The 128,823-nt window shown below is 38.8% G+C and overlaps 2 protein-coding genes across 6 annotated transcripts; both read right to left on the bottom strand.

Moving 5' to 3' along the window:
- Window positions 1–17,770: 17,770 nt before the first annotated feature.
- On the bottom strand, window positions 17,771–45,458 carry bmp5 (bone morphogenetic protein 5). Its single transcript, XM_048205906.1, has 7 exons — window positions 42,893–45,458; window positions 38,114–38,306; window positions 26,578–26,726; window positions 23,591–23,785; window positions 20,739–20,815; window positions 20,527–20,637; window positions 17,771–18,675 (listed from the first exon to the last, which is right to left on the bottom strand). The coding sequence occupies exons 1-7, from the start codon at window positions 43,344–43,346 to the stop codon at window positions 18,526–18,528; spliced, it is 1,329 nt and encodes a 442-aa protein (XP_048061863.1). The 5' UTR covers window positions 43,347–45,458; the 3' UTR covers window positions 17,771–18,525.
- Window positions 45,459–45,593: 135 nt separating this feature from the next.
- col21a1 (collagen, type XXI, alpha 1) lies at window positions 45,594–121,958 on the bottom strand. Of its 5 annotated transcripts, none has more exons than XM_048205904.1 (30): window positions 121,744–121,958; window positions 115,645–115,775; window positions 114,756–115,316; window positions 113,436–113,601; window positions 113,118–113,349; window positions 111,865–112,038; window positions 110,363–110,440; window positions 109,803–109,811; window positions 106,948–107,031; window positions 106,371–106,433; window positions 96,270–96,323; window positions 96,128–96,181; window positions 90,384–90,437; window positions 80,162–80,215; window positions 79,562–79,615; window positions 79,460–79,476; window positions 77,847–77,883; window positions 67,700–67,744; window positions 67,242–67,295; window positions 65,373–65,426; window positions 59,082–59,135; window positions 58,896–58,967; window positions 54,586–54,621; window positions 53,063–53,107; window positions 52,206–52,238; window positions 51,977–52,123; window positions 51,796–51,850; window positions 51,205–51,405; window positions 48,717–48,794; window positions 45,594–46,891 (listed from the first exon to the last, which is right to left on the bottom strand). In XM_048205904.1, the coding sequence occupies exons 2-30, from the start codon at window positions 115,742–115,744 to the stop codon at window positions 46,704–46,706; spliced, it is 2,853 nt and encodes a 950-aa protein (XP_048061861.1). In that variant the 5' UTR covers window positions 115,745–115,775; window positions 121,744–121,958; the 3' UTR covers window positions 45,594–46,703. The 5 variants fall into 5 exon arrangements, with proteins under 5 accessions (XP_048061861.1, XP_048061858.1, XP_048061859.1 ...); XM_048205901.1 differs by having other exon boundaries at window positions 77,847–77,900; window positions 79,423–79,476; window positions 121,744–121,957; XM_048205902.1 differs by having other exon boundaries at window positions 77,847–77,900; window positions 79,423–79,476; window positions 121,800–121,954.
- Between the last annotated feature and the right edge of the window lie 6,865 nt (window positions 121,959–128,823).

Genomic DNA, 128,823 nt, shown 5'->3' with positions numbered 1-128,823 from the left:
ATGACCTCTGAAGTCATTTCATTAATTTTTTTATTTTTTATTTTCGATTTTGGTTTTTACTAATGAGTGACCTGTGCACCAGTTCCGAAACTCACTAAGTTTGCAAACAAGTTTCATGCTGAGCTGGTGAAATATTTTATAAGCACTCTTATGAGAAAGACACGTGCTTAGTTGCGTTAAATGTGCATGAGTGTACTTAAAATCTTATTTTTTAAAAACTGCAGATAACTTGCAGATAATATAATAGTATGAAACAAAAGGCCACTTAAGTGTACCTAAAGAGTGTACACTTTCATGACCATGCTTCATTTCATGATTCATTCTAAACAAATTATGAATCAATGTGCACTTTGTAGTAATGTAAAATTAAAAGTTTTGCTTTAAAATTCATTTTAAATCATTATGTTTTAATAATCTTTTGTCTTGCTTTAAAAAAGTACACTTGTTTTGATGTGTTGACTGACATGCTAAAGCACAGGTACTTGATTAGAATTTTAACTGTAGCGTTATTCGATATTACATTTAAAGTTAATGTGTTTTAAATGGACTAAATTGTGACTTCATTACAAATGCATAATTACAAATATATTTAAAGGGATAGTTCACCCAAAAATGTAAATTCTGTCATCATGTACTCACTCTCAAATAGTTCCATACCTGTATGCATTTCTTTGTTCTGATGAACACAAAGAAAGATATTTGGAAGAATGTCAGTAACCAAACAGATCTCGCCCCCCATTGACTACCATAGTAAGAAAAATAAATACTATGGTAGTCAATGGGGGGGCGAGATCTATCTGTTTACTGACATTCTTCCAAATATCTTCCTTTGTGTACATACATGTTTCTCACATATTATTGTAGCCTAGTTTGTGCTGAATACAGTGTAATGACACTTGTGTCATTAATATGTTTATGAACAACTGAAAAAAGCACAAATGTCAGGGCATGTCAAAACTTCTCCAGGGCCCCAAATCAGCCTCAGACTCCAGAGGGTTAAGAAAGTTTTTTGCAGTTTAATTTGGTGAGACTAGTAGTGCCGAAATAACACAATTCTCTTTTAGGATTATTTTCCATGAAGTCTTGGCCTAGAAATCACCATTTTTAAAATTCTCTGATATGTTAGTCAGATTGAATGCAACAAACCATTAATCTTCTTAATTGCATTTACATATATAGTCTACATACTCATTTGTACAGACTTTCCTATATATCTATGAAAGTATTTAATCCAACTGAGCCAGGAGTCACCGGGAACATTCTGCGGTGGGGTGTGTATGATTCAGAATTGCCCCCAGCTGGAGTTTGCTGCATTAGATCTGTATCCCTACCGAAGCATTTAGCGTTTCCTTTCCTTGAATGCTCTCTAACTAAAAGGACAAAAAGTGGACATTCATCTTGACAAATACCAGCTGTCAGGGTTTACTTCAAAGAGGTTTGAGCTACACCTTCAGGGCATCCTGGATAATGTAAAGTAACACAGCACAGGTGAGCGAGTGTGGGGGCTTTTCTGAAGTTTTTTTATCATTCCAAACGTGGTCTTGTAAACATTTAGCCAGTGAGCATGACAGCAGGATGAAATGTTAAATAAAGCACAATTTCATTAGCCATTACCTGAAAGCATGGGTTATTTTGGCCGTACCAGATGTTTGCCTCTTTTTTACCTTATTCCTCTTGCAATTGTAGATGATTTAGGAGCAGACTACTATTCGACGGGCTGCGTTTTGCACAAACAAATCCTGCTGAGTTAGCTTCGGGCCTCTCGTGAATTAACCTTTGCCTCTGTGAACTTAAATTGGTAAAATATTTATGCTGTGCTGTCTCTTGTAGAGTAATCACTGATGGACTATCTATGGGGCGCGCCTGTGTGTTTTCCCCGCGGGCCAGTAGATTTGTGGGCTGGCTGTAGACTACGAATTTAGATACAAAGTAAATATGTAAAGGTTTTAAAGGGAGAAAAGGTCAGACATCATCAGGCTGGGCCACCGAAGCCTCAGTAGCAGATCCACAGCGGCCTACACGCACTCTATCACACATTCGTGGTGGTTTTACGGGATTGTAAGGTTTGAATTTATGGACATTTTATTGTACAGTATAAAAGTTGTACTATGTTTGATCCCAATTAAAGGGGCCATGATATGGATTTTTTTAATATGTCCTTGAGGTTCACTTATAATTGTAAATAAAGTTTTTTTGTGCACAAAAAAAGCCCATATATATGCAGAAAAACTGTTTTTATAACCTTCATTTTGACCCTCTGTCTGAAATGATCCATTTTTAAGGTGCAGCGTTTTTAAGGCTTGTCAGTAAACAGCCACTGTTATGATTGGCTAACATCTTTGCATAGGAAACAGTATCAACCCCCATTCACTATTACATACGAGTAAGTATTTTGAAAACATTATCTATATAAAACCATAATTTAAAGACGAAGCATTATGAAATTATTAGATCCAATACAGTCACCTGCTTCATTTGTCAACAAAAGTTTCTTTGCAAACTCTTCATTACACTGTGCTCCGAAACAAAATGCTCTAAACAAACATATAATCCTCTGTCGCAATCCGGAACTCCATTAAAATAAACGATCAACTTGTTTCCAACACTGTGATCCTTCTGAAGTCTGTACACAAACCAGCGTAAACTGGACGCGTCAAAGCAAACATTATTTCACTCTTCCATTTTTCCTGTTGTCGACAGAATCAAGTGCATAGAATACTGTATCAGCGTAGACAGCGTCAGTGATTATAATGACTTCAGAAACTGAACGCACATCTGTATACTGTATCAGCGTAGACAGCGTCAGTGATTATAATGACTTCAGAAACTGAACGCACATCTGTATACTGTATCAGCGTAGACGGCGTCAGTGATTATAATGACTTCAGAAACTGAACGCACATCTGTATACTGTATCAGCGTAGACGGCGTCAGTGATTATAATGACTTCAGAAACTGAACACACTTCTGTATACTGTATCAGTGTAGACGGCATCAGTGGTTATAATGACTTCAGAAACCGAACGCACATCTGTATACTGTATCAGCGTAGACAGCGTCAGTGATTATAATGGCTTCAGAAACCGAACGCACATCTGTATACTGTGTCAGCGTAGACAGCGGCAGTCATTATAATGGCTTCAGAAACCGAACGCACATCTGTATACTGTATCAGCGTAGACAGCGTCAGTGATTATAATGGCTTCAGAAACCGAACGCACATCTGTATCAGCATAGACGGCGTCAGTGATTATAATGACTTCAGAAACCGAACGCACATCTGTATACTGTATCAGCGTAGACAGCGTCAGTGATTATAATGACTTCAGAAACCGAACGCACATCTGTATACTGTATCAGTGTAGACGGCGTCAGTGATTATAATGGCTTCAGAAACTGAACGCACATCTGTATACTGTATCAGCGTAGACAGCGTCAGTCATTATAATGGTTTCAGAAACCGAACGCACATCTGTATACTGTATCAGCGTAGACAGCGTCAGTGATTATAATGACTTCAGAAACCGAACGCACATCTGTATACTGTATCAGCGTAGACAACGTCAGTCATTATAACAGCTTCTATCTGCTTTTGACGTCACGCTCACATCCAGTGTAGTTAAGTGTCAGCTGTTAAGTGACTGAACACCAGTGGGTGCGGCCTATGGTGTGATGATATATAACTATTCGTTGATGTCTTGTTCTGGAGGCGGTCATAATGTATTTGCCTGTGTGACATCACAGATCCCACAATATCTTAATGAGCTGTTTTTGGAGTTTGATTAAATGCTTTCTTTATAATGAGGATGACGCTTTAAGCTCTGAAACTTGCAGGATGCTTTAATGGGACAAAGACTTCTTTTATGCCAAAAGATAATGGCAAATTTGAATTCTCATGTCATGACTCAAATCTGACTCATCAATTAAAACCACTGAACTGGGTAACAGGGCTGTTGATGGGAGAAAACCAGGAACATTGTCTCTGGCCATGTGACGAGGTGTAAAGTAGTTTTTGAGGGTCCACCCATAAAAATTTTGTCCTAGGCCCTGTGAATTTAAGCAATAGTTTTTGTTCCCAGTCTGTTTTTTTATTGGCAGTCCATCCATGAGCGTAACTGATGACACCAGAGTGAGTCACATGCTCAGTTACTAACTGTTCCACTCCTACGCTAAAAAAAAAATGGTGTAAATAATTTTCACTCAAAAATCGCTAGTAAATTTCACAATCAATTACCAATAAATGGTAAGTAACACTTTGTATCAAAGTGGCATTTTAAAGCAGAAAAACAGAAATAGTAATTTCTTGTAAAACAACAATAATTATTATTTTATTTACAACTTCAAAAAAATATTTTATTGTACAGTGTAGAGCGTGCAAGGCTCTTACAAGTTTTAGGTGCTGGATCTCCAACTAAAAAGAACAGGGACAAAACTCTTTCATTGTCTCCCAGAGTATTAGTTCCAGTGAAATCTGGTACATAACACCGTAACAAACTTTACCCATGACTAAAACTGGCTTCCAAATCGGTCGGATGACTGTAATGAGGGAAGAAATCGAGCTCCACGCTGTGGATGAATTGAAAGATAAATCGCAGATGCGACAAAGCCTTCTTTGGATGTTTTATTTGGAGTGCTGGTGTAATCTGTACCATTATGTCAGTGAAAGAGTTTAGTTCTTCCCTTTTTCATCCTTAGCATGGAAACAGATGTGAGAAATATGCTTTACGGGGAACAGGTTTAGATGAAGCATCAAAGAGGTTTTAAGCCATCAGATAAATCCTGAAAACATAGCGAACTGCTCAAAACTCAAGTCAGATTTGATCAATTTTCGTCCATACGATTTCAATTGTCCCATAGAAGCTACTAGAATAGATTCAAGCTTTGATTGCAACATCAAACGTTCAGTGTGTGCACTCATGGGGAAATGTACACTGCAGGCTGTTTACTGAAAGAAGAGCTTGCCAATGAGTTCATAATAATAAAAGTGTTAATCAGACAATTGAAGGTTTACACCTAAAACAATGAAGAGTATTTCTGGCAGGTATGTTTAGAATGATGTGGATTTTCTCTTATGAAGACAAATCAGTAGCCTAGAAAAAAATCTTTTATTAAACATGAGGATGGGTCTGTAATAGCTTAAGAAATCTGTTAGTATTTCAGTGGCAGTTACTTGGCACAGAACTCCCTAGATGGAATCTGACATCTTTGCTCACATACAGTTATTTTTAAGCATGACATTGATTGCATTTACATGTGCACCAATAATGCATTTGTTTTTTTGTTTTGTTTGTTTGTTTTTTACAATACTCAGAGTAATCGCAGTAAGATGTTTACATGACATGACTCTTCACTCCTGTTTACATGCAATTTTCATTATTCTGATTATTTTCTAAGAAGTGTGATGATTTTTACTGTCATTCTTCACATACCCCAATGCGCAGCACGAATGATGACCTCACACACAGTAGGTGTGTTACTGGCCACTGTTTTAATCCACTTACTTTAGAGGCGAAACATTTCTATGGATTTATGTGGATATTATTCGGCACTGTGATGAACATAGTAATGCAGCTGTAACTGAGTTTTCTATGCTGCATCTTCACACGTCTCTGGATGAAGATAAAACTGCGCAGCGAGTTGTGATGGTTACTGATGTAACCCTTGTTCCCTGAGTAAGGGAACAAGACACTACGTCAATGACATGATGGGAACCCTCTGTATGATGTGTTCATCAGTAACCCGAGACGTTCCCTTTCGTGGGAACTATCGACGCTACGTTAATGACGTGATGGGAACGCTATCCCAACTACGCCGTATCACCAAGTACCTGTCTATTATCTTGTAGAACTGAGGCACCCGGAGTAGGAGTTATGTCAAGGTTGTAAAACCTAATGAACGTGTGCTGGGATGACCATCCATCTGCATCACAGATATAATTTAATGTCACTCCTGACATTAATGCTTTAGAAGCGGCCATTCCCCTTGTAGAATGAGCACAGACAGCTAAAGGACATTGCTGTCCGGCTGCTTCGTAGGCAAGTGAGATGGCCTCGACCACCCACTTGCTCATCCTCTGCTTAGATGCTGGGCCCCCTTTCTTAGGGGACCCGTAACATACAAACAACTGGTCTGTTTTTCGCCACAGGGCAGCTCTGTGGACGTACGCATCCAAAGCCCTAACTGGGCACAGCAGATTACGTGTCTCCTGATCCGAATTTTCGAAGGGAGGAAGACAGAAGGCCTGGAGTACAATAGGACAATAGGACATTTGTTGGGACCTTCGGCACATAGCCAGGTCTAGTATGCAGGAACGCCTTAACCATACCAGGCGCGAATTCCAGACACGAAGGAGCAACCGATAGTGCTTGTAGATCTCCTATTCTTTTCAGAGATGATATTGCCAGAAGAAATATCCTTTTTAAGGTGAGAAACTTTTCTGATACTTCTTCTCTTGGTTCAAAGGGAGTCTCGGCTAACCTTTGCAACACTATAGTCAAGTCCCATGCTGGAGTCCTTGAACATACCACAGACCTCAGCCTCACTGTACCATGGAGGAAGCGTATGACTAGGGGGTCTCGACCCACAGAGGAACCACCCACAGGAGCATGATAAGCTGAGATGGCTGCTATATATACCTTCAATGTTGAAGGGGATAAACCTTCTGAAAATTTTTCTTGAAGGAACTGAAGCAGAAAGCTGATAGGTGACTGGACAGGGTCCATATTACGTTGACTACACCATGTAGAGAACAATTTCCATTTGTACATATACAACTTCCTCGTGGAGGGAGCTCTGGATTGAAGGATGGTCTCCACAACCTCGGTTGAGAGACATGAGGCCCACAGCCTCCATAGTTCTGGGCGGGGATGAAGAATCATGCCGCCCGCTTGTGACAGGAGATCCTGTCTGAGAGGAAGCTCCATAGGAGAGCCGTGAAGTAAGGATATTAGATCCGCAAACCATATCCTGGTCAGCCAGTACGGGGCCACCAGTATCAGATCGACCCCTTCCTGGCGAACTTTTTCCAGAACTCCCGGGAGCAGTGAGACCGGGGGAATTTTTTTTTTTTCTTTTTTTTTTCTTGGCACTGTGAAGCACTCTGGACAACTAACGTTGTATTAAATTGGTGCTATATAAATAAAATACAAATACAAATACAAAAATACAAAAAATGCATACAGACGCAGCCTCAGCCACGTCTGTAGCATGGCATCCAGCCCTAGAGGTGCTGGGTGCGTCAGAGAATACCACAGAGGGCACTGGGTTGACTCCTCTGTGGCAAACAGATTGACTTGAGCTCGACCGAAATTTTTCCAAATAAGCTCCACCACCTCGGTGTGGAGTTTCCATTCCCCAGGCCTCGGGCCCTGCCTCGACAGGGCGTCTGCCCCCACATTTAGATGCCTTGGGATATAAGCTGCTTTTATTGAGAGGAGCTTTCCCTGGGCCCACAGGAGATTCTGATGGGCCAATTTGTAGAGTTGACGAGACCGTAGACCCCCCTGATGGTTGATGTATGAGACCACCGACGTGTTGTCCATGCGGACTAACACGTAATGGCCCCTCAGGTCTGGGAGGAAGTGTTTCAGTGCTAGAAACACCGCCATCATCTTCAGCCGATTTATGTGCCAGGAGAGCTGATGGTCCTCTCATAGACCCTGAGCCGAGCGACCACTCATGATCGCCCCCCAGCCCGTAAGGGAAGCATCCGTCGTAAGCATTATGCGACGACAAGAAGTCCCCAGCACAGGTCCCTGGGACAGGAACCAAGGCTTTTTCCACATGACCAGAGCACAAAGGCATCGCCGTGTGACTTTGATCATGCGAAAAGTATTTCCCCTCGGAGAAAACCCCTTGGTCCTGAGCCACCACTGTAAGGGTCTCATGTGCAGAAGGCCAAAAGTAACCACGTTGGATGCAGTCTCTGAAACTGTTTCACAGTGAGTGACTGGCCTAACTTCACCCCATTCACGGCTCTGAGAATGGAACTCACACGAGCAGGAGACAAACGTGCCTGCATCGTAGTGGAATCCCAAACTACCCCTAGGTAGTTGGCAATTTGACTCAGAACCAGCACACTCTTTTTGGCATTGAGCCTCAGCCCAAGCCTCTTCATGTGCGACAGAACAACATCTTGATGTTGAACTGCCAACTGTTCTGTTTGAGCTAGTATCAACCAGTCGTCGATATAGTTCAGCACGCGGATGCCCTGGAGTCTCAGCGGAGCCAGAGCTGCATCCACGCACTTCGTGAACATGCGGGGTGATAATAATGGCCGAAAGGAAGGACCCTGTATTGGTAAGCTTCGCCCCCGAAAGCAAACCTGAGGAACTTCCTGTGAGAAGGATGGATGGATACATGAAAGTATGCGTATTTCAGGTCTATCGCCATAAACCAGTCCTTGGTTTGAGTGTAAGCATTTTGAGCTTCAACTTTCGTACAGATCGATTTAGCACTCCATCCTTCTTGGGAACAATGAAGTAGCGGCTGTAGAAGCCTGACATTTTGCTGGGAGGAGTAACCCTCTCTATAGCTCCTTTTTGCAAAAGCGTCATAACCTCTTGTTCCATAACCAGAGACTGCTCTGGGGTCACCACTGTGGGAAGGACCCCATTGAACCTGGGCGGACGAGAACTGAACTGTATTCTGTAACCCTGTTCTATCATGAGCAGCACCCATTTCGAAATGTTCAGGAGACATTTCCATTCTTCCATAAATTCTACTAAGGGAACCAGTCTCTCGAGACTGGTCTCTGGTGTTTTTTGAGCACTTGGCTCATTGTTCTGACGCGGCGCACCGGCAGACAGACAAATCAAGTGACAACCGACCCTCCTCGAGGATCGGTGGAGACCGCTGTGCCCTGACTCACACTGGGTGGCAGGGTTGGCAGAACGGCCCCCTGAGGGTGCCGAAGGGGAATGGATATTCGATTTTTTGACACCCGGACCCCTCCGGAGGGGGCTGCCCTCATAAGTCCCGGACGGCTGGTGTCAGAACTTTTTCTTTGAAGCCTTACCCCCAGAAGGTTTCACCTATGCTGACCGCCCCGGTCCCCAAGCTCTCTGCGGGGGAGCACGGGTGGTCACACTGGCTTTTTGTTGCGCTCTGTGCGCTGAGGAGCTGGCTGTCAGCCGATCAGCAGCCTCAGGGGGATGGACACGGCGGGGAAGGAACCGCTGGAAGGCCGCAGACTGTTTACTTGTCTCCTGGAACCTATCGACGACAGATGACACTGCGTTAACGAATAGGCCCACAGGAGACAGCGGCGCATCCATGAGGATGTTTTTATCTTTTTCCTTCATGTCTGACAAATTGAGCCATAAATGCCTCCCCATGGCCACCAAGGCTGCCATAGAGCGGCCGATTGACTTGGCCGTCTCCTTAGTGGCCTGGAGAGCTAGATCTGTTGCTTTTCTGAGTTCTTGAATGGACTCAAATGTTGCTTCCCCGCTCTCGTCTATTTCCCCCAGCACGTCAGCCTGATAAACTTGCAAGATTGCCATTGTGTGAAGGCAAGCTGCAGCCTGACCTGCTGCTGAATAAGCCTTGCCCACCAAGCCCGATGTTGTCTTAAGAGGCTTAGTGGGCAATGTCGGGGTCTTGAGGGACGATGCAGACTCGGGTGAGAGATACCTCGCAAGCGTCTCTTCAACCCGAGGCATCGCCCCATAGCCGTGGTGTTTCAGCCCCATGATGTTACTGTATGTTGATGTCTGTGGACTGAAAACACAATATTGCACTGGTCTATTCCACGACCTCGACACCTCTGTGTGGAGGTCGGGAAAGAACGGCAGACCCCGATGCTGGGGTAGTGACCGTGCGGGGAGGAAGCGCTCATCGAGTTTACTTTTTGGTTTTGTCTCACTCCTCTCCGCGGGCCAGTCTATTTTTAGTTTAGCGACTGCCCTGGTCACCACCTCCAGCAGCTCCTCATAAGCTGGGGATGAGGATGGCGGTTCCTCATCACCAGCCTTGACGCTCTCCACATAAACCTCCTCGGAGGAAGATATGTTGAGCATCTGTGTCTCTCTCCGGGGGGAAGAAACCGCAGCGCGTGCTTCCACCGCCAGAGGAGAGACACTGGGTCTGGCAGTTAACGGAAGAGATAAGGCAGAGCCCGTCTCAACCCCCTCTACCAGGTCCATCTGTGATCCCCACGAATGCAGTTTCCGCTATGCCTCGGCAGCAGCGGGACCCGATCCGTGGGGAACATTCGCCGCAGCGCCCTCCTCGAAGAGCGCGCTGTGCGACCTCAGCACTCTGAGAATGAGCCTTTCACAGTGTACACAGACAGCTTCCTCAAGAGCTGCCTGTGCATGCTCAACTCCCAAACACATTACACACATCTCGTGTGTGTCCCCACCCGGGATGAACCAAGTGCAGGGAGGCACACACTTTGTGAACTGCTGCTTGGTCTTTTCTTTTTCCGCCATTTTGTATATATATATTGTCTTATTTGTGCTTTGAACTCTTGTCCTCAGACGAAGAGATCACTGTGTATATATATATATATATATATATATATATATATATATATATATATATATATAACAGGACAAACAACACCAAATAAGATGAACAAGATAACAGAGAGCGCTTGCTGAAGACAACAGAAGCTAGCGTTCTTTGTTCTGGGTATGCTTTATAGTTTCCTGGTCCGTGACGTCACCCGCCTCTGACGTCTCGTTTCCTCATTGGTTGGATACAGAGGTGCTTCACGAACACATCATACAGAGGGTTCCCATTACATCATTGACGTAGCATCGATAGTTCCCACGAAAGGGAACTTCAGAGTTATGTCACAGAGTTCATTCATGATGTTGAATGAACAACTGGTCATCTGTGTACGTCTGAGCACATGCGCACCTTGTTCAGAGTGGTAATAATGTGATTAAGGAGTTTACGGAATTTACCGTAAAAATACAATAGCAACATTTTAGGTTTTACAGATTTATCTTAAATTTACAGTAAAAAACTTATTTCATTAACTGATATTTTGTAATACACCAACAACCACCAATCACAGGTGGTAATGAAAAAGTCACATGATGAATTAAAGCTTATCAAGCAGCTTTTCCACAAGCTGAGAAGGACAATACTAATATGTAGAAGGTGAACACAGTGTCATTCACACAAACACTAAACACCATCATGGTAACACATATGACTTTATAAAAATATAAACATTAATTTAACAACATTAGATGTACCACAAAACCCTAATGTACATAACTGATTAGAAAAAGAAAAAAAGAAAAAACTATAACGAAACAGTTATTTCAACAAAAATACATCAAATGTGTCACGCATGCAGGGAATTCTGTGAATGTCAATTTTCATTTTTTCTTTGTAAATTATAAAATTACTTGTTCTTTTTCAGTTCCAAAAACTGTAATTTTAATGGTATTTTACTGTAAAATTAAATTAAATGTATGGTTAGATCTATTACAGTTATTCACTGTATATAGTACGGAAACTTTCTGTTAACCAATTAACAGTTTTTTTACTTTAGCATTTTTACAGTCTTTTACTGTTAAAGGCAGCAGACAGGGAAAAACAATCCATTTCATACTACTTCACATTACCTTCTGGAAACTGTCAAAATACTAATCACTTTATATCATATCTTCATATCTGCAGTTTTTGGTTACGGGTGACAAATACATTTTGAATTCCCTAACACAATTTGTGATAAAGGACCTCTGTATTACAGTACAATGTGTTCACCTGTTCATCCATGTGGTTTATCCTTTTTTAAAAAGCTCTTTTTTCGATCTTGTCAAGCATTATGTGGAAGTTCAGCTGTTTTTGAAGAACCTAATAAAAATGTAACTTTCTGTGTCCACCACATCACACATTGACTATAAAATTCTGCATAGTTTGCTTTTGGATTTTTGGTTTACTTCACTTGAACACTGAATGTTAACACATTTTGACATTGATACATCTGGACAGATGTTTTAATGTGCTTCTAGATGTATCGCTTGGAATTTTTAATTGCACCATGGAGGGATCCTGGCTCGCTCCACACAAAGTACAAATCCAATGAGTTCATAAAGGTTTCAGATATATTTCAGCACTCCGTTTACAGGAGCGAAGTGAAAAATGAAATAAACAGCTGCCGACGGCTAGGGTGTGAAAAAGTAACTCTCTATAGAAAAGGTCTTTTCCTGATCATGCTAAACTATTTAGACCAAATATTAATCAGCCGGCCAGCTTTAACTTCAAAATAATATACGGCCCTCTTCGAATGAAATGTAGAGCACAGCTCAACCGCATCCGCACTTTGCGTGTAAACCACCAAATTCACTGATGGAGACTGAAAGTATCAGAGAGTAGTGGCACAGAGAATTCTATGGAAAATCCCTTCTCAACTCCAAAATGCAGTGAAAACATACAAGCATGAGAGGGAAAGTAAACAATGCGGAAAACGTGAACCCTTCCACATGGGAAGTGCGGTAATATTTTTGTCTGCCTGCCCTTTTTGAAAGGACTCTTGTCTGTGCTGCCATGGCTTTACTCTCAATACACAATGCTGAAAGGACATATGGAACCTTTAATCTATAGATGTAACTAGATACATTTCCTGAAGGAAATATTAGTGCTGAGAATACAGCTTATACTAAATGGTTTTTTTTTTTTTTGGTAGTATTAAACTTTAAAGTTTTTAAGAAATTTAAGACTAATCTCCCACTCACTCGGCATTCAGAATGTAACCAACAGTGTTGAATAAATGTAATCAGTCTCCTCTTTCTTGCCTCTATTTAACCAAATAGCTACCTTTACAGTGCAAGAAAATATAGCATTAGTAGTCTGCACGTTTTCTTAAAAAGACAAAGGAAAAAGTTAGAGTCAAATAAATAAAATAGGTAAAACTCTCCAATTTAGACATATTCTATTAACTAGGCGTAAATTTGCAACTACATGTCAACTAGAGTATTAGTAGACTGTCTGTCTCTTTATTTTGATGCTCCCAACAGACATTCTACTGACTACAAGTAACTTTACAAGAACATGCAAACTTACTCTAACCCTTAACCGTCTACTAATGAGAGTTAGTTGACGTAGTTGGAAATGAATAAAAGTTAGTTGACATGTACTTGCAAAGTTACTTATAGTTAGTAGAATGTATGAAGTGGATCTTCAAAATAAATTGTGACCAAAAGAAAAGAAAAAAACAAAAAGCTCTGTTGTTAATTTCCCAGTAGGAATAGCTAGATCGGAATACAATGGTTGTAGCATTCCTGGCTAAATGAATCTTGAATCTTGTCCATGATGGTGTACTTAATTGATTAACTGCAGATGTATAGGGTTAAGGATTAAACAAACTGGATGAAACAAACAGAATAACAATATATTGCTATTGTGTGTAATTCTTTTTATAAAACAGATTTGATAAAACATTGCAAAATGCAAATAAACACATGCCTGTGACCACATATCTTTATTATTAGACTTAGATAGACTAACACATTTTATTACAGACAGTTGTTATTTGGGAGCAGCATTGCTTTTTGGATTATTAAAATGAATAAATGTAATTATGTTTTGAAGATTAGTATCTTTTTTATATGTTGTATAAAATGTTGTATGTATATGTTTTATAAATGCATTAAACCACTCAAGGCTGTGTGTTACAGTGATTATACCACAATTCGAGGGTTATTTGCCTTTGATTAAATTATTGTAACGCACAGCCTGGCTCATTGCTTTAAGCCCGGGATACACTGCACGATTTTTGACTGTCCCAGATGAAAGATTGCCATTGTGAAACAATCGTGGCGATTTCTGTGATCGTGGCTCTTAATCATGGCCCTATATCGTACAGTGAGAGTTGTACAAAGACGGCCGTTTTCCTGGTCTTGCGACCAAAGATAGCCTACGATCATTTTCTGACAGTGTCACAAATTCAGCATGATCAACGCACAGTGTGTTTGACCAGCCAATAAAAATGTGACATGAAATCAAAGCGACATGGTGCTAAAACTTAAAACTGCTTAACTCAAGCTCTGTTCCCTTCTTCTTTCGCCGCTTCCTTTTTTCCAGCACACAAAAAAACTACAACTGCCAAAGTGTGATTCAAGATGGTGTTTTGTTTACCAGTAGCGCGTGCTGATGACATTTTATTCTTCTTTAGAAACTTGCATCGTAGCCTACGAGTAAACAGGTGTCAACATCGTACAATCTACATGCATGTCGTGCCCAAGTTTAATAGATCCATGTCGCACAGTGCGATTTGTAATGATCTTATAGGATTGCTAAAATCGTGCAGTGTATCCCGGGCTTTATGTGAACACAGTGCAGTCCAGGAACACTCTGGCAGTCATTAGGAATCAGCGGATGAAAGGAGCTGGCGAATGCAGTCAAGTACAGGTGTTCCTTTTTACACAGATTGAATGAGACTTTTGGGGTCAAACGTAGTCTTCTCTCGCCTCCTTCACACCAAAACAAGCGTGCTCCACACACACAAATAACATTTGACTCAGAACACATCCTCTGTATTCTGAGCCGTGACCTTGTCCTGGTAACTAGCGTGTAAAAAATGTGACCCAGATGGTTGACTTGCTCAGGGACGTCTGATTGAGCTGTAATAAGGCTCTACAGCCCACCCACTAAACCCAAATTGGGAAAAGGGTATGTGGAACGATGAAGAAAGTAAACTGGAAAACATTTTGATTAGATCGAGTTTCAGCAGCGTCGTGGGCCGACTGCAAGCGGACACTTTCAAAATAAACTATGAGGCCAGAGAAAAGAAAAGAAAAATGTTCTAGCTTACGATAGGATAAAGTAATGGGAGAAGAATTTCACAAATAAATATGACAACGTTGATACTTTATGATAGTGATTGACATTTTATTTATTTGTGTCACCAGTTTGTTTGTTTTCATTAATTGTCCACAAACTGAACAAGGAAAAAGTCTTTTTTTTTTTTACTGTGTAAAATCACAAAGCAAAATAAAACAAACTTTTCCCTGCCTTTAGGTATTTCACATATTTCAACTAATGTCACATGGGTTAAAAAAAAATCATGTGTTTTCCATTCATTTAAACAAAGCTGTGCACGTGTGGAGATTGTGTTCTCTTGGGGTGTAGCGTCCTAAATATTTACCTAACTAGATAAAACACACCCCTAATCATTTTAATATGTGTCTCCTTCCATGTACGGGACAACACAACTTCATTTTTAGCAGCGTCCGGTGTGTAGTCCACTGTGGTCTCATTTCAAGCATACCAATGTTTATTGCAATGTAACATGGATTTGATTGACAATCACCCCTTTGAAAACACAAAACAACAAGCATATGAAGTTCATTACTACTATGAACTCAAAAAGTAGAAACAGCGTGGCAATTTGAGCAAGAATCGAACCGTATGAGGCACAGATTTGTGGTGCGGTGGGTATCCCCTGGTCTTATGGTTCAAAAAACGTAAAATCCATACTCTGTGAACAATTTCAACAAGCATGTTAACACGCACAGCATTTTCTGATTAAGTTCCATAGTTTGGTTAAGCCTTTAATCTGGGAAAAAAGTAAAAGAATTTGCTCTAAATATGACCTGGAACTGTGATTTTCATAGACATGCACAGATTTAAATGAACAATGGATATTCTGGTAACACTCTCCAAAGGGAACACTTTTAATTTCAATGGTTATCTTTAGACATATTCTACTAACTATAAGTAACTTTGCAACTACATCTTAACTAGCCGCCATTACAGTATTAGTAGACTGTCTGCTTAATATCTGCTAACACTTTATTTTAATGCTCTTATTTGCAACAATTATTCTACTAACCCGAACCCTAACAGCTAATAACCTAACAGTCTAATACAGTCTACTAATACTCTGAGAGTTTGTTGACTAGTTACTTAGTTTGTAGATTGTCTATAGTAGAACATCAAAAGAATTTTCTTTATTAATGTTAGCAAAAATATTATTGTTCTTTGTTTGTTCATGTAAGTTGACAGAGCATTACATCAACATTAACTTAAATAAATGCTGTAGAAATATTGTTCATGTCAATTGTCACCAGAATATCCATTGTTTATTTAAATCTGTGCATGTGCAAACAAAAGCAATTATAAATGCAATGACCTGAGGCACGGGCAGCTGTGAAAAATCACAGATCCGGGTCAATTTTAGAGAAATAATGAGACAGATTATTTACTTTCTTTTCCAGATTAAAGGCTAAACCAGACTATGTGTTACACTAGTTACTGCTATTCAATGACATGTTTACATGACACGAAATTTCAATTCATATAAGCTTATTCCAGCTATCTTATTCAGAATACTAGAAACCATAATATTGTCTTAATTGGGTTAGGGCAATTGGGAGTGATTTAACCTGCATTTATTGGCACGGGCATGGAATATACATATGACTGATTTCGGTGTACGAGATCTGCCACATTGCTGGGCAAATACAAGAATTTGTTCAGCTCAGTTAAATAACACACATAAAGGACATGCTGCTGCTGAATATATTAACCCTCTGTAATAGATCTCTACAGGTGGTGCTGGGGAGGAGGAGGGGTAAACAGACGTTTTCATAATCACACAGCGGGCTAGGAAACGACTATATGGTTTTATGGATTAGGAAGTACGTCTAGTTGGCTAATGCCTTGGCATTAGAGGAACCAATCAGCGTTAGGTCAGAGTTTCATGACTAAACTATGGATTTACATGTATACAGACCAAAGTCCGATATTAATCATGTAAGCAATAAATGACACTGTCATTTAGATTGAGCTTGAAGATCAGTGTCCAAAGACCTGAAGAGCCCCAATCTGATCAATCATGCATATATGTGTGCTGCACCCTGCAGGGAACAGGACAGTAAATTCATCTGTACTCACTATGGCGAATTATCTTTTTCCCCTTTCATGTGGCTACAGGGCTTATACTAAGAGAGAGCCTGCTCACTGCTGGCACAGAATTCCCTAAAATAGCAGCATTCATACTGGGCCTGGTGTTGTAGAAAGGAAGACATTTAGTGGAATTGGACGGAATCCATGATATTAAACAGTAGATGGGATTGTGAAGCAGCAGGAGTAATCATGCAGGGCAGCAGGCCGCAGGAATGCAAATCATCCACACCGCTAGAAGTGAAGTTAGCAGGTGGCCTCCGCTATTCATTGGATGTCAACACTCTTTTTAGATCGGGACCACATAACATCTGGGTACCCTGACCACTGGTTTGAATTAAGTCAAATACAGTCACCCAGTTTTCTGCCATTCAACAAAAAATGTACTTCATAAAATCCTGTGATCAGATAAGGTCAGTATAGATTTGCAGGCAAACATCTGTCTAAGCTAATCCATTTGTTTACAAATTATTTTTCAAAACAGCCAAACAGGGCACATTTGAGCCCGAATGCAGTAATGAAGCAAAACAAAAAAAGTCAATAATAAAGTTTTGGTAACACTTTAGTTTAGGGTCCTAGTTGTTTATTAGCATGCATATTACTAGGATATTGGCTGTTTATTAGTACTTATAAAGCACATATTAATACCTTATTCTGCATGACCATATTTTACATTTCTTAATGCTACCCAAAACCTAATCTTAACAACTAGCTTACTAACTATTAATAAGCAGTAATTAGGAGTTTATTGAGGCAAAAGTTATAGTTATTAGCTAGAGAATAGTGAGAATTGGACCCTAAACTAAAGTATGACGAAGGTCCCCCAACCCCAGCAAATTCATGTAAATCATGCAACAAACATGATGTTGAGTCAACTGTGGTAGAGACAGACACAAAAAAATATTTGAAAATAGATTTAATGACATACAAACATGGTTCTAAAATAATAAATGCAATATTTTCCAAAAAATATATATTACTCAGAGTACTAATACAAGTGTATATAAGGAGGAAGAATATTTGCTCAGAAAAAAAAAAAAAAAAATCAACCTTAATTTTTTATATCCACCCACGGATATCTAAAGCAAACTAATATAAATTAGCAATTGTGGTCTGCAATACTTTGGAATATTTGAGAAAATATGTATAAACATACTCAGTGCTCTTACAACAACACTACACTCATTTTATTAACAAAGAATTATTATTATTATTTATTTATTTTTGCTAAATCCAATATGGCTGTTCTTTTTTTTTTACCCACATCAAAAAAATAATGTAAATAGGTTAACTAGGGTTTTACATTTCTTTTGTAAAATAGCAGCAGTTCTGTTTTGGAGTGGTTGCTCGTGAACTTATAACATGTAATCGAAAGAAAGTAAATTATATTTGATCGTCTAGTCTATGACTCTCTCTAACTGGTCTAACTCATAAACATATTCTCAGAGAAAGAGCAATCGGCCATTGATTTGTGGTAAGAGTGGTAACTTTAACTGATCTACATCACACATATAAAAACGTTATTACAAAACAAAGCCAAATAAATAAGAGGAATTATGAGCTAATATATACATAATACTGTACATCAAATGTCAAAAACTATTTCTTTTGATATGTTATTTATTCCAGCAATATGACACAGACGCTTCTCTGCCCTCAATGACAACCACAGGACCTCACCACCATATTCCGGTACTTTTTCAGAATCACATTTGAGCTGTCATCAAAATACAGCACTGATATGGGATTCAGTTTGGTTGGTGCACAGCAAGGCTTTGGCACATTATCAGGAAACATTAGATGGACCTGTTATGGGAAAAAAAAAAATGAAAGAAATGTATGATATGTTGAATGAAAACCAGTTTTTTTTGACTGGAAAAAAAAAGATTTATCATACATTAAGTAAATAAAATTATCCTTCAAACCTAACACACACATACACACATCTTAGTTCATGTTAATTTCAACATTTACTAATACATTATTAAAAAAACAAATTTGTATATGTTATATTATTTAAGGTGTCTGAGCTAATATGAACTAACAATGAATAGTTGTATTTTTATTAACTAAAGCTAACAAATATGAATAAATACTGTAACAAATGTATTGCTCATTGTTAGTTAATGTTAGTGTAATGGTTAAGTAATTTGCGTGGACTCTTATGTTGTTTTTCCTTCCTGTGATTAGATCCTGTTTCCTTTGTTCCCATTGCTGGTTCCTATAGTTAGTCATTAATTAATTGATTATGATCACCTGAGTCTTGTTTGGTTTCTTCTACGTAAAGATAATACTGGCCTTGTATTATCTTTACGTATATGAAACTGTTACGCAGATTTTTGTGACAGAACACAGGACCAAACAAGGATCTAGCAGAAGCCTCCATTACCCTTGCCCAAGAAAGTGTTCCTTTATGGGAATACTCTGCCTTGATCTGCGAGTTTACCCAGCGCTCCTTCCTTGATGGTGCCACACTAAAATCTATTTTCTGGATAGGAGCAAATTATTTTGTCCCTCTGGACTTACCAGACATGGGAAATCTAACATGGAGAGAAGTCATTCTCCTTTGTTTACTGTGCACCTACCCATTGTTGATGTCCTCACCCATGACTACCCAGAAACAGAGCCCATTCAACCCCTCCACATGCCCACCAAGGTCTCAGAGCCAAAGCCAGCTGAGTCTGATCAGGTGTTTGAGATGGCCCCAATGTCCATCCAGGAGATCAAGCCTGAGCTATTTTTCACTGCACGAACCTGCACTCTCTAAGTGCATGAACACCAAACCAGAGCCCACCGCAGACCCAGAGCCCAAGCCTGCCAAGTCTGACCATCTAGCACATCTAGCACGCCTCATCTCACACCCCTTCGGCTCCACCTGCTGAGCCTCCATCTTGCAAAGCTGCGATTCCGCCTTGGCCCTCCAGTCTAATGGTGTCACCCTGGGCCTTTGTCTCCTCAGCTCTGCCTGGGTCTCCACCTCTCACAGCTCCACGTATGGAAGTATCCTTGGTTCCGCCTGGACTCATCTCAGAGACTTCACCCTGGCTATTCCCTCCAGCATCTACACCCCGGCTCTTCCCTCCATCGTCTCTTCCTTTACCGACTCCTCCAAGTCCCTGTCCACCTCCAAAACCCCCACCCTCCCTCCACTGTTGGCACTGTTGGAGGGGGGTACTGTAATGTGTCATGTGTGGACTCTTATGATGTTTTTTCTTTGGTTCCTGTGTTTCTTTCCTGTGTTTAGATCCTCTTCCCTTTGTTCCTGTTCCTAGTTGGTTTCTATGGCTACTCATTGATTAATTGATTATGATTTTTGTTTGGTTCCTCATTTAGCCATGTTTTAAGCCCTCAGTTTGGTTCTTCTCCTGGTCCAATATTGTCTTTACATGTGTAAAGCTGTTATGCTTATTTTTGCCTTCTGATTTGCCTTTGTCTTTGTTTTGTTTTTTAATGAACTAACTGTCAAAGTACAGGTAAGGGAAGAGCAGCAGATTTAATTTATCTATTAACCAACATTATTTAGTGGGACCTTATTGTAAAACTTTACCTTTATGCCTTATTTGCATATATTTGCACAAAACGTGGCTCATATTTAGGTCTTATTTTTAGAACCACTACTACACACTATTATTAAATGATGAAACAATGGACACTTACCAAGGTCTGCACAATCGCATGGTTTGTCGCATTCATATGTGCGTTCAGTGGAAATGAACATTCTCCATCACAATAAAAGGCTGCATAGCCCTCTGGAGCAATAATCCAATCCTAAAATGAGAGAGAGACAGTGATGTATTTTCTGGTTGAATGGAGCAATCCCATTGTGCAGTCCTGTAATTGATGTCTTGCGAGTTGTCGCATGTGCTTACCTGCCATCCTAAGTCGCGGAAGCTCACGTAAAGTTCATGCTTCTTGCAGGCTTGCCTCTGTTCACTGGTGTTCTGATCTAGATAACAGCAACAAAACGGACGTTGAGCCTTCAAACACTGAAGTAGTCATGTTGTTTAGTCTAGGAGTGTGTGTGGGCTCGATGTGCTCTATGTTTGCAGCTGGCAGGATGGTTTTGTATATAGACTCTGAATGCCATAAATACTCAGTGATTTGATGGCAGCAAAGAGCCCTACATTCAGAAAACATCAGGTAAGCTCAACAGGCATTCTTCAAGTGAGTCATCTATGAAGGGCATAAATGTGAATATGTGGATTAAAACAACAGCTACTTATTTCATGCAAATTAAAGATGCATTAGGTGACTTTTTAATAGAATAGTTTGCAGAAAATATCCCTCTAAAATCACAGATATCACTGAACCCTAAGAAATCACACCTGTCTGTGGAGGCCCTTAGCTTTGTAAACAGCAAAAAATCCACAGCGGGATGATATTGTTGAGCTTCTTCAAGATTGTGGAATGCAATATAGAGCCACAGGCTTTGGTTGTTCAGTATTCATCAATATCTGGAACATGCTACCAAATAACATTAGACTGTGTCCCACTTTGCACACTTTGCAAAACATGTAATCATTGAACAACTTGCATTCTAGTAACCTGTTATATTGTTGAGCACTTTTTTAATTTAGCAGGTTTTTTTACACCCATGTTTTTTTAGATGTAATATCATTTATCATGCATGTTCTCCAACCAATATGTCTATATTGGTCGTTTGTCTCTTCCCTGAAACACGACCCATAGGAGCGTTTACTAAAGTTGCGCCCCTATCGACAACAGGACACTTTCATTTTAATGCATTGTTCCCTTTTATCTGCGTCATATTGCGGGTTTCGCATAGCTCAATTGGCAGAGCATTGCAATAACAATATTCAATCATGTGATCATGCGATTGTGGGTTCGATCCCAGGGAACGCATGTGCTCATAAAGTGTATATGCACTATAAATCACTAAGGGGAGGTTTAGGGATGGGGGTGGTTGTAGTCGTTAATAAAAATGAGTTTTGCTAAATGGAAATAGGAGAAATGGTGTAAAAAGTCCTCACATTGCATTTAAATGAACACACATGTTGATTGGTAATGACATTCATACGTCATTTCATGATGACAGACGTAACACGACACTGTCATTATTTTTACGGACAGTCTCCATTTATCATAGTGCAACTTACTTGTATTGTTTTTTACTATTTACAATGTTTTTAAATATTAGGTGTGATGTTTTAAATTGTATGTATGTTATTTATCAATGAATGTTTTAACTATGCCAAATGTTCCCTCTTTTCTTGCCTGGGACTGCAGATGAAATTTAGCTCTGTACAGTAGTTGATTCTGATTCTTCTTGTTTTTTAATTAAATAAATAAATAAATAAAAATTGTTAGAGATGCTAACCAACTGCATTCAGACGACCTTGAGGTGCTCTCTACCAGTCAGTCATTTTGAGCATTTTGGTTTGCTGACTTTGTCAGATTTGACTTTATCAGACTTTTGAATATCAGCATAATGACTGCACTGCAGCTTATTCAGGCCAAGGACTGCCAACTTAGAAACCATCGGTCCCACTTTATATTAAGTGGCCTTAACAACTATGTACTTACATCAAAAAATAAGTACAATGTACTTACTGGGTTCATATTGAATTGCAAAACACTTTTGCTGCTATTGAGGTGGATACGGGTAAGGTTAGGGACAGGTTTGGTGGTATGGGTAGGTTTAAGGGTAGGGGTAAGGGTTAAGGTATGGGTCAACAGTGTAATTATAAATGTAATTACATAAATGAATTACAGATGTAGTTACATGCATGTATTTTTAAAATATAAGTACAATGTAAAAACATGTATGCACACAATAAGTGCATTGTATCAAATGATTAATTTAAATGTAAGTACATAGTAGTTAAGGCCACTTAATATAAAGTGGGACCAAACCATCTGACTGACAAGTAATGTGTTTTACCATGGTTTATCTGAAACACTTGATAGCACTATATTCAACTGGTGTGGAAAAACAAATCATATAATGGCGCAAAATTCTCAACAAATTATATAGAATGCATCAAATAAAGAAACAAATAAATGTGAGAACATGGATGATGAATAAGAATGATGTAACCCTGGTTGTAGGCCTAAACCTAACATAAACTGTAAACTTGTTCCTCAAATATGATTTCTTGTCACTGAAATCTGGTTGATTGGAATGTTGTTCCAGGATCATCCAGAGATAACACAGATTATTTTATAGATATCTCAAAAAACAATGGGATTTCTAGTTCAATTGATGTTTGTTTAATAGATTTGATGCCACTATCCAGACAAATTTAGTAAATCCAGTGATCATTGCATGAAGGGTTGCACTTTATTTTACAGTACATGCACTTATGTGTACATACAGCGGCCTTACCTAAGACCGTATTTGGTAATATAAGATAACTAATAAGGTAGGGTTAGGTTTTGAGGTAGGTTTATGGTTAGTACCTAGTTATTACCCAGTTATTGTACTATAATAAGTATATAGTATGTACATGAGGAACAGGACTGTAAACTAAAGTGATATTGTATTAACCTTATTTGCTCTACTTTGGTCAAGCTAAAAATCAGACAAGAGCTTGTGAGATCAAAAAACTGCTTTCCAGTTTTTTGTGTACCATGTATCAGATATAAGTGAGTGAACTGTAGCTGGTTTGTTTGGTGGAAGTTAGAGAAATGTCTAACTTTGCTTACGGCACTTTTAAGGAGCAACTCTGGATGTTTTGAATTTTGGAAAACTGCACTGTACCTCCACTTTTGATAGCTGGTGAAGTTTTCTGTTGTGGTTTGCTTTTGTTTCTGTGGCTCTTCTTCTTGCCTCCTGTTGCTCTTACAGAACGGAGCAGAACCTCACTGGCTTTGAAAAAAGCCACCAGGAATGGCTGTTTGGACTGAGGTCCGTTCCTTCCGATGATGCCAGCAGATTTCATGTTGATGCTTCTACCTGAAAATCAAACAGATGCATGCATCCGATTACAGAGATCAACGCTAGGCAAACAGCCATGATTAAGACACGAAAACCTCGTCCTGGGTGGCAGAATCACCACAACTATGTATGACAGTTTCTATGGTCCACACAGATACTGTAGTAATTGTCTGCATGTCAAACTGAGAGGGAGAGGGCTGAAAACTGATCCTAAAACACTGACAACTTCGTGGCATCAGGTTCCCATTTAAGAAAGAGGAAAAACTGGGCGTAGTCGTGACTCAAAGATGATGCTTTTGTGGAGACTCACATTGGTAAACGTGTCTGTTTTTAAGTTAATGTAATGACTATGTGAATGGAAATGAAACCAGCTGCATTTCATGGTCCTTTTTTCCAGTGAAAAGGGAATGCAACAATAATTGAAAACAACAAAGCGCTGTCTGCAGGAAAGAACACTAAAATATGACAGCGCTATTAAAGTGACCAGTGATGGTTATTATTTAATAAATTCCCAAACAAATGAGTAACATAGAGTAACATGAACCTGGCAGACATCCATTGTAAAGTACCACTAAATACAAAACACACCCCACTTTCGCAGTTCCACATATTCAAACTTGTGGTGCAACTCTGTTTAACCACCGTAATATGATTCATCTTTGGAGAAATCAACTAGTCCTGAAACCAGAGAAACTTTGTCGCATATCCGTCATTCGAACCACACTGGTTCAACAATATACAACGGTTGTTAATGACTAATAACAACTGCTAAATAATCGGTTTGAGATTTAATTCATGCCAGATTATTGCTGGAAATAATGAACTACTTTGTTACTTTTGTTCTTCATTGTTTTCCTTTATTTCCAGATGTTTGATTCAATTGCAGGTTCCCACACAATTCTCTTGACAACTAAAAGATGTAGAATGAAGTTTATATATGGAATGAAAGATATAGGTTGTTCTTTAAAGTGGAAAAAGGTTCTTCAGGTTATTAAGATGTTCTTCACACTAAGAAAAAAAAATGGTTCTTTTATGAAATTGACTGAAAGGTTCTTTGTGGAAACAAAAATTGTTCTTCTATGGCATCATCATGAAAACCCACTTTTGGGACATTTATTTTTGTACACAACTTTGCGATGATCTTTGCAAATGTTTGTTGGAACTATGGTTTTGGGAGGCACCAAATCATCAAACTATATTTGTAATGACAGAACTTACGATCATAGTTGGCTAATAATGCTTTTGGGAAACACATCCCTGGTTTGGAGACACTCATGAACATTAGCACCATTGAGCTCAAAGCCGGGTCGGCCCATCTTCACACAGTTTGAAGGTTTGCGAGCGTGAATTTGTGAGCCACAGCAGATAGGAAGATGTTTGATTAACTTACATTTTGGTCTGTTCATTACAAAGCCCCCAAAGGGACATGGTGATGGAAAAAATATGAGATGGGTGAAAAAAATATTTCAATGCTTTTGCGTTCCCCTGAGAAACTTTGTTCACTCGCAAACTTTTTGAGTTCTTTGCTAGCGAACGCAAAGTTTCTTGGAGGAACGCAAAACATTTGCGAGAGAATGCAAAAGCATTGACAGAATTTTTCATCTTATCTCATATCTTTTTTCCATCACCACGTCCCTTTAGGGGCCTCATAGTTCCTTACACAAAACTCTGAACTGAACTGAGCTAGATGATGACACTATTGTCTTCTGCAGAGCTGCTTTATAGCTGAATCGAATTTGTTTCATATTTGATGAATTTTGCAACATTGACACTGTTATTGAACTGAATTGAATCAACATTGAATTGACTCAAGATGAATAATGACACTATTATCTACTGTAGAGCTGCTTATAGCTACACTCTAAAAATGCTGGGTTAAAAACAACCCAAGTTGGGTTGAAAATAGACAAACCCAGCGATTGGGTTGTTTTGACCCAGCGGTTGGGTTAAATGTTTGCCCAACATGCTTGGCAGTTTTATTTAATGCAAATATTGTTAAAAAATTACTATATGGCTGGCTTAAAATGAACCCAAAATAGGTTGGAAATTAAAAATCTGACACTAAAGGCAACATCAAAAGGTGAGCATTTATTTATAAGCAATTTAATACATTATAATTAATTAAACTTATTAATAAATGTTCATTTATTAAACATATTAATACATGTTAATTTCCAACATACTTTGGTTTCATTTTAAGCAAGCAATATAGCCATTTTTAAACAATAGTTGAGTTAAATAAAACTACCCAGCAGGTTGGGCAAACATTTAACCCAACCTCTGGGTTAAATCAACCCAGTTGCTGGGTTTGTCCATTTTCGACCCAACTTGGGTTGTTTTTAACGCAGTATTTTTTAGAGTGTATATTGAACTTGTTTTTTATTAACACAGTCTCACAGTTATTGAACTGAACTGAATCAACACTGAACTGACTTGAGCTGAAAAATGACACTATTGTTTTATAAGAGCTGCTTTACAGCACAGTTGAATTGGAAGTTTTTATATCATTGATTCTGTTCTTTTCCTGTTTATTACTGTGAAAGTGCTTTGAAACAATCTGTATTGTATACAGCACTAACACTAACAGACTTGACAAAGACATTGTATAACTAGCTCACAAATTGGGAAAATTGTAACTTTTTTTTTTTTTTTTTTGCAACACACTTTGACCATATTACAATGTCATGAGCATTTCCATTTGTCGAACCCTCCGTCAGAGATTTCTCAAGCATACTGTGTGGAGTGGCTCCAGTTTCCAGTGCCATCGTGATGTGAACAGATTGATTAAAGCGCTGCTGTCACTCTCTTACCGTCAGCGTTCTCCACGCAGAGCTGAAGGCCCATGTTCTGCTGCGGGTTCAGGAGCCAGTGATTACTGGTGGCCGTGATGTCAAACACCAGCCACCCCCCATCAGTGGCACGGATCTTTTTCGAGTCCAAGAGAAACGTTTCAGCATCCCTAATGAGACAATAAGAATGCACTATGACAATGTGATTTACATTATATTTTTGAATATAATATTTCACTGTCCCACACAAATAGATGAATGTTAAACTGTAACGACATGTTTAACATCCGAGACGAATGAGTTGGATTTTGCTAATTGCAGTCAATCTGCATCTTAATTAGCACTGTTGATTATAACATACAAAAACAAATATTGAAATGAGCGCAACCAAATTCTCTCTCAACTCTTCCTTTTCATCTCGACCACAATTTTGTCAACAAGCCATTCCTGTTCATCTACTTAACTGATGTTCCAAAACAGCACATGGGCCACACAGTGAGACCCTGATCTCACAGACAGAAAAATGATCAGACACAGTGGCACGTCCCAGCATGCCACAGTGAGGGCGAGCGCGCCACACCACAGTCTTCTGCGTCCCTGTGACATGTCAGTATTCTCATTTTCTTTTCAACTTCAGCGTGAGCAGTTGAATACAGCTGGCATAAACTAGACTCTCTGGGTGTCATATACAATCTTCAGAGAAATATAAAACAGATCTTAATGGATGTTATTAGAAATTTCCAAGAAGGACCGTGGTATCCTTTGAAGTAGCTTGGAGAAATTGTGAATTCCATGGCTAATGGTAAATCATTCAGTTCTATGGTGTATATCAAAGTACTGTGATGTTATTCCAAAGATTATTTTAGTTCTTCAGGAAGAGCAATCCCAAACCAAAAAAATTTGTCCTCAACCAAATATTCTAAACCGAAACAATGGTATTTTTCTGTATTTCATTTAATTAGAGCAGAGTCTGTTGTGTCAAAAACCTTGTTCATCTTGAATTATACTTTGAACAACCGAATAGAGTGCATTATTGCCCATCCAGCGCTGGTTCCCGAAAATTCATTTCTCCCATAAGGATTTCAAAAAAGCCTTTGTTAATGCGCTATAAGTCGAGAACCAAGCCATCCAGCTATGAGGAGAATCATAACATTACAAACTTTGATTTGAAGCAAAACAGTATTTGAAAATCAGACAAAAATACAAGACTGTGAACTTAGCAGCTTTAGTGAGGGAAATAACTACAATATATATATATATATATATATATATATATATATATATATATATATATATATATATATATTTATTTATATATATATGAAGACTTCAGATGCAAAAGTCTCTAAGTGCCATCTGAAATTTTCTTCTAAAATGAGCATTTTTATCAAGCTTGTATGTTTAGGTTCAGTAATTTCACTTCTTTAATGGCAATTAATAGGTCAGTTTCATTGCCATTAAAGTGTAATAACTGAACATAAACATACAAGCTTGATAAAAATGCTCATTGTAGAAGAAAATTTCAGATGGCATATATATATATATATATATATCAAATATTTAAAGGGGCTCTATGTAAGATTTTTACTTTAATAAAGCATAAAAATACCTCGATATGTTTGCAGATATTTAGGAAACATGCTAAGTTCACCTACGTGTTTCTCAGAATAACAATGTTACAGTCTGATATTCTACTTTGAAATGTTTGTTCCGTGTCGGAATGTCTGTCTTTGTTTTGGTCTGTGATGCCAGTTTATCCAATAGTGTTTCGACATCACAGGTTGCCAGTTGGCGGAAAACAGCGCATATTGTAGCCATGGAAACCAACAAACAAACTGGGTCAGAGAATCGCAGATTCTACCTGACCTAAAAAGCCTCTGAATCCATCTAAATATCTCTATGAACAACAGCATATAAAAACAGATAAATGAAATCATCAGCTTACAGTGTGTAAGTCTCCTCAGCTTTCATTGTCAATTGCGCTCCCTATTGTTGCTGGCAACCCGCGTCTTTGAACGAGGGGGCGGGCCAAACAATATTTTGAATTTAGACTGCAGTACCCATTTTGAACACTGTGTGTCATTCCTACATAGAGCCCCTTTAAGCTTTTTGAGAGCATATGAAGACTCGATTATGTCATTTGCAGTGCTTCTCAGGACTGGATAGAGCTAATGAGATGTTTTGCTTGTTTCGACTCTGATTGGTTGAATTTTCTGTACAGCATCATGGGTAATGTAGTTTATCACCACAAATTCTGCTGTTAAACGCAGTTATTTTAAAACTAAGTTGAAATAATTTGTGCTGAAACTGTAACAAACACCATTGATTAACAGCCTCATAGCTGACAGTAAGGCTGTCTTTAAAGGTTTTTAAATTATCATTAAAAAATCAATTTCCCTATGTAGAAATGGAATGGAGTTCAAAAGACACAAGAGTTACTGATTTAAGCCTTCAGTTGAACATTACACATCAACAGTTCTTGTAGTTCATTTCCTGTTGCACATGAGAAAAGTAATGCTTTGCGGTTCAGTGAAAAAATCAAGAATCACTCTTACCGATTCAGCCAGAGAGTGAATCACTAGACTGAGTCACACAAGTTCAAATGATCTGGCTCATTTGAGTATTTCACTTGTGAACTGGACTACATCGAACTGCGAACAATCAGTGAGGACAATTGAACAGAAACATGTGTTATCTATTCATTGTGTCATGGCACAAATTAAATTCAGATTTTCCTTTGCCATGATGCTTGTAGATACAGTAGCATCACAGCACAAACCTGAACCAGATCCGCGTAAGAATTAGTTCTCTATTTCCATCACGGTATCACAGTACCTCCACAATACTGTTTTGTAAAGGTGTCGTTTACCGCCATGCCATTAACACTCACAGTGGGCACGTTTTGGCAGGCTATATGAAGTGGGTGCTAAACTGTGAAACACTAAATTCCATTAAATCACAGTTCGGACACAGAAACGAATGTGTGAAGCTGTCAGACGTGGGTGCCTCATAAACACAGCCATGAGTTCCAGGGCCTCTGATGGCAGAATCCATTTTAAACCCTTGTTTCATTGCCCCAGGAGAGCCGTATCTCCTCTCGAATGTTTCAGCTGCATTCATTCACGGTGAGAAATGGCCCTGTCTATGATGTGCCCATGTATGACTCAAGATAAGTCACGGGTCTCCATCTAGATTAGAGGGCCATTAGAAGCGTGAAGAGGCAGGTGGGCACACTCACTTTTAGGAAGCTTTGGAAGTCTCTTGACGCAGAGGCCCTCTATTAAGGCCAGATGGCCCTGTCTGGGGTGCAAGCGCTCTGACAAGCTGCCGAGATATGCAAGGAGTGATAACTGATGGACTTTCAAGACTTTCATAAGTGCTGGAACTTGCAAATGAGCTGTTAATGGAAAGCTTTATCCATGGCCATTACCAGCACGTATATCTGGTGAGACTGAGGAAGAACAGGTTTGCTTTGGTTCGGGTGGGCTCTGGTTCAGCGAAACTATTCCTAGCGGACAAGAGGTGGAACAGAGCTGACCTGATGTCATGATGTCATGGTCTTTTAGTTGAGCCCAGCTGGCTATATCCTAAAAAAAAATATATTTTTCTTAGGAAAACTGTTCCCATACATCATTCCACAATGGCTATGCAATCTTTATTATCTGTGTTCACTGCACAGGTTGGACCTCCCATACTTTAGAGAAGGACACTATTCTAACTCAAACCTTATTAAGCTACACTGACATGAGCAATGCAACACTGAAAAAAAGTGGAAACTGGTTTTATTCAAGTTAAAAATATTATTTTACATCACTGTACCACACTATATACATTAACTCTTTCCCTGACAGTTTTTTTAAATTCTTTTTATTATTTTCACAAAACTTTCATGGCCCCCACAATATTTTTGTATGAATATCTGAAAATACAATACATCAAAAGAAAGAACAGAGTCTCTGAATTTTTACATCGCAACACGTTCTCCAACCAATTCGTCTATATAGGTTGTTTGTCACTTCCCTGAAATACGATCCATAGGAGCGTTTGCTAAAGTTGTGCCCCTGTCGACAACAGGACACTTTCATTTTAATGCATTGTTCCCTTTTATCTGCGTCATATTTCAGGTTTCACGTAGCTCATTTGGCAGAGCATTGCAATATGCAACAATATGCAATCATGTGATCGTGGGATTGATCCCAGGGAACGCATGTGCTCATAAAGTGTATATGCACTATAAATCACTAAGGGTAGGTTTAGGGGTGGGGTAGGTCTAGTCGTTAATAAAAATTAGTTTTGGTAAATGGAAATAGGACAAATTGTGTAAAAAGTCCTCACATTTCATTTACATAAACACGCATGTTGATTGGTAACGACAATGACTGTAAAGTGTAAATATAGGTCGTAATAAGGTACTTGAAAAACGACCTATAGGGTATTTTTTTTTTAGGATAGTCTGATATATATATATATATATATATATATATATATATATATATATATATATATATATATATATATATATATATATATATATATATATATATAATTTTTTATCAATACTTGAATGTGGTTAAGTTTCATTTAAAAAAACAATGTTTTCAACATTTGAACTTTTTGTCAAAAGCTTCATCCGGATCAGATTCAGAACGATGATCAAAACACAGATGGAGTAGATCAAGTCCATCAACACCCCCAAAGCTTCACAGTCGTTTCCTCTTCATGGGTTCAACATTTCATTCAGTAACGCAGTGTTGATTTATATGTTGTTTAAAGGGGTGCTTGATTATGATTTAACTTTTTTAACTTTAGTTAGTGTGTAATGTTACTGTTTGATCATAAACAATCTGCAAATCTGCAAAGTTACAACGCTCAAAGTTCAATGCAAAGAATTGAATTCTCTGTTTAAGGACTACAACAAACATCTGGTAGGAACTACAATGAGCTTCTTCCTGGCTTAGTGACATCACTAACCCTAAAATTTACATAAACCCCGCCCCCGAGAACACGCAACAAAGGGGGCGGGGCCATGTTGGGCTGCTTTAGAGAAGAGGAAGAGTTGTTGTAGTAGAGTGTTGTTGTCATGCCGTCATTTTATGCCGGACTGCTCCACAAACGAGGGTCAATTCAACGCTGGATTTGCACAAAAGTTTTTGCTCAAACCCAAATAGGGGCAATAGGGCTATAATATATGATCTGTGGGGTATTTTGAACTGAAACTTGACAGACACATTCTGGAGACACCAGAGACTTATATTAGATCATGTGAAAGGGGCATTATAGGTCCCCTTTAATGTTGATGATTGTGTTATTTAACATGTGCATCAGCAATGTTTCTATTGCTTGTTTCTGCTTCTTCTTCACCTGTGTTTTGATCCGGAGATTCTGTAGTCTTTCAGAAGATGCATAATAGTGCCCCCGACCACATAACAGTGAAAATATGGAAAAAATTCCGAAAAAATTCATGCCAGAAAATTCCACCAGTGGGAGGAAAGAGTTAATTTATGGCAACAAAGGTATTTCTTATGGGTTAAATCAGGTAGAAATCACACTATTGCAGGTTACCGCTTTTTACAGTCCAGTTTGGATGTCTATAATATAATCAGTAACACTTTACAATAAGGTTTCATCCGTTAACATCAGTTAATGCACTAACATTAACAATTAACAATACATTTGTTACAGTATGTATTAATCTTTGTTAATGTTAGTTAATAAAAATACAACAGTTCATTGTTGGTTCACGTTAGCTCCATTAAATAATGTTAACAAATAAAACTTTTGATTTTAATAATGTACATTTTAATATGACTTAAATTATTCATATTAAAATATTAATATTAATAATGTAAATATTAGTAAATTTTGCAATTAACATTAACTAAGATTAATACATTATTTTAGAAGTATTTTTCATTGTTAGTACATTTGAACAAATATAATCTTGCTTCCCGTACCTTTTGAACAATGAATTTCCATGACAATTGTTTATGATTAATGTATATTTTTTTCTTTTTTTTTCTTTTTTTCCAAAATCATTTTGCATAGGTTCAGCAATTTCTAGTCAATATAATATTTTAGAGTTGAGATCTTAACACTTAAATTACACAAAAGTTTTCTTCTGATATTCACAAGTTCATATAATACTGGAGTATGATAAAGACAGACAGAATTGGCTTGCTGTTCAAAACAGAGTGCTCAAGTTGGAGACTCGTCTGGACTGCGTAATAACAGAGTTAGTAATGAAGAAAAAGATTTAAGGCAGGAGACGGGTGGTGGAGGGATACTGGAAGAATCATCACGGATGAGCTGCGCAGATGTTTATATACTCTTGCGTAATGATTGACAGGATCAGATGTACGTGCTCCTCCCCAACCTTGGTTTTAAAACTCCATAAAGTAAATCTTCTTTGTGGAATACTCAGAATGATAAAGATACTAGTCTGGCATCTGGATATTTTACATTCATCAAAAAATGCTGTTAGTTACATATTAATAGATCCTGTAGTAAATATGATATGAAAGCACTGTGTTCCTGAATAATGTTACATAAGATCATCCTTGGAACAAATTCCAAAATATGTTATATTAATATCAGCCAAATGAATTTAACTTTATCCGCTTATTTTCTGAAACTGTATGATGGATAATCCAAGGCAGTGTGTGCCATTGTCAGTTTTTCAATGGTGACAAATTACAGTCTTAAAACATCCTGACGCATGTAGTTTAATCGTCACAAGGGAAACCTCCAGACAGACTCCAGACTCACTCGTGTAAACAGGATGTCCTTTTATTTTCCGCTTGATTGCCTGCCTAAAGTGTTTCACAGACCAGGCACAGCTTTAAGAGACTGTCCTACAGGTTTAATTGGAAGTCAGGTTTCATTTAAACTCACCGTGTTACTCTAGGGCAAAAACAGCCGCTGAAGATTTGCTCAGCTTAAAAGTGTTTTATCAGCACAATCTCATTAGTATGTGTAGGTAATCTTACATCAAGGTTATATAGATGTACTGACAGTATTTCATTTTATGTATGCAATTTAGAGACGGACAAATGTTTACAAATCCTCTGAGATTCATAGAAAATATTCCGATTAATTTAGTCCCATTTAGTTCATAAATAAATTTCCCATCAAAAGGATCTTTCTCTGATAAAGTTTCTCCATCATTTAATGAAAGTCTCACTTGGTCAAAGGTTTAGGGACAATTTCAGACAAGTACAGATTTGTACATTACAGTTTTATATGAAATTAATGCTTTTTTCCCCAGCAGGACATGTTAAATTGATCAAAAGTGACAGCAAAGACATTTATAATATTACAAACAATTTCTATTTCAAATAAATGCTGTTCTTTTGAACTCAAAAATATTAAGCAGCACAACTGTTAATGGCTGCTAAAAAGAAATAAATTCTATTTTAAAATGTATTCAAAAAGAAAATAGTTACATTTTTCAACTTTAACTCTTTTTACAGTATTTACCAACACCAAATTTTTGAACATTAGCCTATAGTCTATTTCATAGTTCTTTGTGTTTGGAGTGTGAAAATATAGGCATATTATTTTTAGATAGCAAGCACTTGCAACATGATCATTCTTTGACCATACCACACCACCTGTCAAAAGACGCGTCTAATTCTTCATTATTACTATTTTCTACAATAACAAAGTCATCAAAAAGATGAAACTGTCACAGGCTGGTTGCAGTAATGAGAGTAGCTGCAGGATCTATTTGCAGCAGTTACTTTATTTCACAACTTCAGTCAAAATAACAAACACAGGAGCACAGGAAAACACAGGAGAAAAGAAAACCAACTAAACAGCTACATGGACGGACAAAGAATGACTCAAATAGAGGAATATATATTATAGAAGCTTGTTTCTGCCATTGAATAAAAAATAAATAAAGGTAATTGCGACTTTTTATTCACAATTAATTCTGACTTTATAAGTCGCAATTGCAAGTTTATATCATGCAATTCAGAAAAGAAGTCAGAATTGCAAGAAAAAAGACAGAATTGAGAGACATAAACTTGCAATAGTGAGACAAGTCAGAATTGGGAGAAAAAAAAAGTCAGAATTGAGAGACAAACTCACAATTTTGAGGAAAAAAGTCAGAATTGCGAGAAAAAAAGTCAGAATTGCGAGAAAAGATCAGAATTGAGAGACATAAACTCACAATTTTGAGGAAAAAAGTCAGAATTGCGAGAAAAAAAGTCAGAATTGCAAGAAAAAAGCCAGAATTGAGAGACATAAACTCGCAATTGTGAGGAAAAAAGTCAGAATTGCGAGAAAAAAAGTCAGAATTGAGAGAAAAAAGTCAGAATTGAGAGAAAAAAAGTCAGAATTGAGAGAAAAAAGTCAGAATTGAGAGACAAACTCGCAATTGTGAGGAAAAAAGTCAGAATTGAGAGAAAAAAGTCAGAATTGAGAGAAAAAAAAAGTCAGAATTGGGAGAAAAAAAGTCAGAATTGGGAGAAAAAAGTCAGAATTGCGAGAAAAAAAGTCAGAATTGCGAGAAAAAAGTCAGAATTGGGAGAAAAAAAGTCAGAATTGAGAGACATAAACTCACAATTTTGAGGAAAAAAGTCAGAATTGCGAGAAAAAAGTCAGAATTGCGAGAAAAAAATCAGAATTGCGAGAAAAAAGTCAGAATTGAGAGACAAACTCGCAATTGTGAGGAAAAAAGTCAGAATTGCGAGAAAAAAGCCAGAATTGAGAGACATAAACTCGCAATTGTGAGGAAAAAAGTCAGAATTGCGAGAAAAAAGCCAGAATTGAGAGACATAAACTCGCAATTGTGAGGAAAAAAGTCAGAATTGCGAGAAAAAAGTCAGAATTGAGAGAAAAAAGTCAGAATTGAGAGACAAACTCGCAATTGTGAGGAAAAAAGTCAGAATTGAGAGAAAAAAGTCAGAATTGAGAGAAAAAAGTCAGAATTGTGAGGAAAAAAGTCAGAATTGCGAGAAAAAAGCCAGAATTGAGAGACATAAACTCGCAATTGTGAGGAAAAAAGTCAGAATTGCGTGAAAAAAGTCAGAATTGGGAGAAAAAAAGTCAGAATTGAGAGACATAAACTCACAATTTTGAGGAAAAACGTCAGAATTGCGAGAAAAAAAGTCAGAATTGCGAGAAAAAAAGTCAGAATTGCGAGAAAAAAAGTCAGAATTGCGAGAAAAAAGTCAGAATTGAGAGACAAACTCGCAATTGTGAGGAAAAAAGTCAGAATTGCGAGAAAAAAGCCAGAATTGAGAGACATAAACTCGCAATTGTGAGGAAAAAAGTCAGAATTGCGAGAAAAAAGTCAGAATTGAGAGAAAAAAGTCAGAATTGAGAGACAAACTCGCAATTGTGAGAAAAAAAGTCAGAATTGAGAGAAAAAAAAGTCAGAATTTGCGAGAAAAAAAGTCAGAATTGAGAGAAAAAAGTCAGAATTGAGAGAAAAAAAAGTCAGAATTGCGAGAAAAAAAGTCAGAATTGAGAGAAAAAAGTCAGAATTGAGAGACAAACTCGCAATTGTGAGAAAAAAAGTCAGAATTGAGAGAAAAAAAAGTCAGAATTTGCGTGAAAAAAAGTCAGAATTGAGAGAAAAAAGTCAGAATTGAGAGACAAACTCACAATTGTGAGAAAAAAAGTCAGAATTGAGAGAAAAAAAAAGTCAGAATTGCAAGAAAAAAAGTCAGAATTGAGAGAAAAAAGTCAGAATTGAGAGACAAACTCGCAATTGTGAGGAAAAAAGTCAGAATTGAGAGAAAAAAGTCAGAATTGAGAGACATAAACTCACAATTGTGAGAAAAAAAGTGAGAATTGAGAGAAAAAAAAGTGAGAATTGCAAGAAAAAAGTGAGAATTGAGAGAAAAAAGTCTGAATTGAGAGACAAACTCGCAATTGTGAGGAAAAAAGTCAGAATTGAGAGAAAAAAGTCAGAATTGAGAGACATAAACTCACAATTGTGAGAAAAAAAGTGAGAATTGAGAGAAAAAAAAAGTGAGAATTGCAAGAAAAAAGTGAGAATTGAGAGAAAAAAGTCTGAATTGAGAGACAAACTCGCAATTGTGAGGAAAAAAGTCAGAATTGAGAGAAAAAAAGTCAGAAATATGAGAAAAAAAGTCAGAATTGAGAGAAAAAAGTCTGAATTGAGAGAAAAAAGTCTGAATTGAGAGACATAAACTCGCAATTGTGAGGAAAAAAGTCAGAATTGCGAGAAAAAAGCCAGAATTGAGAGACATAAACTCGCAATTGTGAGGAAAAAAGTCAGAATTGCGAGAAAAAAGTCAGAATTGAGAGAAAAAAGTCAGAATTGAGAGAAAAAAGTCAGAATTGAGAGACAAACTCGCAATTGTGAGAAAAAAAGTCAGAATTGAGAGAAAAAAAAGTCAGAATTTGCGTGAAAAAAAGTCAGAATTGAGAGAAAAAAGTCAGAATTGAGAGACAAACTCGCAATTGTGAGGAAAAAAGTCAGAATTGAGAGAAAAAAGTCAGAATTGAGAGACATAAACTCACAATTGTGAGAAAAAAAGTCAGAATTGAGAGAAAAAAAAGTCAGAATTGCAAGAAAAAAGTGAGAATTGAGAGAAAAAAGTCTGAATTGAGAGACAAACTCGCAATTGTGAGGAAAAAAGTCAGAATTGAGAGAAAAAAAGTCAGAAATGTGAGAAAAAAAGTCAGAATTGAGAGAAAAAAGTCTGAATTGAGAGACATAAACTCGCAATTGTGAGAAAAAAAAGTCAGAATTGAGAGAAAAAAGTCAGAATTGAGAGACATAAACTCACAATTGTGAGAAAAAAAGTCAGAATTGAGAGAAAAAAGTCAGAATTGAGAGACATAAACTCGCAATTGCGAGAAAAAAAGTCAGAATTGTGATATGAAAAGTCACAATTATCTTTTAAATAGTTTTATTTTGTATTTTTGTTATTCAGTGGCGGAAACAACCTCCCATAATATATACACATAAGCTGACTGAGGAGAAAACAAGAGACAGGTGGGACTAATCAGTCAAACAATGGGTAACTATGACAACAAATGAGCGTGAACAAAGGCACATGGAAAACAAGACACTACAAACACAGACATAACAGAAACAAACTATTTGAGCTTCTTCAAAGTAGCCATTCTTTGCTATTTTCAAGCTCTGCAAACTCTCTTCATTCTCTCAACCAGCTTCATGAGGTTCATTCTGGGATGCTTTTTAAACAGATTTGAAGTAGTTCATATGTGCTAGACACTTATTGGCTGCTTTTCCTTCAACTCGTCTCCTCCAACTCATCCAGACATTTTTGAATAAAATGTTGTTGGGAAATTCCCTGAGAATTAATTATAGCCAAAAGGGGGCCAAAATCTGTGCTGAATGCAGTCATTCGCAATTGCAATTTTTTCGGAATCGGCTCCATAAAAAGCAAAAGTGCACGACTGTAGGTGAAAATGCACACAAATATCTATTTTAATTTAGTTCTGTACAGAAATCCAGGTATTCTATAAAACTAAAGATAAGAATGAGATCATGAGAAACATTAATCCACTCTAACTTCTGAATGGTACAGTGTAAAATGGGGAAATATCTCACCTGTTTGGATATTCTTTGATGACTTGGTATATGGTCACCTTGAGTGTGATGTTCTCGTATCTGACGGGACTTTGATCCTTATAAATCCTGAACTCGGCGGCGGTCACTGCCTCGCCTTCCGGAATCTGAGTCAGGTCGAAGCGAAACTCCCTGTAGTGTCGTCTGTGATGGGAGAAGTCCTTATCCCTCTCGACTGCACAGAAACACAAAGCGCACAATGAGAATCTGCACAGGACTCGTTTGTTTTGCACTGCAGGATGGAGAAAGACTATCGCACACATGTTGGGTGTCAGCAGCTGCTTTCTTTAAAAAGTCATTCATCAAAATGGTCAACATTCCATGCCTAGTCCAAACATTTGGACGACCAACAAAAGCAATATCCAGTCCATTAAATCAGCCATCTAAGCACAGGTAGCAGTCACTGCACAGGCCCTTCCCTGTACGCTCCATCCATGATGAATGGGCTGTCAGGTTAGAAAAACAGGCCTTCGCTAATACACACTACGTTAGCAGAGAAAAGCTGACAGGACACAAATTTAATGTTTTTGTGAACAAGTTTTCTAGTCAGATATTCTTACCTCCCAAGATTCTCATTTCTAATCTGCAGAAAATACCATGTGGGTGAGAGGTTATCACTGTCAGAAATGTAGTGCTACCTCCTAAACTTGTCCTAAATGGTAGAAACCTTGACAAGAAAACATATTTGATATATAGGAAGTGCCTAGTAGATAAGGCTTTCTCCATATATCTAGAAACTGCTCTGCCAGATGGCTATCAAACATTGCATTCAATGTGTTTTAACTCTTGAACAGGTCTCTGAACATTCAGTAAAGCACAATTTATACATTATTCAATCTGATTATGGCATCTCTACCATTCTGCATCACAGAATAGTTACAGTACTACAGTAGTTATCAGTGCAGTTTTCAAGATTACATCATTTTCATTCCAGGTTGTAATCAGCATTGAAATAAGTCATTACATGATAATTTTCTTGATATTTTTTTTCTTAAAGGCGAGCATGTTTGCTGAGCAGATACCAAAAATACATATATATATATATATTTTAATTTTATATAAATTATCTATAATTACCGTGGTACATTTTTCTAAGGGAATAAAGTAGAGATGCACCAATACTAAATTTCTCTGCTGATACCAATAGTTTGATTTTTCTAAGGAAAAAAATCTCTCCCAACTACTGCTGTAAACTACACAGGGAACTCTCTCATTTGATACATTGCTATAATAGTGGAGGTTAAAATTAACAACAGACCCTAAACTATTATATTCAACTGCTGTTTATTTTCAGATATAATCACTCAAATAAAAACTGAAATGTTTGTATAAATGTTTTAACTCATAAGCACTTGTCTTCATGGCAAATGTATTCAAACATATATGTATAATTAATGGTAAATAATCTCGTCTCTAGTGTTTTTATGGCTAACTAACGAACTGTGAACATCAGATAACTTTCCTGAGGTAAATGCAACATTAAATGACATGTATCTCAAGCTGTTTTATTGACCTCTTTCTGTGGTTGAAACACCGCGATTACATGAGACATTATTCATTTCAGTAAGTTGTACTGTATCTTTCAACATACCTTCTGATGTTCATTCATGTTTTTTCATGCCGTAACTTAAAAGTGGAAGAAATGATTCCAGATCCGCGCTGACGCTTGATCTGTCACGTGACATTTAAGAGCGCCAAAACACCGTTTATTGTTTGAATTTCATAAAAAAATGGACCGAATTTGAAAGCTAATTCTTTGTTTCTTATTCGAAGTAACAAATCACAAAGCTCTTTTGGGATTATTGGATGGAAAGTGCTACAAATAATGTTTGGTCTAGGGAAAAACCACAGACCTGGCAACCCTGGCTTGATCTACGGGTGATTCAAATAGATCCTGCTTTTATGAAGCTATTTTTTAACTGTTAATGTGTGACTATCGCAAAAACTAAATTCAACACATTTTCTTCACACACAGTATGAGTTGCAGTTTGACACGTTTTTCCTCTCCCTTTTGATTAACAGGATATAATCCGCCCTGATCATCGTCTGTTTTTAAACAATTGTGAATATAATTGCCTTCTTATGACTCATTTTTACAATATACAGTATTAATGTCTTCCTACATAAGCCTGTTTTTAACATTGAAAGATGTACGTTTGAGGGCGGAAAGACAGTTTTAATTAAAAGACAAAACAGACTGATTGAAAAACGTTCTTTCAAGGACATCTCAGTTTGGTAGAGATGAAACTGAACACTGATAGTTGTTATTACTAAACTTCAACATGCAAAGGAACAAAAGGGTTAAAGAAGAACGTTCTTCTTGTAGAGCTAATTCCATGTAGTCTGCGCTCCGTATCTTCGAAGCATCAAATAAAGACATGCATTCACGGTGGTGATGTACAGCGCTGCTTATGAAGCGCCGTGTGAAGCAGAAGAGTGTTTGCATTGCGGTGCCGGTGAAATAGCGCAGCTCTGCCTCTCTGATAGTTTATCTACAGTGAAAGTCTGTAGTTACTTAACACGGAGAGGTCAGAGGGCAGGCCACGGTTACAGCAGCTGGCCAGACTCAACTTCAGCATCCTGGCGGCTAATTAAGAACAGAGGATGGGGATATAGTGCTTTCCGGGCAATAGAGAGATATTGTTTAATTAATTCAGTGCGAGAGATCATTTAGAGTAAAAGTGTATTTTGAGTGCGTGGCAACGATCCAGCTTAAGCTCTACTCGTAGTTGAGTTTTTTATTGTAATCTGCGTACTTTCCGATCATAGACGAGCTGTTTTTTTAAACCCATGAACTAACACATCAACACCTTTTGTATTGAAACGCAAGGCAACAATTTATCCAGAATCCGTTTAGCGCTTGAGTCTGATTACGTGGAAAGAGCTGCAGACGCTGTACATGAGTGGAAACACATGGAGCACAGTTCAGGTGATGATGAAGACTCTATACCTTTACACACACGTTTATTTACTCTGAGGCCCAAACTGTGTTTATACTGAACTCCCTTTTGTATTCATCTGTCAAATCCATAAAAACAACAAATTCATACAAGGTTTTTGTGATTCATTCGTGTGTAGGATTATATCCTGTCAATAAACAGAACAATGACCTTTAATGGAAGAACGAGCCAAAACATGGCTAAACCAGCGTCTAACGCATAAATTAGATCTGCGAAGCAAGAGAAAAAAAAAAAAAAAAAGCCACTAGCTACTGGCACCAGATTAGCAGATTTTGAGCAAAAGCGGCCCTTTCTTCAAGCTCTTTCCTCTGCTTAACAACAGGAAGTAATTAAGGCAAATTATCCTCAGGTCAGACAGTCACTTGATAAGTTTACATGAACTGTGAGGTGAGAGGTCACAGCCACTGAAGTTGCACAGTTCAGCGTATACTTATCATCTTATCACAGCATTCTTCAAATAACAGCAAAAAGCAGTTATTACTAACGACAGGAGATTAACAAACCCCGCATGTAAACGCCGTTCGTAATTTGCTTCACTTCACTACGGTATGTGCATGCATGTGTATTCCGATATAATGACACTCTTTATAGCCACATTTTTATTTTCTCTCCAGAACCTGCAATTGCCTCAGAGTTTCCAGTAACCATACAGTCCTATATATACACCGTTTATAGAGTTTTCAAGGACAGCGTAGATGTGGAGGACTATATTCCAGTAATATGGGGGAAAAAAACACCTGCTATTTTAACATTCATAGGAATTCATTCAATAACATTCACTGGAATCACAAGAAGGCACTATATTTGAGCTCAAACAAGATAGCTTATAAAGAGATGATTTAAAGGTAAAAAAAAAAAAAAAAAGTGTTGCTTGCTATAATAGTCTAATAAAAATGTACAATCCCTTAAGTGCACGACATCATCAAATGAAGTCATATTGATTGCATTTTTATAGCATTATTGTTTAAAGATAATGCATTCATTCCCGTGCATTTTTTCTTTTTTTTACTTCAATATCCAGCAAATGAAGTTTTTTTTCCCCTCCAATTTAGTTTTTGTTTAACAAAACATAAGAAGTTTGTTTACTCGGCTCAGCCCTTAGACTCCCGTGTGTCTGCTAAATCCAACAGGTTGTAATTTTACATTTTATAAACTTGAAGCACTAAATCTGTAATACTGTGACAAACAAAACGGTAGCTGGCAATTATCAATAATGAGCATTTTAAATCAGGAGCTAGACTGTAATTGCATTCCTTCTTTAAACGAGCGCATATTTTAGGTTTAACCTTCGTGTTCTGGGGGTCTGAAAAACCGCAAGGCCCTTTCTGTCAAAAACACGCAGTATTTTTCTAATTTCCTTAATTTTATGAAAACAAAACTTCACATCTGTCCCTCATAAAGAAAAGGGGAAAAAAAAGGAAAAATGTGAGACCCCTGATTAAAAATTAATTTGAACATTCTCTGACTGGCATAAACACTGTAGAAATGATAAATGTTTATTTGAATTTGTTTTACTTTATTTTTCTACAATGTGACAGCAAATAAAAGCAGTGTCACTGGATAACAATCACCTTTCTAATAAATGCATACAGTTATAAAAGTATACAATGGGGATACATTGGCTATTCATTTTTTTAATTAATTGAAAAAAATATATATTTTTTTCTTTTCTTTTTGAGTAGGTCAGAGCAACAAATTACAAGAAACCAATTTGAACTGATATATAGTAAAAATGCTACTAAGTATTATTTTAAACACGCTGACATTCGACGTTGAGGTGAATTTAAACAGAGCAACCTACCTAGATTGACAAAACTCATCACCATATCCGCGTCATTCAGAAAGTTGGTGTCGTGCGCGGTGGCCAAAGGCGGGCTCTGACTGGTCAACGGCGCCGCGCGGTACGGCTGCTGCGGGGCGCGCGAGTATCCATGTGGAACTCCAGAGGCGCTTTTACGCGCTTTCCCAGCGAGCGCCTTCCCGAGTATCGCGTCCTCCTCGTCGGTCGTCATCGCGTTGTACAGGTCCAGCATGAAGAGCGGTGCCGACGACGCTTGTTTGCCCGGGGAGAAGGGCCGGGGACGGTGGGGCAAGCCCAGGATGGAGAGGATTTCTCTCTGGATCTCTCGCCGCTCGTGGTTACGCAACCGCCTGTAAATAAAGCTCGAATGCACATGGTTGTCTCCTAAACCGCATTGAACGCCGTGAAGAAAACCGAGACAGCTCCACAGAAGTCCAAATGTTGGCGCTCTCATCTTTATCTCTCAGGATGATGCTTTCACCAAGCGAGTGCTGCTGGGTTGATGATGGCGCTCTCCATGGTGCACCATGTATAACTTTGTTTCAGTTTCTTTATTAGCCTAATCAAGTCTTTATCCCGTATATGCTTTGGAATGAACTCCTTCTTACACTTCAAAGTGATGCCTCAGGTCAGCTGGTGCCTTGCGCTGTGCCACTGTTAGGCAACATCTTCACCAATGCCATTCAGTTGCATTTCGAACTGTTTAACATCAATCAAATAATGTCAAAAGAGAGAGAGAAAGAAACAACTTACAAGGACTCTTCACCTGTGCGTGTACTGAAAACAGCACCAGCAGCCTGGGAACGGGAGCGCGCAGCCTCAGGAGTCAGTGCATGAACTAGCTCAAGTTGTGCGTGCACCAACACAAGACTGCATCCCTGAAAAGTGTTGAAAGCGGTAGTCCGTCCCACACTCTGGAGGGTTTGCATCAACCTCTAGCGGTCGTATATAAAACATCGTTGACCTGAGGCATGAATGCAAGCTCACCGTGAAATGAGAGACACTTGATATATGAGACCTTTCGTGATTAGTCAAAGGAAAAGTCCAGGCGGGCAAACACCTGTCAGCTTTATTTCAGCGCTGCTCGCTCTGCTGCCTTATATTCGAGCTCACAACTATCGAGCGGTGCGCAGAGCCATTATCTGTAAAATGATGAGACAAACTAAAATCTTGCAAACGCTAGGCTTATATAATATATATTACTAATACTGAAGGATTATGATCGGATTATATGCATACCCACGTATTCATTTCTTTACAAAACTAAAACTTTGAGCATTTAGGCCCACCTATGCAGTCTAAGCAAAGGCTGGCTGCTTTGAAGGATGTTTTGGTGGCTGTATACTTTCCATACATCTTTTGAAAAATGGTAAGAATACAGCTGATAGTGTTATGACTTTGCCTACTGTACTTGATGACTTACTGTTATAAAACTTTTGACCGGTAATGTAAAAATCCAATGAATATCAACTCCCCGTGAGGGCACTTAAATATCTGAAGGTGAATCATTTGAGGTTCAGATGAAGACCGAGCGGCAAGTCTTGTCAGGGAACATCCTATATGTTAGAAAGAGCAACAGCGCCATCTAGGACCGGATCTGCGGCTGAGTGCAATTACAAGAGAGCCGCGTTTTGATCAGTAAAGCTTTTTAGTAGCACTTTAGCTTTAAAATCCTTTAAAATTAGCTTTTAGTATGAATATGTTAGTCTTAAGGTTGTGAATAAGCTGGTGTGCTATAAAACAAAGACAAAATTCGCATTTAGGAGATATAAGCATTCAAAAATTACACTCTCTCACTTCAGCTAAAATGGATCATGGATCAGATCTCCTGTCCAATCAGATGCTCTCTAGAGTCTGAAGTCCCTCCCCCTACATTATAAATATGCTGAAGCTGCGGCTGACTTCAGTCACTTGTTCATGGCACATAGAGCACTATATAGGGGACAGGGAATGATTCTGACAGTGTAAATATGCTTTCCACTGAAGCAATGAAGTCTGGTTTCACATTAGTGTCACGTGAACCGCTGCAGCATGCACACAGGTCCAGAGACACGAGAGCACAGAGCGGATCATGTTTTAAAGCGATGTGGAGGAGATTATGAGGAGAAACGGTTAGAGATTATAAGCAAACTGAAGCTTTACCGAGTTCAACGGCTCTGGCCGAACCGTGATATAAATAAAACGCTATTGGCTATTTTAAAAAAGGGGAGGAGCTGAGGTCTTCCCGTTTAGTTGAAATTACATCAACACATTGAATAATGCTGCATGTTCCAAGACACTTCAGTGGGCCTTTAATGCTGAATGTATGAGATCTTCTAACCCTAAGAACATCCCCGTGTCACGTATTATTCCACACGAACAGATCAAACTAATTCAGAATAATTTGATTAGATTACCTGTTACCTATTAATTCACCATGACCATATTTCATGCTATTATATATTAGTAGAGTACAATGTTAAAAAATATGTCAGTTACAAATAAAAAAAGTGATCAATTGATTGCAGGGCAGAGACAGGAATCCAACAACATTTTTTTTTGCTTCTCACATTTAGATTTTCAGGGTTTCATTTATGACCATGCTATGGGACACTATAAGAATAGGGCTAATAACCTGCTGGAAACTATATAGTACACATTCACCACATCATAAATAATACTATTTTTGTAACAGAACATGAAGCAACAACAGCAACAAAAAAATAATAAAAAAGTTTTAATTAATATTATTATTAAAAGTCAAACACATGACTGTTATAAAAAAATAATCACTGCAAAAATAAGAAAGCGCTCTCACAGGAGAAGCTGTAACTGATATCAGTTCTTATAAATAACAAAAAATTATACATTTATGTGAAGGTGTGCTTTATTACACACCCTTTATCAACCAAGGGAAAAAAAGACAATTTGATGTAGAGGAAGGTGGCTTAAAATGCACATGATAAATTTGTTCAATTTACCATTTTAACATTTAATACAGATATGATCTAACCACACTCATTGTAATCTGAAGACTATGGAAAGCCTGGAAAATATCGGAGAATTATAAAATGGTGATCCCAGGTGTGGAAATGAATAAAATCTTAAACATTAATGAAAAAGTCCTGGACATTTCTATAGTGAATATATACTTTTTCTGCTCTAAAATATTACAATTTTTTAAAATAGATTTGTGTAATCACAAATGCCTGGAAAAGTCATGGAAATTCGTTGGTCGCTACATGTGGGAACCCTAGTAGGAATATATCTAAAGGGACGAGAACGATCATGGATGTCTGAGAGATATTGCGAAGAAGGCATGAAGCGCTGCAGAAGAACTCCCATAACTTGCAAGCTGCAAAAGAAACATCCGACCACAAAGAAACACAAACGCGAAATGGACAGTAAATCTGGCATCATAAATACATCGAGATGATCGGCTGCTGATGGTTGAACGCCACTTGGGGGAGCAAGAGAGTGAGGAAAACGAGTCGACGTCTAGGTAGAATTTCCACTGCGAGAGTTGCAGAGCTCCTCACACTGGATGCTTTTCACAAGTGTTCGGCTGATGCTTTTTATTCCTCGTGAATAAATCATGGCACATCTCAGCTTATGACACAGTAAGACAAGTGTTGAATCGAGTCGTGGACAATCGCTGGTGTTAATGTAGGCAGCGTCATCTTATTATTTACACTTTAAGAGGTACTTCATGTGTCCATGAGTGTGAGACACTCTTGATCATCCTGAGATTGGAAAGATTCGCTGTTACTGTTTTCTTTCATTCACCGAGCAGCACCGCATCCAGACTGTCTGCATTCCAGCCAAAGCTCTTTCAATAGTTTGGCCCTTTACTGAAAGGATCTCTTCGCAACATCGCGCTGTAGCACATGGACGGATGGCACACACCTGGCTGGCCGGGCTCACCGGGGTGCCCTCTCTTCCCCTCCTCGCCTCTGTGACCAGGCGGGCCCGGCTTTCCTGGCTGACCTGGTTTTCCCACCCCTGCCGGACCCATTGGACCTGGAGCCGAAGTGAGATTCTGTGTCAAAGTGATATCCTGACAGTTTCTAGAATAAATACTGTATAAGCATTCAAGCTCTTGTGTGTCCACCATGTAAATAATTACGTCTGGGTTCTACATTATTTTACTGGATAATCATGCACTGCTAGTAAACATGTATTTGATTGACAATACTTTATATTTAAAATGTTTAAATGTATGTAATCGACGACACAGCATACAGTATGTCTAACATAATTCTTTGTATTTTCAGTCTTAGAAGTAATAATGGTAGCATTTTATTTTACAGTACGTGTACTTTCCTGGTACATATATAGTAATTATGTTGTACATACAGGTAAAAGAGTGGTAACACAAGGTACTTACCTGACATGTATGTACATGGGAACTAATAAGAAACACTGCTGTACTTTCAATGGTACATACATGGTAACTACTTTGTAGCTATAGACAAGTATTGGGTAATAACAGGCACTTACTTATAGTGTCCGTATATGGTAACTAACAGACACATTACTGTACTTACTAATGGTATGTATATGGTAACTATGTTGTACTCACGGACAAGTGTGGACACACATAACGGACACTTACTTACAGTGTGTGAATGTTAACAACAGTACAAAACAGAGGCTTACCAAAGAGTGTTTCCCACTGATGCCATTTAAAAAACATATTTCTTGAGAATTTAAGTAATTGTTTTGCTGCACTATGTACTTTATGTAGTGTTTTATGAACTGTTAATGCTAAATTGCTCTCCACAGCAGTGCATCTTATTTTACAGTCCTTGCTAGTTAATATGCCTAAGCTTATTATTACAAAGGTTAAAGAGCTGGTAATTCCTATGTAATGTTTATGTACAAGGGAGCACTTTATTTTATAGTCCTATTTCCATGTATTTACTATGAATGTACTAGTGAATATTCCAATTAGTTAATGTGCAAGTTACACCTGAGTGGCCGGTTGCATAAACGTAGCCTCTATGTTAAGACTGTGACTTAAGATCTAGTTTGACCAATTAGCACTTAGTTAGGGCTAATCAGTCTTACTTTTCTGATGCAAATTACACTGATCTACCTTTTTATGTAACTGACTTTACAAAGTTAGTACCAGTCTTGAAGAAAAAATTAGATGACTTTAGTTTTAAGACAATTCTAAGCAGTTTATGCAACTGGCCACTGGTAAGAGCTGGTAATTCATATGTAATGATTATGTACAAGGATGCACTTTACAGTCCATTTTCATGTACTTACTATGAATGCACTAACTAGTGAATATACCAGTTAGTTAATGCGTAAGTTACACATTACTTAGGTTGGGGGGTTCCTGTTATTACCCTCAATTGTCTGTAAGTACTACATAGTTACCATGAATATACCATTAGTAAGTACAGTAATGTGTCTTACAAGTTACCATAAATATGTGCCTGTTATTACCCACACTTGTCCATAAGTATAACATAGTTACCATATACATACCATCAGTAAGTACAATAATGAGCCTGTTAGTTATCATATACGGACACTATAAGTAAATGCCTGTTATTACCCAATACTTGTCTATAGCTACAAAGTAGTTACCATGTATGTACCATTGGAAAGTACAGCAGTGTTTCTTATTAGTTTCCATGTACATACATGTCAGGTAAGTACCTTGTGTTACCACTCTTTTACCTTTATGTACGACATAATTATTCTATATGTACCAGGGAAGTACACGTACTGTAAAATAAAGTGCTACCTACAGGGGATGGTGAATCTTTATATTCACACAGGAATGGCCAATTTAATAATTAGTGTTAGTAGTGGTGCTGCAGCTGCTCACCTGGTGTTCCTGGGAGACCCGGGTCTCCGATTCCTGACCGTCCTTGATTTCCTTTATCACCTTTTTCTCCTGGATCACCTGAACACAGCCAGAAAAAAAAAATCAGGTTGTGTGCTTCAAAACAAACAAACTAAATTATTATATGTACATGTATGCTGATACAGATTTTACTTTGGAAGCTATTAAAGGGTTTTTAATGAAATCTGAGAGATTTCTGTCCCTGTATTGACAGTCCATGCAACTACCACTTTGACGCTTCAAGAAGTTCATTGAGATTGTAAAACTAATTCATATGAATTGAGCGATTTAGTCCAAGAGACAAGTGTGCTTTATATGATAAACAGATTTAATTTAGGCTTTTATTCAAATGTAAACATCCATCAATGCACACATCAGATATGGTAAACGGAAGCTCAAGCATGTTTGCTTGAAGTGCAAGAACCAATGAGGTTCAGTCTCATGTTACGCAGCACGTTTGAGCTTCAGCAACAACCAATGAGGTTGAAAGAATCAAAGACCAAGGATATGTCTTTGGCCCCCATAAAAAGCTCTGGGAGCAGAAGCATTGACCTGGACCACTTTGCTCCTTTTACCTCATCCTGCATTAAAAACGTAGGTGTTTTCAAAACAGCAAAAGAAAAACAAATAAATGCGGTGATTAGCTCTTATTTTTTTTAGCTGCGTCTTCTCTCTAAGATTAAATCCTCTCTCTCTCAGAAAACCTTAGAGGTTGCCATCCATGCACTCATTACGTCTCGCTTGGATTACTGCAGCTCTCTTTACTATGGCATGTCCAAATCCTCTATTGCTCATCTCCAATTAGTGCAAAATGCCGCTGCAAAATCCTCAAAAGAAAATGCAAATTTGATCACGTTACTCCAATTTTGAAATCGCTGCATTGGTTACCTTTGCATTTTAGAACAGAATTAAAAATTCTTCTTTATGTTTTTAAATCATTAAATAACCAGGCTATTTGTCTGAGCTACTCTATCCGTACAATCCCACACGAAATCTGAGGTCCAGTGATAAGAGACTTCTCTCTGTCCCCAGATCGTGATTAAAGCATAGAGATAGAGCCTTTGCTATTGCTGGCCCTCGGCTGTGGAACAGCCTTCCGGATTATATCAGATCGGCACAGTCTTTAACTGTTTTTAAATCTTCTATTAAAACCTTTTTTTTCCCCCTTGGCTTTGAATTCATTGTGAGCTTCTGTCATGAATGTGTGGTTTGCTCGGTTTCTCTTCCTCTTCTGTTTTGTTCAGCCATGTTTGCTGTTTTTAAATGTGCTATATAAATAAAATAACCTTGAACCTAACACAGGTAAACTTAGGGGCCATTTACCCAACACTATTTTCAACTAAAAACAAATCTTTTTATGCCTTTTCACTGTTCATTTACACGGCAACAGCGTTTTGGGTGCCTGAAAACGCAAAATTTTGAAAGCAGGTTTTTAAAGTTTTTGAAAATTATACCATTATTGTCTCTGTGTAAACTACAAAAAAAGTGACGCAAGTGCATGCATATAACTTGTTCAGTCTATAAGCGCGTAGTATTTCTTTACAAAGTGACATCGCCAACTACTGGCCAGGCAGCAGAATACAGCATTTTTAGTCGTTTTCGCGGATCCGTGTGAACGAGGATCATTTTGACAAACATTGTCATGTCATCTATGCATGAAAAATGCAAAGGAAAAGCTTTTCCGTTTTTAGCACATCGTTATCAAGTAAGCATACCACAAACTAAGTACAAACTAAACAGAAATTTCACATGACACACAGCACAAGACACATCTAGAGAAAACACACTCCCCCTCTGTAATTAACACGGAGATGTTACTCCTACCTGAATCGTTACGTAAAATTGCAGATATGGGGTGATAAGAACTGTAACTCAAATGTTGTTCAGAAAACTAGTCTCGTCTGAATAGAGCTAAAGGGAAATTTGTTCTTGCCGTTTTTGCTCGTAGTAGTTATTCATGCAGCTACTATAATGAATGATTCATGCTTCAAAATTAAAGGTTACATTGAAGTTAGTTCAATACAATGCTGTTCAACTGAAATATTACTACTATTTGATATCTTGTCTACACCAGACATGAGTGGCACACTGCCACAATACTAGATTGCTCCCTTTATATCAGTGCAGCTGTCTACATTGATACAACACACCTTTAGTTGACGAACACCCAGTTTCTATAGCTGCTACAGCCATTTTATGAAATCAAATTATTTTATGAACAAATTTCTATATGAAACTATATGAAAACATTTAAGAAGTTATTTTTCATTAAAACCAGTTTTTCATGTTAGTCTGTCTACAAATAATCTTTTTTCTAATGATGTATGCAGTTGTAGCAATACAAATGGTATAACAATTATATAAACCAATTGATATAAATACATTTTTGTTACTAATTGATATCTGGGAACATTCTGAGATAATGTACAGCCCTGTAGTAATAGTGTGATATTATGTAGCATGTCTGTACCTTTCATGCCAGCAATACCAGGCCGCCCAGGTAAACCCCGCTGCCCTTGCAGTCCGTTAGAACCAGACAAACCTGGGAATCCTCGAGAGCCATGAGGGCCTGGTGGCCCTGGAGGCCCTGGGGGTCCCATGCGTGTGTAGCAGTGCTCACAGCTTCTGTGATGATTGTGCTGGCTACTCAATAGAAGAGCAGGTATCTCAGCTGTAACCCCAAAAAAATAATAAGACATCTGTCCCAACTTATGAACATGTACATTCAGGGATTAAAATGAACTTTCACTCACCAGCCAATTTGGCTACTACATTTACTTAACTAGCCAAAACAGAAATATCAGAAAAATTTTTTATCAAAATGACATTTGATGAATTTAAATATATTTATTATTAAATCAGATTCTGAATCATTTATATAATTTTTTATTTTCAAAATAAAATAATTTTATTACATTAAATCCCTGTTTGCGGATACCATAAAAACTAAAATAGAAATTATATATATTATATATATATATATATATATATATATATATATATATATATATATATATATATAAATTCTGTGCAATATAGTGAAACACCTTTGGGTACTCACATCGAAGAATGTCTCTGCAAATCTGTTGAATGTGTTGCTCGGAAAACTCTCTGCCCTGCAAACACATGGGAACAAGAGTCTGTTCAACTGTCCATGCAGTATTATATCCTCCATTGACTAGATTATCTTACTGGAGAGTGCAACACTTAACAATACAGTTATTTGGAAACATTATACGTACAGGTCGTCCCTCGGGTCCAGGTGGTCCCGGGGGGCCTATTTCTCCTATTTCTCCTCTGGGCCCTGAGGGTCCCGTCTGTCCTCGCTGTCCAGGAGGCCCCTGGTGGCCGTTCAGACCCATCTGCCCCGGCTCTCCTGCTGTCCCTTTCTGACATGCACACAAACACAACTCAACACACTTACAGTAGAGCTAATGGGTGACAGTACATTCAGATCAGAGATGTGCCCACCTCTCCTTTCTGTCCAGCTGGCCCAGGTAAACCCTGTGTAGAGAGAAGTCACATATAGGAATTGTGTTATTAACAGCTCCATAATAATCTATCTATCTATCTATCTATCTATCTATCTATCTATCTATCTATCTATCTATCTATCTATCTATATATAGTGTTCACTCTGTAAAGCACTCTGTTACTATCAAGAAAAACTACTCCACCTTGTGGTTGATTCTGCAATTTCAGACACAGAAATTAATGTTACTTATTATCAAAGCGTTTATTTTTTTATTTTTTTATTTAATCTCTTCATCCAGTTGTGTAATTCATAAATGTGTAAAATTCAATGTGCTGTAGGTTTTGTTAAAAAAAAAGTTGCTGGTCAAAGTTACATTTTGTTATAAATATGATATGAGTGTGCATATTACATATACAGTCTAACCAAAATTTATTCAGACACCTTGAACATTTCATTCATTATTACAGTTTATTCACTATAGTTTAAAAAAAAATGGTAATAAAATATGACAAGATCTCAGAGTTAAACTGTCAGAAAAAAATAATCTTAATTATGTCAGATAACACTTAAGCAAAACATGGTCAGGTCAAAGTGTCTGAATCATTTTTGGTCCTAAATTTTTAGCAATTTTACTGGTAGTATACTGGGTATAATATGTCACAGTTTACTTGATTTTGCTATCCTCACTTACATAAATGACTATAGTGTCCTGCACCCACTAGTAAAAATATATCAAAAATATCTGAATAACTTTTGGTTTGACTGGATCTCTCTCTCTCTCTCTCTCTCTCTCTCTCTCTCTCTCTCTCTCTCTCTCTCTCACACACACACACACACACACACACACACTTACATGAACACCGGGTCTCCCAGAGTCTCCTCTTTCACCTTTCATCCCCTGTTTAAATTGCAAAAACAAAATTTAGTATGTAGAACATCTTAGGTTTGTGAACATCTAAGCATGTTCTATTAAATCATGTATATTGTATGAGGGCTGCTTCTAAAGTATGTTTGAGTACTTGAAATCATGACAACTGAAACTTCTTTGTTTCATCTATGTCAAAAACATTTATCATAATGCCCTGCAATATAGATCATGGCCTTGATCAGTGGGGCCAGATATTCTTTGTTCCAAGAAATTATAAAATGTAAAAATAAAATCCAAGTTAATATATATATATAATACTGAAAAAGAAATTAAAATACTTGAAACTTTTACTTCAATACATTTTTCTTAATTTTAATTACATTTGAAGGATTAATTTCACAGAATTTTTTATTTTATGCTGCAATAATATGCGATTTTACACTGTAGTCATCCAAGGGACGGAAACGTTCTGCTACTTGAAAAATCATCCATGAAGTGAATATTTGACTGCCAACTGAATCTGAATTAAATGATTATCTTTGTTGTCACAGAGATCAGATGATTACATGGTTATTCAGCATTTTTAAGATAAATTAGAGCCCTGTGAAATGAGTTTTATTTTTCCCAAATTCCATATTTCCTCAGTTCCATTTTGAATGGGTTTTTTTTTTTTAAGCAAAGATTATTTCTAATCAATTAAATTAATAAAACTTTAACTATTTAACTATTTATTAAAATGTTAATAATAATAGGGCCCAATGAAATGTGTTTAATTTTTTCAGAAATCCTGTGTTGTCTTTTTTTAATTTTCTGGATTCTGTATTTTATTATTATTTTAATACAAATTTTCATTTAAAAGTGGTAATTAAATGAATGCATACATCTTCATAAATGTAATTTATCTTTTCATATTCATATTTAAATAGCAGTCTTTATGATTTGATTAAGTCTACAGCTCTACGTTTGATTTATTCATCCAAATTTTGCCAAATTCCATGACATTCTGCATTATACAGTAAATTCCAATTTTATGACTGGATTCCGCGATTCCACCCATGTTTTCCACATCGTGGAAATCAATGGACCTCAGTATAGTGACAAAAACAACATCTTAGACATGGGATGGCAATGTAAGTATACTGTAATTAAATCTGACAAACGTTTACATTTATGCATTTCAGTTGCGCTTTTACAGTACAATGTAGAACCTGCAAAATGGCCACATTTTCCACTGGAATACAAGCCAAAAGACATTGGCCAATATTTACTAGTGATCACATGTAATAATAAAAAATAAAAAAAAAATGTAAGATTATTATTATTTTTTAATCACTAACAATTGAGTTGTCTTAAAAGGAGGACTGAAAAGTTTCAGTTAGAAGAGAAGGTTCCATTTTAGTCTAATAACAGAGATAAAAAAAACATTTCCACCAAAATCCTTATCATTAGCTCTAGCAATTATTTTCTTTTTTTTCTCAGTAAAACACAACTGTAAATGGTTAACTTACATCTGCTCCTCTTTCACCAGCATCTCCTCTTTGACCCTGTAAAAACATTTCACAGTAAGGTTTGTAGAAAAACTGAAAATTTAATTCCTATAACTAGATAAAGAGAATCCAAATAAACAAATCGTTCTATTATTTTACATATTTATTGACAAATACAGGTACTGGCCATATAATTAGAATATCATCAAAAAGTTGATTTATTTCACTAATTCTATTAAAAAGTGAAACTTGTATATTATATTCATTCATTACACACAGACTGATATATTTCAAATGTTTATTTCTTTTAATTTTGATGATTATAACTGACAACTAAGGAAAATCCCAAATTCAGTATCTCAGAAAATTAGAATATTGTGAAAAGGATCAATATTGAAGACACCTGGTGCCACACTCTAATCAGCTAATTAACTCAAAACACCTACAAAGGCCTTTAAATGGTCTCCCAGTCTAGTTCTGTAGGCTACACAATCACGGGGAAGACTGCTGACTTGACAGTTGTCCAAAAGACGACCATTGACACCTTGCACAAGGAGGGCAAGACACAAAAGGTCATTGCAAAAAAGGCTGGATGTTCACAGAGCTCTGTGTCCAAGCACATTAATAGAGAGGCGAAGGGAAGGAAAAGATGTGGTAGAAAAAAAGTGTACAAGCAATAGGGATAACCGCACCCTGGAGAGGATTGTGAAACAAAACCCATTCAAAAATGTGGGGGAGATTCACAAAGAGTGGACTGCAGCTGGAGTCAGTGCTTCAAGAACCACAACGCACAGATGTATGCAAGACATGGGTTTCAGCTGTCGCATTCCTTGTGCCAAGCCACTCTTGAACAACAGACAGCGTCAGAAGCGTCTAAAGACAAAAAGGACTGGACTGCTGCTGAGTGGTCCAAAGTTATGTTCTCTGATGAAAGTAAATTTTGCATTTCCTTTGGAAATCAGGGTCCCAGAGTCTGGAGGAAGAGAGGAGAGGCACACAATCGACGTTGCTTGAGGTCCAGTGTAAAGTTTCCACAGTCAGTAATGGTTTGGGGTGCCATGTCATCTACTGGTGTTGGTCCACTGTGTTTTCTGAGGTCCAAGGTCAATGCAGCCACATACCAGGAAGTTTTAGAACACTTCATGCTTCCTGCTGCTGACCAACTTTATGGAGATGCAGATTTCATTTTCCAACAGGACTTGGCACCTGCACACAGTGCCAAAGCTACCAGTACCTGGTTTAAGGACCATGGTATCCCTGTTCTTAATTGGCCAGCAAACTCGCCTGACTTTAACCCCATAGAAAATCTATGGGGTATTGTGAAGAGGAAGTTGCGATATGCCAGACCCAACAATGCAGAAGAGCTGAAGGCCACTATCAGAGCAACCTGGGCTCTCATAACACCTGAGCAGTGCCACAGACTGATGGACTCCATGCCACACCACATTGCTGCAGTAATTCAGGCAAAAGGAGCCCCAACTAAGTATTGAGTGCTGTACATGCTCATACTTTTCATGTTCATACTTTTCAGTTGGCCAAGATTTCTAAAAATCCTTTCTTTGTATTGGTCTTAAGTAATATTCTAATTTTCTGAGATACTGAATTTGGGGTTTTCCTTAGTTGTCAGTTATAATCATCAAAATTCAAAGAAATAAACATTTGAAATATATCAGTCTGTGTGTAATGAATGAATATAATATACAAGTTTCACTTTTTGAATGGAATTAGTGAAATAAATAAACTTTTTGATGATATTCTAATTATATGACCAGCACCTGTATATCTTTGTTGGAAGTGTGTGAACCTCTAAGGTCAAAAAGTCGGAAGTTTCAATTAATGGGATAAAAGTCAGGAGTGTGTTTATCAAGCCCTGCCCTACTGAAAGAACAGAAACTGGTAAAGGTCTGGTCCTTCCCTCACCATGCTTCAAACAAAAGAGATTTCTGAGGACTTCCCAGGGAAGTTGCTACAGTTTGGTGGATTTTATGTTCCCATAAAATGTTAATCAACTTTATTTTAAAATTAACAATTTTGCATAGCTATTACTAAATTAGCAATATTGAGTATTAGTATATATGGACAAAAGTTTTGGGACACACCTCTTAATTACTGAATTCAGGTGTTTTAATCAGACCATTACTATAGTGTATAATATCAAGCACCTAGCCATGCAGTCTGCATTTACAAACATTTGTAAGAAAGAAAATGGGTTGTTTCTGAAGAGCTCAGTGAATTCAAGCATGGTGCTCCGATAGGATACCACCTTTGCAATAAGTCAGTTCGTGAAATTTCATTCCTACTAGATATTCCACAGTCAACTGTAAGAGGTATTATTGGAAAGTGGAAGCATTTAGGAACAGCAGCAAATCAGCCACGAAGCGGAAGACCACATAAAGTCACAGAGCGAACTGGTCGCCGAGTGCTGAAGCCATGGTGCCTAAAATCACCAACGCTCTGCTGATTCCATAGCTGTAGAATTCCAAACTTTTACTAGCATATCAGCAGAAAAACTCTGTGGCGGGAGTTTCATGGAATGGGTTTCCATGGCCGAGCAGCTGTGTACAAGTCTCACATCACAAAGTACAATGCCAAGCGTCTAATGGAGTGGCGTAAAGCACACCGCCACTGCAGTGGAAACGTGTTCCGTGGGGTGACGAATCACGCCTCTATGTTTGTCAGTCTGATAGGTGAGTCTGGGTTAGGTGGATGCCAGGAGAACATTATCTGCCTGACTGCAATGTGCCAACTGTAAAGTTTGGTGGAGGAGGGATGAGGGTATTATGGGGCTGTTTTTCAGGGGTTGGGCTAGGCACCTTACTTCCCGTGAAGGGAAAACTCTTCAGCCTACCAAGACATTTTGGACAATGCTATGCTTCCAACTTTGCGGGAACAGTATGGGGAAGGCCATTTTCTTTTCCAGCATGACTGTGCCTCAGTGCACAAAGCAAGGTCCATAAGACATGGTTGGATGAGTTTGGTGTGGATGAACTTGACAGGCCCTTACAAAGCCCTGACCTCAACCCAATCAAAGACCTTTGGGATGAACTGGAAAGGAGATTGCGAGCTAAGTCTTCTTGTCCTGACCTCACAAATTCTCTACTGAATGAATCAGCAAAAATTAACAAAGAAACAGAGGTCTGTTAGAAAAATCTGTTGACTTTCGCAATCTTTATTGCATTATATGCCAATGGTGACAGTTCAGAAATGGTAAAAAGCAGTCTTCAATCTCTTCAAACTCTCTGAAAAAGTTCAAAATCTAAGTGTCTCATTTGACCAATCTACTAATTCTAATACCTAATATTTCAAGACCATATTCTCTCTCTTGTTCTCCGCCATTTACTGTGATCTTCCACCCTCTCAACATTGCAAGTCACCACCCACTTTTAAGCCCAGAAGACACTGCAACTCTGATCCATGTATTTGTAAGCTCTTTCCTCAACTAATTAAGTAATTTTTTTACCTATTATGCAAAATCCACACAGAAAGGTCTCCTGGCTCAGTTGAGGACAAAACCCACTGAGCCACTGTGCTGGGCCCTTTTTTTTTTTTTTTTTTTTTTGTCATTTCCAAAACATTGAAACATTCAATATTTACCATAGATTATGGTAAATATTTACATTCAAATTACTATGCAGGTAATTTGTAATGAACAATATTGTATTATTGCATTATGGCTAGAGGTTTCAAAATTTTAGACCAAACTATACTGATGATTTATGTATACTGTATCTCTACACTTGCACCATAAATCACTGAATTAAATTGAAAATGAAAACCTTCTCCAAAGATGAAATTAGTTTCTATGAAGAGTATCACGTGTAAAGTACAATGTGTGAGGCAGTTACTGCTACCGTTTTACCATCTTTGAGATTATTTTCAAAAGGCTGTACAAAAATTTTGAATGATAGATTCATAACAAAATTGCCAGTTCTAACAGAGAGCAAACCCATAGTAATTAAGATTTAGCATTAAATTTAAAAACAGCTGTCAATAATTCATGTAGTTTCACTGAACGCAGCCAATGCTTGTAAACCACAAGCAACATTTTCATGAATGCTTTTCTTGTTTGCCATGGTAGAAATGATCATTACCTTACTGAAGTTAATAGAGCTACACTTGGAAAATCTGCTCACCATAAAGTGGGCTTGCGCCTCCAAGACTGACCAAAAATGCAATGTCAGAGTTTTCTTTCTCATTAAATCAAAAGAAATAAATGCAATTTGGATGCAGTAACAAAATCATTTTCAGAAAGTTTAATAAATGTATGAGACATCCAAACCCCAGATAAAATGTGATGTGGAATCTTTATGAAGTGGTTATTAATTATTTACCTTCTGTCCCTGTGATCCTGGCATTCCTGGATGTCCTGGCTGGCCAGCAATCCCAGGTTCTCCAGGCTTACCCTTCATTAAAAAGCATGATAAATAAAGTTGAAACATGTAAAGATGCAGTCTATCAAGTTTGTTTCCTCTTCCTTCAGGCATCTGATGAGGTTAAATTTGAATAAAATATTTTACCTCGTGCCCTGGAAGTCCTGGTTGACCGGCCACTCCACTTTCCCCTTTAGTGCCCTAATATTGGAAATATACATTTGTGAGTCAAAGTTAGGGAGTAAGAACTTTTATTAAATATCCCATGAAAAGGCTTGACGAGTGCGGTTATGGACGGGGTCAATCAAAGTTATTTGCTTGAATCACAGTCGTGGATTGGTAATGATACAGAGAGAGACTTTCTCGTTCTAGAGAGCATTTATTGGACTAAATACAAGATAAGTACAAGATTATCAATATCTGGCCTGTGTAAATCTGAGGCTATTTCTACCCTATATGTCATGAGCCGGGTTTGATTCTCTTATTTTTTCCTTTGCCATCATTGCCTATTGAACTCAGCTGCTTGTCATTACTGTCTGCATTCGCGCTGATTGCTGTTACACCTGTGGCTCTTTCCCTCTGATTTTCTCTGTTATTTCTCCTTGCTGTTTTCTACGTCTCTTTGTCAGATGATTAAATACCTGATGTTGCCGTTGTCTCCCTACCCTTCTTCAGATATCCATAACCTTTGTTTGTGTGTGTTCGTCCCAGTCTAAGTCCCAGTCCCAGTAGCCAGCTTGTGATCTGCCTTTCTGAAGCTCTCTTGTCCTCAGACCTGGCTTCGTCCATCTGCCAGGCATTGTTCTCTCCATCAACAACCCGAGGCGCCTCAAGATCCAAGACCGAGCAACTGATCTCTGCCAACCTTTACCCGTGACTGTTTCTTGTTTTCCCCTATGTGATAACCAGCTGCGAGCGGCCTTTTGTGACGGCGCTTGGCAGTCTGCCTCAGTTCTTCAGTTTGGACTGGTGATTAAACTCTGTGAACTTGCATTTTCACCTCTGGGTCTTCTATCTCACAACACCCTACTCCGGATACATTTAAAAACGGTGTTTTCATTTCAAAACTCTCTCCATCCACACTAGTGTTTTTAAGAGTTTTTCAAAACTTTCTTGTCCACACTGAAACATCCACACTCTGATTGAGTAAAACGTAATAAAAGCTCCCAGAGATAATACAGAGAGACCAGACATAATAAATTTCTCATGCCATTCTTCAGGCACAATAATTTTAGAAGCAAAATCTTTCACCACTTACTGGTGCGTTCATGTGAAACTCAATCGCTACTCATTGTAAGGTCTAAAATGCAATCGCTCTCATGTTTTTACGTAGGACAGCAAATGCAAGTACATTTTCTGTAATTTGCTGGAATGTAATATAAAGATTGTACAAAGTAACATGCATCTTTAGCAATCGGTGAAATTGAAGAGCACATAGCAGACACACACCAGTATAAACATACTATGGTAACTATGGGTTCAATATGCATCACATGACTAACATGCATCATCGTTTTCAAATACCTACGTTTTCACAGCCCACACTATTATGCAAAATAGAGTTTTCAAATTTATCCAAATTTAGCATCTTCAAAAATCTAACTTTTTGCTGAACAAAAACAGCATATAAGTGTGGATGGAAGGCCAACATGCAGCATGCACAACACCGTTTTCAACTAAAAACAGAAAACTTTTTGTGTGTTTTTGCCATTCTTTTACACGACAATGATGTTTTGGGGGCCTGAAAACACAAAATTTTGCGGTCGATATCTAACTCTGTCTAACAGTCATGAGCCCTGTCTCACGTGTCTGGGCTTTCAGCATGCCGAGGCTGCGTTTGTGGATGACTCGTTCCCAATCCGGGAATATGACCATCACGGGGTTAAGATCGAGACTTGCTTACCTCAAACGAGGTAGAGTCCCCTGTGACACACCCCAGTCTAGCTCCTCTGCTTGTGAGAGAGCTACTTTGGCTGGTGGCCAAGGTGATCTGAGGGTGACGGTGTGGGCTTCCCCAACGAGACAGCCTCCTCGGGCCACACCCCCCTCTCGTCAGGTCCGGATGACCAAATGTCGATCGCCGCATCACAAGGCGGGCTTGAGTCCTCGGGAGATGAGGATTCAACTGCGGTGCCTCCCTCTGGGATGCCAACATTGCCAGAGTCTGATCCTGAGCTGATGGCCATGCTTTCCCGGGCAGCTGAGAGCATCGGGCTTGAGTGGAACCCTCCACTGTGTCCCAGGTGCTCGAGGCTGGATGATTGGTTCCTGGGGGCTATGCACGCTGATCGCCACCACCCCCCACCAGTTCCATTCTTCTCAGAGGTGCATCAGGAAGTCACCGGTTTGTGGAAGGCACCTTTAACTGGCCAAAACTGTTCTGGGGCTACTTCCACCTTCACTACCCTTGATGGGGGAGTGGCCAAAGGTTATGTGGGGATCCCTCCACTGGAGCATTCTGTTGCGATGCAGCTGTGTCCACAGAGTGCCTCCTGGCGTGGTGATCCCAAGCACCCGTCCAAGGCCTGTAAGTCCTCATCCATGCTTGAGCAAGGCTTATAGAGCTGCGGGTCGGGCCACTTCCACCTTGCATGCCATGGACATCCTGCAAGTACACCAGGCCAAAGTGCTCAAACAGCTGCACAAGAGCAGTGCTGACCAGGGACTCATGCAGGAGGTGCGCACTGCTACCAACCTTGCTCTATGGGCAACGAAGGTCACTTCGCGGTCAGGTGATGTCCACCTAAAGCTAAACCTGACAGACATGATTTAGTCTGATCGGACACAGCTCCTCAACACCCCGGTCTCCCAGGCTGGCCTCTTCGGTGACGCAGTCAAGAGTTTTTCACAGCAATTCTTGGCCGCCCAGAAGCAGTCTGAGGTGATTAAACACATTCTGCTCTGGCACCTCACCGCTCTTGTCTCCATCTTCCTTTGCCACTAACCAGTCAGAGCCGGCCCGAGAATGCTCAGCCTTCTCACGCCTCGTCTGCCATTACACGGAATCAGACGAGGGCACGCACTCTGCCCTCGCTAACGGACGCTACACCATCCTTGTCAGGGCCATCTATTCCGCCTCGCTGCCCCACCGTGGGTACGCCTGTAGTTCCTCTGACCCTACTGGCTCAGTTTCTTTTTTCTGGGGGCCTGGCTAGAGCACCTCAGTCCATCCCGCTGGCTCATCCAAAGATCAGGTTTGGCTATGCAATTCAGGTCGCAACCGTGCTGGCAAAGGGCACAATCGAGGTCCCTCCAGCCGACATGAAGTCCGGGTTCTACAGCTACTTTATAGTACCCAAGAAAAACCGTGGATTACGACCAATCCTAGACTTGCGTGCCTTGAACCGAGCTCTTCACAAGCTCCCGTTCAAGATGTTAATGCCCAAACGCATTTTCAAATGCATTGTTCCTATGGACTGGTTTGCAGTGACCGACCTGAAGGATGCATACTTTCATGTCTCCATTCTTCCTCGACACAGACCGTTCCTTCGGTTTGCTTTCGAGGAGCAGGCATACCAGTACGAGGTTCTCCCATTCAGGTTGTCCCTGTCTCCCCACGTCTTCACGAAGGTTGTGGAGGGAGATCTGGCTCCTCTCAGGGAACAATGTGTCTGTATCCTCAACTACCTCGATGACTGGCTGATTCTAGCTCACTCTCGAGAACAGTTGTGTGAGCACAGGGACCTGGTGCTCAGACACCTTGCCCATCTGGGCCTTCGGGTCAACTGGGAAAAGAGTAAACTCTCCCCTGTGCAGAGGATCTCTTTTCTCAGCATGGAAATAGACTCGGTCGCCATATTCGCACAGCTTATGAGCGAGCATGCTCAGTCACTCCTGAATTGCCTGAGTCAATTCGTGGGCAAGAGAGTTCCACTGAAACTATTTCAGAGGCTCCTGGGGCATATGGCATCCGCAGTGGCTGTTATACCGCTCGGTTTGCTTCATATGAGACGACTTCAGCACTGTTTTCATGACCAAGTCCCAAGATGAGCATAGCAATGGGGCACGCACCAAGTGACCATCACTCCGGCCTGCTGCCAAAACTTCACCCCGTGGTTGGACCTCTCATTTCTATGGGCTGGTGTTCTCCTAGAACCAATTTCCAGGCATGTTGTTGTAGTGTTGTCAAAAGTACCGACTTCGGTACCTATCGGTACTGAAATTTTAAAAACGTGACGCTTTGAGCACTGTTGAGCGGATTCATAAACATCTCTGATTGGCCATTGTGTTGACGCGCTCATCGGATATGCCTGTGATTGGCTACAATGATCAACGCGTGGGAGCATTTGAAAGCACACGGAAGTGTTTGAATTTGAAAGCGTTTTGAAAGTGGGAGCGCGAGCGATTGAAAGCAGGCGTCTAACAGTGGACCGTTCCGCGATAGACGCCTGCTTTCAAACGCTCCCGTGTGTATCTGTGTAAGCGCTTAGTGAAGAGATTAATTGATGACTATTTACAACGTTTTTACAGCGTTGATCATTGAAGCCTATCACAGACATATCCGATGAGCCGTGAAAACAACGGCCAATCAGAGATGTTTACGAATCCACTCAACAGCGCTCAAAGCATCACGTTTTTAAAATTTCAGTACCGACTAGGTACCGAAGTCGGTACTTTTGACAACACTATGTTGTTGTTCACATCCCGGGCAGGCTCAATCGTGCAGCTGACGAGCTCTCACGACAGCAGTCTCACCATGGGGAATGGAGACTCCATCCCCAGACCGTCCAGATGATTTGGGAGTGCTTCAGAGATGCACAGGTTGACCTTATTTTACTCCCTTACCGAGGGCACCCTCGGCACGGATGCTCTGGCAAACAACTGGCTGTGGGACTGACTCTGTCAGTCTTATAATGCGAGTGAATGGGAACTCAATCAATAAGAGTCGGCAGTGATGTCTCGCGCTTATACTTCAATGAGTGCTAGACATCACTGCCGTTGTCAGAGCGCGATCAGACCTCACTAACTGAGTGCTGAACGCAGTTGGACATAGTGGTGTATTAGAGGTAAAAAATTATATAAATACTGTTTGGTTTCTCGCACAAACCGATCGGTTCGTGTCTTAGGAAATCAATCATTACTGTCTGCATTCTGCAGTCGTCACGAGCCGCAGGGTTTAATCCATGATAGCATGATATTTTTACTGATATTTGTGAATTGTCTTTCTAAATGTTTCGTTAGCATGTTGCTAATTTACTGTTAAATGTGGTTAAAGTTACCATCGTTTCTTACTGTATTCACGGAGACAAGAGCCATCGCTATTTTAATTTTTTAAACACTTGCAGTCTGTATAATGCATAAACACAACTTCATTCTTTATAAATCTCTCCAACAGTGTAGCAATAGCAGTTAGCCACGGAGGACAGCCTCAAATTCACTCAGAATAAAACTTTTAACATCCAAATAAATACTTTACTCACATAATTCGAAGCATGCATGCAGCATGCATGACGAAAAGATCCATTCTTGTAAAGATCCATTTGAGGGTTATATTAGCTGTGTGAACTTTGTAAATGCGCTGTAATATAGTCGACAGCTCGTGTGGCAGGAAGCTCGCGTCTTAAAGGGGTGGCGCCGAGTGTAAATCAGTGCATAGTTAATGGTGCCCCAAAATAGGCAGTTAAAAAAATTAATTAAAAAAAATCTATGGGGTATTTTGAGCTGAAACTTCACAGACACATTCAGGAGACACCTTAGACTTATATTACATCTTGTGAAAGAACGTTCTTGGGCACCTTTAAAATATCTTCATTTGTGTTTCAAAGATGAGTGAAAGTTTTACGGGTTTGATCAAATAAATGTAGCCTTAATGAACAGAAGAGACTTCTTTCAAAAACATTACCAAATCTTACAGACACCAAACAAAGTTAAACATTGTCAGACAAATCTCTCTTTGGAAGTCACTGAGATCATGAAGTTTTCAGATTATTTAGTACACATCATAACAGTGTGCACATATTTCTGCCCTCTGTTGTTGTTTTATTATTTTTTTTTTTGTAAATGAAAAATGTCCATTTTGTCTCATAAAGTGTTCAATAAGTCATGAAGAAAAGCGTTGTTGGCTAGCTCTGAAGTTTGAAGATAACTGCACAAGAGATTTGAAATCTGGACATGCTTTGTTGTCTCTTTCCTTGGACACAGTCTAAAAAACATGATTTAAAACGGAACAAGTTCGAAGGATCATAACCATTTATAAGCTAGGGCTTTTGTTCTGCACAATTACACATCACATGTAGCAATCCACATGCATGTCTATACAGATGATGAAAGGCGATTGAGAAAAACGGTGCAGGCAGAACAAAGAGATTTTGCCATCTGTCTTGCAATTGCTTTGAAATCACTATAATAATGTAATAGAGACTCCAACTCAGTAATCAATATCTATAATGTTTTCCATATGAATTCAACATTACAAAAGGCAAAAACATGCATTGCAACCTTAGGACCAGGTTGTCCACTTGAACCAGGCATTCCAGGCAATCCCATCTCGCCCTGTAGAAAGACAAACGCAATCAAATAGATGTTCTTAACATTACAGCAGTTAACTTGCAATCAAAATTCTTTTTGTTTATTTATTTTTTCTTTGTAATCTTGTCTTTGCAAAATTTATTGCTCTGCTTGTGAAACCGAGTCCTTTTTTTCTTTTCGGCTGACGTCCAACTGTGATATGGAACACCCACTTTTCATGTTCCAATCAAATTTCTGATTGATAAAACTTAGACCCGCCCTGATTTTTTTTTCATGTTGAATATCCTGTTTCACATGGAAATGGGTCAGTTTAGAGGATTTTATATGCCCATCAAAGAGTAAGGCATATTTTACTTTCATGCCACATGGTTTTCCATGCATAAACGATCCCTTCACGAAAGGCCCTTCCACAAGTCAGTTAGCGAAGAGTACATGTGATGGTCACTTCAAGTAATTAATTTTAGTGTTTATGGTCATGTGACCCAGGGTGTCCAATCCAATTCAAGATGTTTTGTTATGTTTCACTAAGTGCATTCCAAACAGCTACATTATAACATGCAAGTGCCCTGCTACTACCAAACTCCCCACTTCAAGGGTTCTGCACTTCGGAGTGAGTAGGGCAAAGGGATGCTCACTTCTGATTGGAATTCGCTCCATGAACAAAGTAAACTTTTCTCACCTTTCCTCATTTTTAGAAGACTTATCTAATAGCAATTCTGTTCTATGTTGGCTTAAATCAAAATTGTTGGCTTAAATCCTCTCCAATACATCCATTAAAACAAGTCTTTAGTCAGATCAATTCCAAACTTATACTGTTTTCACACTTTTCAAAAGCTTGGTCCACACATAAGAATGATTCCAAATCCCCTTGCCTCCACAGGTCTGTTTCACATTGAGCTCCAAACTGGGGTATGATTGTGCCATCAAAGAGAGTATCACCATGAGTACTAGCAGCAGCTGTTTACCACTGTAGCTAGGTAACGACTCAGGAGGAGAAGTTGCCAAGCATTTTTACTGCCATTTTGGTCCGTTTGTTTTTATGCTTTAATGTTTTTGTCACATTATTTCCTCATATTCTCCATTGTTCAGCTCCTCTCTTCCCAGTCTGTCAGTAACACTCTGTTTAGTTCCTGTCTCTATGAAGCCCCTCCTTCTGAAAAGCACAGTGTGCTCTGATTGGTCGGCTGGAGCAGTGTGTTATGATTGGTCAAACGCTTTGAGCATGTTTGAGAAATGTCCCGCCCCTTACAATAACCACCAGTTTCAACACACTACTAACTAACAAGCCCTGTCCCTTTATTCTGCATGTGCAGTTACCCTGTAATGGATTTCTAGGGCTTCTGTTTTCAATAACTAATAAATCAGAAATTGCAGGTAAATTCAAAATGTAAAATATTCTGTGTTTTGAGCCAAGAGGTCAATATGTGACAGTTGCATTGTCTACTGGTAAAACATGTTTTCACCATACTGTATGAATTCACAGGTCAGCCGACATTGGCATGCATCGAAAACTAATCCTCTTCACATGTGCTTGTGTTTCCCCTCTCTCTCATGTTTGCAGGCCTACGAATGGAAGCGATTTGAGCACCAGTGCCGCCACAATCCTAGCTAACTTGCTTATTGTCCACTGAGAATAGTCCTATTGTCTACAGCATTTGCACAATTGCCTCATTTGTTAAATATTTCTTTCTCAGTGATGTTCTTAAAAGGAAAACATAAATGTATTGCCTTATAAATAGATATGATAAAATCCATAATCATATTAAAGCATATTAAAAGTTACACTCACTTTTGTATCATGATTTTTCAAGTGTTTACTATATTTTTAGATTTACTTACAGGGTCTCCAGGTATACCTTTGGCTCCTTTTGGTCCTGGAAGGCCATCTTCGCCCTTTAAAGAAACCAACAAATGTAAATTTTCAATATGTTTGGGGTAGCTTCATTTATAGTGAGACTTACAAACCCTAACAAATACAGTGGTCACAAAATTGTATTTGGCCTCTTTCAAGAAAAGTTTTCACAAAAAGAAGTGTGTTAGGTTTTGAATGAAAAAACACGTATTTACCGTAATTAAGGTAATTAATTTAAAACAGGCCACTTAATTATATTTACAATTAATAGAATTAAGTTGCCTACAGGTGCAATCATAGTGTTGGATGTGCACTCATTGTGCCTTAAAATGCTGTCTGTGCATGCAGCACACTGAGGTTTGTAAGAGAGCAAGAAGCATAACCTCTAAACAACAACAAATGAGAAACAAACTGTCCACATGAGCAAAAAAAGGGAAAACATCACCTTAATTCCCCTCTGACCATCATTTCCAGGTATACCAGGCATGCCCTGGAAAAAAAAAAAACAAGGATTTAAAAAACAAACTTGCTCAATTCTTGTTTAACAATGAACTCATTAAAGAAATCAGGGAAATTCCCAGGAGACTTATAACATTCATTAACAGCTTTAGCATTGTTAAAGCTGTTTAAGCCTTGTTACTGAATGTAGTCTGAGGTACATGGTGAACACAGTGTGTGGGTTTTCTTGGCCTCTGATGAAGCTAACATGCATAGGATGTCTGGATTAATCACTTATGAAATGCATCCCTCCTGGCATCTTGAATCTTTGTCAGCCAGAGAAAATAATAGTTTTAACAGGACGTTGTTAAATTCGGATACTACTGTAATATAGGGAGCAGCTCCACCGGAGATAACATCAGGTCAGCAAACCTACACAATCTGTAGGAGGATTAAGATTTAAATCTCAAGGTACTGCAACTTTATCTTTCCTGTTATAACAATTAAAGTGCTAGTATTTAATATAACATTATAATAATATATAAAATAATAACATTATTGTTTTAAAAAATAGACTTGGCTATTTAGAGAAATGAATGTGCACAAATTGGCATTTGTTGAATAACTATAACCGCTATTCTTTTTTTGAAGGACATCCTGGGATTTTTTATTACCAGGACCTCGGTTTAATGTCTCATCCGAAGGACGGTGCTTTTTGGCGGTATATTGCCCCCATCACTATACTGTGGCTCACTAACACATCTTCCAGCAGCTACTTAGTTTTCCCAGGAGGTCTCCCATCTAGGTACTGACCAGGCTCAACCCTGCTTAGCTTCAGTGGGCGATCAGCCTTGGGCTACATAGTCATAGCTCCCAGCTAAATTTATATTCTAATATCGATCTAGCTTACAGCAGTGTGTAACAAATTTACAAACTTTAATCAAAATATAATATAATAGTGCTCAACTGAACAAAGAAATTTATACAAGTTTGGAGCAACTTGTGGGTGAGTAAATGATGACAGAATTTTCATTTTTGGGTGAACTATCCTTTTAAGTGATCAAACGTAACTGTAACAAAGTTCAAGTTCAGGGAAGAAGGAGGCAAATGTTAAACTTAACTTTAATCGTAAAATAAACTTAAACAACAAAACGAAAGGAGTGGCTAGGGCTGGGCGATATATCGCATGCGATTGTCACGCGCATTTCTTCAGTAAAGCCGGTTCCCTGACTACCGCTAAATCGCCATCACCTGCTTTCAAATGGAGCGGCATTTAATAGACAGAGCCGTAGATCACTGACAAGCTACGCAATATCGCGTTCATTATCGCAGATGAATCGCCTTCGATAATGAACGCGATATTGCGTAGCTTGTCAGTGATCTACGGCTCTGTCTATTAAATGCCGCTCCATTTGAACGCAGGTGATGGCGATTTAGCGGTAATCAGGGATAATCGCCCAGCCCTAGGAGTGGCAGTGGGTGACTGCAGCATAAGCATTATAAAAACAGCAATGCAAAATGCCCCGTATTATTATTAACAGTAACATTAATAAAACTTTAATACATTAGCTCATCCATGAACATGATTTCTGCCTGAGTCCCGTTGGAATGCTTTCCATCGGCTGTGGTGGTGAGGACGACAACTCCCACAATTCCATACTCATTCACGCTTGTCATTAATGTACACCTGTTATTGTTTTGAATAAGCAACCTCTACTGCAGTGTTTCTCAACTCCAGTCCTCGGGACCCACTGCTCTGCACATTTTGTATGTATCCCTTATTTAACACACCTGATTTAGATCATCAGCTCATTAGGAGAGTCTGCATGAACTGAATTGAGTGTGTCATATAAGAGAGACATACAAAATGTGCAGAGCAGTGGGTCCCAAGGACTGGAGTTGAGAACCACTGCTCTACTGTGCCTTTAAATCGTAATGTACTGCAGTACATTGCTATTCAATCTTACGTTTTATTTTTAGGCAAATGTTACTTAAGTATTTAAAGCAGTTTCCCAACACTGTTCCTGGAGACACCAACACCACACAACTTCAAACTCTTCCTAATCAAACATACCTGATGCAACTCATTAGCTCGTTAGCAGAGACAGAAATAGATGAGTCAGATAAGAGAGACATCTAAAATGTGTACTGCTGGTGTGCCTCCAAGAACAGGGTTGGAAAACACGTTTACATGGAGACTTTTTGTTTCATTCGGAATAAAAACAAATCAGATTTGATCTTTTGACATGCTGACACTGCACAAATATACAGAGTTTCCCGCTGTGTGTGCATACTAGTCAGGCCCTTCCCATTGCTTCTTTTCTTTATTTTAAAAAGCAGACTTAATATTTACCAAATTAGGAGATAACGAGCACATGAAGCCATTGCTTATATTTATCAAGCAGTAAAAACGTCCCTTCCTGCACCAAAAACAAGCTATCTGTGGATGACAGTCCGAAGCAACGTCATACACCACTTCACGGACCATGAGTGAATATTTTAGAATAAAAATTCTTCAGCAACAATAAAAGCTTGTTTCGCGTGTCATACATCATTGCACCATTTTTATGTCATTGCACATGCTCAGAACTTTGACTGAATTGCATCAATAAGCTTTTGTAATAATAAAGTATGGAATTAGTTACAAACAAGCTAGTAGTTACTAAGCCTCTAATGTGGACTTTACATTCCAATTTAAGTAAGAAATGACTCTTGGAACATACTGCTCTGCACATTATACATCTTTCTTATCTAACACACCAGATCCTCAACTCATTAGGAGAGGACTCTATGGGACTTTTTACACCTGGTCAATTCATGCGTTTTCTATAATCTGATATCTATCTGATCGTGAAAAGATCAGGTTTAAACACTTTCAAGACGGATTTAAATCTGATCACTCAAATCACTTCATGAGGTGGTCTGAGATCCATTCCAGTCAAAACTGGACAAGTGTAAATGCATCTGCGTGTTGAAACCTCACATCAATTTTACTCCTCCCAAAATGTTAAATAAATAAATGTGTGAGAGCGTGTTATAGGCTATATGTAAGCAACCACACAGAACACCTTAGAAACAACAGAGTAATGATCTGGCAACCACTTAGTTTACCCCTGGCATTGTATTGCCAAGTTGGACCAACATATGTATGCTGTAACAGTATGCTATAAATGTAATAGTGCAAGTGGCCCCACCAATAAAATACAGTGCAAACAAACCATCATTCCCAGACACAGTGACCTCTCTCTCTGTGTATTCCCAGCTGACACATTCGCACACAACCATGTACCTTGTTAAGACTGACTCCCACCATTTTTTGCAAAATCTGTAGGGACAGATTTCATGTTATCATTATGGACACACACCCGGGTTGGCCTGTTTCCCCTGGAAAGTGTGTTTGTATTATGTTTTACTGGCCAGGAGTCCATGATGATACAAAAAGAACCAAAATAATAAATAAAGAACATCAAACTGCACCTCAAAAAACCAAAATACAGACCACTGCAGATATTGATGGCTGTGTTTTCTACTTTTAGAAAGCATAACATTTTAGATCTTTGAAAAGTTAAGTTTAACTGCAGAACATGCCAAGATGTGCCAAGATTTGTCATTTTATCGTTTTAAAGCATCTCTGTGGTCTTGCACATTTCCTCTTTGAATGCTTCCTCTTCATGATGTATGTGCTTCCATGTAATCTGCAGAAAACATTTCCTTCACTTCGAAGTTTGCCAGCAGTTCAAGCTCTGCATTCTATTTTTGTATCAGGGGAAAAAAAGCAAAAAAAAAAAAAAAAAAAGCAATGAATGAGCCTTTTAAAAATAATCAGGACGGTGGACAAGACTTGCATTTGTCAGCAGCCAATAAATTATTCAAATTAGGACTAGCAATGCCTCATTATTTACAATCATTCTTATAATGACCATATGTAATGCTATGTGACATACATTTCTGTGGTTAAGGCCATATTTGCCATATTTATAGTTGCTCTGTTAGGTCGTCTTGGTTATCTGTCATTGGAATCAAGTGTGTTTGGCCTCCTCTCATTTTTGAGAGTCATTTTTCTGTGGCCTCTGCTCCCTCACCTGAGCTCCACTTAGACAGGAACATTGAGTGTTTGACTCAAATTAGACAGTGATATCTCTGGGGTTCACTATGACTGACATCTGGGTTAAGTCAGACAGCAACATCAAGTGTCCGGCTTTCTGTGAGGCTGCCTTGGTAAACTGTCTTGAAATTGAGTGTGTTTGGCCTCCTCTCACTATAGAGAGTCTTTCTGCTGAGGCCTCCACTCAGTTTAGCCCTGGTTTAACAGTGAAATCAAGTGTTGGCCTTCTGTTGGCCACCTTGATAAGTCGTCTATTAAGTTGAGTATGCTTAGCCTCCGTTCACTATAAGGGTCATTTTGCTGAGGCCTCTGATCATCTGGGCTTATGTCAGACTGCAACATCAAGTGTTCGGCCTTCTGTAAGACTGCCTTGGCAAGCAGTATTTGAAATTGAGTATGTTTGGCCTCCTCTTGCTTTAGAGAGTTTTTCTGTTGAGGCCTCCACTCACATGAGCTTCATCTTAACATTGACATCAAGTGTTTGGCCCTTTGGGAAGCCGCCTTGATAAACTGTCCTTTGACCCATCTCAGGCCATTTTTTAATTTGGCTCAGAGATGCTGACTTCGAGTCAGGCAGGGTGAACATCTCTTTCAGCTCACCTGGGGTCATCAGGGGTTGAACCAGATCCCCCTAGTATAGTGACAAGGTGAAGGCCTGTATTACTTTGCCTGTATTCCCTTAAAGGTAATGCTTATCATTCAGATTGGTATTACCAGAACTGAGCTCTGCCCTGCTTTCTTTTCTACTTGGGGCATAAGCCATTTTAGGTTTTTGGCCTTAGGGAATAGTGTCACTGACAGTCCAGTGTTGACCCGAGTGAGGGAATCGGCATCTGGTATCTAGTCCGTTGAGCCTTCATTGTGGTTGTTATAGTCTTCAGGCAGTTATTCCCTCAGCATGGCAGAGTGAGTATTCGTTCCCCAAAGTGTCTTTGGATGTAGTGCGAGTTCCCAATTGAAAGGGAATGTCTCAGGTTATGCATGTAACCATGGTTACCTGAGGAGGGGAACGAGACACTTGCTGCCATGCCTCGGTTATACCTGGTCAGGTCACCTTCAGACAAAAGTGTTGATGATGTGTACTCCAGGTGTTCCTTTTGTATTCACGGTCACACTAGAGTGAATTCACATGCTGTCGCAGGCCAAATACATTGTCGTGTTTTTACTTATACTTCAGACATCATCACGCCAAGGCGTTCTGCAAAGTGTCTTCAGACGCAGTGTCTCGTTCCCCTTCTCAGGGAACCATGGTTACATGTGTAACCTGAGACGTTTTTGTTCACTGATCAGTTCTGCATGTTCACAAATCCTCTCATTATAACAAAGTATAAACAGAATGGTACTAAGAGATTCATTGTGCAAAGTAGACAACTTTATTGATTAAAAATTAACTTTGTGAGATTGTGATGAACTGAGATAAGTGACAGCTTTTTAGTGTTTGTACTCTTTCAAAGCTGTACTGTATATAATCCAATAAATAAAAGTTTTGTTTTTCATGATGCTAAGAAGACCGACAGCCAATTCCATACTGTATATTTTTGGAAGTGACATCTACACATAAATTCAGGATTCACTCTTGAAAATAGTGACATAGTGATAACCATAGCACGAGACAAAAAATATGGCATGTCAAAATAGATATGCATTAAGCAATGCAAATGCAGTCTAACAGATTCATAGAAAAATATTCATATCAAAATATTTTTTGAAATTCTATTCTGATCATTTGTATAAGTAAAGACTAGCGATGCACCAACATTTCAGCTACCAAACATTTTCAATCGAAATCGGTTTTGGGTCAAAATGGTTTTGGAGGGCCGAAATGAGTGATCAAAACAGACATTTAAGTAGTCTAATCTATTTCGTACACACATCGTGGATAAGCTACAGTAGTTAAACATGTCAGCTGTGTGGACACCAACTCTGGATGAATTTCTCGATTTTAATCAGTAATGATATGGTTTCTCAAATCTAAAACCTTTTAGTGTGTGCTGTTTTCTGTTGATGCACAGCGTGAACAAAACTTCACTTATCATTTGTAGCGCGCCTGCCATCCCATAATCACAAAAAGTTTGCACTTTGTTACTTTTAATATGAAGCAAAGTGACAACTTTAAAATTCTGATAATTTTATAATGAAACTCAAACAATAAATGTCATTTTGGCGCTCTTAAATATGGTGTGATAGATCGCTGAAAAAACGTCCTGAAAAACGTTGAAGACCCCTGGTATATATCTTATAAAAGAACACCCCCCCCACCACCACCACCACTTTTTGAACTAGCGATGTTCTGACTATATGCATCTCTTTCTTTATATACCATTTCTTTGTGTGCTGTAGGTCTGTAAGAAACTGAGAAACAGCTGTTTGATTTCATCTGCCAGGATTCCGGCAGTACCTTCTGAACATTATCTTACTGAAGCGAAACAAGAATCAATGCATAAACGTTTTAAGCAGCTTTTAAGCCAAGTACAATGTTTAGACATCAGTACCACAAATGTTGATGCTGTAAATTGTTATTGGCAGGCACTTATTGAGCAGGGCATAGAGCATTATCCACAGAGGGAAAATATAACATATACAGTGCAGTGGCCCTAAACGTATTTAGACACTTAACACACTGCCATTCATTTTAAAGCTAGTACAACAACACTTTTTAAAGTATTTTCAAAGGTTTCAAAGTAGCTTTTAATATTTGGACACTTTTGTTAGTTAAAAGTTATTGGAACATGTCCAAAGTTAATGTGATGAACTACACCCGTTGTTACCCTGCTAGGACACCTGTGTGAATTTGAGGGGAAACTGCATTTACATACACTAAAATCACACTGACACCATTTGGATAAGCCATTGCAAAAACCACTCAAAAAAGTGAGTTCAGAGGAAAGATCTAGCCTCATGCAGTGTAAACTGTCTGCAGATGCCCGACATGGCAAACAGCACACACTATGCTTCTTTCTCTCACACGTATGCAAAGAGATATTCCTGTCAAGATGACAGAATTAGTTTGGAAATAAAGCTTTTAAGACTAAGCAGAAGCCACTGCTGGCTAAGTCTGGCAAGTACACAAAACAATTACTAGCCAATGGCGATTCTATCGCCAATGTGTGTGTACAGGGTTGTCATTTGCTTATTGCTTGTTTTATAATTTGTCACTGAATGCAATGAAATTATTAAGTGAGCAAATATTTAATTATCCGCTAACAATCCGGTAACAATTTCCAATAAGGTTCAATTAGATAATGCATAAGATATCATGAACCAACAAAAAGTATTACCAATTTTTATCATTCTTTTTGGGGCCATTGCATGTTTATGATTCATTGTTTAAAGACTAATGGTAAAAATCATTTAAATAGCCTCTTGAGAGGCTGAATAGGAAAGCAACATTTGGTGGTTTATGAATGAACAGCAAAATAAACAATGTTTTACAATTTTAGCATATCCAACAAAGCCACCTTGGTGCATTTCCATGATAAGCGGAAGCAGATGTTTGGTCTGAATTTGCTCTGCAGGGACCAGTAAAAGAACATGGAAACTTGTTGCAAAAAGTACCCTCCATTGATTAAAGGACATAAATGACCTTGGAAAAGAATAGTACAAGAGCTAAAATCTAAACTTAGCTAACAATGAGTATTAATGCATATATACACTCCTGGGCAAAAAGAGGGCCAAGCCAAAAAATGGCAAAATATTTAGTGGTCTTTTAATGGTCTTAACCATTTTAATCACAAATCACTGGTCAAGAAATTAACAAAAATTGCACAAATACTGTAGATAAAATAACTTAGCATGGTATAGCCTTCCCCAACATGCAGACAGCTTTTTACAGGAAGTAGAGTCTGTGTCATTCCACTCAATGTCGATGGCTTCAAACAGTTCATGAGTAGTTGAAAAGTGTCTCCCAGTTAGTTTGAGTTTAACGTGAGACCAAATATTCACTATAGGGTTCAAATATGGACTCTGACCAGGCCAAAACATGAACCTGATGGACTTCTTGGTCATCTTTGTAGTGTGTGCAGGAGCATTGTCTTGTTGAAAAATAACATCTGATCATTCCTCTTTAAATAACAACTTTTCATTTGTGGGAAGCAAGACATTCTGCAATATTCTCCTATACTCCAAAGCATTAAATGACTTTTCACAGTGAAAGACCAGCAGCTGAAATGACACTCTTCTTCCATGCTTCACTGTGGTAGAGATGCATTTATTACTATATTTCTCATTTTTGAAGACGCCGCTCTAGAGCATCACCATGCAACTTGTGTTTCTTTATGATTCATCATTTCCACACACAACTTCCCATTTTCTGCCAAAAACTTAATTCGGCCTTTGATGTTTTTCTGAGACAGCAATGGCTTTTTAAGTTGCGCATTTGCTTAAATTTTGCTCATTTCCTAACCAATAATTTTGGTTAAGACAATTAAAAGCTTAGTGTTCAGCCATTTTTGGCCCTTTTTTTTGCCCAATAATATCTAACATAATTATACCAAACACACCACACATGCAATAAAGGCGAGCCATTCCTTAAAGGGTTAGTTCACCCTAAAATAAAAATTCTGTCATTAATTACTCACCCTCATGTCGTTCCAAACCTGTAAGAGTTTCGTTCATCTTCGGAAAACTATTTGTTAGTTCTTGTGCATCAAGTGGGTTCGGTTGAGCTTCTGTTTATGTTCCCTGATCAATGTTGATATGTGAATAAAAGCTTAAATTCAATCAGTTCATCATATAAAGTGATCAAGAAAATTTGGACTAAACCACTCAATCCATATCGATTAGTTTTCCGATCTCTTTATGAACTTTTTGAAGCGTCAAAGTGATAGTTGCGTAGCTGTCAATGGAGGGACAGAAATCTCTCGGATTTCATCAGAAAGATCTTCATTTGCGTTCTGAAGATGAATGAAAGTTTTACGGGTTTTGAACGACACGAGGGTGAGTAATTAATGACAGAATTTTTGTTTTTGGGTGAACTAACCCTTTAATCCAACTGAAAAACTTTGGAAAATTGCACTGAAAGATTAATTCACGAACAGACTTATCCGACTGCAGCTGTTCTTGAATCATTTCATTGACAACAACCCAGTCAAAACGAGCCAAGAACCGGGATATCGCCAGAGGAAAATGGACGTGTGCATGCCTGCTGCGGAAAGTAGGTTACTAATTCTGAGTTTTAGTACCGATTATTGCAAATGAAAATCATATTTTGGTTATTTGTGAAGTAAATCTGCTGTAAAAGGGCAAGCAGTTTAATGCTGCGTTCACACAATGTTGTAATACTGTAGTCTTGAGATGACAACATGTGATGTTACTAAACCAATTAAATATTGATAACTGGTTAAATCAGACATCTATGTAGATATCTCTTTTTGCCACAACTGTATGTAGGAACAAAGCTGAGCAACATTAGCAAAGGAATGAACTTAGAATTAGATTAACTATTGCTGATGATTATTGGATAATTCTAAACATTAGATTTGATTATAAGGACATTTGGTTTTGTATGATCAGGTTTTGTAACGCTGGGTTAACCACTTGATGTTCAATGTAAAATCTGGATCCTGAAGCAAATGCTGAGAATGAACTAGATCAATTAAAATGAAAGACAATGTATTGTATATATTTAGTCTGTTTGTTCCAAGACCAGCAAGATGGCTCCAGTTAGCAGACTTTCATTATACTCGAAACCTTCTCCCAGTAGAGCCACAAAACTATGGGTCTTAGACCTATTTTTCTAAAGAAGAGTTCATCTGCCAGAGCTAATCTGCTAAACTGCATTGCTGAGTCACTCCTAGTTTTTTCTCAGGCTACATGGAAATCTTCTTCTGCCCAGTCCAGGTGCAAAGCCTTAACCACCAATAAGACTTCAAATCATGTCAATTCAGTCAGACAAACTGGAACATGGTATTAGATGCAGTAAAAAAAATTGTATTTCTCACAAGTTTCTATGCTCAAATGCTGTCCGGTATTGTTCGACAGCTTGCACTTCAATGTGGTCCACCCACTAAAACACCTGGCAATGATCTTAGCTGCTTTAAGATATACTCACAGGATGTCCCTCTCTTCCATCCACGCCAGGAATTCCAGGAGGTCCTGGATCTCCCTGAAGAGACAAAGATCACATAGTTAGAATAAAAGTTCAACTCTTTATCTGAGGGGGGCTGAGGGTGGATAGGAGTGCTCGAAATTTATTGGAAAGTTATTTACATTTACATTACATTTAACTTGTCGACCTCTGAATGTGGGTGCAACAACTGTTTATATAAACAACACTGAGCACATTTTTCATGTACACAATACTGAGAACATTACATTTCACATGCATCTTTTTTTATTATTATAAACAAGATGCTGGAAAAAATGGCATGCCACTAAATCTGCTGGGAATAAAATCAAGCCACCAGTGTGTTTTGCGGATACACCAGATCTTGGTGTCTCATGACTGTGAGAACATGAGGCACTGAAAAACATTATTGATGTCTCTTAAAGGGATAGTTCACCCAAAAAAGAAAATTAGCCCATCGTTTACTCACCCTCAAGCCATCCTAGGTGTATATGACTTTCTTCTTTCAGCCAAACATGATCAGAGTTATATATAAAAAAAAAAATCCTGGCTCCTCCAAGCTTTATAGTGGGAGTGAATAGATTTTTAGAGATTTTGAAGCCCAAAAAAGCACATCCATTCATCATAAAAGTAATCCATTGATATTTCTCTTCAAAAAAATCTCGATTTAGACTTCTAATTTGTGACTGGTGTGTTTTCTGTTGTTGTTGTTGTTGTTTTCTTTCTCTCTATCCTCTGCTCTTCCGCATTCATCAATACCTCATGTTCGGATCAAAGTTCACTCTTCGACTTCGACTTGCGTATGGAAGCCAGTGATTATTAACCCCTGGAGGTGTGTGGATTACTTTATTAATGGATGGATGGATGTGCTTTTTTTGGGCTTCAAAATCTGTGTTACTATTCACTCCCATTATAAAGCTTGGAAGAGCCAGGATGTTTTTTAATATAACTGAGATTGTGTTTGGCTTAAAGAAGAAAGTCATATACACATTAGGATGGCTTGAGGGTGAGTAAATCATGGGATAATTTTCATTTTTGGATGAAACAACCCTTTAAAGCAAGAGATATGTTAGACAAGAAGGTGTGTAAGCAAGGAATGTTTAAGCATAACACAATGATAACACAATGATTATTAATTATGGAAAGACATTGTTGAGATGCACTGGTGCCTATACTGCTTTTCTCTGGCTGAAATTTAATGGAGTAGTGCATGTTTAAAGAAAATCTGAAACCAAGCATATAATCCAGGATTTATCATATAGGCAACCACCAAGATGTCGATGAACAGCTTGGTTCAATAAAAGCCATCTGTACACATGGAAAAAGACTGTGTAGATCAGCATGAAAGAGGAAACAATGGTGCAAACCTTTTATGGCTTTCCATATGGAGATTCTGTCCTAGCATACTTTTTTCATGCAATTCTGTCAAATAATACGCCATCTTGCGTAGCCTCCTCGAAGTGGACTTGCCAAATATTCTCAATGGTCCATGTTCGCAGTTCAAGGAAGCCAATAAACTTGTTGAGTTTTTTATAGTGAGAAGAACTAGATCGGTACACACCTTTAGACCAATTCCTCCTGGAATTCCGTCTTTTCCATCCCTGCCAGGTGCTCCCTTGATAAACGCACACACACACAAAGGCATTAAAGCATAATTACTGACCACTTAAAAAAATGAAGTGGAGAAGTGATATACATACAGGCTCTCCTGGATATCCAGGTGGACCAGCAAGGCCTCTACTCCCTTTTTCTCCCTAAGATAGACAATATGTCAGTTAATGCAAAAAAAGAGTATTGGAACAAAACAAACGGATGAGGTTGCAAAGCTGTTCAAGTCATTAAAAGATTTGTTATTTGAAAAATATTGTTATATTTATCCATACCAGCATCTCCCTAAACATGTAATATATCATGTTTCTTTCCAACATTCTATCAGTACTTTTCAGGACACGGACTAATTTAATAACCAAGATCATGCAAGGAAAGCCCCAAGTGTTCATTAGCTAGTATCCCAGAAGAATTATAGATATGAGGAGGGCTAAGAAAATATCCAATAAAGAGCTGAGGCATAGTACAAATCCGAAGTCAGTGTTTACACAAACAGCCTTAGAACAAGACCACAAAGCATTATGGGTCAGGCGGTGACATGGAGAAGCACTGACCACATTTATCCTGAATGCAAATTTTCATGTCAACAGGCCTAAAGAAAATTGCCTTTGAGAGCTGAGAGAGCTGGAAATAAAAAGGATAAGCTCTTTGCTCTGTATGGAGTTAGATATTTAAGAGGAAATTATTCATACCACTTGCCCATCTTTGCCTGGTGGTCCTTGCATGCCTTGATGACCAGCTGATCCCTAGAGAGAAAACACAGTGTAATGTAAAGCGTTAATTTTCAGTGAAAATATAAGAAAATAAATTATCTGGGTGACCATAAAGGAACAATATGTAATTTTTGGGCGTTGACATGTTACACAAAAACCTCAGTTTGGAGCCTGGGCGTGTGCAGAAGGAATCGTCAGTGGAGCCCGGAGGCGGAGGCGAGGTATCAAACTTCCGCTCGGATGTCTGCGTCATCATTGATATATTTTAAATAGGCTATATAAATTATACACAATTTAAAATTCTATCTATAAAATAATAGGTTATTCTGTTTCTAGAGCAATAATATTTTTGAAACAGCAAATTCAGTAGATAAACTCAATATAATATGCCACTAGAAACAACTCTAAATCGTCAGAAACGGTCCTGCCATTTTAAATAAAGTTAAACTAACGTTTCAGGAGATCGATTGCTGTAGACAGTGCTCTATAATTAATTAGAGTAGGCTATCACTAGTTTTATCCTGTTAATTATTATTTTATACCCATAAAAATAATTAATTAGCTAAAAACATTTATTAATTAGCTTATAAAGCCCACGTTTAACATTACCAAAAAAAGCTCAGTGATCCGTCAGATCCTGTAGGTCGGTTAGTACAGTTTACTGCTGAACAACTTTTGTCTGTGTGAAATAACACAGAAATCGAAAATTAATAATTGATTATTTATCGTCAATCTCCCCTCGAAGCTCCGACAGTCCTCAGAGAAGCTGTCAATCACAACTGTCAATCATAACGACACATCCCGTTCCTATTGCAATAAATTGCTAGCTAAAATCAAACTTATCACAAAAAACGAACAATTGAATATATATCAGCGTGATAACAACTACCGTAAATGACCAAACCATCTTTCGAAAAATGTTATTGGAAGTGTAATTTTTTTTTTTTTATTTTGACTCATGTGCCTTTCCTTTACATGGAGAGTGTGGGGTTTATGACCTGTACTGCATCCAGCCACCAGGGGGCGATCAAAGAGCCCAAAGCTTCACTTTTCAGGACCTATGAGGCACACCCGAATCATACTTTTGAGTGTGTTGAAAGTTGTTATAATGTTACTCTGTGTGTTCACTCTGTGGCTGGTATAAGAGACTTGTTGCACACTGCAGTAATCTAGATCAATATTAGAATGTCAAATTAATAAAAACTTGATGGCTTGTGTTGCTAAATGACATGCAATTAATGAAAAATATACATACTGTATGATGGAAAGAGCTCTTTCTTTCTTTCTTTCTTTCTTTCTTTCTTTCTTTCTTTCTTTCTTTCTTTCAAGCGATTCAAACAATAAGACTAATCGTGTTGAGCTATATATCAATGATTACTTCTCTGTCGATAAATGTATCCAAACAGTTGCTCACCTGTCTAATAAAACACATAATATTTTAAAGCATCTTTGGTGTTTCCATGGTTTCTACAGAAGTAAAAAGTCTGGAAATTGAGGGTAACACAGATATGAAGTCATTGACAGGGTACGAAACGACACAGTCCGTTTCCTGTTTTTTTTCTGCATTTAAACATTGTTGGAAACGTTTGTGATAATGTAAGTACACAAAATAACACTAGTGGTTTTTGAATATTTTAATTTAAAAATCTTACATATTGTGCCTTTAATTCAAAATTGAGTTCAAACTGGTACACAAAGTTATACAGTAGTATTTGGAAAATTCTAAATCATGCATACAAATATATTAATGTCACTACAAACAGTCTGGCATCTGTGAACATCCCTTCGAGTTATGGACATGTTCTACTTTGACAGCCAGGATACTCAAATGTCTTCATTTGAAACAGTATGGACTTTTTGTGTGCTCATGCTCTTTCTTTAAAATAAATTCCACTTGCTTTGTTATCTAATGCTACAGTCTTACATATTGGGCCACTGCAGTTCCCAAATATAGCCACATTAATAGGACAATTCACATAACAAACGTGCTAGTAAATCATAACCTGCAAATAAACATAAAAAAGCTGAAGCACAGCATGGGGTGTGCATGCGAAACAATAGAAATAGCAGAAAATAATCTTGTTATAAATGTACCTCTCATTTTGGGGCTGTTTTTAGGATGGGCGCTTTAGAAACACTGCTTCCTGAAGCTTCCAAACCTTTACGAATCAGTGATTCGAAGCGTTCGATTCGAATTCGTTTTAATAAGACATTAAAAAGGCGGGGGTGGGGGAGGGATTGTGGATCACGCCACTAAAACAGAAAACGTACTCGGTTACGTACGTAACCTCAGTTCCCTGAGATACGGGAACGAGTACTGCGTATGGGGGAAAAGCTCCTTTTTCCTCCTCGCTGAAGCCTTTTTCAATAGCGCAGTGTAACTGCACGTCTATTGGCTCAAAGGAATGAAACTCTTTGAACCAATGACGGCGCGGCGTAGTTGCGCGAACCTATGGCGAAACAGCGCGCCAACAAGCCCGCCAAAACGGGCGTGGCTTATGGCTATATAAGCCGGCGTTTCGCCATGGGATTCAGTTAAAACTCGACTGAAGCGACGACACTGAGCCGCAGTGTCGGGGCACGGCATAAAACGCAGTACTCGTTCCTGTATCTCAGGGAACCGAGGTTACGTACGTAACCGAGTACATTCCCTTTCGATACTCTCACTCATACTGCGTATGGGGAATGAATACAATCACGCCGTGCCACGACAGGGAACGACAAAACATATCATGGGCGCGAGAGGGCCCAGAGGATACGTGAGGGGCCAAGGCCGTCGAACCCTAGGTACAGGAGCAGGGAGACCCCTGAGGAGGCGTGACGACGGGGCTCGAAGAGGCCGTCGTATCACACCGAGAGGACCCGAGCATGTAAGGTCGGGATGTCCAAGTTGTAAAACCTGACAAAAGTGGACGGCGAGGACCAGCCGGCTGCGTCACAGATGTCTTTGAGAGAAACACCACTAGACCACGCCCAGGATGAGGCCATGCCTCTAGTGGAATGGGCTCTTACTCTTATGGGGCCCATAGAGGAGTAGCATAGAGCAATCGCGTCGACTATCCAACGCGAGAGGCATTGCTTTGAGACCGGAGACCCCTTGGTGCGGCCTCCAAAGCAGACGAAGAGCTGGTCCGATTGCCTGAACGGTTCGGTCTCCGACACGCTTAACCGATGCCAGTACGAGTAGCAGAGCGGTTTTGAGCGTTAAGGGCCGGAGATCAGCTGACCGTAGCGGCTCAAAGGGCGGACCCTTGAGGGCTGCAAGGACAGTGGAGAGGTCCCAAGAGGGAACGGTAAGTGGTCTAGGGGGGTTAAGACGCCTAGCACCTCTTAGGAAACGGACAATGAGGCCGTTTCTTCCCACCGTCTGGCCAGCGATAGGGGCGTGGAACGCTTCAATGGCTGCAACGTAGACCTTGAGCGTGGAAGGGGTGAGACCTCTGTCCAGCCGTTCTTGGAGGAAAGACAATATCTGAGATATGTCACTCTCCACAGGGTCGACGCTGCGCGTTGAGCACCAGTCAACGAAGACCGACCATTTTTGAGCATAGAGACGCCTGGTAGACGGAGCTCTAGCTTGAGAAATGGTGTGCAGAATGTTCCCAGGGAGATCTATCGGCTCCCATCGAGGGACCACAGGTGCAGAGCCCATAGCTCGGGTTGGGGGTGCCAGATTGTCCTTTTTGCCTGAGAGAGGAGGTCTCGTCTCAGGGGGATTGGCCATGGGGCTCTTGTGGAGAGCCTGAACAGCTCTGAGGACCAGATTTGGGTCCTCCAGAGTGGGGCCACCAGGAGGACTCTGTGTTTGTCTTCCCTAATCCGTCTGATGACGCAAGGAATCATCGCGATCGGGGGAAAGGCATATAGGAGGGCCAGTAGTGGGCCAGCGCATCCTTTTCCTTTGAAAAGAAGGTTGGGCAGTGAGAAGTGTCTTCTGAGGCGAAGAGGTCTACCTCTGCCTTCCCAAAGATTTCCCATATTTTCTGAACCGTCTGGGGATGGAGCATCCACTCGTCCGAGGGGACATTGCTCCGTGACAGCTTGTCTGCCCCCAAGTTTGATTTTCCAGGTATGTGGGTCACTCTGAGCGACCATAGCCTGGGCGCTGCCCATTCGAGGAGGCGCTTTGTCAGGGCACAAAGGCGGCTGGACGACAGGCCTCCCTGGTGATTTATATACGACACGACCGTCATGCTGTCCGATTGGACCAGGATGTGGTGTCCTTTCAGGAACTTCTGGAACGCGGCCAGGGTGCATTCTACTGCCAGCATCTCGAGGCAGTTGATGTGCAGATGGCTCTGCTCGTGGGTCCACGAGCCGAAGGCCGGTCTGCCCTCGAAAACGGCTCCCCAACCCATGTTGGAGGCTTCCGTCGAGAGCACCCTCCTTCTTGACACCGCCTGAAGGGGAACTCCACGCTTGAGCCAGCTGGGGTCTGTCCAAGGTCTCAGAGCTGTGACACAGGCCTGATTGACCCTGACTAAGAAGCGGCCATGCCGCCAAGCATGCAGTGGAACCCTGAGTTTCAGCCAGTATTGCAGAGGCCGCATTCGGAGGAGGCTGAGCTGCAGTACCGGGGAGGCGGAAGCCATCACTCCCAGCATCCTCTGGAAGGACTTCAGAGGGTAACAGACATTGTTCCTGATCGATGCCAAGAGCTTCTGAATCATCAGAGCGCGCTCTGGAGAGACTACAGCCCTCATATGGACTGAATCGAAGACTGCGCCCAGGAACGTGATACGTTGGCTGGGGAGCAGCGAGCTCTTGGCAAAATTGACCCTGAGTCCCAGGCACTGAAGGTGGCTGAGGAGCACGGATCTGTGGTGTTCTAACTCGGTACGAGACTGGGCCAGTACGAGCCAGTCGTCAAGGTAATTCAAAACTCGGATTCCCATCTCTCTCAGAGGGAGAAGCGCCGAGTCCATGCACTTGGTAAACGTGCGGGGAGCTAGAGACAGCCCGAAGGGCAGGACATTGTATTGATAGGCCACACCCTCGAAGGCGAATCTCAAGAATCGCCTGTGGTGGGGGGCTATCTGGATGTGAAAGTATGCATCTTTCAGGTCCAGTGAGAAGAACCAGTCCTCGGGGCGGATCTGCGCGAGGATCTGCTTCAACGTTAGCATTCTGAACTTCCGTCTCATGAGGGAGAGGTTTAGAAGCCTGAGATCTAAGATGGGTCTGTAGAAGCCCGACTCGCTTTCTGCTGGGGGAACAATTTCTATGGCTCCCTTCTGTAGCAGAGACATCACTTCTGCACGGAGGACATGCGCGTCGTCCGCTTTGACTGAAGTGGTGACCACACCGCTGAAGCGCGGGGGCCTTCGGGCGAACTGCAGAGAATAGCCACGGGATATGGTCCCTATGACCCACTCTGACACTCCTGGGATGGCTTGCCAGGCCTCGACCCGTGTGACCAGTGGCTGAATAGCGTCAGGTGACAGACCTCTGTGCAGGGGTCTTTCCACCGTCGTTACAGGATGAGGAAATTTGCTCTCTTTTTGGGAATTTAAAAATATTGGGTTCGCCATTAAAACGGCGGTTTGTGTGGGCGCAACATCTGTGGGCCCAGGGCACGTGACCCGATGATTCCCAACACCCGGAACTAAGCGAGGTGGCGGGGAATGCATGCGAGAGAGCTTTTGGGGTGGTCCGGCCGTGGCGAGACTTAACCCCATCCTCTTTCTTCCTTGTTCTTCCTTGACTTCGTCAGCTCCGCGTGGACCTCAGGGAAGAAGGGCGCAGATCGCTGGCGAGGGGTCTGGCGGGGCCCCGGCAGAAACCACTCATCCAGCCTACTGCGAGTCGGCTCTTCAGGTGCAGCCCATTCCAGGTCGAGCTCCTCAACGGCCTTGGAGAGGATGAGGAGTAATTCGGCATCCGTTCCTGGCCTGGAGTCAATGGGCTCTAGTGACGGCAGGGGGGCAGGCTCCTCCTCGCCGGCCCACTCCTCCGGTTCAGATGCTGCGAGCGACATGGAGTCGTCGAGCTGCTCATCCTCCGAGCCGCCGAAGGAGACGAGGTCACTCGCTTCCGCTGAGGGATGCTGCTCCGGGCGTGCGAAGAGGACAGGGGATGGCTCTCTCACGGGAGAGGGAGAGGTAGGCGGGCGCTGGGCCGGCGTAAGCTCCCCCAACTCCGGGCGCTGAGCTCCTCTGCCTCGCTGTCTCTTCCTGGCCGGCTCGTGGGAGGAAGAAGACGGGAAGGCACGGGAGGCGGAGCCGCTTTCAGTGAAGAAAGCGATCCTAGCGCGGAGAGAAGCGAGATTCATGCACTCGCAGTGCGGGCATGAAGTCTCGGTGAGTGCGGCTTCCGCGTGGGACTTGCCCAGACATCCGACGCACTCACCATGGCCGTCATCGTCCTGCAGAGGGGCTCTGCAGGTGCCACAAGCGTGGCGCGGCATTTAAAACAACGCCGCCGCCGTTAAAATGGCGCTTGGGTGTGCTCTTTTAGAGCGGTATAGACGGAATCAACAGAAGAAAGAAACTCATATAGGTTTGGAACAACTAGAGTTAAAGGTCCCGTTTTTCGTGGTTTTTTGAAGCTTTGATTGTTTATAGTGTGCAATATAACATGTGTTCATGTTTCGCGTGTAAAAAAACACAGTATTTTTCACATAATTTACTTATCTGTATACCGCTGTTTCCACTGTCATAAAAATGGGCTGATGACTTCCTTGTTCTATGAAGTCCCTCCTTCAGAAATACGTAACGAGTTCTGATTGTGCCAGCGGTTCCTGTGTTGTGATTTGACAGCTCTGAGCGCACCGTGCCCGGAAAAGTCACGCCTCTTACCATAACGTGGAGATGCATGCGCTCGTGTTATTTTAAACATGTCTTTAATTTTACCCTATCAATTTGAGCCGGAATCAGACCCGGTGATTGGACTGCGGGATGAAAATAACAGCGTTTCGACGACATGGCGACAAACACACTCTACAAACGCAACTCTTGTGTATTCCTGTGGGCGGAGGTTAGTCAAAAAACTGTTTTAGTGACGTCATTAAAGAAGGAAGTAGAGGGATGTAGTCCAAACTGGCCGTTCGATGTAGGCGACTTCTGTTAAATAAAATATCTCGCTTGGCATTGAACTTTGAGCTTTAAAATTTTACAGATTTTATTTATACTCTAACAACAACATTACACACTAACTAAAGTTTGAAACATGGGATCACGAAGAACGGGACCTTTAAGTCAATGATGACAGAATTATAGGTTTAACTATCCCTTGAAATTGATTGTCATGGCATTTTTTTTTTTTTACATTTATAAAAAAGGTAATTTTCCCCTAACCTTGGCTATCAATTTCATGTTAAGCTAATTAGAATAACTCACTGTAGGGCTTTTAGCATAATTTTTTCCACGGCAGAGGAAATCTGCATCAGAAGTGGCATTTAGATGCATGTATAAAATTGAATATGAATGTGCAAAACAAGCATGAATAACACTGTTTAACAACTTTACAATAAAGATCTATAAAGCTTTTGTGGATTTTACAAATCATCTTTAATATACAATATTCTGAAAAAGTGACATTTCCCTTTTTGCAAAGTTCAAATGTTGATAAAATATATAACTTTAACTAAAGATACATTAAACTAATGTGTTACAAAAACAATGCAATTTTGAAATGTCAAAAAATCTGCAGAACCAGTGTTTAAGCGTGACAACTGCAAATCAAAAATGTATCTTTAGTATCTAAAAATAATGGTAAAAGCCCTACAGTGAGTTATTCTAATTAACATGAAATTGATAGCCAAGGTTTAAAATGACCTTTTTTATAAAGGTAAAAAAAAAAAAAAATGCCATGACAATCAATTTCAAGGGATAGTTAAACCTAAATGATAATTCTGTCATCATTGACTTACACTCTAGTTGTTCCAAACCTATATGAGTTTCTTTCTTCTGTTGAACTAAAAAGGATGATATTTTGAAGACAGTTGACGCTACAGTCAGCTGTCTGTTTACTGACATTCAATATATATTTTTATTTCAACAGAAGAAAGAAACTCATACAGGTTGAGGAAAGTGAGTCGCCAGCTGAGGAGAGTCAGTGGTCAGCTGCGTGAGGAAAGTGAGTCGCCAGCTGAGGAGAGTCAGTGGTCAGCTGTGTGAGGAAAGTGAGTCGTTCACTGCGTGAGGAAAGTGAGTCGCCAGCTGAGGAGAGTCAGTGGTCAGCTGCGTGAGGAAATCGAGTCGTTCACTGCGTGAGGAAAGTGAGTCGTTCGCTGCGTGAGGAAAGTGAGTCGTTCGCTGCGTGAGGAAAGTGAGTCGCCAGCTGAGGAGAGTCAGTGGTCAGCTGTGTGAGGAAAGTGAGTCGTTCGCTGCGTGAGGAAAGTGAGTCGCCAGCTGAGGAGAGTTAGTGGTCAGCTGTGTGAGAAAAGTGAGTCGTTCGCTGCGTGAGGAGAATGTGTATACAGATGCACCGCCGGCTTATCAGTGGTAAATTCAGTGGCTAATTCAGTGGCTACTGGCAATTGAATAGTGAATTCCCGCGACAAGTCGGTAGCCATATTTTTGGACCTTCCGGCCCGCCATAACATCCCACATAATGATGAACAACCTCAGTAATCAGTGAAGGATGGTCCAAGCTTGTCCAAAAGCACTGAAAGTGTTGATGCCCCTTGCAAAATGCTAATTGATGGCAGACCTCTGGCACTCCTAGTTTGATGAACTTTTTGCAAACAACCATCACACTAAGAAAAGGTAAGGGTCATATAATCATTCTTTTTTTTTTTTTTTTTTCATTAAGAATTAATTTATCTAAACATTTAATTAATCTAAACATTTTCTAATATACAAATTGAAAGTTTTTACATCCAAGCTTTATGTAACTAACAAGTACTAAAAAGTAGCCTACCATGTTTTTAGACATGTACCGTGGTATCATGTGCATTTGTATTACACTAAATATCTTTAGACTATTGTTTTTCATTACAAATACCATAGAAACAATATAGTTACTTTTTAATTTTAACCTAATAAAACGAGGTTACAATTTTCACATATGTTACTGTTTTTGGTAATGAACATAAATTTACATCTGCATCCCATCTACTGCTTCTGTCACTTAAGATTACTGTCAAATGTGCATTTCTAAAAGATAATTAATATTTCTCTGGCTGTAATATTAATTGTGAAATCTTCACCTGTTTGACAAGTGTTTATGTTCTGATGATTTAATTAATTAATTAATTAATTAATTTTATTTATTTGAAAAGAGACCATGTACAAGGTCATCACTATACAGATGATAAAATAATACAAACAGTTTCAAAATAAAATAAAACATAAATAAACGCACATCCTGTCAGGGCTATATCAATGCTTACAAAGTTGAGTTGATTTTAAAAAAAGATTTTAGCTTCAATTTAAAAAAAAAAAAAACATAGATGTACACTTCTTGATATTCTCTGATAAAACCACAATTACCTGTTCAGTTTCTACAACTTTCACTCTGCCTTTAACAAAAACACAAAATCTGCCTTTAAACTTGAAAGAAATAAAGGTTTGACATGTATTGTGATAATTATCAATATCGGTTGATATGAAAAAATGTATTGTGATCTTTTTTTTTTTTTTTTGTCATATCGCTCAGCTCTAAAAGCACCATAATTCATTGCTGCACATTAATATGTACCATTGCCCTTTGATCCCTCATAACAAATGAATAAAAATAAAAAAACATTATTGTTTTGCATTATTATGATTAATGTAATTATGCCTGTGGTAAACTGTGAAATTTGTGGGGTGCGCCAAACAAGTTTGGGAACCATGTTAAACAAAAGCTGAATTCTGAATTATTCAATTGTTAATGGACTATTACTTGAGATGCAAAATGTGCATGTTTTATTCTATGCCACAACGCATGTAACAATTAAACTACTATCTCTGAAGAGAATGGCCAGGTCCACACAGAATCAGTACCCATAAATTTCCACTTCTTACATGTTAGATTATAACATGTTTTCTAATTTGATCATCTTTGTGCTGGAATTAAGAGTGTAGTACTCTTACACACTTTAAATCCATTCCACAGGATTTCCACAAAGTTTCCCACAGATTTTCCTCCACAAATCTGCAGAAAATGTAAATGAAACCAGGTTCCATATGTGCCTGATTATGGCCACTTTTAAGAATTGCATAGGCATGTTGAAACATTGCTCTAGCAGAAATAGAAAGAAATTTTTAAAACTGACCTTTTCACCTGGTTTGCCAGGTGGCCCGGGTAAACCTGGGATGCCGCTGTCACCCTAAAGACAAACACACACACACTGAAAAAAATTCATTTTAGTAAATTCTGAAAAAAAGGTTGAACAGCCATTGCAAAAAACATTGGCAATGACATAAATTTTGTGTTTCACAAAGTTTGCTGCTTCAGAATTTGTAGATTATAATTTCACATGTTTCTATACTTGAAAACAATAAGCATTTCTTGAGTTTTAAAAGCTTTCATTGGCAAAAACATTCAATGCAAAAAGTCAGTAATTACAGTGTTGACCCTTCTTCTTCACAACCTCTGCAATTCACTCTGGCATGCGGGATATGAGCTTCTGGCCCAAATCCTGAATTATGGCCATCCAATCTTGCCTTATTAGTGCTCGGAGACTTCTGCCAGCAGCCATATCACCCTGTAGCCCAAGACTGGTTTCCCACTAAAGCTAAGCAGGGCTGAGCCTGGTTTGTACCTGGATGGGAGGCCTCCTGGGAAAAGTTGGTTGCTGCTGGAAGAGGTGTAAGTGAGGCCAGCAGGGGGTGCTCACCCTGTGGTCTGTGTGGGTCCTAACACCCCTGTATAGTGATGGGGACACTATACTGTCAAAAAGCACCGTCCTTCAGATGAGACGTTAAACTGAGGTCCTGACTCTCTGTGGTCGTTAAAAATCCCAGCATGTCCTTCGAAAAGAGTAGGGGTGTAACCCCGACATCCTGGCCAAATTTGAACAGTGGCCTCTGTCTATCATGGCCTCCTAATCATCCCCATACACTGATTGGCTTCATCACTCTGTCTCCTCTCCACCAATAAGCTCTTGTGTGGTGGGCGTTCTGGCGCAATATGGCTGCCGTCTCATCATCCAGGTGGATGCTGCACATTGGTGGCGGTGGAGGAGATTCCCCCTTCCATATGTAAAGTGCTTTGAGTACCCAGAAAAGTGCTATATAAATGTAACAAATAATTTTACTATTTATTATATTATATCTGCTTGTCCACTCGCCTTTTGAGGATTGACCACAGGTTCTCTAAGGGATTAAGATCCGGGATAAGTTGCTCTTGCAGGATGTTTTGATGCTATTCTTTGTTCATGGCAGTGTTGTTGAGCAGAATTGTGAGAGAGACAAACCCTTGGATGAAAAGCAACCCCACACACGTCTCAGGATGCATCACTCTTGGCACGACACCGGAATGGTAGTAGTATAGTAGCAATCACCTTTTCTTCTCCAGACAATCAATTTTCCAGATATTTTTCCAAACAGATGGAAGGGGGCTTTGTCAGAGAAAATAACTTTGCACCACTCTTCTGCTGTCCAATCCTCATACTTCCTGCAGAATTTCAGTCTGTCCTTGATGTTTTTCTTGGAGAGAAGTGGCTTCTTTGCTGCCCTTCTTGACACCAGGCTTTTGTCCAAAGTCTTGGCCTCACTGTGCAGATGCATCACTCCCTCCTGCTGCCAAAACTGATCAAGCTCTGCACTAGTGATGACGTGATTCCGTAGCTGATTCCTCAGGAGTAGACGTCCTGGCACTTGCTGAACACTAGGATGTCCTGAAGCCTTCTTCACTGTAGCTGAATCTCTCTCCTTGAAGTTCTTGATGATCCGGTAAATGGTTCTTTGGTTTTCAATATTCTTTGCTGCAATTTGCATCTGAGGCCATTTTGATGCAAAGCAATGATGTCTGCACGTCTTTCTTTGGAGGTAACCCTTGTTAACAAAAGTCTGCTCTAATAATCCAATCAGAATGATAAAGTGATGATTTTACCTGACTAGTACTCGTTCTCACTTTCTCATATGCTGATGATAATATGATTAGAAGCGATTAGTCATTGGAGACGGCAAGAGCGCGTAAGTGTTTTGCTTAATATCTGTTTCTGTTCAGTTGTTTAGGTTATTGTTTGCTGTTAGAAATGATTAATATTGATTCTCTGCTTGGTTCTATTTTCTACTTTCACTATATTTTGTATTTTAATTGTACACATTGCTATTTAGAATAACTGATGTGTTTGCTGCGTTTGGTGTTATTGCTTGTTTTCGCACTTAAGTGCTGTGTTGTTCCCGCGTTGGTTTCGATTTGAGCCATTTGTGTGCTATAGGCTTTTGCTGTACTAATTGCTAGGGCAGGCACAGCTGTTTTCTCTCATGCATTGAAAAGCAGTATATTTATTTAGAGCGTTCAGCCCTCGTGTTCAGCCTCCTCATGTGAAGACCGACTCGGGTAAAGACCTGTGACTCTACCTGCGCGACTTCACCAAGCAAGGACACTGGTAAGGATCTTCAGTATCTTCCTTTCCCTTTTTTTACCCTTCTTCTTTTTCTTCATTCTCAGCATTTGCTTTCAATACATTCCTTTTGTCTCTCAGCAACGCTCCACTATCACACGTAGAAGGCAGCGCAATACTGCTAACCTGCGTCCTACTCCTCTTCTAATATACCTCTCTCTGTTTATGTGGGTCTATGGAATTGTCAGTCAGCAGTCAACAAAGCTGACTTCATTCTAGCCTTTGCTACTAAATCTACTCTCAATATCTTGGACTTGACTGAAACCTGGATTTGTCCAGAGGATTCAGCAACAACTTCTCATTCTCTCATACCCCTTGCCAGTCTGGAAGGGGTGGGGGCACTGGTCTTCTCATTTCTAACAATTGGAAATACTCAACTCACTCTTCTCTATGCAATAACAATTTGTTTGAGTTTCATGCTATTACAATTACAACTCCTATCAACATTCATATCGTAGTAATTCAACCCCCAGGCCAACTGGGTACCTTTGTAGAGGAACTGTGGACATGCTGCTGTCCTCATTTCCAGAGGATGGCAGTCCACTTGTATTCTTTGGCGATTTCAACATTCATCTAGAGAAGTCTAATGTTTCAGATTTCCTCTCTCTTCTAGCCTCATTTGATCTCAAACGGCTCATCACCACAAGTACCCACAAATCTGGCAACCAACTTGACCTAATTTACATGCACAACTGCATCACTGACAACATTTTGGGAAAACCTCTGCACATTTCCGATCATTTCATCATCACTTTTAATCTACAACAAATCCCTCTACCAGTTACCTTCAGACATAACCTGCGCTCTCTTTCTTCTTCTCATCTTTCCTCTGTTGTGTCATCCTCCCTTCCCTCACCCACACAACTCTCATCTCTGGATGTGAATACAGCAACAGACACTTTATGTTCCACTTTAACTTCTTCTCTAGACTGTATCTGTCCTCTCTCATCCAGGCCAGCATGTGCTACTCCCTCTAACCCCTGGTTATCTGATGTTCTTTGTGAACACCGGACCAAACTCAGGGCTGCAGAGAGAAAATGGCGCAAATCCAAAGACCCATCTGACCCAGGTAGGTATCAGTCTCTCCTCTCATCCTTTTCTGATGATGTTCATGCTGCTAAATATTCATATTTCCACAACAAGATCAACAGCGCTTCAAACACGCACACACTTTTCAAAACATTAAACTCTCTCTTCTGTCCCCCTTCACCACCACCCAGCACCTCTTTAACTACTGATGATTTTGCTAATTTCTTCACTGACAAAACATCAACCATCAGCAGTCAGATCTTGGCTCCACACACACAGGAACTCAGACCATCCACATCCACAGCCACAGAAATATCTAAACTTTTTCTCTCCAGTCCTCCTACCACCTGCCCTCTAGATCCCATCCCCTCACCTTCTACAAGCCATCTCTCCTACACTTTTACCAGCACTCACACACTTTATGAACACATCTCTCCACACTGGCATTTTCCCTACCGCATTCAAGTAGGTTCGGGTAACCCCACTGCTTAAAAAACCCACATTAAACACTTGTAGACAGTTACAGACCTGTCTCTCACCTACCATTTATAGCAAAAACACTTAAACGGGTTGTGTTCAACCAGGTTTCTTCTTTCCTCTCACAGAAAAACCAGCTGGATGTCAACCAGTCTGGTTACAAGAGCAGCTATTCAACCGAGACTGCACTACTGTCAGTCACTGAAACACTGTGGATTGCGAAGGCTGATTCCAAATCATCGGTTGTCATTCTGCTGGATCTATCTGCTGCCTTTGACACTGTGAATCATCTGATCCTTCTGTCCACCCTGTCATCACTGGGCATCACAGGAACTTTACTTCACTGGTTTGGATCCGATCTCACAGGTAGGTCTTTCAGGGTTGACTGGAGAGGGGAGGTATCCAAAGAATATTAACTGACCACAGGGGTTCCTCAGGGTTCAGTTCTTGGACCTCACCTCTTCTGTATATGCACTACATCACTGGGTCCCATCATACAGGCACATGGTTTCTCATACCATTGCTGTGCTGATGACACACAGCTCTTTCATTATTTTTTTTCAATCCAGATTACCCCACAGTAGCTGCATGAATCTCAAGCTGTCTTCTCATCTTCCCTGCCAATCCAACTCTACAGCACGATTTCACCATCCAGCTAGGTATATAATTGATTACCCCATCAAGGTCGGCCAGAAATCTTGGAGTTATCTTTGATGACCAACTGACCTTCAAAGAACACATTGCTCAGCTCGGTCATGCAGATTTTCACTACACAACATCAGGAAGATCAGGCCTTTTCTAACAGAACATGCAACACAACTTTTCGTCCAGGCCCTGGTCATGTCAAGGCTTTATTACAGCAATGCTTTTCTGGCTGGACTGCCATCATGCACAATCAAACCACTACAAATGATTCAGGATGCTGCAGCATGTCTTGTCTTTATTGAGCCGAAAATGGCCCACATCACACCTCTCTTCATCTCTCTGCACTGGCTACCACTTGCTGCTTGCATCAAGTTCAAGGCATTGATGCTTGCTTACAAATCTACCACAGGCTCAGCACCCTCCTACTTCCGCTCACTCTTATGAGTCTACATCCCTACCAGAAGCCTGAGATTGCTAAATGAACGCAGGCTCATGGTACTATCACAGAGAGGCACAAAATCGCTCTCCTTAACATTTTCGTTCACTGTTCCTTGCTGGTGGAATGATCTCCCTGCCTTCATCCGGAATGCAGAATCCCAGGCAATATTCAAAAGACAGCTAAAAACTCACCTCTTTTGAGAGCACTAAACCTCATCTTAAAAAAAGAAGTCTATTCTTTCCACTTCCTTTAATCCCTCCCTGTTCTAGCTTATGCTACTCTAAGCAATGTCTGAAACTTGTGTATTGTGAGCATTTTGTGTGTCTATTTACCTCTTCTCGATGAATCGCTTACTCACTTGTAAGACGCTTTGGATAAAAGCGTCTGCAAAATGAATATAATGTAAATGTTTAAATAAATAAAAAATAAAGTTCATTTTTTAGGCCAATTAAGTTTTTTGAAATTATTTAAAATGCACCTGATCACTCTCCACAATAATCAACCCAACAACTAAAGCTGCAAACTTTGCAAAACACAAAATGTATGGCACTGCCAATACTTTTAGCCACAGCTGTACAGTGAACTTAAATATCAGTCACAAATATTGACTCTGACATTAAAAAAAAAAAAAAAAAAAAAAAAAAACTTGCTATATACATGAGGTTTCTGAGAGAAACTGACTTTGTGTAGGCAAGGTAGAAATATTTGGACCTAATCAGAAATGATGTAGATAAATTTGCTGTATTTCATGTTAATTTTGATTTAATTTATTTAATTTTACTCTTGCAAAAGTGAATATATGATGACTAAATATCTTGTCATTATGAAAATGGTATATAAATTAATAGCTCCTTACTGCTTCCCCACGACTTCCCTTTTCCCCCTTATGTCCATCAGCTCCATGTGGGCCCTAATCAAACAGAGACAGAAAAGTAGCGTCATCAAGTGTCGCATGAAGTTTTATAGGGTATGTCCATTTCTGACACTTGCACTCATACCTCCATGCCAGGAGAGCCTTGAATGCCAGGACTTCCTCTAGAACCTGGGACACCCTTTAATAAAGAAAGAGTCTTGTATTAGTCTGACCCACAGTCATGCAAATGAATATAAAGGTCAAATTGTAAGAGAGAGAGAAAAAAAAAAAAGAAAGATCACAGCTTATGATCTTTCCCCACATAATAAGAACTCATAGTCTTTCAAAGTCCAAAATATGCATTTATTGAAACTACTCTAAGCCTCAAAAATGACTTTGAACTTTGTGATGGCAGACATGTTAGTGCATGAACACGACTTAACTGAATAACGATTTAAATCTAAGTTTCTTACCTAAACCTATTGTGTGGCTTTAGATGACTATGTTAAGACTATATGAATGTAAGGGGCTTTTTGCAGCTTGAATAACATTTCCCATCCACTGCTATTTTAAGGGACAGGTTTGTTTTATTGTTGCTAGCGTGTTACCAAATGTTTGCTTACTGGCATGTCTACAAAGAACCGTAAGTTGATGAAAGTAAAACTTTCGTTCTAGTGAGTCAGGTTAACTGATCTGAGGTGTGTTTCCTGTGCAACAATCTACAGTAAATCACCTCTTAACTATCATAGTACAATGCATAAGTGGAGAAATTAACTAGTCTAAACTGTTTCCCAAAACCTTAAGAATAAGAATACAGCTCAAGAGTACTGAAATGTCATTAACATTGTCATGCAAGTGGTGAAGTAATAACTTTTGCCAGTTAATCAGTTTGAGGTTGAATTAATTTTGGATTATTGCTATTAGTAACGATCATGGCATCTGAGGACTACTTTGCTATTTTTGTTCTCTGTTGTTTCGCTTTATTTCCAGATGTTTGATTTAATTGCAGATTCCCTCTTACATCATACTTCGGGGTTTCCCCAGGCTTCTATCACACTTCTCACAACAGTGCTTTCATTCTCTCTCATTCATATTTGCATATATAAAATGACAGTGATGTTGATTGTACTGCATGTTAGCTTGCTTATTTTGCTTGATCTAAGACTATTTCAATAGTCTACTTTAGACATTCTACTAACTATGAGTAACTTTGCAACTACATGTCAACTAGCAGTCATTAGAGTATTAGTAGACTCTCTGTTTAATATCTGCAAACACTTTTGATGCTCCTCAACAGACATTCTCCTGACTATAAGTACTCTGAGAGTTAGTTGACATGTAGTTACTTCTAATTAGTAGAATGTCTGAAGTGGACTATCAAAATAAAGTATAACAGATCTATATGTAGGTCTCATCACACTAACAAGAAACAAATCTGTTTACCACAGAGAACTGTAGTTTGAACCACACATCTTGCTGTCTGTGAATGTTCATTGGAACTAAGGTTTCGGGTAACACTGACTTGTTGGTAACGGGTGAACTTGTGATCATGGTTCGCTTACGCTGTAAAACTTTGAAAAGGACATTGTTTTTACACACAAAGACAAGAACTAAAACACCAAGTTCATGAGGTAAAGTTCCTGTCAAGATTTCAAAGAAGTCTTGAATATCTGTGTCATGAGAATTATTTATTATTAGTGCGTGCAGTCTGTATGCGCCTACGTGAAACACTTGTGCAGACTCCAGCTGGATGATGACACTTATGTCTTTGTTTTTGAGACATAATTTTTTTTTTGAAATTCAGACTTTTTGGAATCAAAAATATTGTTGTCATGTTAGAATGTTGCACGATTCTCTGAGAAGACTGTATGCAATTGCCAAGACTGAAAGGGCACTATATTCATAAGATTCTTCTCAATAGAATTCTTTTATTTATTTAAACAGTTAGCTTCACAGTGACTTGACCTTAGACATTTACACAAAAGAGGGTGAACATTTTTTTTTTCTACAAACATGTACTTTGGTGTCCCTTGACTTATTTTAGAAGCATTAGAGGCAGAAAAGCAATCTTTGATTTCTCATTATTTACAAATATTGTTGTGCTGACTGAGTTTGTCAAGTCATGTGAAGAGGATGTGAATGTTTAAAACCTTATTTGTAAAAGCCATATTTTCAGTCTCCATAGGCCTATAGATATTTAGATTTGGGAAGTTTGCAAAGAAATGTTTACGGTATCAGTATTGACAAATACTATAAGTATAATGAAAATACATGAGGTGAAATATGCTTTGCATCACTAAAAACCTGCTGTTTATTGATTAAACAAGCAGGCATATGTGCAAAATGTGGACGCCTATTCATAAAGACATGAAGCCTTGCAAGTATGGCATCCAGGTGTTGTGTTATTGCACATTCTCCTAACTTTTAGAGCTCTTCCGAGGGTCATTTATCATTCATGCTCAACAATTTTTTTTTCAGTCAAATTAATTCATGCTGAGAAAAACTGCAGCTGCAGACAAAATTGCAACCCTACATACGCCCACAAACCAGGCGCGTTTCCTCCGACTAGGCAAAGGAGGCATTGGATGAGAAAATAATCCATATTTCAAAAATAAAACAATGCAAAAATTACAAAATACAACATTAAAAAGTGTATAAATTACTCGATTTTCTGATGATTTCTGATTTTCCGACATCAGCAGGTAAAGTTACAGCGGGAGCCCGTGTCTCTCTTGGCTCCCCTGAGCCCATTGAGTTTTAACCCCTAAACCACGCGGTGGGTTTGGTGGGGGGTAATTTATAAAGAATGGGGGAAAGTCACGTGAGAGGAGGCAATGCCTCCATCGTTCTATGATTGGATATGATTAGTTTGTGCAATAAACCCTACCTCTTGTTTTCATGTGTGTTCCACATTAGCGAATCAGTCTGAATGAACTAAATGATGCCGCTAATTAGAAGACTAATTTAAAAATAAGTAAACAACTCAACCACTTAGATATCACCACTTTATATCCAAATCGAGCATCTCGGTTATGTATGTAACCCTCGTTCCCTGAAGGAGGGAACGGAGATGTATGTCAGAAGTGAACCGACGAATTGGGATATCGCATGAGAGCCAATTCGTCGGTTCACTTCTGACGTACGTCGAACGTGACTGACTGAAAGGGAACTGAAATGACTGAATGACCTGAAAACATGATGAATGCAGGTTTTTTTCAGTGAGCAATCAGCTTGGTGAAATTAAAGGTACATCTTCGTGACTGTGACCAGAGTTTACCGAGTTTGATGACTGTTGACCCGGAAATAAGTGCCCCTCTACTGTTTTTAGAAGCTTTGTTCATATACATTGCCCTCCACAATTATTGGCACCCTTAGTAATTATGAGCAAAAGCAGCTGTGAAAATAAATCTGCATTGTTTATCCTTTTGATCTTTCATTCAAAAAATTCACAAAATTATAACCTTTCATTCAAGGAAAATAATTGAAAGTGGGGGGAAACTTACATTATGAAATAAATGTTTTTCTCCAAAACACGTTGGCCACAATTATTGGCACCCTTTTATTCAAAACTTTTTGCAACCTCCTTTTGCCAAGATAACAGCTCTGAGTCTTCACCTATAATGCCTGATGAGTTTGGAGAACACCTGACAAGAGATCAGAGACCATTCCTTCATGAAGAATCTATCCAGATCCTTCAGATTCCAGCTCCATGCTGGTGCTTCTTCTCTTCAGTTCACTCCACTCATTTTCTTTAGGGTTCAGGTCAGGGAACTGGGATGGCCATGGCAGAAGCTTCATTTTGTGCTCAGTGACCCATTTTTGTGTTGGATTTGATGTTTGTTTTGGATCATTGTCCCGACGGATGATCCAACCACAGCCCATTATTGGATTTCTAGCAGAAGCGTCAGGTTTTGATTTATCTGTTGGTATTTTATAGAATCCATCATACCATGTATCTGAACAAGATGTCCAGGACCTCCAGCAGAAAAATAGGCCCACAACATTAAAGATCCAGCAGTATATTTAACCGTGGACATGGGGTACTTTTTATCCATGTGTGCACCAAACCCATCTATTGGGTTTGCTGCCAAAAAGCTCTTTTTTTAGTTTCATCTGACCATAGAAGCCGGTCCCGTTTGAAGTTCCAGTCTTGACTGACAACTGAATATACTGGAGATTGTTTCTGGATGAGAGCAGAGGATTTTTCTTGAAACCCTCCCGAACATCTTGTGGGGATGTAGGTGTTGTTTGATAATTCTTTTTAGGCTTTCTGAGACTCAAGACTCAACTAATCTCTGCAATTCTCCAGCTGTGATCCTTGGAGAGTCTTTGTCCACTCAAACTTTCCTCCTCACTTCACATTAGGACGATTTAGACACACGTCCTCTTCCAGTCAGATTTGTAACATTTTTAGTTGATTGGAATGTCTTAATTATTGCCCTGATAGTGGAAATGAGGATTTTCAATGCTTTAGCTATTTTCTTACAGCCACTTTCTATTTTGTGAAGCCCAACAATCTTTTGCTGCACATCAGAACTATATTCTTTGGTTTTACTCATTGTGATGAATGATTACAGGAATTTGGCATTTGTGTTTCCTCATGTTTATATTCCTGTGGAACAGGAAGTCATGGCTGGACAATTTCATGCTCCTAGTTACCCTGGTGTGCTAAAAAAAATGTAAATATGAATGGGAATATACTTCAGAGATCTTTTACTCATAAGAATTTCTAGGGGTGCCAATAATTGTGGAGGGCACTGTATGTACTAGAAATTAATATGTACTAGGATGTACTAGGAATATCATGTTAGATTCTAAAACAAACTATATATATATATATATATATATATATATATATATATATATATATATATATATATATATATGTATATGTATATATATATACAGTCCCCTCCAAAAGTATTGGAACAGTGAGGACTATTCCTTTATTTTTTCTGTAGACTGAAAACATTTGGGTTTGACATCAAACAATTTATATGAGACAAAAGATCAACATTTCAGCTTTTATTTCCAGGTATTTACATCTGGATCTGATACACAACTTAGAAGATATAACCTTTTGTTTGAACCCACCCATTTCTCATGTGACCAAAAGTATTGGAACATGTGACTGACAGGTGTGTTTTGTTGCCCTGGTGTGTCCTATTACATTGATTATTCAAACAATAAATAGCACTTAATGTCTGCACTCAGTTTCAGATTTGGGTTTTGCCTGTGCAGACTGCATTTATAGTTAGACGTGTAACCAACATGAAAACCAGAGAGCTGTCTATGGGTGAAAAACAAGCAATTGTGAAGCTGAGAGAAGATGGAAAATCAATCAGAGCCATTGCACAAACATTGACCATAGCAAGTACAACCATTTGGAATGTCCTGAAGAAGAAAGAAACCACTGGTGTACTAAGTAACAGACCTCGAATGGGTAGACCAAGAAAAACATCAGCTGTTGACGACAGAAACATTGTGAGAGCTGTAAAGAAAGACCCTAAAACAACTGTTAGTGACATCAGCAACAACCTCAAGAGGGCAGGAGTGAAGGTATCACAGTCTACTGTCTGCAGAAGACTTCATGAACAAAAGTACAGAGGCTACACCAGAAGATGCAAACCTCTCATTAGCAAGAAGAATAAGAAGGCCAGGCTGGAATTTGCCAAAAACTACAGAGACAAGCCTCAAACATTCTGGGGCAAAGTTTTATGGACTGATGAGACAAAGATTAACCTCTACCAAAGTGATGGAAAGGCTAAAGTTTGGAGAAAAAAAGGATCTGCTCATGACCCCAAACATACAAGCTCATCTGTGAAACACGGTGGAGGTAATGTCATGGCTTGGGCTTGCATGGCTTCTTCTGGGACGGGCTTATTGATCTTCATTGATGATGTAACACATGATGGCAGCAGCAAAATGAACTCTGAAGTGTACAGAAACATTTTGTCTGCCAATTTACAGAAAAATGCAACCAAACTGATTGGGAGATCCTTCATCATGCAGCAAGATAATGACCCAAAACACAGTGCCAAAGCAACAAAGGAGTTCATCAGGGGCAAAAAGTGGAAGGTTTTAGACTGGCCAAGTCAATCTCCAGACTTAAACCCTATAGAGCATGCATTTTACCTGCTAAAAAAGAGACTGAAGGGAGTAACCCCCCAAAACAAACAACAACTGAAAGAGGCTGCAGTGGAAGCCTGGAAAAGCATTACAAAAGAAGAATGCAAAAGTTTGGTGATGTCAATGGGTCATAGGCTTGATGCAGTTATTGCAAGCAAAGGATTTTCAACTAAATATGAAGTCTTATTCACTTTAATCTATTTTAAGTTAATCTGTTCCAATACTTTTGGTCACATGAGAAATGGGTGGGTTCAAACAAAAGGTTATATCTTCTAAGTTGTGTATCAGATCCAGATGTAAATACCTGGAAATAAAAGCTGAAATGTTGATCTTTTGTCTCATATAAATTGTTTGATGTCAAACCCAAATGTTTTCAGTCTACAGAAAAAATAAAGGAATAGTCCTCACTGTTCCAATACTTTTGGAGGGGACTGTAAATATATATATATATATATATATATATATATATATATATATATATATATATATATATATATATATATATATATATAAAATGTAGGGGTTAACAGAAGACTAAATTAGTCTATTTAATGGTAGAGGTATTTTTCACAACATAGTCATGTTTGATGGAAAAATCAACAAAATAGCCTACATAAATAATAAAGTAATTAAAATTGTACAGCTAATGCCTGTTTAGGATTTCGGTGAATGAAATACTAATATAAATGACTGATGGAATGATAAGATTATTAAATCTTTCTGGCATCAGTGCGAAAACAGCTTGACATTACATAACTAATATTTTATAATGGACAGGGTTTTTCCTTGGTCAAAAATAGTCTTTGCTGGTGGCGGACGAACACAGTCCTCCACACACACAGTACTAAGTACCCTTGTGAACTGCACCTAGCACTGGCAATAAATAAATCCAAAATAAATGCATAGAAACAGTTTGTAATATTAACTTGGATTATTTTTCATTTCATGAATAAACAGGCTATGTCAGATCATAAAACAAAGTGCTTATAACTATTTTATATTTAAAAATATGTAAATTTATATGTAAAAAGGCACTGAGTGACTGATTTGAAAGGTTAGTAATTAAATGAACAACAAAGTAACATTCATCGCAAATGAATTCTATAAGCAATGCTGTTTATTAAATATAAATGACTACACTCTGCTTTGTGCCTAACAGACACTAGAAGAAGCTTTTTTTTCTCATCATGTTTTTGAATACATCTGTTCTGTATTTTTACAGTTCATCATGTTTCTATCATGCAGTGGCGATTTCTTTAAGACTGCAAGGGAAGCTCGGCTTCCCTTATAATGTCACAAAATTAATGGTCAAATATGTACTATTGTATTAACATTTTATTGACTAAAAATGCGTTAGAAAACGTTTATCTCAAAGACGAGTTCGTTCAGAATCAGTTACATATAGCAGGTCGGCTGACTCGGTTTCCTTCTCATACATTCCCGCAGCGTCACAGTGCATTTCCCTATTGAAGCCCAGCGTCCATTGACTTCAATGGGGCTGCTTTGAACGTTTTTTTTCAGCGCTTCGAAACTAGACGGTCATTGGATAAACGCTGCGATTATGTCCCGCCCACGGACGCTCAGCGTCTCTGGGGGTGAATGGGGAGTGGGCTGGCCCGGACTCCGAGCTTCTGCGTGATGATTGGAGGGTCTGTCGAAAGACTGCATCTCCTTTTGACTGACAGCGATTCTGTACTATAAGGAATCACTGAAGCTATTCGCGCTCAGTCCCATCGCGGATTTCTCAAGTTCAGTCGAAATAAAAACTGCTGCAACCTATTTCTTTGATATTTGCTTGGCGAAATTGCTTGATTTTCATCATACATTTCACACAATTATACACCACATTCCTTATTTCAGTTTTACAGAGTTTAATATTTTTTTTTTAGATCGTTCATTCATTCATTCCTTCATTCATTCATTCCTTCATTCATTCATTCATTCATTCATTCATTCATTCATTCATTCATTCATTCATTCATATAACGTTAGTAGGCTAGGCTAGCGTCGTGGGTGAAACTGCGCACGATGGCAGACGGTGCTAATATTGTCGACCTGATTTTGGCGAAGCCATTTGAAAGTGTTCCTTACGAGGAAAAACGTAGAATTAAACAGCAGGGCAGATCAACACCTAAGATTGATTTAGTGCAAAAGATAGGGAAAAATAACAGGTCTTTTCAGCTCTCCTGGTATGACAAAGTTAGCTGGCTGACTGGAAGTGCTGTGACAAATAAAATGTACTGCTGGCCATGCCTCTTGATGAAACCATCTCACGGATGTGTTGTTTGGTCAAAGGTGGGGTTTGGAGATCTGTCTAACTTTGACAGGGCATATAAAAGACATGAAAAGAGCAATGAACATGTGAGTGCATGTGCAAGATTAAGTTGCATGGGCAGGATCAGGGTTGAGCATGCAATAAATGAAGGTGCTCGCATTCAAGTGGCTAAACATAATGAAATAGCATTTGTCAAAGAGAAGAGGTCAGAGGTCAGAGGGGGCTTTCCAAGCCATTTATGCCAAAACAGCAGATCTCACATCAGACCCACGAGATGAGCCCATGAGAAAGCGCCGTCTGACCCAATTGCAGGATCCCCAAGTGCGATACAGAAATCTGTACATGGCCATCCTTGATAACATCTTGGAGCAGATTCCTCGACGTTTTTCAAATTTGGAAAGCATGCTCTTCTTAGAATTAGTCAATCCAGGGAAATTTGATGACATGAGACAGGTATTTCCAGAGGAGGCCTTCCAAAGTGTCCTGAAAAGTTATGGCCATCACTTTGATTCAGGAAGACTGAGGTCAGAACTTCAAGTCCTGTATTCAGATCAGGACTTGCAGGGTAACAGGGGAAAGCTGTGTGATTACTTGGTGTTCCTTAAAGACATGGAGTTGGACAGTGCAATGCCTCAGCTTTACAAACTGTTCTCATTAGTGGCAACAATTGGAGCTACATCTGCAGGTGTAGAAAGGAGCTTCTCCTGTTTAAAGCGACTCAAGTCTTACACCCGAAACACAATGGGCCAAGGCCGTTTAAGCAGCCTAGCTCTGCTGGCCATTGAGAGGACACTGGTCAAGTCACTTGAAAAGACTCCTAGTTGGTATGACAGGGTCACAGACCATTTTCTTGAAAAGGAACGTAGGGCAGAATTTACTTTTAAATAAATAGACAATTTTATGATGTAGGCCAAAAATGAGCTTCCCCTCTCTGACAGACCAGTAGCCGCCACTGCTATCATGTATATCATGAAGCAGTCCTTCCAGCCATACTTTAAAGTATAGTTTTAGTGTAGGCTCCAATACATCAACAAACTTGCTTAGTGTACAATACAGTGTACAGTGGACAGAAGATATCTGTTTTCCAGTCACTGGAAAATTCCAATATGTTCTTCCTAAAAGGCATTGCACAATACATGTTGACAGCCAAATTATTTCCTTGCGTTTTCTTGAATTTGTGAAGTATTCTGAGACAATAAAATGCTGTAAGTAACTTTGCACCTACATGTCAACTAACTCTTATTAGAGTATTAGTAGACTGTCTGCTTAATATCTGCTAACACTTTATTTTAATGCTCCTCAATAGACATTCTCCTGACTATAAGTAACTTTACAACTACATGTGAACTTACTCTACTAACTCAAACCTATCAGTCTACTAATACTCTAATGAGAGTTAGTTGACATGTAATTGCAACGTAACTTATAGTCAACAGAATGTTTGATGTGCATCATTAAAGTAAGGTGTGTCCAAACATTTATTTATTTTATTTATTTATTTATTTTTTATGACAAAGTGAATATGAAATATTTAAGATTTTGATTAGGTCACTAGTCACATTTCAGCTTTATTTTTTAATTCATTAAAGCAAAACGGGGACATGTTTCTAACAATATACTACTATATATCTATATAGCACATATTACCAGAACTACTGTCTTGTATAGTCTTACATTCTGAACGAATGAGAATACCAGAATTCTCATAATGTGAATGCCATTGACAGTTCTATCCAAACACACTTGTGGGGATGTTAATGCATGTTGCAGTTCTGGATATTGCATTGAACACGACATGTGCTCAAGTTAATTTGAGGTTGTATTAAACTGTGTAGTACTCACAGGCTTACCATCAGCACCAGCTGGACCAGGTTGACCCGGATTTCCTGTTCTGCCCTGGTCTCCCTAGAGAATGTACAAGTGATGCATTGTAAATAGTATTTACATAATTTCATTAAACAAATATTTATCAAAGAACATAAAGGCTTATCTAACTATTTGTATCTTTGCCAATGCGTAACAGCTAGTTTTTAGTAAATAAATAAATAAATGTAATTTCAAGGGCACTGTTAAAAGCATTATCAAAATCATATTTATTCTTTAATGCTTTGCTTATATTTATTAGTCTCTTGATTGAGAAAATGATAAACAGTATAATTATAATACTGAATAGATGAATCATAAATTCTAGCACAGCAATTTACTAAATCTGTCTGTATAATTCTGTTTAGGGCCATTTTACGGTGATCACCTGTTGAAAAGCAGCATGTGTTTTCAAGCATAGGTTTGACCTTATAAACTTCAAACTTGCCTTTTGGAGACTTTTATGTGCAGTGCAATGACTTGATGCAATGAAGAGATTATATAAGCTGTTCTGTTGTATAAAGCCATAAAGGGGTTGAGAGATAGGCTATCGTACCTTCATTCCTGGGGTACCAGGTGGCCCAGGGGGACAGACGCAGGGCTCTGGGGTTGGATCAATGTCTCCTGGTCCATTAGCACACTAATAAAACAGCAAAACATTGTTTACTATGCTGCGTTTCATGAAACCTAAAGCGTCAGACAATATTTCCTGTTCGTGGCATAAGCTAAACTTTGTGGCAAAAGCCAAAACAGCACACAACTTATCATTTTGCAGCAGTCTTTTTTTGTTCAGTCATTCAGCAATACGGCCCAGTAGTTCAGAAACAGCAAAATGACAATAATAGAGATACAGCACAACACAATTGTTGAACCTGTTTCACAACATTAGCCAATTTAAAGTCACCATGAAATCAAAATATGACAATATATAATGACGATTCTTATTTTTATGGAATATTGAAATATTGTTTACTTTAAATGATTTATCTGTGCACACAAGAATAAAAAGACGTGCACTATTCAACATCTGCAGTGACGTAAGCTGTAGGGAGTATGACGCGTGGAAGTTACTTTTGATGCGATTGACCCGAGTTCGAATCCGCCTTTTGCCGATCTTGCTCTTCACCCTTTTCCCACCACATATCAGATCAGAAAATATCAGATCATAGAAAATATTTAAAAAGTGGAAATAACAAGTGTTAAATAATTAAGTATTTATCGGGTTGGGTTAGGGGTAGATGTAGGGAGGGCTTTAATGTCCCAATAAGGCAGCATCAATTTAATAATTTTAATAAATATTATCATTTACACTCTGTTATTATTATGTCCTGTTAATGTACAACAATACTAAGGTGCAAATAACATAATTTAATAACAACAATCCAGTCAATTCCTGATGGTCCTGTCCTACATTTATTCTTGTTAAAGAAGCCATTTCATATTTACAGTAAATCTCAGATATACATGTGCATCTCAATAAATTAGAATGTGGTGGAAAATTTCATTATTTTCAGTAATTCAACTCAAATTGTGGAATTTGTGTATTAAATAAATTAGGTGCACACAGACTGAAGTACTTTAAGTTCTTTTAATTGTGATGGATTTTGTCTCACATTTAACAAAACCCCACCAATTCACTATCTCAATAAATTAGAATACTTCATAAAATCAATTAAAAAAAAGGATATTTTAAACAGAAATGTCAGGCTTCTGAAAAGTATGTTCATTTCTATGCACTCAATACTTGGTTGGTCTTCCTTTTGCATGAATTACTGCATCAATGTGGCGTGGCATGGAGTCAATCAGCCTATGGCACTGCTCAGGTGTAATGGAAGCCCAGGTTGCTTTGATAGCGGCCTTCAGGTCATCTGCATTGTTGGGTCTGGTGTCTCTCTTCTTCCTCTTGAGAATACCCCATAGATTCTCTATAGGGTTCAGGTCAGGTTAGTTTGCTGGCCAATCAAGCACAGTAACACCATGGTCATTGAACCAGCTTTTGGTACCTTTGTCAGTGTGGGCAGGTGCCAAATGCTGCTGGAAAATGAAATCAGCATCTCCATAAAGCTTGTCAGCAGAAGGAAGCATGAATTGCTCTAAAATGTACTGGTAGATGGCTGCGTTGACTGTGGACTTCAGAAAACACAGTGGACCAACACCAGCAGATGACATGGCAGCTCAAATCATCACTGACTGTGGAAACTTCACACTGGACTTCAAGCAAAAAACGTTTCTGTGCCTCTCCACTCTTCCTCAAGACTGGGACCTTGATTTCCAAATGAAATGCAAAATTTACTTTCATCTGAAAAGAAGACTTTGGACCACTGAGCAATAGTCAAGTTCTTTTTCTCCTTAGCCCAGGTAAGGCGCTTCTGACGTTGTCTTTGGTTCAGAAGTGGCTTAGTACGTGGAATGTAACAGTTGCAGCCCATTTCCCGACCACATCTGTGTGTGGTGGCTCTTGATGCACTGACTCCAGCTTCAGTCCACTCCTTTTGAAGCTCTCCTAAGTTCTTAAATTGGCTTCGCCTGACAATCTTCTCAAGCCTGCTGTCATTCCTTTCACTTGAACACCTTTTCCTACCACACTTTTTCCTTCCAGTCAACTTTCCATGAATATGCTTTGGCACAGCACTCTGCGAACAGCCAGTTCTTTCAGCAGCGACCCTCTGTGGCTTACCCTCATTGTAGAAGGTCTTGATGATCGTCCTCTGGACAACTGTCAAGTCAGCAGACTTCCCCATGACTGCTGTTGGGATTACTGACCTAAACCCAGTATTTATACCCTGAGAATGGTAATTTAATAGAATTTGAAATTAAATATTCTAATAATTTGAGATACTATTTTTTTATTTTTTTATTTTGATGAGCAGCGAGCTGTAATCATCTAAATGAAAACAAAAAAGACTGGAAATATTTTACTTTATGTCTAATAAATCTAGAATATATTTAAGTTTTACTTTTTGAATTAAATTACAGAAAAAAAATTACTTTTTCATGATATTTTAATTTATTGACATGCACCTGTACATTGCAATAAGGAAGAAAATACAATCGCAACTTCCATTTCATGCTGACTTTAAGTGACCATGTTATACACCAAAAAGTATGAAGATTTTTTTTGGACATGGTACTGTACCTTGACTATGATATTTTTTTAAAGTACATTGGAGTACCATGGTACTGCCAAAGTACTTTATGCAAGCAGTTTAGCTTTCGTCAGTGAGAAGGTTCACACCAGCTTCATTCAGCCATACATTCCCAAAGCTGCTGACAGTCCTTTGAAAGATTTTTCCAGCTATGACAATACTTAGACACTCCAAAAGAACATGAGGCAAATCTTACCTCTGCAATTCAAAATGAGATAAGCAGTTACTTTTGAAAGCGAGCAAAGCCATCTTCAAAAGTACATACCTCTCCATCCTAAAAATGAAAGGAGTGAAAATACATGAAGGGGCTGCGGCAAAAATCATAACTTTGCTTTGAGGTGCAAGGCATTACATGCGCAAGCAGAAAAGGAAATTGATGTGAAAAGTGTTTGCCACAGGGTTTATGAATGCCCTACATCTCTAAACAGTGTGTCTGAAAGAGATTGGGATATAGTGCCAGGTCAGGCAAACTGAGAACAACGACAAAGCCAGTGATTGACTTTCTAATAAATGGTTCTGAGTAAATATCACACTCTGTTTGAAATTGAGAAGATGCTTTTATTTTGTAAGTGAAATTGAACTGATTAGATTAGATTAGTACATTTAACACATTCCAAAAAACTTTGGGCTGGAATTACAAAAGTAAATAAAATGAACAAAGTACTTTGTGTTTTACTTCTTAGTTTTTAAAGACTTTTTAAAGAATTGTCTGGTAATAAGATAACATATTTCAAATATCAAGTCACTCCTAATCTGATGTGACATTAATAGGTGGAATTTATTTCAATGGGCCAAAACAGAAACATCCAAGATTCTGGTACTCACAACTCCAGGTATTTCACAGGCTGTTTCCCTGTTATTCTGCTCAGGGTCGCAGTAGATTCTGAGTTTTTGAATTTCAAACTGAGAGAGAGAGAGAGAGAGAGAGAGAGAGAGTACAAAATACAGGTAGTTATAGAAAAGTCTAGGCCTGGGGCAGTAGGAAAGGGGAAAGGTGCTCCCTGTTGCATATAAAACACATTTGGTGTCAACATGACATGGTGTCTGCTTTTCCACAAGAACACTGCTGTGTTGCACATGTTGAAAATGTTCCATCTTATGTTTATTCTTTGGCAAAAGATCACAAACACACACATATTCCAATAACTTCCAATATTCCTTCATAAAATAATACAATATGCTTTGTCATCATTTTATTAACTTCAAACATCATAAATATTAAAACCAATATCATGTGTTTTTATTTTCCCCTGTATTTTTGATTGATCTATATTAGGGATGGGGATTTTGAGTGATATTTTTAGTCCAAAAAAAAGAGTAAAACAAAAAATCAAAGTAAAATTTAAGTTGAGACATATGTCTCTGATGAGAGCGACATTTAGATGAATGTGTAAATATGTACTGTGCACTTTCTTCTCAATTACAAAAGATTCACACAACAGAAATGACAGCTGTGAGAAAACAGCAGTTAAGAAATTATCTGATCATAGCGATGTGGATATGTTTGCACCAGCTCTGCAATTCACTCACATCATGTCGACAGATGAGGTCATTAAAATGACACTGTTATAGTTTGATTATAAAGTATATTTGAAACTATGTGAGTCTATAGTTTGAATTAATCCCTTTTCTTTGCATGACACATTGACACTATAGTACAAATAGCTCTTTTGGCATTATCCTGAACATAAACATTAATTTAATGTGCCCTTGAATGGAAGAGAGGCTCTCGGGAGCGTAACTCTCACATCCTTTTGATATTCCCAGCAAAAACTTCCTGAGCACTTAAAAATCAGTCTATAGGCTTTCATATACAAGCAAGGAAGTCAGGGAAGGTCTTGTTTTATTACAAGCTGTTCACACATATTCAATAAAAAAGTGACTAATACATGAAAATTCATATATATAGCCCCTTTAATGTTAGGCTTTCTTTATAATAAAGTTTGAATAAGCAAAATTCAGCAATCAAAATCCAAATAAAAAAACAATACAATTCTAAATGCTCCTAATCTTGGATGCGCACCTGAATGGACAGGCATCACCTCAACATTACATCTCCACAGCACCAGCTAGTGTATTCAGTGAGAGATTCAGTAAGAAAGTATATTTTATTGGTGCTTATGGCAGGCAAAAGATTTGAGTTTGAGAAATATTTGTTATTTAGTAATTCAATAAAATGTAATACAATTTATACAAGTTTAAGCAAGTCTAATATAACCATATAATTCTTCACTTACAAAAAACAATATAATAACAGTAACAACAGAGTAATTACATCACAGTGAAAGTCTGTAAAATGAGATCCAAGAAGTCATTGACATACTTACCGGTACAGTTGTTTCTTTGGTGACGTACTTCCCAACCTGTGTTTTTCCGTTAATAAAAATACCATCAGGAGGCTCCAGTGCCAATGTTTCAATTTCCAGATCATCAACATACAGAGTGACATCTTCCTCTGTTACTAAAAGACGAAGCTGATGCCATTTTTCATCAAATAGTTTCTGTAAAATACATAAAACAAAGCAGAATGCAAACAATGGTGTTTTACATTCAATTTTTGTATTAGTACATCTAGTTTATGTACCATAAATGTGATTATATGAGGAGAATAGGAATGTCTCAGTAAACTATTTTTCAGTAGCATTGGCATCATAAAAGAAGGATTTATGTGAACATTAAATAATAAACCTACTAGGGCTCTGTGTCACTGAACTTTGGGTGCTCATAAATCAAATACTATGGAATCATTCCATAAAGTGTATCAGAGAAAATATACACTAAATGGAAAATATCAAGTTCATGATGTATAAAAATCCATTCAGTGTTGCTTTCCCAAATTCCACCAACTTTTTATCCATATGGGGACTAGTAAGTCTGGTATCCTATTTACTGCCATGGGCAGTGAGTCCACTGTTAAGGGATGTTCTGTATGAAATTTGTCTGACATTGTAGTATCCCTGCTAAAACCAGCTTAGGCACACACTGATTTTCAGGCTGGATTAGTGCTGATTGCTTGCGGACCAAAACATCAACCAGCATGGTCTTTTTGGTGAAGCTAGTGAAGCAGAACCATTGAGATCCCATGCATCCAAAACACAAATTTCAGTATGCTGGTGATGATCAGCATGGATTTTCATGGAAAGTGAACTGATGGAGAATTAACAGTTACACTTTATTTGGAAGGTCCACTTTAGACATTCTACTAACTATAAGTAACTTCGAAACTGCATGTCACCTAACATTCATTAGAGTATTGGTAGACTGTAGTTGACTGTTAGGTTAGGGTCAGGTGTTAGGGTTCAGTTTAGAATAAGTTGACATTTAGTTGCTTACAGTCAGTAGAATATCTGTTGGGGAGCATCAAAATAAAGTTTTAGCAGATATTAAGAAGACAGTCTGCTAATACTCTGATGACTGTTAGTTGACATGTACTGTAGTTGCAAAGTTGCTTAAAGGTAGTGGAATGTCTAAAGTGGATCATCAGAATAAAGTGTTACAGAATTAACTGATGGATTTGACCAATAAGCACGCAGAGTTCATGAATTTGTTTCAGTGTTCTTCTCTCATGCTTTGTATTTACCTTAGCTGGTGGTTTTGTGAAAACCACAGTTTGAATTCCACTTGATGTACTGCTGGTGGTGGTGGTGAACATCACTGTTCTGTCCAGACCATTTAGAGTAACTGCCATTTGAGGCTTTTCATCCTTAGTCTGGATCCGCCATAGATCCCACTCCTCCATAACCACAGAGCCTTTGTACTTCAGCGTGGCCACAAAAACATAGGACGGTGGAAGTCCGCCTGGAAATAACATCCTACGGACATTGATGAAGACGCTGTTTCAAATCAAACAGAGTGTACTTGCAGGGAAAGAGAATCTTGATACCATAAATACCTTTACCTAGTGCTCTCACTCAGGTCAACTCGGGACGTCACCTGGTAGGCTTTGCTGCCATAAAACGATCCTTGTGTCTTTTTGGCTTTTTTAGCCAAGTTGAGATAGAGGAGAATGTCAAATCCTTTCTCATCCCGAGAATTGATTGGAATCTTTGCTGGACATACAGTCTCTATGGTACATTAAATATAGAAAACAAGGTAAAATACCACACAACAACAAATAATGCATTAATCGGAATTAAGCTAACTAAGCAATACCCTATCATTCTTCTGCCTAGAATTAACTTTAATATTAATATCAAAACAATATGTGCACAGTGAGAACAAATGGCTGAAAGGGGTTAAATATTTATGGAATGTAGTGGCTTGGAGACTAGTCTAAAAAAAATTGTAGAAAGACATTGGAGTGGAACACTGGACATTGTGCAAATATGCAGTCCGACTAAGAATGTCCCTGCCATTGCAAATACCAGACAAGAGATGACCTCTTCTATCATAAAGTGTCTTAATCATTAACTTTTCCAGTGTCCGGAAAGACGTTCTATCATGAGCTTCAGGAGTCTTCGCAAACTGTTATAGAGGCCAGTTTTTCCAACCTAATGCACTCCAGTTTTTATTTTCATTTTTTAACAAGTCTGTTTGGAGTTGTTGCTGAGTAATCAATTGTAAGTGACTTGGGAAATATGCTTCATCCCCATTTCACGGCTTGCGGATGATCAAGTGGCATTTGATCACTTCTTTTCCACCATTGTTGCACTTAATATTGTGCTACTTTGCAGTAAACTATACTGCAAATCCAACTCATACCTTGCAGTAATTAAAACATTTTGGTTGGAGGGAACTATACAAACTTTACAAAATTAGATTAACAGTGTATAAACATGTTAGAATTACTGGTCTTTTGCAGAACTTTCAAACAATCAGACTGGCTTGTTTGTAAGCTTGTTAGAAATTGATGTCACAATCTCTGAAACATGCTCTGCAATGCACGATCCTGATTTTACACTTTTGGACAATTTACAGCCACCTTGGTGAACTCAGAACACCTGGATGTTGTAGGAAATAAATCAAACTGTAATCCGTGCATTGAGGCAAGAGGCACCAAATTATGCATGCAGCTCAAATGTGGAGATTCCATTAACCTGTCTCCACTGGTACATGACATGGTAAAGCAACATAGTCTTGCTCCCCTGAGGAAGCTCGTGGCCATAAAACTGTATAATTTCACTGTGACAAAAAAAAAAAATATATTACACAAATGAATTTGAAAATGTAGCCACTGAGAGATGAAAGCCTAGAGACATAGAGGAACATGGAGGCTTACCTTCGCACAGCTTCTGCCTAATAACTTCACGGATCTTTGCGATAGCTTTATAGTCTTCCACAGAAAAAACATAGGTTGAGGATGGTTTGTTGGCAATGGCCCTGAGCTGTGCCTCCTCTGTCTCAGACCCGACGCCAATTGCGAAGAGAATTATTCCCTTTTTCCTCGATGCTTCTGCAGCTGCCAGCACTTCATCTTGTGACTTCCCGTCCGTCAGAACCACAGCAATTTTTGCAATGCCGTTCGGACCTCGCTCAGACAGGGCAAAGAGTTTGTCGTTGGCAAACTTGATAGCCTTCCCTGTATTTGTGTTCCCACCCATGTACTCTATGGACTCCATGGCCTTGATGAGGTCATTGCTTGAGAAATGTTTTCCCAGGGGTATATGTAAGAAGGGGTCGTCACTATATTGCACCACCCCAACTTGGGTGAATTTCTGACCGATGTTGAAGCTCATGGTGATATTCACCAGCCACCGTTTGACAATCTCAAAGTTAATGTCATCCACACTCCATGATCCATCGAGTATGAATACTAAATCACTTGGCGCTGTCCTACAACCTGAAATTAAGGAACGAAGACAAGATTTTGCACAGCATGAGTTGACCATTTGACCCTCTCACACTACAAGGCACATTTTGGACACTTTACTCCAAAGTTCTGTCTTTATTGTTTCTATGTTTGTGGTAATGGTTCTGCTATCACAGTATTGACAGTCTGCCCTGTGCTCCCAATTGAATGACCAAATTGCTGTAAAGAAGTTGCAGAAATTGTTGCATTTGCTCTGTATTAAGACAGCCACAATGAACACTGCATCATTAGGTCATGTTATCTGAGTCAATAGTCTTCATGCAACATACACTAATGAAGATGAGAGAAGCACGCTTACTTAATCTCATGTCCTCATCTTGTGCTGTGCAAAACAAGTGAAGGAGCATGAAGTAAAGACACCAAAACACAAAATGCATGGATCTCATTTTGCAACCCATGTTCCTGAAGTACCAAGCTCCAGTTTAGCACCTGAAGAGAAATGAAGATAAGACATGCATTTCTTAGAAGTCTTCACATGAATGCCATTGGATTTGCAGATGTTTAGTTTTATATAGTTTTGTTAAATGAATAACATGCTTTTTGTAATCAATGTAAACATCTCAACCAAAACAGTTGAGCTGCAGTATTTTTGCATTTGTTTCACACAGGATACAATGCAGTTAATTCGATCCATGCTAACAAAGATGGTTGTGCATTTCTAGGCATGGGTATGAAAACCACAGAATGGAAATGATGGTAGTGTGTAACCTGTTTGTGTAACTGGAATGAGAAACAGGCATATTATGCAATACATAATCATTTGAACATCTAAATTCAATTAATGACTTCACTGAAATTGTGGAAAATTCAAAAAGCAAAAATCAAGCTTATGGTGAGACACAATGGATTTTGGAGCAAATGTGAAGTTTTTGGAGCTTATATGAGAAGCTTATAAAAGCACTTTTATTCACTCTTCTGCTAAAACTTGTTTATTACTTGAGTTGTAAAGTTCTCGTCATTTTTATGTTTTACAGTTTTGGGAGTTGTGTTGTCATGGCAACAAAGTTGTAAAAATGCATATAACTTTACAAAGAAAAGGTTAGTAACCACTGATCTGTATAAATGATTGGATTGCTCATGATGTCATAAAAACTGAAGCCACCGTGATGCCATATTCGTATTCCCTAGTATTCCTTCAATCTATTTAATTAATAGGAAATAATCTGATTTTAATAAAAAAAAACATTACCCAATGAGTCAGCTTTTTAGATCTGAAGTCTCCCTGTACAGTCTTAAAATGCAAACATTTAAATTGTTATTTTTGTTTAAAGTCAAAAATTTCCCATGCTTATTAACAGTTATGTTCATCTTCATTACAGTAGCAAATATCAGATCAGCTGACGGACAAGACACCTCAGGATTAATGTCACAGTGATTCTTCTGAAATCTAAATACAGGTGATGGTCATATAATTAGAATATCATTAAAAAGTTGTTTTATTTCACTAATTCCATTCAAAAAGTGAAACTTGTATATTATATTCATTCATTACATATTGACTGATATATTTCAAATGTTTATTTCTTTTAATTTTGATAATTATAACTGACAACTAAGGAAAATCCCAATTTCAGTATCTCAGAAAATTAGAATATTGTGAAAAAGGTTCAATATTGAAGACACCTGGTGCTACACTCTAATCAGCTAATTAACTCAAAACACCTGCAAAGGCCTTTAAATGGTCTCTCAGTCTAGTTCTGTAGGCTACACAATCATGGGGAAGACTGCTGACTTGACAGTTGTCCAAAAGACGACCATTGACACCTTGCACAAGGAGGGCAAGACACAAAAGGTCATTGCAAAAGAGGCTGGCTGTTCACAGAGCTCTGTGTCCAAACACATTAATAGAGAGGCGAAGGGAAGGAAAAGATGTGGTAGAAAAAGGTGTACAAGCAATAGGGATAACCGCACCCTGGAGAGGATTGTGAAACAAAACCCATTCAAAAATGTGGGGGAGATTCACAAAGAGTGGACTGCAGCTGGAGTCAGTGCTTCAAGAACCACTACGCACAGACGTATGCAAGACATGGGTTTCAGCTGTCGCATTCCTTGTGCCAAGCCACTCTTGAACAACAGACAGCGTCAGAAGCATCTAAAGACAAAAAGGACTGGACTGCTGCTGAGTGGTCCAAAGTTATGTTCTCTGATGAAAGTAAATTTTGCATTTCCTTTGGAAATCAGGGTCCCAGAGTCTGGAGGAAGAGAGGAGAGGCACACAGTCCAAGTTGCTTGAGGTCCAGTGTAAAGTTTCCACAGTCAGTGATGGTTTGGGGTGCCATGTCATCTGCTGGTGTTGGTCCACTGTGTTTTCTGAGGTCCAAGGTCAACACAGCCGTATACCAGGAAGTTTTAGAGCACTTCATGCTTCCTGCTGCTGACCAACTTTATGGAGATGCAGATTTCATTTTCCAACAGGACTTGGCACCTGCACACAGTGCCAAAGCTACCAGTACCTGGTTTAAGGACCATGGTATCCCTGTTCTTAATTGGCCAGCAAACTCGCCTGACCTTAACCCCATAGAAAATCTATGGGGTATTGTGAAGAGGAAGATGCGATATGCCAGACCCAACAATGCAGAAGAGCTGAAGGCCACTATCAGAGCAACCTGGGCTCTCATAACACCTGAGCAGTGCCACAGACTAATGGACTCAATGCCACGCCGCATTGCTACAGTAATTCAGGGAAAAGGAGCCCCAACTAAGTATTGAGTGCTGTACATGCTCTTACTTTTCATGTTCATACTTTTCAGTTGGCCAAGATTTTTAAAAATCCTTTCTTTGTATTGGTCTTAAGTAATATTCTAATTTTCTGAGATACTGAATTTGGGATTTTCCTTAGTTGTCAGTTATAATCATCAAAATTAAAAGAAATAAACATTTGAAATATATCAGTCTGTGTGTAATGAATGAATGAATATAATATACAAGTTTCACTTTTTGAATGGAATTAGTGATGATATTCTAATTATATGACCAGCACCTGTATAGTAGTATCAGTTAAAGGATTAGTTCACTTTGAAATGAAAAATTAATCCAAGCTTTACTCACCCTCAAGCCATCCTAGGTATATATGACTTTCTTCTTTCTGATGAACATGATCTCAGAAATATTAATACATATCCTGACGCATCCAAGCTGAATGAGTATGAGCTGAAGAAATTGCTTCCATCCACATCCATCCATCATAAATATGTTCTCCACACGGCTCCAGAGGGTTAATAAAGGCCTTCTGAAGTGAAGCGATGCGTTTGTGTTAAAAAAATAAAAAAAGAAATATAAAGTAAAATACCTCGCTTCCGCACAAGCTGCCTTCCGTATACACTTTCTGCATATGCTTACGCTACGTCCTACACCTTCCCTATTCAACTTATGGAAAATTGTAACTGACGTTACGCCAGTTTACACTTTATTCGTAACATCAATACAGAAGGCGGTCTGGCGGAAGCTGCATATTTTACTTCATAACTTGTTTAAATATGGATTTTTTTTTTTTTTTTTTTTACACAAATGCATCGCTTCGCTTCAGAAGGCCTTTATCAACCCCCCAGAGCCGCGTGGAGCACATATTTATGATGGATGGATGTGGATGGAGACACTTTCTTCAGCTCAAACTCATTGATCCCTATCACTGCCATTCTAAAGCTCAGATGCGTCAGGATATTTATTAATATTTCTGCGATTATGTTGATCAGAGAGAAGGAAGTCATATACACCTAGGATGGCTTGAGGGTGAGTAAAGCTTGTGCTAATTTTCATTTCAAAATGAACTAATCCTTAAATGTACATACATACTATTCATGTGCGACTGATACTCTGCAAATTGGGTTTTTTAGGTCAATGTTTTGGCTATAAGTCAATGATGCCCTCTGTCAGTAGGGAATCCTAAGATGGCTGCTTGATGGCTGACACAACCTGATGGCAGTTTAGAATGCAATGAGCAATCCTGTCATTTATATACAGATCAGTGTTAGTAACAGATTATTCTCACTAAAATCATGCCAATGTGCATATTGTTTTTATTTTGTGGCTATGCTTTTGCAACATTGTAAGTGTGCAAAACAAAATTGACTTTTGTGGTAATCAACATTATGCCACAAATGCTGTTGAATGAGCTTAACTTGTATTGAACACTGAATAGTCCTGTTGAGTGAATTTATTATTATTATTATTATTATCATCATCATCATCATCATCGTAGCATAACAATCTCACTAAGTAGAATCATGTCATATTTCGAAATAGTTCTTCATCTAACTCTGGCTCCTGTTGGAAACTATGTGCTGTTTCCAGCAAGAGAAAGAACTGCAGACATTATAAAAAAACACCGTAATAAATGAAGACCAGATATGCTCCCTTTGGAGGGGGTGGGGGTGTTTTTGGCCTACTGATTGCTGCGGTCAAACAAAGATTCCCAATGCAAGTTACCATCCTCACCAGCTGAGAGATCATGAGCATGACTGGAACACGAGTGAAACTTTTATACATCCTTCAACCTTGACTAGTTATATGACTGGGGTTTTCCAGTATTTGACCTGGAGGTGTATCATAAGACAGCCATGGTAGAACTAGCCCTCACTCCAGTGCTTTGCAGAGCCCAGCACAAGGGGAGTTATGTGGAATGCTCCATTATTTTCACGAGCATGTCTGCATGCTAAGCACTCAAACCCACACCCCCCACACACACACTATTCCTTGGAACTTGACATCTTTCTGCCAGGGAAATTATAGTTCTGGACAATGACCAAGCTCATGTTCATGTGACAAAGCCAATGCAACTTTAGACCAAAAAAGAGCACAGAACAAATTTGAATTGACTATTTGGTAATGCACCATTACTCTCGTGGAATTAATGACTACAGGTCTTGCACAAAAACTGGAAAGACATGTGTGTCTGCCAGTCTCAACCTCTAGCCATATGGCTTTTCTCTGCACCATGACCTTCTCATTGACCTTGGAAGTTATTGGGGACCTCCAGACAGTTTATGGTTCCCCAGGTCAAGATGAAGGAGACTTTGGAACAGTAATGTAGCTGGAATGCAACGTGTTTAAACATTCTCCACTACCAAAAGGTATTGCTCCCTTAAATTTAGCCGAATGTATCCTCCGCACGTACCTTCCAAAACATGACATTTAAATCTCAGTGGAATTTTAGCACAATAATTTGTAGTGATACTTGTTTAAGATTTATTTCACATTGATGGGTTTTGTCCAACTGGATGTGGGAGGCAGGAAACTCTTGTTGAACAGCTGATTCCTCCCTGTCCTCCAGATGAGGCGTTAACCTCTCCGTATCCTAGGTGGGAACGGTGCCAAATATGTATGCTTTATTTAGTCGGTTTCCCAGGAAAGGCATGTTTCATGTAGCTCTAATTTCGCTCCACATCTGCAGTTACTCTTGATTTATTGTGCATGGCTTGTCTTGGATCAGTTATCTTCATGTTTTCTAACTGGCAGCCATTGTCTTAGTAAAGCCTTTCTGCCTGTTTTCCATTGCACAGCTATAAATGTGCTATTGTAATCCAGTGGTTTTCAATACCAAAATCAACAACTGCTGTAAGGCATGTACAATTAGTTTGCCAACATGAGGGGAAAATAAATGGGGGGCCAAGTTCCTCAGGCACCAATGGAATAGCCAAAACATTATATCAGAGAGACCACTGAAACTATTTCACATAATCAAGACCGTAAAGGCAACAGTCTACAGAGGACAGAGCCGTTACGAGGGAGTTTCCACCAAGTTACGTACATGATAAACATGCATGTCTTACTCACAAACAATTTGTTGGAGAATCCCCCTTTTGAGCCGTTCCAGCTCTTCTCTGCAGCCTTTTTTAATCACTGCTATTACCCAAACAATGAAACACAACTCTTATGAGTTAAAGAAGGCTACATTGTTCCTTCAGTTGGACTGAATAACTTGTTCACATTTACTCGTGAACTGGGTGCCGGACAAAGCCCTGTTAAATAATTCCATTCATTCCTCACCTGTGACAGTGGCACAAGTAAGGAACTGATAACCATTTAGAATAAATTCACCATGCACGATCAAAGATTTGCAAAGCTGTCAGAATGGACAAAGCGTGTGAGGTTATGCGCACGTGCAGTTTTCTCTTGCATCTTTTTACATGTTTTTAAAAGGAAATGCATCAACTCAACCCTCCAAATGAAAATAAATTCAGTGTTTAAGAAGCACTGGATGAATTTCAAACAAGCCTTTATTTTTGTATTTATTTTTTTTACAGTTGACCCAATCTGTTGGGGTAGCCTTAAGATGATGAAATGTGAAACAGTATCTTCTACATGCTGGTTGCAGCCAGAGGAAAAATTGCAAATACCACAACAGTAAAGAGAATCAATGCATCATAACAGTTAAAGAGAGAAAAGACAAAGAGTTTACCAGAGTTTGATGTGCACGGAGCTGGAGTCTTATTGAATAAAATCCCCCTTACTCACTCTGTCTGGTGTCCCATGGTCAGGGTTGTGCAAAGCGCAGAGTTGGAGGAGGTGGGTTTGAGGAGGCTGCAGAGTTGCAGATGTGAGCCTGCCCTCTCCATTCACCTTCCAACTCTCTCTCTCTCTCTCTCTCTCCCTCTTGGTTACTGGGGTTGAAATAAGACGCAGATAAGGAGAACTTCACTAAATAGAAGAGAGAAGGAGTCAGCCCCCTTTTTGTTCAAGCAAAAGGAAAATTATAGTAATTCAAATATTTTTCCAAGTATTGGATTGTGTATGACAGCTGAGAGGATAAATATTGTGTGTGTGGGGTGGGGTTGAGGGGGGTATGGTTAGGAATGAGCCAGAAGATTAGATAAGGGAACATGCTGAATCTAATTTGTGAGGTGGAAGGTTGTTGCTTATTTGTAGCTTTGTACAGTGTTGTTTATTTAATTGTTTTATTTTCAGTAAATCTGCCACTTGCAGTGCTTCTAAAACAGTCCATTTAGAATATTGTGAAACATTTTATGTTAGGACACATCTTGTCCATTCTAAGACCATTTAGACATCAGAAGCAGTTTTATGCAAAGCATGATTGAAGAAATGACAATTTATCCTCTCCAAAATGTCAGATTTATTGAAGTAGATATATTTTTGGAAACAAGAAAAGTCTACTATTAACTTACTCATGGATTTGAAAGCTGAACATTTGCATGTTATGGTTTTGGCACTAAAAGTAACCTATGTGCTGTTCACGAACATTGGCTTATTGTGATTTTTCCAGAACATCTTTATTCTTCTCTGCTATATTGAGCACAAAGTTTTCTTGGCCTAATCTTTTAAATACTCTCCTAAATTGGATCATTTCAACCATGTTATTCATATTTTATGTGGAACAATGCAGGACTGTAAATCAAACGTAGTCAGTTATTTTAGTTTCAGAATCAGAAATATTTGGAACCTCGTGTACATCATAAACAAAAAAGAGCTTTTTGTGCATGTACAAGAGCATTCAGTTATGTGATTGTGACCAATCCTTAATAAATTCCATGTAGTGTAAGCGTTATAGAAATAAAATCTAATGAATGCAATGCATACTGTCCTTATATAGTTACATCATATAGTTCATGAGTAGTTCACCCAAATGAAAATGTTTTGTCAAACCCTTTAATCCGTGGAATAGTGTATACTATAATATACAGGTGCTGGTCATATAATTTGAATATCATCAAAAAGTTGATTTATTTCACAAATTCCATTCAAAAAGTGGAACTTGTATATTATATTCATTCATTACACATAGACTGATATATTTCAAATGTTTATTTCTTTTAATTTTGATGATTATAACTGACAACTAAGGAAAATCCCAAATTCAGTATCTCAGAAAATTAGAATATTACTTAAGACCAATAAAAAGAAAGGATTTTTAGAAATATTGGCCAACTGAAAAGTATGAACATGAAAATATGAGTATGTACAGCACTCAGTACTTAGTTGGGGCTCCTTTTGCCTGAATTACTGTAGCAATGCGGTGTGGCATGGAGTCCATTAGTCTGTGGCACTGCTCAGGTGTTATGAGAGCTCTGATAGTGGCCTTCAGCTCTTCTGCATTGTTGGGTCTGGCATATTGCATCTTCCTCTTCACAATACCCCATAGATTTTCTATGGGGTTAAGGTCAGGCGAGTTTGCTGGCCAATTAAGAACAGGGATACCATGGTCCTTAACCCTCTGGAGTCTGAGGCTGATCTGGGGCCTGGAGAAGTTTTGACATGCCCTGACATTTGTTCTTTTTTAATTTGTTCATAAACACATTAATGACACAAGTGTCATTACACTGTATTCAGCACAAACTAGGCTACCATAATATGTGAGGAACATGTATGTACATGTTTGTGTTTTGAAGGAATAACGTTTATGCGTGGTTATTGAAAAAACAAAAAACTTAAGTCACTGAAATAAAGCCAAAAAATATATATTAAATCTTTGTTCACAAGACTTCTGGGTATTGGAGGTTGTAGACTAGAGTTTTTGCTACAGAATTATGTAAAAAATTATGCTGCCTACTCCTTCATATAAAACAATAGAGAGATTTAAATTTTCTAAAACATCTTTGGTCAAGAAACACAGTATGCGTGGAGGCGTGAATCATCATGAATAATGGTTGATTCTCAGCTGAGAAGACAAAAGAATCGCATAATAATGACCTGAAATGACTTGCATATTAATGAGGCCTTTCAGTCAGGTAGGCTGTGAAAAAAACCCTCTGTAATCATGTCTCAGCTCAATTTAAAATAATGGTATTCTATTATATTCTTTAAAATATAATGTATTTCTGTGATGCAAAGTGTCTGAACAATTATGCTACCTCTATGACGAGAGATCACGCATCATGTTAGTTTTCTTTATTTTACAAAAAGCACAACATTTTGTTTTTACTCTGAGTGTACACAAATGAAAGAAGATATTCAACAGATTAAAATGGTGTATAACTCTTAATTGTATGTGCAACATTGAACAGTATTTTGAGTCTCTTTCACACTGGTAAGAAAAAAAACGCGGTGGTATCGCCGGCGATACCTCAGACCTCAGAGTGTTAAACCAGGTACTGGTAGCTTTGGCACTGTATGCAGGTGCCAAGTCCTGTTGGAAAATGAAATCTGCATCTCCATAAAGTTGGTCAGCAGCAGGAAGCATGAAGTGCTCTAAAACTTCCTGGTATACAGCTGCGTTGACCTTGGACTTCAGAAAACACAGTGGACCAACACCAGCAGATGACATGGCACCCCAAACCATCACTGACTGTGGAAACTTTTACACTGGATCTCAAGCAACTTGGATTGTGTGCCTCTCCTCTCTTCCTCCAGACTCTGGGACCCTGATTTCCAAAGGAAATGCAAAATTTACTTTCATCAGAGAACATAACTTTGGACCACTCAGCAGCAGTCCAGTCCTTTTTGTCTTTAGACCCTTCTGACACTGTCTGTTGTTCAAGAGTGGCTTGGCACAAGGAATGCGACAGCTGAAACCCATGTCTTGCATACGTCTGTGCGTAGTGGTTCTTGAAGCACTGACTCCAGCTGCAGTCCACTCTTTGTGAATCCCCCCCACATTTTTGAATGGGTTTTGTTTCACAATCCTCTCCAGGGTGCGGTTATCCCTATTGCTTGGACACAGAGCTCTGTGAACAGCCAGCCTCTTTTGCAATGACCTTTTGTGTCTTGCCCTCCTTGTGCAAGGTGTCAATGGTCGTCTTTTGGACAACTGCCAAGTCAGCAGTCTTCCCCATGATTGTGTAGCCTACAGAACTAGACTGAGAGACCATTTAAAGGCCTTTGCAGGTGTTTTGAGTTAATTAGCTGATTAGAGTGTGGCACCAGGTGTCTTCAATATTGAACCTTTTCACAATATGTGACCCGCTCTGGCGAAATGAGTCGGAAGTTGCATAGTTCTATTTTAAGATATGGGCCGATAATGTGGAAAAACAATTTATTTATTTTTAAGCTAATTTCAAAGAACAGACTTTCAAAAATAATCTCCCAAAGTTTCGTAGTCCAGATAATTGAGTAAAGGTATTTAAATGGCTATTAAATTTGACATGGTTTTACCGTTTCGACTGACAGGCACGCTATTGTTCCAGCCATCCTCCTGTCAGACTAGCGCTTCAGACAGTCCTTCAGACTGAAGTTTTCATGAGGATTTATAGTTTATGGACTGTTTTGATTTCAGTAATTACATCTAGAAAGGTAAAAGCATTGATGGCATCTATAAAAGAGATATATAAAAGCGAAACGAAAGTCCAGTGAGGAGGATGCACTAGAGGAGACCTGTGCGTTTAATTGGTATGTGTATACTGTAATACTGCATTTACAATGCTTATCAGTGGCATGCACTTTGATCGTGAAAGTGAAAGTGCCATTTGCGGTAGAGTTGTGACGTTCGCGAACGAACCGATTCTTTTGAACGGCTCATAAACATGAACGATGGGAGCCGAGTCGCGGCTGGAGGGGAGCTGTTCTTTCTGTCGTTCTTTTTTCCTATGCGTGTTTCACACAGATGCACACAAATGAGCTTCTCCGCGAGACAGAACAGTTATAGGGGAGGGGCGCACCCACCCAGCGCAGGCCAACCCTTTATAGCGTGATGATATTAGTTATTAGTTGTGCACGCATCCTTCACGTGAGTACTCCAGTGGAAAAAAATTATCAGGAAAAAAAAATGTATTGAAATTTTTCACTAAAAGCTGTTTTGCACAGACATTCATTGCAGCCCACTTTGTTATTGTTCACTGACTTGAAGGGGCTGATGTCCTATTTGCAAAGTTTACAGTAGTAATAGTATGTACTACATACATACTGTAGTAAAAGCTGTACTACATACTATGTAATATGTAGACATTTCCATTTTATTTATTCTAATTTTATCTACTTTAAATATCTTTTGTTTTCTATCAAAATGTTCTTGTGTGATAACAATGTTCTGTGGAAGTGTTTGTAGTAAAAGCTGTTTTGCACAGAAATTCATTGCAGCCGGCTTTGTTTTTGATGTTTATTTGTGAGTAGGTATTGTATGAATAACATAAGTCAACGTAGCTTTACACACACACACACACACTTTGTACTAAAGGTAAATCCAAAATAGTGATGTGACTGTCTAAGCAGAGGGATTTGTGCAACCCTATGGAATATAGTCCACACATGACAAATGAGGTAATAATCAATATTTCAGAATAATTCAAACTCAGATATTGGTGTGTGATATCCGAGTTTTAATTATTTGACTACAAATCTCACCTCATCATTCCTCCCAGTGATTATTTCCAGGATAAACTGAGATGCCCCCAAGCTGGCTTCTTAAAACTGACTAAATATTTAAAAAGAGCCAAAAGAGCCGTTCTTTTGAACGGCTCTTTGAAAGGAACGGATCGCGAAGATCCGGATCCCCTCAAAGAGCCATAAATCCCATCACTAATTTGCGGTCGCATCGCGGTGCCCCCGTGTTCCCATTTCTCCCGATGCGAGCTCCAGTCCATTACAATTTAGAGCGGTTAAGGCCCGGGTATACTTCATTTCCCGCGAGCCTTTTAAAGAAACTCCTTTGGCCATGAATTAATTAATTAATTCAAATAAATACTTTAAAATAATTTGAGCTTCAGCCTGGTTTAATAGCATTTATATATATAAAAATGTCTTTGATCAAATTAAGCTGTAAAAAAAATAGTTTATCCCTTTAAATGCAATGGATTTTGAAAGATATCAACAAAAAAAAAAAAACGGGCAAAAAACTTTAAAAGCGATTTTCTCAGGTTTTCAATTGGAAAAAGAGGGCAGATGACCATAATTCAAATGGGTATATCTTTAAAACCATTCAAGATATTTGACTAGGATGTCATTTTAAAGCTTATTGTCTCATCTTTCCATTGATACCAAAATCTCAATTTTGAAATTTGGGTCACTGTGACTCATTTTGCTGGATCAGGTCACATATTCTAATTTTCTGAGATACTGAATTTGGGATTTTCCTTAGCTGTCAGTTATAATCATCAAAATTAAAAGAAATAAACATTTGAAATATATCAGTCTGTGTGTAATGAATGAATATAATATACAAGTTTCACTTTTTGAATGGAATTAGTGAAATAAAACAACTTTTTGATGATATTCTAATTATATGACCAGCTCCTGTACTTTTGAATAGCCTTTGTTTAATAGCCTTTTCTATACAGCGACTTCAGCAGTTTATAGTGACCAAAACTGCTGAAAAAGAAGGTTATAATAATATGACTTGTGTGCTATATTTCAATTATTCTGATGTTGTTGGCAGACACCGTTATTGTTATTTGCTGATAACTTTCCATTGAACAGCTGCAGCCAGACTGTGTGAGTGAGTTACGTTGAAAACTTGACCAGTCTGATTCACGACAGTTCGATTTGGTTCCTCAAACAAAGCTGGACTACTTTTATGGGTCTTTTTTTTTTTTTTTTTCATTTTTAGAGTTTAACAGAGGTCGTCAGAGGTCGACATGAGCTGTGACTGTAAGGAAAAGTATAGTGTGCGTGAAGATTCTTCTTATTATTATTATTTATTCATTTATTTGCACAGAAGAAAGGATTGGGTGAGTGAATCATGCCTATTGTTGTGTGAACGATTCCTTTTCAATTCGGTAGGTAGGTCATGAATAAACAAGCTCTGTTCTTCTCCCACCCACAGAGATACAGAGTTTCCAACATCTGAATTTCTAAGAAATATACGCCTACATCCTCTTGGACTCATTCTTGTCACTGTCAGCATGTTCTTCAAACCCACCTAAGCTTTGCAGGAAGCAAATTAAACACGTCTCCTTAATCAACACCCTCCAAGTAATCAAACTCTCAAGTGAAGAAAATTTGATCTGGACTTGGACTAGGTACTTAACTTCAGCCAATTTTTTGGGAAACACAGTGCAGAAGCCCACCTGCTGATAATCACCTGCCAGACCAGCTCCTAGCTTGACAAATGCTACATCTGGGAATCCTGTGGCCATAATTGATGTGTTAACAATTGGAAGACTGGGAGAATCCTGCTGTAAGTAATGGGTATCCTCCCACAGGGCTTCTTGTAATTGAAAGGTACAGCTGAGCTCTTAATACTTCATATTCAGTTGGGTTTGGAAAATGGCAACAAAGGCACGACCATGAAGCGAGGACCATGTTTGTTCCCTGAGTGGGAAAAAAACAGCAGTGAGGTGTCATTGCAAGAATGATGAATTGCAGTGTGGTTATGTAGTTTGGAATGCTCAAGCCAACTATTATCAAATGAGGAAATTGCAGAAAACACTGAGAAGCTCACTAGAAACACGGAACGTATGCCACATCATTCATAATAAAGATTTTCTAAAGAAATGTTTTACTGAATGGAATTAAAAAGTAGCTGTCTACCAAGTAAAATAGACCTTCACGCTGTGGATTGCCTATATAAACATGTAGCGTGGTTTCCTTCCTTTATAAAAAAAATGTGAGCACCTATTAAAATTTTGTTAGCCTTATAATCTAAAGTCATTTC

Source organism: Megalobrama amblycephala, linkage group LG10 (assembly GCF_018812025.1).
Source record: "Megalobrama amblycephala isolate DHTTF-2021 linkage group LG10, ASM1881202v1, whole genome shotgun sequence".
Taxonomy (NCBI): domain Eukaryota; kingdom Metazoa; phylum Chordata; class Actinopteri; order Cypriniformes; family Xenocyprididae; genus Megalobrama; species Megalobrama amblycephala.
This window is presented reverse-complemented; position numbering and strand designations above follow the sequence as displayed.

Coding starts and splice junctions, on each gene's coding strand:
- bmp5 (XM_048205906.1), bottom strand. CDS start 43,346: ATGAGAGCGCCAACATTTGGACTTCTGTGGAGCTGTCTCGGTTTTCTT. Junction 38,307..42,892: donor GATGAGTTTTGTCAATCTAG/GTAGGTTGCTCT, acceptor GTTTCTGTGCAG/TCGAGAGGGATAAGGACTTC. Junction 26,727..38,113: donor ATCAAAGAATATCCAAACAG/GTGAGATATTTC, acceptor TTGTCTCATTAG/GGATGCTGAAACGTTTCTCT.
- col21a1 (XM_048205901.1), bottom strand. CDS start 115,744: ATGGGTTGCAAAATGAGATCCATGCATTTTGTGTTTTGGTGTCTTTAC. Junction 106,434..106,947: donor CTGGTACCCCAGGAATGAAG/GTACGATAGCCT, acceptor TACATTCTCTAG/GGAGACCAGGGCAGAACAGG. Junction 54,622..58,895: donor CAGGATCACAGGGACAGAAG/GTAAATAATTAA, acceptor ATGTTTTTACAG/GGTCAAAGAGGAGATGCTGG.